The sequence below is a fragment of the Capra hircus genome, chromosome 15 (genome assembly GCF_001704415.2).
Source record: "Capra hircus breed San Clemente chromosome 15, ASM170441v1, whole genome shotgun sequence".
In the NCBI taxonomy this organism is placed as follows: domain Eukaryota; kingdom Metazoa; phylum Chordata; class Mammalia; order Artiodactyla; family Bovidae; genus Capra; species Capra hircus.
The window spans coordinates 52,070,538-52,212,076 of record NC_030822.1 but is presented as its reverse complement, the minus strand read 5'-3'; the positions used below and the strand labels follow the sequence as shown (position 1 = coordinate 52,212,076).

The following is a 141,539-nucleotide window of genomic DNA, read 5'->3' as shown; positions in this document are numbered from 1 at the left end:
AATGATGTTATTTTAAGATTTGTGGGGGGTACACATGAGGCTGCCCTCCTGCGACTGAATGGTTCTGTCCTCACTCCTGCATTCTGTTTGCTACATATGTCTCTGAAGTGTATTTCCATATCAGAGAAGTGGGGGGAATTACAGTACCCAGCTTACAAGAGTCAAGAAAATGCCTGTGAAGTACTTAGCACAGTGGTCGGTACATAATCAACATCCAAGATACTCTTACTTTCTCTACTATCTAGTAAGCCTTTGCCAAAGACTCCCGAAACTAGTTGGGAGCAGAAAGGGGATCTCCCACCCATTAACCTTAACCGATCACCAGGTGACCTGCAGAGCAGGGAAGGCACCAAAGTCACGTGGAGGTAACTGGGGTGGCTTGCCTACCAGGAAGGGGTCTATGTTTCTGAGCGCACGCATGCTCAGTTGCTTCAGTCATGTCCAACTCTTTGCGCCCACCAGGCTCCTCAGCCCATGGGATTCTCCAGGCAGGAATACTGGAGTGGGTTGCCATGGCCTCCTCCAGAGGATCTTCCCGACCCTGGGACTGAACCCACGTCTCCTGCATTGTAGGCAGATTCTTTACCACTGGCACCACCTGGGAAGCGGGTTTACTTTGTCCTTTTCCTCCCAGCACTTTCCCTGGCTCTGGCCTATGACAAGAGTGCCATGAATCACCCTGCTTCTCATCCTGGGTGCAGGGTGCAGTCAAGCTGAGCTGGTGGTGCCCAGAGGCTGATCAAGAGGCACTGCCTTCGTCTAGAGCCCCGTGCACTGGGCTGGCTGCCTCATGGTTTGTGCTGTGCCAGTGGGGGCTGTTTTCCCGGTGAGATGGGTGCCTCCCCGCAGGAAGAGGGCAGGAGAGAAGCCTCACGAACCACCCTTGCTCCAGGTGGCTGTGTTCCAGCCCAGGCTGGTCCCACCTTACACCGCCACTGCCTCCCATCTTCTGGGCTGCTGGTGTACCACCCATCAGTCTCCCCATCACTCAGAGTGACTCCCTAATGACTACAATCAGGGTGTACACTGAGAGGGGAGGGGGCAGCGAGTGGAGAGTGCCCCCCACTAGCCACTCCGTCCGTTAGTAGGGCAGCAGCCTGTCACAGCCAGGGAGGCCAAGGGGGCCCCTGGGGCCAGGCCCAGAGGACTCGGGGTGGGGCGCTGGGCAGGGAGCCTCTGTCTTCTCCACCCCTTCTTCTCTCCTCCAGTCCAGACCTCCTGCTCACAGGCTCTGCTCTAATTATAAATGGTTTGACAACTTTAGGCCAGGCCCTGCAATTAAGAATAAAGAGGAAGACAGGCAGCATTGTCTTCTAACGACGCCTTTAATTGGTGCAGTTAATTTTAACAGGCTGAGCTGGTGCCTCCGAGGAGGGAATTCCAGAACTGGGGCTCTCGCTGCCTCCCCCTGTGACGCTCACCCAGCCCTCTTACCCGTGTGCCTCCGTGTGGGATAGGAGCTCCTCAGGGCAGGGGCTGTGTCTTTATTTATTTGTTCTTATCCCTGGTGCTGGGCGCACAGTAAGCACTTAATAGATATTTGGGGAATGAACAAAGGACTAAGTGGCCTGCTGTGCGGAAGGCAGGATCAGGAACTTCTGAGGGTTTTTTTTTTTTTTTTCCCTCTCAGCTCTGAAGAATCCTCACTCTTAGAATCATGCCTTTGAGCTAAGATGTTCTTCGAGTCAGGGGCTGTGACTGGCAAGTAACAGAAACAAAGCCTCTCAGACTGGCTCAGCTGAACAGACTAGCTCAAGTGCAAGGAAGGGGTGCTCAGGGATCCCCCCAGGGGAGGAAGGGAGCAATAGCTGAACCTCTCATCTAGGGGACAGGACACCAGGGGAACCTGGAGCCCAGCCTCTCTCTGCCTCCCGCAGCCTCCCCAGTAGCCGAGCTTCCTCCCTAGGTCCTCACGTTCCCTTGGGGACCAGTCCCCTTCTCTCCATGCCCAAGAAAGGAGGGACAACTTTTCCATTTTAACTTCAGCTCAGGCTGAAATGAAATCCTTTCTTTGGGTCTCTGAGCATTGCCAAAGACAGGCTGGTATTTTCAAATATCACTGTATTTGAAAGATAGAAAACAGGAATAGAAAACACAAATAGCAGAATCAGTGTCCACAGGGCAGGTTTTGAATGTTAGGAATCCTGGGGGAAATAGAGGCTCCCTTTTCGAAATTCCCAACCACATAGTAACCTCACTCTAACCTTTCAAGAGCTAGGACAATTCTATTCCCCGTCCCCTCTCAGCTGCCCCAAGGTCCACATGAGCTGCCTCAGGTGGAAGTCACAGAAGCGGAACCATCCCAGTCCTTGGGAGGGGGGGTCCCCTTCGAACACAGAGTCTGGCACAGGGTAGATGCCTCAGTAAATATATGCTCTCCTACCTCTCACCAACTGTCTGCAACACAGCAGACTTAGGTTTGATCCCTGGGTTGGGAAGATCCCCTGGAGAAGGGAATGGCAACCCACGCCAGTATTCTTGCCTGGAGAACTCCATGGACAGAGGGGCCTGGCAGGTTACAGTCCATGGAGTCGCAAAGAATAGGACACAGTTGAGCAACTAACACTTTCACCTCTCACCAAGTGGAATCATTTAGCAGGATGTCTTCTTCTCTCCTGGGAGGAACAAAAAAAATCCCGCCAAAGACAAACCTTTTTATAAATTAAGCCCCTTGGGTCTAAGCCTCTCTCATCCCTTATACAACCAAGCCTCATCCTTAAATCTTACCAGTTTCCTAAGGGGCTGAATAATGGTTTTGAAATATTAGACCAATGTGTCTTATTGCCAGGGCAGGGAAAGGTTTTTTCCTCTACCCTTCTAGGTTTCTGTCTGGTCTAAGAATTAAATTGATGTGAGACAGATTAACAGGAGAAACTCAAGCAAAATGTTCATAACATGTATTCATGGAAGAGACCCAGAAAAACTGAGTGACTCACTAAAATGGCTGAAACCTTCACCTTAAATACCGTCTTCAGCTAAAGACTAAAGAGGTTTGTTGGGGGCAGTGGTTTGGGACTTCACAAAGGAAGAAGGGAATCCACAAGGAGATGGACAAGCAAACGTTTGGTAAACAAATTTTCTCCGGGCCCTGCAGAGACAAGAGGACACGAGTGGTCTCTGGTCTGTAAGTGCCCCCCACCCCAGCCCAGATTTTTCTGGTGTTAATCCTATTCTTATAATGGGTCCTCTATCTAAATCTTCCAGGCAGTTAGGCAGAGGGTCAAGATTTCTGTTTGAGTCTTTTGGGCCTGGATTGTTTCCATTCAAAATAATCCACAGGCCAGAGAGACACTTTGAGATGGCAAGTTTGGTTCCCTGACACAGGGTATCCTGTACCCACTGAGTCAGTGGCATCATCGCCTCTGGGGAGGGTGGCTCCAGCTTAGAACAAAGACAGCAATTGAATTGCTGAATGGATTTTTCAGATGCAGATAACAATAGTCTATGAGCAAAGCAATTTTGATTGGCAAGATCTAGCGCTTAAGAGAGAAACAGTTTAGCTTTAAATTCCAAAAAGGCTTAGCTTAAACTCCGGACTGATCATTGAATTTTAAGAAGTGAACCGTAGAGTCTCTAGGGATGTTGCAGATGCTTAACTGTTGATTGAATTAACCTTCTCCATGTTCGAAAATCTATCTGTGCAACTAAAAGTTTATTCTCATGCAATGCTTCTAATGTTAGACTGAAGACTGAATGGGTAATAGGGTTAACGTTGTGCTTACACAGTCGCTTACTGTGAAGTTGGTGTTGTGCTGAGTGGTTGATGTATCTCATTTAATGCTCTTAACAACATCATAAAGGGGTATTATGATTGTCCCTAGGTGACAGAGAAGCTCTGTCAGTTGCCTAATACTATGCCCTCTAATGGTTCAAGAGGGCTTCCCCGGTGGTTCAGCAGTAAAGAATACTCCTATGATGCGTGAGCCTCAGGAGACACGGGTTCGATCCTTGGGTTGGAAAGATCCTCTGGAGGAGGGCATGGCAACCCACTCCAGTGTTCTTGCCTAGAGAATCCCATGGACAGAGAAGACTCGCAGGCTACAGTCCATAGGGTGGCAGAGAGTCAGATGCAACTGAAGCAACTGGGCACGCATGCAAGCCCTCTAATGTGCCTCTCTCTGCTTATATCGATCCTATTACCTCTATTTCCACTGCTGCTACTCATTCAAGTTCTTTGTCGGCTTTGGGGATCAAACCCCCCTTGTCCTGAGGCTTCTGGAGAGAGGCAATCACTTTCTCTTCCCTGCCACAACTAAGCCTGAACACACTTTGATTTTTGCACTTTATATACTAGACTTCAATTATTATAAATGTTATTGTCTTTTATCGTTTGACCCATCAGTACTAGAATTTTCCCCTGTATCTCTAGAATCTGGTAAATCTTGGCATATAGTAGAGACTTAGGATTGACTGTGACGTAAATGGCTGAATGAATGAATGAAAAAACAGTAAACACAGATCAGGGGCTTGAGGGTAATTACTATGCCAGACAAGGAGGCACTCCTCCCTGGAAAGTCGGGGAGCCCAAAGAGACAGAGAGCTGGAGTTCTGATGGGTGTTCTCTGTCCTCCCCATCCGCAGTTTTCACTTCAAGACCAGAACCCCAGGGCATGATGGAGACCACCCAGGGAGTCTGCCCAGCCCAAGGCAATTTGTGCCCTGTTTCTCTCTGGAACTCCCAGAATGCCCTGCACCAGCAGGGGTTGAACACTGCAGAGCAGAAGGGAGAGGGCCTGAGATACTGCCTCTGGTAGCAGCCTTCCTCTGCTACCTTTTGGTTCCTGGTCTGTGGCTGGAATCCAGGAAATACAGAGTGGTCCCCAGTCTGAGAGATGAGGGCTGGTGGGACAAGCCAGGGCTAGCAGGAGGTGAGCAATTGGATAATCAAAATAAATAATACTTCACTGCAGTACTTTAAAAAAAAAATCAAATTGGCAAGTCATGGCCTTGGGGTTGGCTGCCTGGTTTTATAAATAAAGTTTTATCGGAACAAGGGCTGGGATTACAGTGAAGCGAGTGAGACAGGGTCATGCAAGAGATGGGCTGGATCTTCTTGTCTCTATTAAACTTTTGATATTTTGTTTCAATTTTCAGCATTCATTTGATTTTAAAAATACTATGGTAAAATATTATCGATCTTGATTGCTGAGTTTTGGGGGCATTGCCTTAAATTTGTGCTAGAGTCTCCTTACTCTTTGCTGTCCTGGGAGGTGGGGTCTCTGTTAGAAGGATGGCGGTGGGGGAAGGCTGATGTCTGGATCTATGCCTTTGTGGGATTTGCAAATAGGCGCCCCTTCTGGGAGGATGAATTACCCAAAGCACCTTCTCCTCTGGACCGTCTCAGCTTGGTGAGCAGGGCATAGCTGGATTTAAATTCCCATTCAGCTCCTTAGTAGAACCCTCTATACAAGTACAATGTGTACAACTAACTATATAGAGTGGCCTCATCTGGGGAACGAGCTTTCCTGGTGGCTCAGCAGTGAAGAATCCACCTGCCAAGCAGGAGATGCAGGTTCAATCCCTGGGTTGGGAAGATCCCCTGGAGAACGAAATGGCAACCCACTCCAGTACTCTTGTCTGGAAAATCCCATGGACAGAGGAGCATGTAGCGGGCTACAATCCATGGGGTCACAAGATAGTTGGACACGACTTAGCGACTAAACAACAACAACCAAACATCTGGGAAACAGAAAACAGGTCACCTGGCCCATAGCCACTTCAGTGGCAGATGCTGCAGGGGCAGAAACCAATGCCCAAGGGCCACAGAGGACAAGCCAGCCCTCAAGGGAGGGCAGGGGAGCCCTTGTTCAGGGCCGTGATGTTACATAAAACTCCCATGAATGAGACATCCTAGGGAGAGGGCAAGAGTAGAGAAAACCAGAGCCCTGATAGGGAGTTTGTAGTCTGAGTTCAAATCAGTTTGAAGCTGAGTGTTGACCCCAAAGAGACTTAAGTTTTCAAAGAGAAGTGACTCTATTACCTTTACTTGGCAAGGTTAGTTATTCTCTGCTCTCAGTAGGCATAGGGCTCCAGCACTGTATTGGTTATTTATTGCTGCATAACAAATGATCTGGAAACTTGGTGACTTAGCACAGCAATCACTTTTATTCTCTCTCACAATTTCAGTGGATCAGGGACTCTGGAGACTGTGGCCACAGCTGGGAAACCCAAAGGCTCAGGGCTGGGATTTTATCTGAGGACTTCCCCGGGCAAATGAGGATCTGCTTCTAAGACGATGCCCTCAGGTGGCTGGCAAGCTGGTGCTGGCGGGTGGTGGGAAGGCTCATTCCTGTCCATGTGGGGCTCTTCACAGGACTGCTTTAGTGTCCTCATGGCATGGTGCTGCCTTTGCCTAGAGCGGGCAGTAAGAAAGAGAGAGAGAGAGAGAGAAAGAGAGCCTTTTATTGTGTAGCTTTGGAATTAATGTAGCCTTGTTACTACCACATTCTATTAGTTAGAAGTGAGTCACTAAATTTGGTCACATTCAAGGGGAGGGGAACTAGACTCCACCTTCCGAAGGAATGACTGTCAAAATATTTTGAGGACTTTTTAAAAACCAGCACAAGAACGAAGTTGAATTCGATTATAAAGAAACTCGTATTTCTGCACATCTCAGTTCTGACTGTATGTTCACATCTGCTACATCCATCCTAAACGCTTCTTGGATCTGACCTTTCCTCTCCATCTGCACTATTCTTCCTTTGTCTGGGTCACCATTATCTCTCATCAAGACTGTAACAACCTCATAACTGTCAGGATTTCTCTGCTTCCAGTTTGTTTTCTACCCTGTGGCCAGAGCACATTCTTTCTAAAATGCAGATGAAAAATGTCACTTCCCAGCTTAAAACCATTTAATGGCTTACTTTTTCCCCCAAATTGACACATAATTCACGTACCATAAAATTCACTATTTTAAAGTATACAATTCAGTGGTTTTTAGTAATTTCGCAGAATTGTGGAGCCATCACCACAATCAATTTTAGAACATTTTTTATCACCCTCAAAAGAAGGAAATCTGGTACCCACTGGCAGCCACTCTATATCCCCCCAACACCCCTACTCCTGGGCAATCACTCATCAGCTTCTCATTTCTGTGGATTTGCCCATTCTGCCTACTTTATTTAAATGTAAGTTGCGGCTTTTTGCGTGCCTTCTTTCCCTTAGCACAATGTTTTCAAGGTTTGTCTGTGTTGTATTGATAACACGTGTCAGTACTTTGTCCCTTTTTATGGTTGAGTAATACTTCATTGTATGAATAAACCACATTTGATTTTTTGGCACAGGGGCACATTCAACATTCTTAGTTCCCTTCTCCTATTAGAAAATTCTTAGACTGACCCTTAATCTGTTTCTCTGTGAATTTCAAATATCCGTTCTTGCAGCCACAGGAAATACATCTCTCTTATCCATGATATCTGTCTCATATTTGGAGTCTGTGTCCTTAAAAACCTCTCTTGTGCAAACCCTGCATGTCCACCTCCTTCAGCTGCTCTGCTCCAGTCACCCTCACTGATGGGAGCATCACCTAGGCATCAAGCCAGATCCACCCATGGTAATGGCTGAACTGTCCATGGGTTTAGTTCATTTCGGTCAGCATGGGAGCCCTGTCTGATTCACTATACCTTGTAGAGCCCTTTGCACCTGGTAAGTGGGCTTCCCTGGTGGTTCAGATGATAAAGAATTCTTCTGTAATGCAGGAGACCCGGGTTCAGTCCCTGGGTTGGGAAGATCCTCTGGAGGAGGGCATAGAAACCCACTCCAGTATTCTTGCCTGGAGAATTCAATGGACACAAAAGCCTGGCGAGCTACAGTCCATGGGGTCCAAAGAGTTGGAGACATCTGAGTAACTAACACTAAGTACTCAATAAAGACGTGTTGACTATGCCTGCCTTCCTTGTTCAGAGTGAAACCTCTAGCCCTGAATTCCTCTTCCCTTCCTTGGCAGCTTCTTGAGACCAGAGAGTGAGGCAGACAGTAGTATTGTAGGATCATTAATTCATTCTTTCTTTTGACATTTACCGACCATATGCTGGTGAACCAAACATCAGGCTAGGGACCCTAATAAGAAATCTGTTATTTCTCTAGGGCTGCAGTAACAAAGTACCACCAACTAGGTGGCTTAAAATGATAGAAATGTGGGACTTCCCTGGTGGTCCAGTGGTTAAGAATCCACCTTGCAATGAAAGGGACACGGGTTCAATCCCTGGTTGGGGAACTAAGCCCTCACATGCTGTGGGACAGCTAAGCCTGTGGGCTACAACTACTGAGTTTGAAACTAGAGAAGACTGCTTGCTGCAACAGAGACCCAGTGCAGTCAAAATAATAATAATAATAATAATACAGAAATGTACTGTTGAAGCTTCAAGTGGCTAAGACTCCATGCTCCTAATGCAGGGGACCCAGGTTTGATCCCTGGTCAGGGAACTAGATCCCACATGCCGCAACTAAGACCCAGTGCAACCAAATAAATTAAAAAAAGAAAATATTTAAAGAAAAAAATAGTAATATGCTCTTTCACAGTACTGGAGGTTACAAACCCAAAATCAAGGTGACAGCAGGGTCATGCTTCTTCTGAGGTTCACGAGAAAAACATGTTCCACGTTTCTCTTAGCTTCTTGTGGCTCCCAACAATGCATGCTAATCTTGGGCTTGTAGTCATCACTCCAGTCTGTCTCTGTCTTCACATAGCTTTCTCTTGGGTGTCTGCTTCCAACTTTCCCTCTTAAAAGAACACCAGTCACATTGCATTTTGAGGCTATCCTACTTCTGTATGACCTCATCTTAACTAATTGCATCTTCCAAAGACCCTATTTCCAAATAAGGTCACATTCACAGTTTCTGAGTGGGCATGAATTTTGGGGGGAGACTAACTCAGCACAAGAAACAATCCTTCCTTGCAAGGAATTCACAGTCTAGTAGAAGGGGAAGCAGACATGCTAGCAGGAATGATGGGCATGTTGGAGCAGAGAGCTCATGCCAAGGGGAAGGAGAATAGAAGGGGAAGAAAGGAGAACATGTGGACCAAGCCTCCAGGGGAAAAGGAGTTGGTAAGGGAAAGAATGTGAGATGGACATTCTAGGCAGAGGAAACATCATGAGTAAGGGCATGGAGGAATGGCCTGGGGTGAGCAGAGAGCTGCTAGGAGTTGGTGATGCTGGAGCGTATGGAGGGGGTCAGGAAGTGATGATGAGAGAAGAGGCTGGGGAAGTGAGCCAGACTGGTTGTGGAGGGCTTCGTGTATTAGTGACTTTATCCTACAGGTGACTGGAAGCCATCAGAAAGTTTTAGGCAGGAAACTGATAAGGCCAAATATGTCTAGAAAGGTGACTTTGGCATTAACGTAGGCTGAGCTGGAGAGGTGAGACTGGAGGTCACTGCAATAGACTGAATCTTTGTGTCCCTCCACGAATTCATACTTGAAATTCTAACATCCAATGTGATGGTGTTAGAAGGCTAGGCCTTTGAGAGGTGATTAGGTCATGAGGGTGAAGCCCTCATGAATGAGATTAGAGCCTTTATAAAGGAGACCCCAGGAGCATTCTCTTTTCTACCATGTGAAGATACAATAAGAAGCCTGTATCCTGGAAGAGGATCTCACCAGAATTCAACCATGCTAGTACCCTGGTCTCAGACTTCTAGCTTCTAGAAGTGTGACAATTAAATTTCTGTTGTTTATAAGCCACCCAGTCTCAGGTACACCGTTACAACAGCTGGAGCCAACTAAGACACCAGCAAGCTGGTTGCAGGCTATTGCTAGTCCAGACCAGAGATGTGAGGCTGTCAGATGCCAGTGTGGACCTTGTCCAGTTTGCATAAACTATTCTAATATTAAACACCACGTACTTGCACCACAAACTCAATTTTTGCAGATAGAACTTGACCTTTGTAAAGGAAGGAAGAGAAAGGCATCAGAAGTCGTTTGCCCAGAGCAAAGTTTGGATTTCCAGAGAATCTGAAGTCAAGGCTGAATTTCTCAATGAGCTAGAAGTGGGGCTCCATTTGGCATTTAGACATCCCGGGGCTTGCTTTCCATTGATTTGCCAGTGGAAGACTCCTCCACATGCCTAGTCTTTCTCTTACATTCTCAGTCCCCTGTCAGGTGCAGTTTCTGGCAAGACCTGAAACTTTTCAAAGTGCCCAGTTGGTAAAGTTTCCCTCGGGGCCTGAGTGACCTGGGGATGTCCCTTTCCTGTAGGACTGTGGCACCTCTTTTCTTGTCTATGGAGTTCTTCCATGGGCCAATGTCAATGTGAGTGGCGAGGGAATTCATTCACGGCCAGATCCTCCTCTCCCCAGCCCACCTGTGTCCTTGATGTTGGCTATTTGACATGAGAGACCCTCTGCCTTATACATTGTGAGGCAACCTACTTTCTCCAGTGGCGACAAAGGAACTATTCCCCAGGCAGCTGTAGATGTGCGTCCGGGATGTTAGTATCACTGTGACCGGGAGTTGATTGGCAGTTGAAAGGCCTAGGGGCCAGGCTGTGAGACCACTCTCTGTCTGGTGGAAATAGGGTGATAAAAAATGTGTGCAAAAATGCAATCTGAGAGAGAGAGAATTAGGGGATGGCTGGGGAGTGGACACTTCCTGCAGCAGCCCAGACCACTGCTTTTACTGACTTATTGATTCATTCTATAGGGAAACACTGTGAAAGAATGAAATAGATGAAAAATAGAATTGAGTGTCCTGACTAGCACGTGCTTGATTTTTTTTCAACTTTTCATTGTCTTTGAGCTATTTTACAGTTCTGGAAGTGGCAGAAAACTGATAATAATGCAAATGCTTGTTGTCTTTAGAAACATAATTTAATTGTGGTCAATTTATTATTGCTTGTGGACAGATCCATTTTACATCTATTTGCAAATTCATCTCAGCATTCCTTATTTGCATGTTGTTAACAACTGAATGTTTGTGTCCACCTTCCCTCCTTGCAGTTCATATTTTGAAGCCCTAACCTCCAGTGTGGCTGTATTTGGTGATGCAGACTCTAAGGAAGTAATTAAGGCTTAATGAGGTCATAGGGTGGGGCTCTGATCTATAGCAGTGGTTCCCAACCTTTTTGGCACCAGGGACCAGTTTCGTAGAAGACAATTTTTTCACAGACCGAGGGAAGGGAGGGATGGTTTCAGGATGATTCAAGTGCATTACACTGATCATGCACTTTATTTTGTGGCCTTCTCAGGATATTTCACCTTGACTTTAGGGTTAGGATTTGTGCTCCTATGAGAACCTAATGCTGCTGCTGATCTGACAGGAGGTGGAACTCAGGCGGTAACATGAGTGATGGAGAGCGGCTGTAAATACAGAGGAAGTTCCACTCGCGTGCCTGCCACTCACCTCCTGCTGTATGGCCCAGTTCCTAACAGACCACAGACCAGTACTGGTGTGTGACCCAGAGGTTGGGGCCCCCTGATCTATAGGATTACTGTCCTTATAAGAAGAGGTGCCAGAGGCCTCACTCTCCCCCTCCCCTGCATGGGCACAGACCAAGGAAAGGCCATGTGAGGGCACAGTGAGAAGGCAGCCTCCTACAAGACAGAAATCAGCTCTCACCAGAAAGGACCCTGCTGGCATCTTGATCTTGGACTTCCAGCCTCCAAACTATGAAAAATGAATGTCTGTTTAAGCCACCCAACCTGTGGTATTTTGTTATGACAGTTCAAGCAGTCAAACACATACATATCTAAGGTTCTTTGACTTTTCCTTTGAACTGGTGGTAACATCTCACTGGTGTCTTAATTAATGAGTTAAGTAGATTTTTGATACAGATTTTATATTTGTGAGAGTCATGATTTTATCTTTAGGACAGAAATTATTCTTTGACTATCAACTGCTCAGCTTCTGCGGCCCAGGCAAACTGTGCTGATGGTTAGGAATATGAAAATGAGTTTAACACAGTTTGTGTCCTCCCAGAGCTGGTTGTCTGGAACAGGGCAGGCAGGGAGGCAAATGAGAGGTTATCACAGAGTGACGCTGCTGAAACTGCACTGGAGGAGGTGGCTCCAGCAGGGGTTTCTGGCAGGACTGGGTTTTTCTCAGTGGAAGCAGCATACATTTGGGAATCAGGCCTAGGTCCAAGTCCTAAATGCACCATTCAAAGCTTTGTAATTTCAGATTAATTAATGTTATCTGTAAAGTAAAACTAGTAGTATTATAGTCTTAAAGAGTTGGGAGAAATAGAGAAGGTGCTGTGGACAAAGTGCTTAGCCCAGTGCATGGCATGTAATAAATGCCTGATATGTGTTTGTCTTTCTATTCCTCCTTGTCTGGGATCTCAGAGGTGTGAGGAAGGCTCCACTTTCTTTCGCTCCGTGTTAGATGACACCTGAAATTCCTTCAGAGGAGAAAAACCCTTTCATTACACAGCTAGTGAAGGACCTGCAGTGTAAACAGCCTGGGACAGGAAATACAGTGACTGCAATGCACCTTAACGAGTAATTTGCTGATCCCAGGGCTTCCGCTTAGAGAAGGTTTGGATAAGAATAACCCCTTGCCTGTGAGTGTCTTCGAAAGCACTTTCACATCTCTGACCCCATTTAATCCTCCCAGCGCCTTCTGGAGAGGGCAAGGCCCACAAGATCAGGCTCATTTCAGAGAGGAGGGGATGTGGGCCCTGAGCAGAGAAATTAACAACTCGCTTCAGGTTTGCCAGTTAGATCTGGGACTCAAACAACCACCTTTTCCTCTAAGGAGCACAAGAAGGGAGAGAAGGAGGGAGGAAACTGAAGGAGGGGAGATGTCAATTTACAGAAGGGAACTGGGAGACTCCAAATGCAGAGAACTTGGGATCAGCTCTGCATGGAGAAGGCAGAGCCTCTGAAGATGGCAGATCAGGGTTCTGTGACCTACTTGCTATCTAATTTTTAATCACATTGGACCTCAGTTTCTTTTTTTTTTTTGGCTATACTGCGTGGCATGTGGGATGTTAGTTCCCCAACCACTGGATCACCAGGGAAATCCCTGTTTCTTTTTTTGTAAAATGGAGGTAGTAATGTCTATTTCACAGGGTTGCTATAAGAATAAATGGGATAAAGGAAGCTAAATGTCAGGCACAACATAAGGGAAGAGGGCTGCAAGCTGCACAAGGGCAGGGATGAATCTGTCTTGTTTTCGGTTGGATCCCCAGTGATCAGTGAAGTGTGGAGTACAAGGGGGTGCTCTGAAGCATTAAGAGCATGAATAAATGAACAGCATGTGCTCAATAAAGTTACATTTCTCCACTAATGTAACTGTGGAGAAATAGGGTTGCCTGAGAACTAACCAAGTGTGGGGACATGGAGGGGAGGCTGGAGAAGCTGGGGTGTCAGGCACCTCCCAGGTAGCTGTAGGGAGGCAGACTCAAGGAAGGACTTGAATCCTTTGGGCACCAAGGCTCTGGGACACCACTGCACTGAATCGAGGGGCCAGGAGCTAGGATACTCTGCACCCAGGCAGAAGTTGTAGGCACACACGTAAGCCCCAGAGGGCAGAGGGATATAGAAGCCCAAGTCCATGCAGACTAGCAGGGGCAGTTCAAGCGGGTGGTCCAAGGGCCATGTAAACAGCCCCTGGCTGGGGGAGGTGGGGGCGACTAAGAGAGCTTGGTTGAGGCTCCTGTGTTCAGGGCTAGGGGAAGTCACAAAGGGACCTGAAGGACCCAAGCCACAGCTGCGCTGCCTGAGCGCTGTGTCTCCTCCTCCAGCCTGGCCTCACAAGGGGCCAGGATGTCCCATCAGGGGCATCTCTGCTCCTTCCATCACACTCCTGGGACTGTGGATTCATGCCCAGATCTCTAACAGATTTCCGTGGATTCAGATACTTTTGACGGGGCCTGTTTTCAGGAAAGGCTAGTGGGACCCTCTGTCCCTGAGCCTCAGCAGTCTCTGGTCTGTCCCCATCTGCATCTTCACTTCTGCTGTATACGGCCCCCTCCACACAGTGGCCGGCTCCTTCCCTTCATCATTTACCCTTGCTCACCACCCTCTTAACGGCAAAACCAAACAAAACCCTCTCTCCTTCGCCCCTACCTGTCTCTTCTGATAACATCTATCCCTTCCCCTCCATATCTTGCTGCCTTCGGTTCTCATCTCTCCTTCACTTCTCAGATGTTATTTCTCTGAGTGGAATCGCCAGTGGTCTCCGAAGACCACCCTCCCAATACTCTGTTTATAAATCCATCCAATGAATGATGCTTCTGGAGCAGCACTTGGCAACATGGACCTCTGCCTCCTGGAACCACACCCTGCCTCTCCCCTACCTTGGATCCCTGCCACAGAGCCCTCCCCCGTCCCCCTGGCTGCCCAGCCGCCCCTCTCTCGGTTTCCTCCTCTTGTTCTCCCTGGGCCCCTCCCTTCCCTGGGACGCTCCTGTCCAAGGTCCTCGCCTCCTCTCTCCCACGTTCTCCCAAGGTGAGGTCATCTTCTCGTGGCTTTAATTACCATCTAGAGGCCCAAGACCAACCGCCTCTCCAGTGCGGGCTTGTCTCAAGAGCCAGAGACCCATACATGGAGCAGCTTGTGAACGTCTGCGGACGGAAGCCTCATGGCGCTTCCGTCTCCACGTGCGCTTCCGTCTCCACGTGCGCTTCCGTCTCCACGTGCGCTTCCGTCTCCACGTGCGCTTCCGTCTCCACGTGCGCTTCCGTCTCCACGTGCGCTTCCGTCTCCACGTGCGCACACTTGACTGAGCGCGCTGTGAGCGCCGGCCGCTCCCGGCCTTCCCACCGTGGTCACCATATCAGTGAGCATCCGGAAATCCGGACATGACCCTTGGCGCCTCTCTCTCTTTCACCCTCCAGACTCCCTTCTTCTGTGTGATTTGACCCACTCTGCCATTAGCTTTGTCCCTCCTAATTAGCTTCTCAGTCTACTCCCTCGCCTGCTTTCCCGTGGCCCCCCACCCTGGCGTGGAGGCTGCCCTCTGTCCCAGCCTCTTCCCTCTGCCTTGAGGGCCCGCCTCTGCTTGCTCCCCTCAGCTCAGCTGGTCTCAGCTCTGCCTCAGGTGTTTGCCCGCTGTCAGCCTCCTTCCCTCAAGGCTCCCGCAAGCCTCACCTCTTTGAAGATTACCGTCATAGTTAGAAGGGGTGGTCTGGAACCATCGCACCTGTTTCAAACCAGACCTCGCCGCTCACCACCTCTGTGACTTTGGACACATTTTTAACCACTCTAAGCTCAGTTTGGATGGCATCACCGACTCAGTGGGCATGAGTTTGAGTAAACTCTGGGAGTTGGTGATGGACAGGGAGGCCTCACGTGCTGTAGTCCATGGGGTCACAAAGAGTCGGACACTGAGCGACTGAACTGACTGAACTGAGCAGAGCTCAGTTTCCCCCTGTGTTAATGGTGGTCAGTGGTAGAGATAGGTGTCCTTTTTCAAAACGAAGACCCCCTGTCCCTCTGCCAGCAATTGCTACCTATCTCTAGAATGCAAACCAGCTAAAGATGCTTGATTCACAGCAGTCTGAAATACACTGACCTCCATTAACACAGAGGGAAACAGCTCAGTTCACCTGTGTGACTGACAAAGCTCTCCAGCCAGCCATCTCCAGTCAGAGTGAAATCGAGGAAGAGGGGGCTAAAGTGGGGCAGGTGTGAGGAGGGTCTGGCAGTGGGATGGAGGGCAGAGGCTGAAGGGAGGAGTTGCGGGATCTACCTGGTGGAGGGGAGCTGACAGGAGTGGAAGGTCTGGTTTTTTAATTTCCAGCTGTTTGCTGGGCTTTGAAAAGTCCCATCTTTTCCCCAGCTACTCCCAGCTTTCATTAAACTTCTCTTTAAAAGTTTTGCCTTATTTAATAATGTTTAGAGGGAAATTAAGGAAAAGGCAGAGCCACCCCACCTTCCTCCCGAGGCTCTTCTCACCCCCACCCCAGGTTCTGGTTAAGTACCCCACCTCTGTAGATCTACAAGAAGACAGCATGAACTCCAGAACTGAGTCAGAACAGGGCTGAGCCAGAAGAGCACACAGAAATGAGAGAGAATCATGAAAACGCTAAGACCCGGCAACTCAGGAATCTCAGAGAGTGGGGGAGGGGAACCATGTTTATCTGAAGGTTAAAGGAAAGGGTGAATCTCTAAGCCCTAAAGGACTTCAAGATAGCATTTGGATCATTGAGAATTAAATTAGATAATTTACTGAAAGCTTCCAGCACTGAGCCCAATACCTAGGATACTCTTAGAAATTTGGGAGTTACTATTTTTCAGACACACAATAACGTCCTATTTCGTATTTGTCAAGAATACAAAAATCTCATCAGAAGTGAGGTGGGCACATATTTACAGAAGCAGGTGTGGGATGTCTCCTGTGTCTTCCCTTGGCACCCAGTCTTCCTGGTGGGCATGCGAAGCTGCTGGTATATCTCTAAGCAAAGGACAGTCTCACTGTATTTGGAAATGTCCACTGTTGTTGCTATTGTCGGCTACTATTATTTTCAATAACACTGCTCTTCTTCCCCCGTGTTCCCTGAACATTTACTGTCTTATCTCTGTCCTCTGTCACTGAGTGCTAATCTTAGACTACTGTTTTTCACCTTAGATATAAGAAGCCTGGCTGGTTTTCACGTGTGGTTTATGAACACAGAATGACTATTTTTTGGTCCCACCGTGTATTCTATCTCCTGCCTCCAATTATACTGTAAGCTCTGTGAATCAGAAACTGAATGGACAGTTTAGCTTTCCTTCTTTTTGTCTTACACACAATAGTGGCTCCACAGGTGCCTGTTGCTACTGTGGATGTTAATTCCCTCCCTGGCTGCAACCCGAAAGCCCACACCGGGGCAGAAGGTTGAGATCAGCGCCTGTTTTGTTTTCGCCTGTTTCTTCACTTCAGCTTTGAGACAGCCTGGGATGCCCAGATGCGGTGATGGAGAGGAGACAAAGAAGGGTGAGCAGTGTGAAGTGAGGGACATGCCTGGGAAGCGGAGATTGCCTTCAGCCTACTTCATAGACCTCAGCCAAAGACATGGTCCTTGGTTGGGGAAATGGGTATACTTGTGAGCCATGTGGACTTACTGCATTAGAGAGGACTGACATCTTCTAGACTGGAGAGGACCTTGAGGTCATCACATCCAACTCTGACCCACTACCACAATCTCCTCTGGTATCTCTGGCAGGTTTTATTCAATTTTGAACATCTCTAATGATAGAAAGCTCATTGACATCAGAGCAGGAACTTTCGGTTACATAGTCATATCTCTTCTCTCTGTCACCTCCTTTCTTCCTTCTGAACTTGGAGCTTGATTTTGATCAAGCATCCACGCACCTCCTTGTGTCAAAGGGAGAATCATAACTGGCTTAAGGAGTTGTGGTGAGCCCCTTTTCCTTCCCAGTGAGTGATTTTGACAAGGACATGAAAATGTGACATGCTTTTAGCTAATGAAGTGAAGGAGAAACTTGCTAAGGGCTTCCAGGAAAGTTTTCTTCCCTTTAAAAAAAGACACATGTCTTTACATGGTCTCTTCTATTAGACGCTTGAGCCTAGATGTAATGCCTGGAACTGTGGCAGCTATCATGAGACCATGAGGGGAGCTAACTTGAAGGTAGCGTGGAAAGACTGAGGCTAACAGAGCAAAAACATTTAAAAATAAAAGAAATAAACTAGCAATCAAATAGTGGAGGAATTGATATAGTCATTGAACAGCTCCATTAAATGGCATTGGGTTGTATCTACCAATTTAAGCAAACCTCAAAAGCTGCTAACTCATGTTAAACATGAGAAATAGTTTACGTGAACTGCAAATAAACCAGGGATCTCTCAACCTAAATGTATGTGACTGAATTTTGAACCTAAATGAAGGACTTTACATTTGTCTCTGTTAAGTCTTTTTTCATTTCTGTTAAATTTTATTTTTTGGTTTTGATTTAATTGATCTAACTTTTTATATTTTACAAACCTTTCGATTACCAATTTAACAACACAGACTATTCCTAATTCCTTTCAACTCTATCTCTTTTACTCATAACATTTCAATAAGCACATTTTCTACATTCAAAGACATGATGTGAGCTGAAATAACTATACTTGAACCTCAGGGTACCAATGTACAGACATTCTGAGCCCACCTTGCTATATACCAGGCAGCCCATACTTCTCTGTCTTGTCCACATTTGGAAAAAATTGCCTTGGTGAAATCAGGATGTAGTAACTATGATATACTGATACACTGACATCCTGGCCCAGTGATCTGGGGACTGGGATTGCCAGGCCCTGCTGCCCCCTCCCAGCTCTCCAGGGCCTGCTAGCCTGTGGGCAGATGTCACTAGGGAGGGCAAATGACAGCTTTATAGGGCCCAGTCCAGATGTCCTCAGGGCTCTCAGTCAACATACTCCACGCTCTGGAGGTGCATTCCTGCTCCAGGCCTGAGGACCTGAGGTTGCTGGAAGGCGGGAATCTCTCTGTGGCTTCCTGGGTTGGTTCTTTCCCAGTTGGAGGAGAGCCAGGTTGGAACAGAAACTGTGTAGCTCCTGCAGGAGCAGGATCGCATAATTTGGGAGCCCCAGATTTCCTGGATCTCTTTTCCTGAAGGTGGGCGAGGGGCCTGGCCAGACAGACATCCCAAACTCTGTGTGGCCAACAGAACCTGTGGTCTGATCTGGGTGAAACTGGGAATTCTGAGAGACTGATCCTGTCCAGGAGAGGGGGTCTTTCCTGAGCTGTCCTGGGGGTGATTCACTCCTGTTCTCTGGCTTGGCATTTTTAGGTGGTGGTGTTCAGTTGCTGTCATGTCCGACTCTTTGCGACCCCGTGTATAGCAGCACGCTAGGCTTCCCTGTCCTTCACCATCTCCTGAAGCTTGCTCAAACTTATGTCCATTAAGTCAATGATGCCGTCCTACCATCTCATTCTCTGTTGTCCTCTTCCCCTCCTGCCTTCTATCTTTCCCAGCCTCAGGGTTTTTCTAATGAGTCAGCTCTTTGTATCAGGTGGCCAAAGTATTGGAGTTTCAGCTTCACCCTCAGTCTTTCTGTTGCAGGAAGGCGGATCCCTTCCAGGGCCTGAAACCGGGCTCTTGTTTAACACTCGGAAATGAATTGTCCGAGGAGACACATGTGCTGACAAAGCAAGAGATTTTATTGGGAAAGGGCACCTGGGTGGAGAGCAGGAGGGTAAGGGAACCCAGGAGAACTGCTCTGCCGCATGGCTTGCGATGTCAGGTTTTATGGCGACGGGATTAGTTTCTGGGTGGTCTTTGGCCAATCATTCTAATTCAGAGTCTTTCCTGGTGGTGCACGCATCGCTCAGCCAAGATGGATGCTAGCGAGAGGGATTCTGGGAAGTGGGCGGACACGCAGTGTCTCCTTTAGACCTTTCCCGAACTCTTCCCGTTGGTGGTGGCTGACTAGTTTCGTATTCCTTATCAGGATCTCCTGTCATAAAACAACTCATGCAGATGGTTACTGTGGTGCCTGGCCAGGGTGGGCGGTTTCATTCGGTGTGCTTCCCCTAACACTTCCAACGAATATTCAGGACTGATTTCCTTTAGGATTGACTGGTTTGATCTTCTTGCTGTCCAAGGGACTCTCAAGAGTCTTCTCTAGCACCACAGTTCAAAAGCATCGGTTCTTTGGTGCTCAGCCTTCTTTACGGTGCAACTCTCACATCTATACATGACTACTGGAAAAACCATAGCTTTGACTATACAGACCTTCGTTAGCAAAGTAATGCCTCTGTTTTTTAATATGCTGTCTAGTTTGGTCAAAGCTTTTCTTCCAAGGAGCAAGTGTCTTTTAATTTCATTTTTAGGTGACTTGCCTGCAATGCCTGAATTAGTGAGGAGTGGGAAGAGGGAACTTGGTATTTGAGTTTGGGGGTAATTTAGCAGGTGCTGGGGAGCTGGGGGAGCCACCTCATGGGGTCAGCTCTGCTGTCCTTTTCCTGTGACTCTAATAGTCAGCCACCCAAATGAGGAGGGGCAGCTGTCTTGGGCCTGGCTTCAAGGATGCTGAAGGGATAGTCAGGGTTCAGGCTGTTTGGAAGCATCAGAGACAAGGTGCGGAATATGTGGTGGAGGGAGAGGTGCACACTCAGGCAGGCCCACTCACCCAGGCTCCATAGTGCTCACCCAGCTGTGTGCTGGAGGGAAGGGACAGAGACCAGGTATTTGGGTGGCGCCTTTGCCTACGCCCTCCAGGATGGCAGCCCCTAGCCATGTGTGTCTGTTTAAATTAAAATGAAAAATAAGAGCCTGTACCTGACGGTTCTGTAGATCTGGGTGGTAGGGCCTGGATGCAGGATGAGGCTCCTCTTCTGGGCTGGCATAGAGCAGCATCTGGGGGTTGGGGTGAGTACGGGGTGGGGGGCGGCAGTGTCCTCAACATGGATGGTCATTAGAGGTAACAGGCTCCGGGGAGGGCAGTGCGAAGAGGCTGGGGGAAGTGGCCTGGGGGTGACAGTTCGGCAGCCAGCTCCAGATGGTGGTCCTCCCAGAGACAAGGGTAGCTCTGGAGGGTGAAGGGCCTGGCAGGGCTCATCCTGGAGCTCCAGGGAAAGAGAACAGGGGAAGAGGGAGCGCCAGGAAGAGAACAGGAGGTAATGGGGCCTGCCGCCCACTGGGTCCCTCCCAGCCCATCCCCTCCCCCCTGCAGTGTGGGAGGGGGCCGTTACTCTCCCCTCAACAGCCCTGGAGTGAGTGGAGTTAACCCACTCACCCATGGCCACTGGCAAGTATTGGGTTGGCCGGAAAGTTCATTTGGGGTTTTCCATAATATCTTATGGAAAAATCCGAACAAACTTTTCAGCACGTGGCAGAGCAGGGTTTGAACTCAGGCCTGTCCATGACTGACCTCCCCTTGCTGCTGAGAAGAGTCTAGAGGAATAGTGGAGAGGAAGGAGAAGCGGTGGGGGTCTCTCTGGGTAAGTGTGAGTAGCGGTGGGGTGACTGGTATCCTGAACAGAACTTCAGTTGGCTCCCACGACCCTGGGCCCTGGCCTGGATGTCTCGGGGTCCCCAGTCAGTGCATCCTGCTCCCAGGCGCGCTGGAAGTCCTCCAGCGGCTTCCCTGGGAGGGGCTCACCTTGGGGCAGAGGGCTCCCTGGCTGCACGGCCTGAAGGCAGGGGTACAGTCCCAGGACTTCCCAGCAGGGGGAGCTCCTCCCCACGTGCCCACTTCCCTGGGTCTCACTGGGTTGGAGGGCCCAAGGCAGCAGCTTCCACACTGGCCTCTGAAGAGCATTGAGGCCAATTAGTGGAGGAGCCCAACTGGCCCTGGGAAAGGCTCCCTGGCCCTGTCTTCCCTGGCCTGCCCAGCTTCCACGACTCCTGACCTCCCATGAGGCTAGACACAAGACTTGGGCCATTTGGCTCCCAAGCCCCTTCCAGGGGTCCTCTCACCCTCCGCCAAGTCTAGAAGGGAGAAAGAACATATGAGATGGTGAGGGGGTCCCAGGAGCAAAAGCCATCCTCAGGAAGGGAAGGAAAGACTAATTAGGGCCTGGGAGGGTGCTCAGGCTACACACCCCTGCAGGGATTTGTGGGGGTGGGGAGTGGGCATCACCCCACCCTCCACCTCCCACCCTGCCCACTCTGGGCAATGGCCACTCGGAGCTCAGCTGAGGAGGCTGGCCTAACATGGGGAGCCTAGGTGTAGGAACTTCTCTTGGCCAGCTCGCCCCCACAAACGTCCCATGAACCCACCTCCACAGTCCCTGCTGCTGGAAGTGCCTGCGGAGAAGGGCAGAGACCAGGTGTTTGGGTGGTGCCTCTGCCTGCGCCCTCCAGGATGGCAGCCCCTAGGCATGTGTGTCTGTATAAATTAAAATGAAAAATAAGAACACACTGACATCCCAGCGTGTGGCTGGTGGCTGTGCTGGAGAGCGCAGAAGCAGAGCTCTTCCATCTGTGCAACAGTCCCTACGGGGGGGTCCTGAGGTGTGTCTGTGTGTGAGGGGGTACTGAGCAGGTAGCAGCAGGTTGCTTTGCTCACAGTGTGTTGAGGGGAGCAGGGGATCCAGAAGGTGGGTGGGGTGCTGTTATCCAGAGCCCTGGGGCTAGGGCGCCATCCAGGGGCTTTGGAGGAAGGGGGGCAGGCTTCTGAGGGAGGGTTCAGTGGGCCCCCGCGGGGAGGGGAGCAGGCCAGCAGTGTTGAGCCCGGCCTGTAAACCTTGGCTCTGAGCTTGTCAATGTGCCTGTTGACAACCTGGGAAGGATAAGCCCCATCAGATGGTGTAGAGAGAGGGGCCTGAGACAGGCTGGGGCTGGCTGTGTGGCCTGGGGGCAGGTCCCGCCACTTCCGGAGCCTCAGTCACTCCCAGTAAAGCAGGACCAGCCGAGGCTGCAGTGAGTGGGCGCTCGGGCTGCTGGCTGCTGGCAGCATTGCAGACTGAAGATCTGCGCCTGGTCTCCCCGTCCGGAGGGGCCTCAGAGGGCCTTGAGTTCTGCCTCCTAGGTTCTTTAAAATTATAATGTATGCGGAGTCTGCTGCCAAAGGAGGATTGGAGACAGCTAACCCCTTATTTTACAAATGAGAAAACAAGCTTCGGGAGGTTTAGGGACTTACTCAAGTCACGTCTTCCTGAAGTTCCCTGATGTTCGGAGCCAAGAAAAGTTTCATAAAAGCAGCCTGGACCTTCCAGCTCCACCTCCCACCCCATCGAGACGCCATCGTCCCCCTGAGGGATGGGGCGCTGGGCTGAGGCTAAGGGTGGAGACTTGGGGGTCAGAGGCGCAGTGAGAAACGGCCGCAGGGGCAGGGAAGCCCAGGCTGGAGAGAGAGCTGAGTGTCTGGTGGGGGCTTTCAAACGGTCACTGCATCCTGGTGAGGATCAGGTGCAGAGGTCTGGGTTCAGGTGGAGCCTGTGTGCTGAGTGACCCCTTGGGGTGTCAAGACTTCTGTCCTACAGGCAGCAGTAGGCCTTCCTCCCCGGACACCTTTGCCCTCGTCTCTGCACACTTCCAGCCCTGGGAGTAATATTACAATAGCAGTAATATTAAGAGCAACTACTCATTGCTCACCAACTATAAGACAGGCATCGATAGATATTTCACCCCCATTTCCTCCTTTAATCCACTCAACAATCCTATAAAGTAGACTATGGTCCCGTTTAACACCTAATGTGGCTATGGGTCAGAGAGGTCCAGTGACTTGCCCAAGGTCACACAGCCAGTGAGGAGCTGGCTCTATCAGTTTTCCAGCTTGTTCTTTGAATCCCAAGTTCTGGGAGCTTTCCATCAAACAGTGTGGCCTTTCCAGCACCAGGCTCTGGCACAGAATGTACTTCCCGGGGCGCTGGGATGCGGGACTTTGGCCTGTCAGGGGGAGTTACAGTCTACACGGTGGGGGTGGGAGGGGGTTGTGGGGGGACGCTCCTGGCAGAGTCTGGTCTTTGATGGGGGAGCACAGCTTTGATCTCCTTTTGAAGTTCTGGCCTCTGGAACTGGCAACTTCAGTGAGGGGGAGGGCTAAGGGAAGGGGGGAGATGAAAGGGTAGAGGCAGCTGGGGTGGGAGAGAGAAGGAGGGCGTGGGGACCCGTGAAGACACGGGAGAGAGAAACAGATGTGAACTGAGAACAGGGGTGAGGCAGCTGGTGAAAGGGAGAGTGAGAGGCCGGGTGGGGAAGACGGACTGGGGGGCAGGAAATGCTGCGGGTAGACAGAGGGGCTGGCCCGGCCAGGGCAGAGAAAGGGGACAGGGCTGCGAGGGGCAGGGCGGGAGGCCCAGGCAGTTTCTGGGGCCCCAGCTTCCAGCCTCTTCTGCCCAGGAGTCTGGGTTGTGTACTGTGGGGCCACGGGTCCCCCCTTCCGGCCATCCTCCCCCATCCTCCCAGGGGAGGCATCTCTCTGGTTAGTTCTGCCAACGGTTGGTGTCTAATGGTCTGGAGGTTTCAACAAGTTTCTGGCCAAGGCTTCACTGAAGCCATCAAATGGCCCAAGGGATGGGGTCAGGGGAAGGCGAGCAGCTCCCATCCTGAAGTTTCTTGGGGTTTATGGCTCAGGCTTGTGCCCAGGCAAGGGGCGGGGGGCAATGAGGGGAGGGTCTGCCCGCACCCACCCCGCACACCTGCTCCTGTCAGACATCCTCCTTCCTCCTGTGAGGCTGCTGGGAGCGGCGAAGTGAGAGCGCGTGGTGGGAAGGGGCCAGTGGCAGGAAGCCAGCTAATTCCCCGCTCGGCAGGCAGCCTCCTTCCGCTCCACCGAACCACCAGCTTGGAGCCCCCAGCCCCCAGTCCCCAACCCACCCCCGCCCTGTCCCTAGCTCTGCTCCCATCCCCCACACTGCCCAGCTTCCCCGGAAGCTGTCAATTCCTTGCAGCTTCTCTGTCCTGGGCACCCTAGTCCAGCACCTTTCAGACACTGGACCCAAACAGAGGGCCTCCCTGGGGCCTGCGATGGCACCTTTAGCTCTGCTGATGGTGGGAATGTTGGACCAGGTTTGGTGGGGGGAAGGCGCCCCGTGAAAGCCTGCAGAGGGAGGGGGCAGAATCCCTCCCTTTCCTGGGTTTCCGCCAGCATTGCCCAGGATTATACCCACCCCAACTCCTTGCACTTCAGAGAGGCTGGGAGGGCTTCCAAATTAGGATTTATGGGATTAATGGCTTTTTTTCTGCCTTCCCCCAGCCTGTCTCCCTCACTGCAAGCCTCAGGCCCTCCTCCCATGGGGCCCCTCCCCAGGGCCCAGACCTCACAAGAAGGCTCTGCAGTATGTGAGTTGCCTCCCTTGGTTGGGAGGATAGGGAGGCCAGAGACCCCACCTGGCACCCAGCCCCTTCCTCAGACCCACAGCACCCACCTTGGTGAGGGAGGAGGGCCCGCCAGAGTAGGGAGACAGCTGACTCCAGTGGCAGGTTCCCCAAGGGTGGCTGTGCAGGGCCTGGGGGAGGTCCTTGCATCCCTTTGGGTCTCCACTCCTCCATATTCGCGGCAGGGGTGGGGATTGAGGCTCAGCTAAATTCTATCTGCAGAGGCGGCGGGGGGATGACGGCAGGGGGATGACGGCAGGGGGATGACAGGTTGCAGGAGCACAGGGGTGGAGACCAGTGGGATGGGGGGGAGCAGAATCCTGGCCCTTCTTGGGTCCCAGGACCCCACTGGCTCCTGGTTGGGGGGGGACAGTTTGCAAAAGCCACCCAGTGAGTCCCTCCTGGGTCCTCCTGCTCTCAAGCTCAGCACTGCCCTGTTTCTCCTGGCTTGTTCTTCCCTTCTCCATCCTGCCCCTTTCTCTATTCTCTCCCACGCTGCTCACCCCCAAATCAGCTCAAGTACATGCCCCGAGGTCCAGTTTCCCCATCTGTAACTCGTAGGGCTTGGGGGGACGGGTGGACCCTTAACCGGAATCTGCAGCCTTATGAGTGTACCTTCTCAGACTGAGGGGGCTTCTGCTTCCTCTAACCCTCAAGGAGGCTCACACATTTGCCAAAACCCCTCCGACCTCACCATCTCCCGGGTAAATATCTGAGTTCTCAGCCCTGTGGCTTCCACGTGACTCAGGACCCGTCCTGCAGAGAGATCCCCGCGCCCCACCCCCTGCAGAGCCTAGCTGTCCATTTTCAGCTCAGGGGCCCTGGGTTGTCACTCTGCTGGGAAGCTCTCAAGGGGCAGGAACTTTGCCTTGTCCCTCTCTGAACCTGAGCCTCAGCACAGTGCCTGGCACAGAGCAGCTGCTCTGTGGTTGAATCAAACTTCAGCTGAGCCAAGGGAGGTCAAGGTCAGGAGGAAATGTGGGTGTACAGCCTTGACCTGTGGGCAGAAAATAGAGTGTGGCACCCAGGTGCCTGTAGGGGCTCAGTGGCATCAGTGTTGCAGGGAGTGAGACCCCTCCTGGGAAACACATGTGCCCATCGGAGCCATAGAATGATAAGCGGGGACTGTAGGAGAAGGAAAGAGCCCTAGAGATTATTTCTGACCTCCTTGTTTCACAGGAGGAGAGCCTGGTTCTGAGAAGTGAAATGAAGGGAACATAGCACGCTGGTGGCAGCAGCAACTACATTCCAGACCTCTGGGCTCCTGGTTCCTTCTCCTGCCCCTCTCTGGCACCGCACCACTCGCCCCTACTGGCTGTCCATTGCTGAAGGCCCCAGCTCTGCGTCACGCCAGCCTTCCGTGCAGCTGGCCATTTGCAGCTGGGAAGCATGGAGGGCCGGGTGTACCTGTGGTCCACAGGCAGACTGGGCCACTAGGGGTCATGCTCTAGGGTGGGCTCAGCTGGATGGTGGCATATTCCACAACCTCTTCAGACCCCAGCATTGTGCTCCGTGGCCCGGACGTGAGTTCCAGGGCTGATGTGTCCAGCTCTGCATAGTAGATATCGGTGTCCTCCAGACCAGAGCTCTAGGAATGAGGCAGAAGGGAGAGATGGTAGGAGGCAGTGAGGGAGGGGGAGTAAGGACCAGAGGAAGTGTCCCAGGGCCAGGAATTGGGATGAGATGGGGAGGTGTGGGAGTGAAGGAGAAAACGGAATCAGGAAGGATTGATTGTGTGGTATGGAGGGAGGGAGCGAGAGAACCAGAAGAAAAAATCAATCAGTGACAAAAGAGAAGACATAGGTTCGGAAAAGGTGTTTACCAAATCGGTCACACGCATTTGTGTGCTCTGCTAAGCTGTATCCCCTTGGACTGCTGTGGGGATGGGCAGAGGAGGGTGGACCCTGCTCCAGGTCCACTGTACTTGGCTGTCAGAGATCATTTGGGCCAACCCTCTCCTTTTTCAGAGGGAAGAGACTGAGGCCAAGGAAGGGAACATGACGTGGCCTTCCCAGGTCACATGGAATAGCTGGCAGGGCATAAAGTCAAACTTGGAGTCAGAAGACCTGGCTTTGAATTTCAGCCAGGCCATGTGCTGCAATTGGTCAGATTATTCAACCCACCCGAGCCTAGTTTTTCATCTATAAAATGGGGGAATAAAACAATCTGTTACATGAATCATCACTGTTAGAATGCAGGCTCCAACTTCCGCCCTGAGTACTTTGGTGGCTCTGTATGACTTGTCTTGACTTGGAAATTACTAGATAAGAGTGCTCTGAGGGCAGGGGCTGCCATGAAGCTGAAAAGGCAGAGACACTCCCTGGCACATATGGGCATTAGCTCTGCTGATGACCCCTTCTGTGGCTGTGCCCAGCTCCCTCTCCTCAAGAGCCCTCGGTTTGCCTTTTGGCAAAGTGGTCCCTGATCTCTGAGGTGCTGCCAGCTCTCGTTCCTGGACCGTTCCTCATACATGCCTCCTCCTCAGCTCGCTGCCCATGATGGACCTGTCCACAGAGCGGGGGCCAAGGTAGAGAGGACTCCCCCGGCTTGGAGGGCAGGGAGGCAGCTCCTCGCCATGGGAGGCATTCCCCTGTCTCTGCCCCTTGGTGGGGCTGCCCACGCAGTGGGAAGGTCGAGTGTCCTGATTTCAGCAGCGTCTATCTGGTGTCCATCAGTGAAGCTGAAGTCAGTGTGAAAGTCGAGTCAGACTCTTTGCGACCCCATGGACTGTAGCTGGCCAGGCTCCTCTGTCCATGGGATTCTCCAGGCAAGAATACTGGAGTGGGTCACCATTCCTTTCACCAGGGGATCTTCTCAACCCAGGGAAGAAACCCAGGTCTCCTGCATTGCAGGGAGATTCTTGCAGGGAGAGTCTTTACCATCTGAGTCACCAGGGACACGTGGCCCTGGTAAGTTTAGTGCAGTTAGCTCCCGATTTCTCAGATGTGAAAGTCACACCCCGAGGCCTTTCCTTTGTCAGTCCCCTGTGCCTTCTGAGCCTGCCAGGAGGGCGTGGAGGAGGCACTTCCTCTCCAGGTGGAAGGGGCCCAGGGAGGAGGTTGGAGGTATAGGAGGCCAGTGACAGAAGGAAGGGGAAGGGGGCTGAACAGACAGGTGGGGAGCAGTCCCTGGCTCCCTGGCCATGAGCTGGAGGGCCTGTGAAGGTGGCCAAGGGCCGGGGAGGTGGGCACAAGGCCAGCAGGGCAGTGCGCAAGCACGAGCTGCTGAGGGCAGAGGCCCAGACTCCCTTCATCCCTGTGGGGCCCTGGAGACAGGCAGAGTGTGGATTCCAGAAGGCAGGACTCCCATAAGGTGGGAGGGTCACTGGCACTCGGGGCAGGGGTGAAGACCATCCTGTGGAGGCCAGCAATGGATGCCCTGACCGTGTCCCCATTCCACACTCCCAAGGTGTGGCAGGATGAATGGACTCCACCTCTTGACCTTCCCATCATCACAAGGATGTCTAGAGATAGGTGCGTCAGGTGGATGTGAGGCTGGGGGTGTCCTGGAGCTGCCAGACTCAGGCAGGGACCCCTCAGTGGAATTCCCAGTGAGGCTGTCTGCTGAGAGACCACCAGCATCCATTAATTTCTCTACATGGGCTCTTCCCAACTGAGTGCCCTCTGGATGGAGCAGGCTGGGCTCTGACCCCCACAGAGGGCTGGGAGATTGTGGGCTGATGGCAAAGTTGGTTTGGGACCATCTCATGCAGGTGGGTAGAGGGGAGTTCTCCAAAACAGGTGGGGCTGCCCTGGATGCCCTGGCACTTTGCCTTCTATCTTAGCAGAATCCATCACAAAGAGACAAAGGAGCAATGCTCTGAGACTCCTCCTTGGACTGGGGGAATCCTTGGCTGGAGATCAGGGAGCCAGCACCCCATAGGCAAGTTGTGTTCCTGGCTCTGGGCACCAGCCTTACCAGCCGGTCCCCATCTCATCCCAGGAGGCACACACCTCTTGGCCCAAGTTTGGGGAATGGCTAGAAGTCTCATCCCGGGCAAACCATTAGTTCCATCCCAAGCTCATTTTTGCCCTGGACTTCCCACACTCCTTGCTTTGTCTTTCGCTGGAGCAGCCATGGAAACGCACCACTCAGACCTGCCGTGAGGAGCGTGGCTGAATGACAACTCAGCTCCCGCCTGGCTGGACCCACCAGGGGATTTGCAGAAGCTGCGCGTCCCCTGGCTGCTCCTGCCAGTGACAGAGCACCACCAATGCTGGTGGGGCTCCCTTCCCGGGGGGCAGGACTTCTCTAAGGCTGGCCTGAGGACTCCTCTTGGCTCAGTACAAGCTTTCCCAGAGCCATGCTGCCATCTGAGGCTCCCCCTTCCCTCCCCCCTCCTTTCTCAGGCCAGACCTGCCCCTGCCTTCCCCTGTTCCCTCCCTTTAACTGTCAGCTCTGGTTTTCCCCAATGAAGCTCTTGGACATCAAATCTTGTCTTCCTGTCTCTTCTTGGAGGGAATGCACACAAGTGGTACCGGGCAGGTCTGAGAAATTTGGGCCTGGCTTACTCACTGCCCAATGGCAAGGAGGCCCCACCCTGAGTGGAAAGCAGGGTCCAGAGAATCTCTGGCACAACTTGGCAGCCGAGTGGTGAAGCTTCCACCAACAGAGGCCTGGGAGGGCGTGCTGGTGGAGGGGATGCTCTTTCAGGCACAGTGACTCAGGCTTTGAGATGCCCAGGAAGTGAGGCTGGAGGGACAGCAGAGTCGGCTAGTTATTATTTTAGTGATGTTGTCGCTTATGGAAGGTTCATGAGAAACTGAAGGTCCCCGACAGGTAAAAATTCAATATAAGAGCCAGAGGCCCCTCAGGGAGCTTTCACAGGGCTCCATTTCCTCCTGCTGTGGACACAGGATTTGGAAGTGAGAATCATAGGCTTTGGAGAGGCTCAGCCACGCCAGCTTTGTTCTGCTAAGTGTGGGCTCAAGCTGAAAAAATCTGCAACTCTGAAACTGAGTTGGGGATAAACGGATAGAGGTCTGTTAGGGAAATTAAGAGGGAGGAAATCTTGTTCAGGCTTCGGAAGCAGGAGAGCAGGCCTCTGACTGACTTCTGACCCTACCTGGACCGTGTGCCTGCTTGCAAACACACCAATTGTCTCCAGCAAGTCAAGCGGCACCTTAGACAAGAGAGGGAGTGGGTCTTGGAATTTGCTGAGCCCCTGTAGGCCTGGCCAGCCCCCTGGGGTCTGGAAAATCTTGTGACTCACAAGGTGAAAACCAATAGCATTCTAAAAGTTAATGGAAAACCAGAACTGCATTTTTGTGTGCAAACTGACGATGATGTCTGTTTGTGGCCTGAGATTATAAGTGGTAGCTCCCAAAGCTGCAATCTGAAGTCTCACCCATGGGGTGAACACAGTGCCTGGGACCTTTTGCCAATCGGGACTCCAGATTGCTGTTACACGGGACTTCCAGCTGTGTTCAAGTCTGGATGTGGGTTGTCAGCCCAGTTTGGTGACGTATGTGCTGTTCCTTCTCTCTGTGGTTTCTATTTCTTTGCTTTTAATGATTGTATATTGAAATGAAGTTTTAAAATCCTCTATTGAAAATTGACATTGTTTATTGTGTGTGTAATGAGAGGTTTCTGTTGTTAATGAATCCTTCAAACCTAAAATGAAAGTAAAACTTTTGGGAAAACAAGGTCTCTGGACTCCCCTGGTGGCTCAGTGGTAAAGAGTCCGCCTGGAGGGTAGGAGACATGTGGGATCTGGGAGGATCCTACGAGCTGTAAAGCAACTGAGGCTGTGTGCTGCGACTAGGGTGCCTGGGAACGGCAACTACTGAGCCCACACCTGTAGAGCCTGTTACTCTACAACAAGAGAAGCCCCCGAAAAGCCTCTACCTCGCCACTAGAGAAGAGCCCACATGCAGCGATGAAGACCTAGCACAGCCAAAAGAAATATATAAATAAACTTATTTTTAAAAACAGCCCCAACACAAAATAAACAAACGAAAAAGGCTCTGGAGGATATGTCCCTCAGAGCACACGGACGTGCCTGGCCTAAACCAGCAAGAGCTACCATCATCCCAGGCTCACCCTACAAGGCGAGAGGCACATTCTTCGAGAGCTGCCCCGACCCGCCTTCCTGGCTACCAGGCTGATAGCTAAGTTTAAAGCCCAGCATGACCCAGCTGGGGCCAGCTGGACCTGCTGAGGGAGGAGAGAGTGCGTCCAAGGAGCAAGGAGTGGCAGGAATTCTCTAGGAATTCTAGCAGAAGCTGGGCGGGCATTTGTGGGTGGGATTTGGGGGAATAAGCAAGACCACACTGACCTGGGGGCACTTTCTCAGGATGTGGGATTCAACAGCCTGGCAAGGACCCCAGAGAACAGGGCAAATTTACTGCTGGGGGACATGGAATTTCCCAGTGTGGGACTGGGATGGACATGCTGACGCCGCAGTGAACCCCTGGTCTGCGGGACACAGCTGAGTGGAGCCCTCCGAGACTGCCCCCACCTGCTAAAACAGTAGATCAAAACCGATACCGCACCTGAGGTCAGAGTCATCACAGAGCCCTGAAGGTCACGCGGTGGGGGTTCCCTATCTTTTCTCCATTTAATTCCTCAATCTGGCCCCACTGGATGCTAGAGGAGGACTGCTGGCCCCCACAGGCTCATCAAGCAGCAGCTGACTGCAGCTCTGATGCCCTCCGTCCCGGCTCCGTGGCAATACTCTAGAGGGCCTCTGTGTGGCGCTGTGTCCCCAACAGGAAGACGACATGGGATGAAAACAGGAGTGGCCCAATGGCCCGGTGGGGGGATTCTGTGCTTGCCATCCCCGCCACTCTGAGCTCTGCAGGGCGCACTTGGACTTCTCGTGTTTTGGGCCAGCAGGCAAGGAGTGGCATCTTGGAAGGTGTAACTGCCCCCGACCAGCGGGAGGAGATCAGGCTGCTGTCACTCATGTGGCAGGGAGGACTCTGTGGAGGACACAGGTGACTACCTGGGTCTCCTCTGCCTTAGATGTGAGTGAACTCATGCAGCAGCCCTGGCTTGCCAAGGGTGTGATTATCAAGGGCTCAGACGCCTCAGGACCGAAGGCAGGGGACAGCTGAGAGAGAGGATTTAGAAGCGTTATGGGAAGGAGGGGATGAGCACGGTTGTGGGTCTAAAATTTACGGGAGCAACGAGGGCTACGTTCTCAGGAAGAGACCCCAGAATCACAGAGGTGCAGAACCCTGTGGTACCAGGGTCACCCATGGTGGCTTGGGGACACGCACGGCTTAGACCTCCGCCCCAGGCAGCCCCTCTGGAGCCACCTCAGCTTTTGTGCTGTGCCCACACTTGCCCAGGCTGCTCCCACCAATGGCTGGACGTGATGGGGTCCTAGCACAGCTGGTCCCTGCGGAACGGGAGGCTCTTCTCATCATAGCTGTGGCTCGAGGTCTCTCTGTGGCCTGCCCAGAGCTTCTGCAGAGTGTGTGGTCATTGAAGACTCTTCCCACGCAGCCTTCCTTTCCCCTCCATCTCCCCATCCACTCCTCCTTCTTCACCAGTGTCCCTCCCCCCATGACTCTGTGTCTGATCCCATCTTGGTGTCTCCTTCCTGGGGAGACCCGAACCAACACCAAAGCTTTGGAGCTCCATCCCTCCCCAGGTCCTTGCATCCAGTCTTCTGCTTCTAGGCTGGGCTGTCCATCCTCCCAAGACTGAGGAGCTGGGAGCCCCTCTCCCTAAAGGTGAGGCAGCACCTCCTCCTCCCACTTCTTCTAGGCATCTACCTTGGAGCCTCTGGAAGTCCTCCCCAAGATCTAGCCCAAGCCAGCCAGCCTTTCAAATGGTACCTGCCACTTGAGTGGACTCCTAGCCCAGAAACCTCAACAGAAATTGAGAGAAGCGTCGCACCCTTGCTTAATGCCCTTGAGTGTGTGGGCAGCATGGGACTGGGTCCACCCAGGCTGGGGCCAGTAGGCTTGGAAGAGGGAATCTCTACTTGTTGGTCCCTGGGGCCTCCTGCAGGCTTCCCTCCAGAGCCCTGCCTCGGTGATCGGTGCACGCTGTCTTCTTGGCTCCCTCTCACTACTTGTTGGGAAGGAGAATTGATGACAACGTCAATAATGCGACTTGTATACAAGCTGCATCGCCAACAAACCTGAGTGCTGGGAATAAATCCTCTCCTGGCCCCGTAATTGCTCTGTAAGCTGAAAGGAATTACACCACTCTTGGCAACACTGGCACCTCCCTGGGATGCTGGAGGTGACCTCCGTGTACCACCCCACAGGCTGTTCTCACGAGTGTCCAGCCACCCTGGTTCCCTCATCTCAGGGCCTCTGGGTCCAAGACTCAGAGTGTGCCCATCACCTAACTGTTTCTGCCCATGGCTGGGGGGCAGAAAACTGGCTCACTCTGCTCTTCCTCCCAAGTGGTCTTGAGTCTTGAAGCCTCCAACTCATCTGAGACTTCTGTCAATCCACCATGAGCAGAGCCTGGGGAGGGAAGGCTGTCAGGGAGGGTACAGGGCTGGAGCCACGTGCTTAGTCTGGGGTTTGTATGAGAGGAGAGACAGAGAGGAGGGGGCTGTCCTCAAGCTGGGGCTGCCAGGTCTGGCCCCCAGGGAGGGCTGCGCCTGCCAGGCTGAGGGGGCAGCAGTCAGAGAGCAGGGCCCAGACGTCGCTAGCGGGGATTAGGGCCAGGTGCAGCTGTCCCGTTCCATCACGGCCGTTTTTACGCCAAGCCTGGGCCCACTCTTCAGGACAGCCTGCAGGAGTCTTCCATGACTTTACAAATCGCTCCCTTCTAGCATCTTCCCTTGCTCCCAGGCCTCAGGCCCCACTGCCTGCCCCATCCCTGCCTTTTTCTCCTCTCCGCCTCCGTTCTCCTTCCACCCGGGGCTCAGACGAGGTTACTGACTCCTGACTCGGGGCCACGCTGAGGGAGGAGAAGGCTTATTTGGAGAATCCTGAGCAGGGCATGGCTTTCTCTCTTCTGGAAACACTGGCATCTCTGCACGCCTTCCTTCTTTACCCACTTTCGGGCCTGGAGATCCTGTGCTTCCTCTTTGTCCTGAGGTAGGGGCAGGCGAGATGACGTGCTCCAGGTGGGAGATTCCACCCTGCCCGGTGCTGGTTACGTGGCCCAAAGTGACATCCGACTCAGGACTCTAAAGCCAAGCTCTCGGGGCGGGCTGCCCTGCAGCTCTCAAGGCCTCTGAAGCCGACAGGCAGCCAGGCAGCAGAGCTGGGCGTTCTGCAGCATTCAGGAAGCCCATGGCTGCAGATGCTCTGTATGAGCTGGTAGCCATCCTTCAAACCTCTTCAGGAAAACCCCATAGGTCTGGCTGTCACTGTGACTGCTGCGTGGTAGGACCTGGACTTGGGAGCCAGGGGACCAAGGGCTTGAATGATCCTCTCCACTGTTACTTGTTGGATGACCTTGGGCAAGCCCCTTTATTTCACTGAGCCTCAGTTTCCTCATCTATAAAATGAGGGCAAGGATAAGACTTATCACGCTGATTGCTGCGAGGGTAAAACAGAGCTGTGTTTGAAAAGTCTCAGCAAAGTGCCTGGCACACAGCCGTGTTCAGCACTGTCCCTAGGCCCCCTTGTTGGAACTGGCAGGGCCAGGCAGTGCAGCCTGAACACGGGAGTTGAGGTTGTCCAGCCACTGTCTAAGGAACGGACTTTGTGTCCACTGTGAGTTTTAGCTCTCTTTGAAGCCTCTAGATTGACTGAGGAATGACAAATGGCTGGTGGTCTTCTTACCCCCTGCGTGGAATTGGAAGGTGGGGGCTGGGTTGGTCCTCTGGGCTGAGCTGAGCACCCGGGATCGGAACGCTGCCTCCCAGGGGCAAGGAACGCTGCCTCCTAGTGGCAAGGTTTGGCATCTTGAGACGCATTCTCTTTGGCCCTTCCAGCCGAGAGGGAGGGTGGTGAGGCCTGGATCTCCCCCCAGTGCCAGGAGAGGGTGTGTTATCTTTGGGCCCAGGCGGTCTGGCCCGGGTCTGTGGGCTGGCACTATAACGGGTACCGCCCTGGCCCCTCAAGTCTGCTGAAAGGAGTGGGCTCTGGGCAGAAGTGGCAGGCTTTCAAGTGGACGCTGGCCCTCGGAGCGGCTGGGAGCGGGGCCAGGAGGAGGGGCTGTGGCTGGCTTTCTGGTGGTCACTGGCAGGTCCAGGGACTGGGATGCAGGGTACAGAGCTGGGGGGGCGGGCAGAGCTGCGGGAGGGAGAGCTGGGCATCAGGCTGGGGCTCTGTCCTCCCTGGAAATGCCACCCTCCTGCCCTGGTCCGCAGTGTCCAGCACCCGCTTTGCCCTGAGGTGCCCGTGGGGGTGTAACTGTGAGGGACCTCCTCTGTCCCCCTTTGTCTCAGGCAGCTGGGCTTGTGGCCGGGCTGGGTGGAGCTGGCCTGGGATCAGCATCCTCAAGGCTCAGGGGTCCTTACCAAGGGGTGGTAGGAGGGGGAGGCCCCCAGATCGTAGTAGGCGGGCTGTGGGGGCAGCTTCTGCGGTTCATCCTCTTCCTGCTGCAGCTGCTGCTTCTCCAGCTCTAGGCCGAGAGTCTGGAAGAGAAGGCGAGTGAGTGGCTGCATAGACTCTAGCGCGGCCCTGTGCCGGGCAGCCCTCTTGGCCCCTAGAGGCTGTAGATTCCTCCCCTGGGTCCCCATGCACCCCCTGTCCCGCATCCAGCACTTTGGTAGCATCCAGGAGGCATGAGGGCAGCCTGAGCCTTTTGCTTTGCTGGCTCCCTGTGGCCAGCCATGCGCCAGGCATCAGTTAAAAAAAACAAAACAACAAAAACTGTAAATTTTATATTGAAATATAACCAATTAACAATGTCGTGATAGTTTCAGGTGGACAGCAAAGGGACTCAGCTGAAGCATCAATGGATTTTTTTAATGAACGATCTGAGAGGTGGAGAAAGAGGTTCCCTTGGAAAGCAGGGGTGTTGGGTAGGGAAAGCCCTAGCTTGTTATTTCTCAAGGTGGGAGAGAGGAAGGCCCCGACCGTGGTCTCTACCTGAACCTGGCCTTGTGGGAACTGGCCAGGGCTAGTGGTGTGCTGAGGATCGTTCAGGGGTTCGGGGAGTTGGGAGGGCTCTGCCTTCAGGTTGGCCCCCCTCCCTGAAGTCCATCTCCCATTTTTCTCTCCCTGCCCCCTCACTCTAGGGACCCAGGCCCACCTGGATGTCCTCAAGTGCAAGGTGGCTCTGCCTGCTGGGAGAAGGTTCTGGCTCCTGGGAGAGAGGCAGGCCAGTCCTGGGGGGGTGGCGGGGGGAACAGAATGAGGCTCACATGAGTTCTCTATCCCAGTCAGGCCCCCTGACCATTTCTGGTCCCTGAGCCCCACTCACAAGGGTGGCCTGGGCTCTGCTCCCATGTGGCCTCCTGAGTAGCCAGAGCGTGGTGGAGTGGAGGCTGAGAGAGACCCTCCCATCTTTCCAGGTGTCTCTGCCTTCAGTCCAGCCCAATCCAGCCCAGGCTAGCCCTCCCTCCAGCCTGGGCCTAGGAACAAAGTAAGTCTCAGGTGCCCTGGCTTGAAGGACAGTGGGAAATTCACACGGGCCCTCAACTGGGAGCCAGGATGCAAGGGGTCTGATCAGGTGCAAAGTCTCTGGGGGCATCAGAAGTCTTAGTCATCACAATAAAGAATATTTCAATGTAACATTTAAAAAATCAAATAGAATGCAAAAATCCATGATGAACAAAATATCAACATTTTAAGTAAAGACAAGATCAGTAAGAGGGCTATGCCAAGCCATATCAGAGCCTGAGGCAAAAAGAAAAATCAGTAATACTGAGCTTGTCTTTAAAGTGTTGATATTTTGTTCATTGTAGATTTCGAGCGTTCATTTTGATTTTTTAAGAACGTTGCGTTAAAAATTATTTCTCATGATGATGCAGGTTTTTGGCGCCTCATTGAACTTGATATCAGAGGCAAAGACCCCACTCAGTTCACCCTGGTCCAGGTCACGAGAAGGTGAACTTGTATGTGGTATTTCGCCTCTATGCCTCAGTTTCCTCAGAGAAGATAAAATGCATCTTTGTAACCCAGCGTAAATGTTGGGTGGTGCCTGCCTGCGGCCAGCCCTCTAAAGGCTCAGCTCCACTGCAGGAGGGTCAGGGCCCCCTCCCACCTCACAGGTGACTGTGCTGTGTTTAGTCTCTCAGTCGTGTCTGACTCTGTGCGACCCCATGGACTGCAGCCCGCCAGGCTCCTCTGTCCATAGGGATTCTCCAGGCAAGAACAGTGGAGTGGGTTTCCATGCCCTCTTCCATGGGATCTTCCCAACCCAGGGGTTGAACCCAGGTCTCCCACACTGCAGGCAGATTCTTTACCGTTTGAACCACCAGGGAAGTCAGGAGGAGGGAATGAGGCTCTGCGGCGGGGGCAGTGAGGTAGCCCTGAGCCCCTTACAAGGGCAGGGGCTTCAGCAGCAGCCCGTGTGGGTGAGGAGCAGGAGGGGGCAGTGTTGGGTGGGCAGAGGATGGGCTTGTCCACACTCACCCGCCCCCATCCATCTCCAGCCGGTTCTTCTGCTGCCGGTGATACAGAAAGAAGACAGTGAAAGCCACACTGAGGATGAGGACCACGGCCACGGCACACCCCAGGAGCCTCGCCATAATTCCTGGGCCCCCCTGGGGGAGGGGCTTTTCTGGAACCAAGAGACCAAAGTGGAGAATGAAAGAGTGGGGCACAGAGAGACAGAGCGAGGACAGAGGGAGAGAAAGAAAACTTCTGGAGGCAGAGAGGCGGGCAAGAAGCAGCAGCATCGGAGCCGGAGGCAGTGTCCTGCCCTGACCCCTCTCCCTGGGGTCTCCCCTCCCCATCATGCTCAAGTTCCAGGAGGGGCTGTCCCAGTTAGGGCAGGACAGACCTCATGTCTGGCTCTCCAGGGCCCTAGAATCCCAGCTCTGCTCTGATCTTGGGATCTGGGGCAGGGAGGCAGGAATAGGGGTGGGGAACACAGGGAAGGCAAAGGGGTGCTCAGAGGTGGGGGTCCTCACCCCTCCTTCCATCTCTGGCCCTGCCGGGAAGATCCCCGTTGAGGAGTTTAATTTCCTTCCCCTTCCTACCCAATTAAGCGAGCAGAGAAACTAATTGGTGCTCTGCCCTCCCAGCTCTGGAGAAAGCATGAGGATTCAGAGAGGGAAGATGGGAGCTTGAGGTTGATGGGGATCCTTGGGGGAAATCTAGTCTGTCCAGTACTGAGAAGGTGAAAACCCCACACGGCCGGGGTCAAAAGTGAGGGGGATTAAGCCGCCCACCGTCTGGACCTACCGGGCCATTGCCCAGGGAGCGCTGGTCCCAGGGGTGGAAAGTAGGGCTGGGGCAGCTTGCAGTCCCTCTCAGCTTGCTCTGTGATGGCCTGGGCAAGGGACCCAGCCTCTCTGAGCCTCGGAAAGAGAAGGGCCTGGGAGGTTGTGAAGGTCTGTTGAAGGATTTCTCAGCCTGAGCAGGGGCCACTGCGGTCCCTAAAGACGAGGACACCATGAAGCTGTTGGGACTAAGCCCGGGGCCAGGGGCACGTGCTGCTTCCTGGCTGGCCCTGCTGGCCCAGGCTTGGCATGGGAAGCCAAGCACAGTGCCAGGCCTTTCTCTTCCCTGCCTCTGCTGGGCTCCATTTCTCACCTCTGACCCTCCCAACACCCAGGAAGGAAGGGACTGAGGAGAAAATCACACACTTCCTTCCTTCCTTCCTCCCCGCGCCATCCTATATGTAATTAAACAGGAGAGCACCTGAATAGAGATGCTAAATTGCAGTTTGCAATAAACATCATGGAGCCCATTAATTCCCTGAAGCGGGATTGACAAGCACCTGCCTCTCTGTCTCTGTCTCTCTGCTCCATCCCAATGCCCTGAAGGAGGAGGTGTCTGGCAGAGCCCTCGGTACCAGCTTGGCTCCCAGTGAATCTGCAGCCCCTCTGGCCGGGCTCCTGAAAGTAATTGGAAGGCAGACACTTTGCAGAAGCTCTGGCGCAGCATCCGTCCATCCACAGCTGGTGGGCTGTGGTCCTGTTGGAAGGGCAGTGTCTGCCTCTGTGTGTGTATTACAGGGATTCGGGAGCCCCAGACTCCTCCACGGACCCTTACGCTCCCCCAGCACTGTCTCTCCTCTCCTTTCTCGGACTCTCGGGCTGGGGCACTGCAATCCATTAAACAAACTTTGTCTCCTTTTCTCAGCTTTAGCTTCTTAGCACTCACCATCATCTCCTCCCTGGTCCCTCTTCTTTGTCCTCAAGCCCTCCTGCCTTCATTCCTGCACCTTCTGGCTGTGCGTCTCTTTTGGTTTGGCAAGCATTTATTGCACATCTACTGTGTTCCAAAGCACTGTTCTGATGCTGGGCAACAAAGATGCATAAGTGAAGACACCCTGCCTAGCTCACCAAGTTCAGGTTTTTTCTCCTGCCGCAGTCAGCTCAGCTGGGTGGGCCAGGCCTGTGTGGGATCCAGGCTGGAGGGAGAGACAGCTTCGTGTCAGCCCTGGCCTCGCTCCCTGCTTCCCAGTGCCCTCTCCCATGGCCTCTCACCCATCACCTTCTCAGTGACTCTGGGCCACTTCAGCAAGGGAGGCAGCTGTCCTTTTAAGGGGCCTTATAACATGCTGACAGAGCAAATAATAACATAGGCAAATGAGTCTGTAAAGGCACTAAAGGTGGTCATTACAGAAATTAAGGGCCTAAAAGGGTGGGATGCTGCAAAGGGCCTCAAGGGTACCAGGGCCAGAGGGGAAAACTGGCTTTGTCTCTTCAAATTGCCCTCTGTCCACGTCCTACTCTCTGAAAATATAAGTGCAAGTTCTCTTTGAGCCCCTGGGCCCTGCCTGCTCTACCTGGAGGGCATCACCCTGGAAGGAGAAATAATAGTGGAGGGAAAATGGGAGATGGGGATGGGAAAAGGAGCAGGCAAAGAGGAGAATCGACCTGAAGTCTCCAGCATGCCAGGCGCTGCCCGGCACCTTGGCTGACTTGGGGTTCATTTGATCCTCACTTCAAGGCTGCAAAATTAGATTATGCTGTTCCCAGTGAGCAAAATGAGGCTCAGAGAGGTTAAGTGCTTCTCCCAAGGTCACCAAGCCAGGCAGTGGCAGAGTGGGCACTGGAACCTGCATCTGTGTAACGTTCCCTGACCTGTCCACGGGGTCTTCTCAGCCATCCTAGTCCCTCGCACACATGGAGTTGCCATCCCCTCTCCCTCACCAGACACAGCCCTGTACCCACTCTCCCCTAGTTGCTTTGTCTCTGGGTCTCCTCCCCTTTACAGCTGTGAGGGGGGCCCGGTGCTGGCCCCAGCTGGAGCCCTGGCACTGTGCCCCCAGACACTCTCTGATTACACTGGGACAAATCCGTCCCCCTAGCCCCAGCCCCCAGCTCCACAGGTGTTAGGGCAGGACCATCACCTGCAAACAAGCGGGCTGGCCAGGGCTGGGCTTAGGGGCTGGGAGAGTTGGGAATCCCGGTGTGAGGGAGGGGGACGAGGGGCCTCCAGAGAGCAGCTCCTGTGAGCCAGACTGGGTGCTGGGCCGAGGTTGGTCATAGGCTTTATTCTACTGAGAAGGCTCAGAGAGGTTAACTCAGTTGTCCAGAGTCCCACAGCTAGGAATTTAAGGGCTGAAACTGGATCCAAGTCGACTTCTGAAGTCTTTTCCTCCTGTGTCATCACCACCATCTGAGTCATCATTTTCTTGGGCTTCAAAATCACTGAAGATGGTGACTGCAGCCATGAAATTAAAAGACGCTTGCTCCTTGGAAGAAAAGCTATGACCATCCCAGATAGCGTATTAAAAACCAGTGATATCACTTTGGTGACAAAGGTCCATATAATCAAAGCTATATTTTTTTTTCCAGTAGTCATATTGGACCGTAAAGAAGGCTGAGTGCTGAAGAATTGATGCTTTTGAATTGTGGTACTGTAGAAGACTCTTGAGAGTCCCTTGGACAGCAAGGAGATCAAATCAGTCAATCCTAAAGGAGATCAGTCCTGAATATTCATTGGAAGGACTGATGCTAAAGTTGAAGTTCCAACACTTGCGCCACCTGATGAGAAGAGCCTGTTAACTGGAAAAGACCCCGATGCTGGGAAAGATTGAGGGTGGGACAAGCAGGGGGCAACAGAAGATGAGACGGTTGGACAACATCACCAACTCAATGGATATGGATTTGCAAACTCCGGGAGATAGTGAAAAACAGGGGAGCCTGGTGTGCTGCAGTCCCTGGCGTCACAAAGTGTTGGACACAAATTAGCAACTAAACAGCAACAACTGTGCCAGCAAGGCCTGGTCAGTGTATCCCAGAACCTCCCCTCCCCAGGCAGAGTCAGCATCTATCCCGGCTCATGCCCCAAGGGTGACTCCCAACCAACTCCTCCTTACCTGTCTCTGGGGTTTCACCAGTGACATCCCCTAAGCCTTAATGTTCTCACCTGTCATTCCTAGTTTTGGGGTCTCAAACTGGGAAATTGAAATCCCCAGCTGGGAGATAAACACACACCTAGGTTTAGTCAAGGGGCCTGCAGGCCAAAGACAGTCCAGGACTTGGTTCTTCTTGGAGCCAGATCTGGCTGCTGCACTGAGGCCCCACTGTGGGGGGGTGGGAGAGGCTTTGGATCCCCCCCAAGTGTCCAACAATCTCAGTCTGCTTCTCCCAGCCACCCCCTTCTCAGTCAGACCCCCGTGGGCCTGAGCCCCAGCCTTTGCTTGGTGGTGGAAAGTGGACCCAGACATCTGCCTCACAGGATGCATTTGTCTGCCCGTTGCCCTCTGCTCAGTTCCGTAAACACATCCTGACACCTTCTGCCTGACACCTTCTGCGCCTGCCCCCTGGCTAATGGGGGAATCAGACCTGTACACAAATAAACACTCTATTTTATGGTTCATTCCTCAAGAGAAGTCTGTCCAAGGTCCAGGACAGGTGTAGGGAAGAGAATGATTAGCTCTGGGAATTCATGGGTTCATGATTGAGGGACCTTCTGAATGGGGTTTTGAAAGCACAATAGGAGCTCTCCAGGAGAATAAAGGCAGAAGAACAAGGTAGGCAGGACATGCAGTGTTGCAGGGACATGTGTATCAGATGTGGGATATATAAAGGAAATTCCAAGCATTGGCTATGGCTTGGAAATGGGGTGCAAGAGGGGATAGACAGGGCAGGAGTCTGGGGAGAGGTGCATAGCAGGCGGACCTGGCTCAGAGACCCACCCTCTCTCCTGCTGCCCCTGCCTGTGGACACTGCTGTCTCAGGAGCTGGACTGACCTGGGCCCTCCTGTGGGCTGCCCTTCCAGGACTCCTCAGAGAGCACTTGGCCTCTCTGCCCACAAAGCTGTCCTGGGTCCGGCTGCCTTCTGCTTGCCTCTGTGGCACAGGCAGAACAGGTGTTTCTGGGGGACCAGGAGCTCAGAGGAAGTGGGTGTCTGGAATTGGTGTGGATGCCAGCACATAGGAATGGCTGGGGGCGGGGCTGACTACGCCGCTGAGGGCCTGCCCGCAGGGTCAGAGTACCCCCTGGCCCTTTCTCCAGCCCAGGGCTGCTGGAGTGGCTTCTTCCTGTTGGCCAGAACTCTGGGTTCAGCTTGCTCTAGCTCTGTCTCCCTGTCTCTCTCTCTCATTTCAATGCTTTTTTCCCAGGACCCCAAGCTGAGTGGCTGCTCTACCATCACCCTGGGGGGTCGTGGGAATATCTTCTCTCCTTGCCAAGGAGAGGGGACACACCCACTCCACCCCCCGACTTGGTTCTTACAGAAGAGAACACTTTCAGGTGCTTGCTTGTGACCCAGGTGGTGAGGAAGTCCACTCAGAGAGCTGGAACTGAGAGAGTTACAGAGCCCCACCAGCCAGCATGACCACCTGGTCAGCATGACTTGAACTCAGCCAGGCCTCCGCCTTCTCCTTGCCTTGGGCTACAGATCTAGGAGGCTGACCTTAGGAGCTGGAGCTGCTAGGAGACCTGCCTGCCTCTTCCCTAGGGTAGGCTCCTGATTTCTTCCTCTGCCCTGGGCTTGGTTGTATTTCATCTTTGCCTCTGCCCTGGTGCATTGGTATTAGAGAAAAAGTCTTTTATATTTGCCCACGGAATTTGCTGTGGTTCTGCACTCAAGTACAGATCAGTTTGCCATCACCTTCTTGAGCGCCTCTGGGTGGAGGCTGGGGGCTCTGAGCTCTGCAACCCCATCCTCTTTTATCCCTTGTGTCTGACTCCCATGCTGTTTGTCTGGAGCACACATGAATTATGAAAAGTGCTTAGCACAGTGTCTGGCACATAGTCAATACGTAATAAATGGCTGCTATTTTGTTATGAGCTACTCAATAAATGCATATTGATTGTAATGATGTTGGTGACGTTGGTGATCATGAGGATGGTGGTGATGATGTTGGTGATGATGATGTTGGTGCTTCTCCCCTCCCTGGAGTCCTGGCTTCTTCCCTAAGCTAGCATGCTGGGCCAGATTACACTTGTGGCCACCTCAGTATGTTATCATATATAATATGGAAGTGAAAGTGTTAGTCACTCACTATGCCCAACTCTTTGTGATTCCATGGACTGTAGCCAGCCAGGCTTCTCTGTCCATGGGATTCTCCAGGCAAGAATACTGGAGTGGGTTGCCATTTCCTACTCCAGGGGATCTTTCCAATCCAGGGATTGAACCTGAGTCTCCCACATTGCAGGCAGATTCTTGATCATCTGAGCCACCAGGGAAGCATATCTTACATATGCTTTTACTTAAATTACCTCATTTGATGCCTTTGCCTCTGTTGACAGATGGCTAACTGGAGGCTCAGAGAAGTTTAATAAAATGCCCAAGTTCACACATCTCACTGACAATGAAAGTGAGATAGGCACCCAGGGGTCCAGGTCCTCAGCACAGAGCTCTGAGTGGCCTTGATGAGGGTCTTCTGCAGGGGAAGACAGGCCAGCTCTCTCTTGAGTTTGTCACTCACATAGCTGTAGAATCTTGGGCAAGTCACTCAAATTCTCTGAGCCTCAGTGTTCTTATCTCTAAAATGGGACTCACAACAGGGTTGTTGGGCAGAGATGAGCTAATTCATGTCAGAGTCCTCAGCAGAAGGCCTGTGCCCATTCAGTGCTTAATAAGCATTGGTTCCAGGAAGGCAGGGGATGTGTCTGCTCCTTGGGCAGCTCCCAGGCAGCTGAGGCTGGGAACCCTGCTTTAATCCTGCCTGTGGCCTCTCTTCCTTACCTTTAACTTTCCTTAGTCCCTTATTGGTCACGATCTGCAAATTCAACTTGTCTAGGTCTGTGAGGACCTTAGGACATAGTGTGTGTGTGTGTGTGTGTGTGTGTGTGTGTATGTTTGTACATATGTGGGTGTACACATATGTGTGCATGTGTATATGTATGGGTATATGTGTGTATATATATCAACATATGTGTCTATGTGTGAGAGAGACTTGACACTCCTGGGGAGGGTTGAGGACAGTCACTTCCCACATTGCACACAGGCTTCCTGACATCTGGAACATTCTCCTCAGTGTCTGCATGCTCCCAGCCCCTCCCACACAGCCTTGCACACCTTGAGTTTTCATTAGGAGGAGAAAGGAGCGGGGGTGGGGGGGGCATGAGGGGAGGTGGGGGGCAGCTAACTTTCCCAGGAGCCAACCCGTCACCACAGGGTTTGCTCCTGAAGCCCCCTCCAAAGTCAGGCCCAGCTGGAGAGAGTTACTGGGATTTCACACACATTCCTGTGGGGAGAGGGGCCATCTCCCTGTCCGGGACCCTGCCAGGCAGGGAGCTGACCTCTAGCCCTCGCGGAGGGAGGAAGATGAGCACAGCTATTGCCCAGCCAGGTGGGGAGAGCTGAGGGGCACAGGGAAGCAGTGTGTCTGTCACACACTTTATGCGGACACTCCCTCCCGACTCCCTGGTGCCTCCTCACCAGCTCCTAACTCCTCCCTCCCTCCCCTTCTCACAAAGGGCTGCTTTGAAGGAGAAAGAAGCGCTGTATCTGAGAAGGCGGACCCGTGCAGTATGGAAAATAGTGGCCTGGATGCTCCAGTATTTCTTATGCTGTTCTGAGCCTCAGTCTTTTCCTCTGTGAAATGGGGAAATGGTGGAAACACGTGAGATAGCGCACATGGAACTCCTGGCGTGGAGTGACCCATATGTAGTGCTGTAGCATCAGCGGTATCCTCAGTCTTCCAGCTCTGAAGCACAATACTGGTTCTCTCCTTTGTCTGGATGGCACTGGAGGGACCAGCTGCCTGAGGTGAGCTCCGGATTCTTCCAGCCCCAGTAGATCCTCATCCATCATCCCCCCACTGCTGCCCTCTGGTCCAGCGCCCAGCAGCAGGAGAGCTGGGTAGAGTGAGGCCACCGCCCCAACCAGGCTTTGCTCGCAGGGAAACCAAGCCTCACTGGCTTGGGGTTGGGGTCACCTGAGGTCTCAGCCAGGCTCCCCAGCCACCTGACTTCCTGCACTGATGGAGCCTCTGCTGTTCCTTCATGTGGGGGGCGATCCAGTGGGCCAGGGTGGCCCCGAGGGAGCCTCTTCTCTCTTCTAGCCTGCTTGCAGCCCTTACATCTATGGCCTGCCTCCCTGGGGTTAGGGTGAGATGGCGCCAGTGACAGCATTAAAGCAGCCAAGTCTGACCCTGCCCCACTGTGGCGCAGTGATATCAGATCTCTGCATGGAATAGAAAAATGTGAGGTCAAGGGCAGTTGAGACAATCCCTAGGGAACTGGGGGTTGGACTGAAGGCTACAATAGTCTGCGGATTCCAGAGCAGGCTGAGCCACCAGGCGTGGTCGGGGTGCCAGTGGTGGGTGGAGCTGCAGCCTGACTGCCCCTCCCCCACACTAACATACGCACTGCTCCAGTCTCAGAGACAGCCTCTTGTTCAAGCCCTTGCTCTCTGTTTTGGGGACCGATCTCTCCTCCCAGTCTTGGTGGGTGCCCAAAGGGACACTTGCATACGTGCATGCTAAGTCTCTTCAGTCACGGTCAATTCTTTGCCACACCATGGGCTGTGGCAAAGGCTCTTCTGTCCATGGGATTCTCCAGGCAAGAATACTGGCATGGGCTGCCATGCCCTTCTCCAGGGAAAAGGACCCTTACCTGCCTACAAAGCTCAGGACTTCACCTGCATGATTTGAGGGTTGGCTGGGGAAGGGCTTGCCCCTCCAACCCTTTCAAGTTCTTCCCCTCCTGGTCTCCCTTTCAACATGCTCTGGCTCTTTTGGGGGAAGGGTCCTCACAGCCCAAACCCCCTCCCCTAAATTTCCTGCCGCAACCCTCACTACCTATGAAGAGAGACTCCTTCCACTCTATTTCATCTGGGACAAGATGAGCAATTTTCAAAAGGAGTGCTACTAGGAGAATTAGAAGAACAGGAAATATAAAAACACAGGATGGTCGAGATCATGGAGGACCGACTTCTTTTCCTAGTGTAATTTACAGTCTAGCCACAGACCTGCTAGAAATCTCTGAAGGTCAGCACTGCTAGCAGGAGACGTGGGCTGCCCTGGGAGGAAGTGAGGTCTGTCACTGGAGGTATTCTAGCAGGGCCTTGACGCCTCCTCTGTGGGGAATGGCCTTGGAAGCTCAATACATAATGGTGATCCTTCACTTCGGCCCAGAACGTCATGGTTTACAAAAGGGCTTTTGCTTGCATTTTTGCGTCTTTCATGTAGTCTTAGGAAATAGAGCAAGGATGGACACCACAGCTTTATAGATGAGGAAACTGAGAGGCTGGAGAGAAGTGGCTTTTCCCAAAGTCACAGGGAGGTGGTGACTGCATTTGCTGGGATCCACGTTTTGAGCCACCGGGGCAGAGCTGATCTGCCTGTGGTCCCTTCCCCATTTAGTCTCTCAGAGGTGCCTATCCCACCCACCTTCATCTCTCTCCAGGTTGGACCACTTTTGCAGGATACATAGGAGATAGCTAGAGGTGATCTTGGAGTTCATGGGGACGCAGCAGGGCAAGCAGAAGCCTCTCTACAGGGACGCCTTGGCCAGATAGACTGGGGGTGCTGGAGGCTGCCAGTGGGGCTGCAAGGGGAAGGGGACGTGAAAAGGCTAGATACTGGAAGCAAAAGAACCAGAAGCTAAGGGGCTATCTCCGTCTCCCTGGGAGTCAGGGGTATTGATGTTCTAGCTGTCTGTCCATCCTGGGCAGGGGCCCTCTCCTTGTGGCAAATGCCCCGAATCAAGTGTGTATTGACAGTAATCCCAGCGCTGTCTGCAGTCATTGAAATCAGGGGATTTAGATATGGAAATTCTTATGCTAAAATGCCGTGAAATTCAACGGTGCTTCTCTGGGTCTCCTCAAGGTGGAAGGCACAGTTGCACCTGCTCAGGAGGAGCTCAGGTTCTCAGAGGGTGTCCATTGGGCAGGGGAGAGGATGAGCTCCAGTGCCCTGGGGTTGGGAGTCGTGGTGCCGAAGGCTTCGGAAATCTGGAGGGTGTTGGGATCTGGACACCTCTGCAGAGGGGCGAAAGAGTGAGTGGGTGTGTGCAAAGTTGCTTTTCGTGTCTGACTCTGTTTGACCTTATAAACTGTAGTCCACCAGGCTCCTCTGTCCATGGGGATTCTCCAGGCAAGAATACTGGAGTGAGTTGCCATGCCCTCCTCCAGGGGATCTACTCAACCCAGAGACTGAACCTATATCCCTTATGTCTCCTGCTTTGGCAGGTGGGTTCTTTAGTACCAGCGCCACCTGGGAAGCCAGAGAAGGAGTGGGGTAGCTTAGTTCTGGCAAGTTCTCTGAGTAGCACTATGGGAAGACTCAGAGAGAAGATTTAATTTGTTCACATCTCTCAAGTTGAGGGGAAAACAAACTTGAGAGGGAAAAAAAAATGGTTACACCTTCACTCTAGGTCCTTCTTGGGAGAAATATTGGAAGTCAGACTTGGATGGGGTGTGGGCATCTGGGTGGGGGTATGGGGAGTGTGGGTTGGGGGCAGTGTGGGATGGGATTTCCTGCGTATGGGCCACAGGCATACTAGCACCTGCCCTCGTAGTAGGTCTTATTATCTCCAATTCATTCCACTTGCCCCAAATCACCAAGCTCTTAAGAGACAGGTTTGGTGACTGAACCTGGGCCTACATGACTCCCAAACTGGGCCCACATGACTCCCAAACTGGGCCCATCCACCTATATTTGCATGCACCTAGGCTGGGCTTCAGGAATCCAGAATAACCTCAAAGAGGATCATGTATGTTCCAGCATTTTGTAAGTTATAAGCCGGCGTAAAACTATGGCCCTGGTGGCATTTTGTCCCCCTTCTCTCTCTATTTATTTATCTGGCTGGGTCAGGTCTTGGTTGCAGCATGTGGGATCTCTCACTGGGGCGCACGGACTCTCCCGCTGTGACTCTCTAGCTGTAGCCTGCAGGCTCAGTAGCTGTGTCATGCAGGCTTCTCTCTAGTTGTGACTCATGGGCTTAGTTGCCCTGAGGCAGGTGGGATCGTGGTTCCCTGACCAGGGATGGAACCCATGTCCCTGCTTTGCAAGGCAGATTCTTAACCACTGGACCACCAGGGAAATCCTGATTTTGTTTCTTATTAAGGGGAGGTTCAGTATAGAGCAAACAGCACTCGACTTGGAGTCAGAAGGCCTAGGTTCAAGTTATGAGTCTACTACCTACCGCCTGTGTGACTGTGGGGCAGACATTTAGCCTCTCTGGGCATCTGGTTAGTCCTTAGCTAAATGAAGCCTCTTGCTCATCTCCCAAGCTGGCTGCAAGGATCCTGGGATGCCAACTTCCTTCCAGCTGCCCAAGGCTCTTGGTCTAGTCTAGCTGATTCTTGCTACAAACATTTATCTGGAGATCCTCCCTATGCTGGATATTCTACAACTTCAGGTCACTTCCATTTCACAATGTCGCCTCTGATACCATCTTTTCTAGGAAATCTTTTCGCATGAGCCCTGCCTGCCTCTAATAACTCCATCTGCTCCCAAGCATGGTTCCCAAAAGCTCGGTGGACCCCACCTGGGACTCTTGGTGCTTTGTGTACTGAAACCTGTGTCAGGCCCACAATCCCCCCAGAAGTTAGGCTGGTGTGACCCCTTCTGCACTATGTGGTCAGGACATGGCGCTGCCCTTTAGGAGAGACTGTGGGCAGGATAGTTCAGTGGCCTCCGAGGCCAGACTGACTGGATGTGAAGCCCAGCTCCCTACCAGCAAGTTCTATGACTTTCGGTAACTCTCTTCATTTCCCTGGTAATAATGGTAATAGTAATTCTAAATCTGAGGTAAGGATTTAATACCCTAAAGTAATTTAAACAGTGCCTGGGCACTCACTGAGTGATAAGTCTTAGCTATTATTAAAAGATCACCATTCACTTTGTAATTTCCAAAGATTATATAAATGTGAGGAATTCTTACTGTCGTTAACTTTCTGGGACTCAGTGTAGCCATTTGTGGGTTGGGGCAAAAGATCTTTGAGGTTGCTCTGGTTCTCACGGTCTGTAATTCTCAAGTAGGTAGATAGCTGTCTTGCTTGGAATCAGCACAAGTTGTGCTGTAGGGGGAGTGGGATAGGGCACATGGCGGGGCACTCGGGGACCCAGGCTCGGAAGGGAGAGGCTGATCCCTGGGGCGTGATGGCAGGAAACGCGCAAGAGGAGGCAGTGGGTGTTGGAGGGTGAGCCTTCCCAGGCAGGGAGGCCCTGTGCGCCACCTTTCCTCAGAGCCTGCAGGAGGAACAGTCCCAACCAGCTTTGGACTGCAGTTCCCTTGCAAGCCTGCGATGTCTCCTGAAAGATCTGAATGTAAGGGACTCACACTTATCATTGATCAAAACTCCAAATCTTCCTAGGGTGAACTTCGTAGGAAAACCCTGGAGACAGAGATAGCAGCTGGTACTCCCTAAGTGACTTGCCTGGTGGCTCAGATGGTAAAGTGTCTGTCTACAACGCAGGAGACCCGGGTTTGATCCCTGGGTTGGGAAGATCCCCTGGAGAAGAAAATGGCAATCCACTCCAGGACTATTGCCTGGAAAATCCCATGGACAGAGGAGCCTGGTAGGCTATAGTCCATGGGGTCGCAAAGAGTTGGACACGACTGAGCGACTTCACTGTACTCCCTAAATGTGCTGTCAGAGGAGACACAGGGAGCCCATTCCCAGTGGGGACCCCTTCTCTACTCAGCTTTTCTGGAGGCTTGAATCTCTACTCTACTAGCAGAGCAGATCCGTCACTTCTCTGCAGAAGAGGGTGGCAGGGGTTATTCTCACCAGTGAGGGGGCTAGTGCCTACACTCCTCCACATTCCTCCTGCCACAGCGAGCCAGACTCTTCTGGAAGCTGCCCCTGCCCAATACCACCCCAGACACCTGGCCTCAGAATCAGTTACAGTGGATAGAGGTGACGGAATGGGGCACAGTGATTCATCACTGTCGGGGCTGCCGGGGACCTGTCACCCCAGGCCGGCTTTATCTGCAGGGATTGCCCAGGAGAGGCCACCAAGCTCCCATCTCCCCGGCTCCTTGTTCCATGTGTATAAAGTGTTGGAATCAGAGAGGTGAAGGGTGTTGCTCAAGGTCACTCTGTGAGAAGCGGCAGAAAGAGGAAACAGAGCTCAGCATCCTGGCTCCTAGTCCAGGCATCTTTCTAGCAGGTTCCCTGCCTCCTGCTTGTGGTCCAGCCCTGACCACCTGCACTTCCATGCCAACCCATTATAGTCATCAGTGAAAAGCCCATCGGGGTGTGGCTCACGGTCCCCTGCCTCCTTTTTGGTGAAACTCCAGGAAATCTGCATTGCTTATGAATCGATTGTGTAAAGCAAAGGAAGGTCTCTCAACTCATTCCACCTGGCGTCATCATCATGACCCTTCAACAGCTCATTCCAGTCACAGGGCGTTGCTTTGTGTCTTGTGTCAGAATTCCTGATTCCTGGCCCTTTCCCCTGCTGCTCTGGGACTTCTCCTTTCTTCCTCGTCCTCTGGATCTACTCATCCTGTCCTCACCCCTCAAAGCCTCCTAGGAACCCAAAACAGGGACCCGACCTCAGAGGACCACAGTGTGGCTGGATGGACCCTCCAGAGAATGCATGACAATTTATTAAAACAATTTTTTTTTAAGTCGAGGATCCTTACAAAACTCCAAATCTCTGATAGTCTTATGGAAGTGTCGACATCCTTAATCTTCAGGGAAATTCAAATTAAAATCACAATGAGATACCACTATGCCCTTGGCAGATGGCTAAATCTAGAAGGACAAGATGATATCAAGTGTGGGCAAGGAGGTGGGGACATCAGAACCTTCTTACACTGGAGCATACATTGGCACAACCATTTTGGAAAGCTGGCTGTATCCGCTAATCCTAGTGGGCTTCCCCGGTGGCTCAGGGGGAAAGAATCTGCCTGCAATGCAGGAGCCTCAGGAGACACAGATTCAGTCCTTGGGTTGGGAAGATCCCCTGGAGGAGGGCATGGCAACGCACTCCAGTGTTCTTGCCTGGAGAATCCCATGGACAGAGGAGCCATGGGCTACAGACCTTTAGGTTGAAAAGAGTGGGACACAACTGACGTGACTTGGCACACGCGCACGTACTAATCCTAATTCCGCCCTTGCACACACACAAAAGAGAAATGAGTAAGTGCCCCAAAGTCACATACAAGCTTCTTTGTGGTAATTTTACTCGTAATTGCCCCAAGCTGGAAACCACATGAATATCCACTGAGGTCAGAGCAGAGGGCCATCTTGTGGCACATTCACACAGTGGAATATTACACAGCCAGGAAAATCACACCACACAGGTACATCGCACAGACAGTGGACTGAGTGAAGCAACCCAGACGCACAGGCAAGTACACACTCTGCGTGATTCTATTTATGCGACGTTCCAGAATGGAGGTGTTGCCTGGGAGGGAGTTTGAGCGAGCCTCTGTGACTTGATCCGCCAAGGGTGTTTATATATGATGTGTGTGCTCAGTCACTCAGTCCTGTCTGTCTCTTTGCAACCCCATGGACTGCTGCCTTGCCAGGCTCCTCTGTCCATGAGATTCTTCCAGGCAAGAATACTTAAGTGGGTTGCCATGCCCTCCTCCACGGAATCTTCTCAACACGGGGATCAAACCCAGGCCTCCCACATTGCAGGCAGATGCTTTACCTTCTGAGCCACCAGGTAAGCCCATATATGACATGGATGTATACAGATAAAGCTGTTCCCTTCAGGTTTGACAGTTTGGGAATTCCCTGGTGGTCCAGTGGTTAGGACTCCATGCTTCCACTGCAGGGTTCATGTCCAAAAACAAATAAATACATAAAATAATATGAAGAGCTCAAAGAAAATAGGACACACCCCAGGCTCAACCCCAGACACCACCTTGCTGACGCATTCCAGACCAGGGCTTTAAAAAAAAAAAAAAAAGATTTGACACTATACTGTTTGTCATCTTTAATAAACATTTTTTAAAGCTAAGAATTTGTTGTTGTTTAGTCACTAAGTTGTTCTCACTCTTTTGCAACCCCATGGACTACACCTTGCCAGGCTCCTCTGTTCATGGGATTTCCCAGGCAAGAACACTGGAGTGGGTTGGTTGCCAAGTCCTCCTCCAGGGAGTCTTCCTGACCCAGGGATCAAAGAGCCTGCTCTGGAGAAAATGTGGCCTCATGTTCCCGCAGCTGGCCCCAGTTCCCCACCACCAAGAGATATCTTAGCGCAGGGATCCCCACCAAGGCCACAGTCGTGAGGGTGTCCCTCCCACCAGCTAGCAGCTAGTCATGTAAGATGATGCAAATCAGGGAGGAAGAAACTCAGTGGTCACCCCATAGCCAGGAAGGCGTATAGCTGGGATTCTACCTGGACTTGGTGAGAATCCTAATGCCTGAAGTTTCCATGACAGGTTCTGTTTCCCTGCTGCAGTTTGCTGCTGCTTAGGGAAGACGATCAGTGGTAAAAATAATAGTAAGAGCTAATATTATCCTAGCTTAACTGAGCACTCACTCTGTTCCTGGCATTGTGTTGAGTATTTTACAAGGATGTGAAAGTGTTAGCTGCTCAGCTGTGTCTGACTCTTTGTGACCCCATAGACCCCCCTGCAAGGCTCCTCTGTCCATGGAATTATCCAGGCAAGAATACTTGTCATGACCTTTTCCAGGGGATCTTCCCGATCCAGGGATCAAACCTGGGTCTCCTGCCCTGTAGGCAGATACTTTACCATCTGAGCCACCAGGGAAACCCAAAGGATGGTTCTCCTTTAATCCCTACAGCAGCCCTCTGTGGTGGGTGCCACTGTTATCTACTTTACAACGAACTTTCTCTATATATAGCTATCTTTATTTATCCCAGAATTCTGTCCACCTGGATTGAGAAATAAAGTCCAGGGAAGGCAAGCAACTTGCCCAAGGTCCACACAGCCCACTAGTGGTAGAACTAGGGATTGAATTGAGGCCAGCGGACCTTAAAGCCCTGCCTCTTTCCTTTCACCAGGTTTTCAATAAATGTCTGCTGTGAACTAAACTGATGATAGAACCAGCATCTGAAAGGATCACAACAGGCTGAAATGCCGCCTCTGTCGTTAAGATAAAACACAGCAGAGATACATGAAAATCACCACATTTAGGGGGAAGAAATAGACAGCCCAAGCACAGGGGGAGAGAGATCTGCTTAGAGGCAGCACACCAAAAAAGACTCACAGGCTTACTCATCCTTCTACCCACCATCCATCCAGAGATTTAACCACCAGAATGAAGCCCCTCTGTGGTCCATGCCACCACCATGAGGTCAGCTGGGTTGGCTGTGCCCACAGAGCAAGAGAGAGTAGACCAGGTTCAGGGAAGACATGCAGATAATCCCCTACTCCTACTCCTCCACCCCCATCCCCTGCTGGTCAGATCAGTTCCAGGAAACTGTATTTATGCCCTGGCCCTCAGAATGGGAGGAAGCCGGTAATGTTTTTTGTTTTTTTTTAGGAACAGCTGGAGTAGCTGGGATTTTTTTAAAGGCTGTTTTTTTAGAGCAGTTTTAAGTCTCTGGCAAAACTGAGTGAAAGATACAGAGACTTCCCATATATCTCCCTGCCCCTCAAATATTCACAGCCACTGCTACCTAAATCCCGCACCAGAGTTGTGCATTTGTTACAATCAATGAACGTTTATAGGTAGATGCTCTATGACCGCCCAGGTTCAAAGATCACAGGCATTTTTGATGCAGGTTTGAGACTTTCTCTGTGCTGGGCATTGTGATAATACTTTCTCACAGCTATTGGTCAACTCAGCCAAGACTTGAACCCAGGTTTGCCCAACTCCTGAGTCCGGGTTCCTAACAGATGTGTTGCGAAGTGGCCTGATGCCTAGAGCAGAGGAAGAAACCTACGAAAACGAGGTTTGGCCAGGAATTGTTGTTGTTTAGCCTCTCAGTTGTGTGCAAATCTTTGCGACCCCATGGACTATAGCCCGCTAAGTTCCTCTGTCCAAGGTATTTCTCTGGCAAGAATACTGGAGTGGGTTGCCATGCCCTCCTGCAGGGTATCTTCCTGACCCAAGGATTGAACCCAGGTCTCCTGCATCGTCAGGTGGGTTCTTTACCTCTGAGCCAACTGAGAAGTGAAGGACTGTCCTAGGAAGGCCAGGCTGTGTATCTTCTCTGGGAAATACCTAGACTAATGGGTAAAACTTAGGGGAGGGAAATTTCGTCTGAATAGAAAAGTGGCCCTCCGGTGGTGGGGCTTAGCTCCAGAGGTAGTGAGCTGCCCATCTTTAGAGGCACCAGGGATGCTTGGGGACAGCCCTCCCTCAGAGAGTTTGGACCACGCCCCCTGCAAAGTCTCGTGACTCTCACTTGGATGAGTTCAGTTTGTTGAATGTTTATTGGCCACCTGCTCTGCCCTCCCTGGGATGGGTGCTAGGGATGGATAAGTCAAGATGCCTGCCCCCAAGGGTGTGCAGCCTGGTGGGGAGGCAGCTGGTGTGGCTCCATCACTTGCTGACTCTTTTCTCATCCATGGAGGCTCTCTTGCGGCTGAAGGTCCCATGGAGATGAGCTGGCCGCTAACTGAGGGGACAGTGTGTGTGCGAGGAGTTCAGGCTGAGGGCACCCCAGCCTGCAGTCAGCCTGAGTCAGTCATCCCCCTCCAAGGTCTGTGCTCCCTGTGGAATAGAACACCTTGCTCAGAGAAGGCTCTGGGGGCTGGAGGGGGGTCCTCCAGCCAGTCCTCGGGCAGAGAGGAAAGGGCTCCTGGGGTGCTGCCTCCCCCTGCACCTCTCTCGGAGGGCCCTCCCTCATCTGTTCACAGGGCCCTGAGGGGACTGTCACTTTTCTTCATAAACTTCATTCACTTCTTCTAAGGCGGCAACACTATGGAGCAAGGTCTCCATTCGGGATGGACCTGCAGGACTGCCTGCCTGGGCTTTCAGAATCCCACTTTGCTTTCTGATAGGTGCCCAGAGGCCAAGGGTTCAGAAATGTTCTGAAACCAGAAAATCTGCTTTGTTAGCATTACAAGCACAGCTCCGTCCTGGCTTCTCAATTTCCTCCAGGGACTGGCCTCTGTTGCAATCACTGTCACCTGGATCCCATCTCAGGTGGGATGAGGATGAGGATGATGAAGACGATTGATGATGATGATGGTACATAGCATATTTGGTACTCGAACTCTTCTGTGCCTTAATGCACCAATGTGCCCACCTCCCCACCCTTCAGTCCCAGTTTCTTAAGATTTGCCTCTTCTTCATGATTGACACCTCAGACGACCTCTGCCTCTACACTAGGGGCTCTGAATCTGGCTGTCCATTGGACCTTTTGGGTGTTTGTTGAAAATATACCTGTCTGGGCCCCACTCCAGAGCTCTGATCCTACTGGCCTGGGGTGGGGCCTGGATATTTGATATTTAAAATCCCTAGGTGATTTGGGTTGTGCGTCCAGGATTGAGTTCTCTGGCTCAGTGGAGCCTGTGAAATGTGTGTTGATGATGCCCTGGGGCTGGTTCCTGAGCCAAGCAATGTGTCCCCATTCCTAGATGTTTCCCAGCTCAAGAGGAGCGTGGATGCAGCCGGGCCAGTGGGGTCAGCGTAGATGAGGCCCCAGGGAATGAAGGGAGGGCACCCTCCAGCTGGGGAGGAGTGGCTGGCAGAGAGGAGGGGAGGGAGAAGGTGGTGCCTGCAGTTTCTCATCTGGGAGTTGATGGTGCAGGGTCGGGGGAATGGGATTTGACCAAGGGTCTGACATCAGGACTGTCAATCAACACAGAAAGTAAGGTTTGGGGGTCGTATAAGCCAGGACTAAGGTGGAGGCCAAGAGCTGCTCCCCAGAAGCCTCTGGCTTATAGGGACAGGGCAGAGGGGGTTGTTGAGGAGTCTGGCTGTGAGCACTTTCCTCAAGCTTCCCCAGAGCCCCTTTCTCCTCCACTTTCCCACCCAACTGTGTGCTTTTCTTTCCACAAAACCAGCACAGACACCACCTGCGATATTATGACTTATAACAGGGAGTATATACTTGACCTTCATCCTGTTCCTGGTACAAATCCTAAAACTTTTGGAATTTCCTAAGGAATAGGAGTGACACAAGTGTCTTGATTTTCTTAAGACACCCCCTTCAACCACATTTGAGTCCATGTTAATGAGTTGACTTTGGGAAAGCACCTAGGATCCGGATTGGTTGCCAGGCAAACCAACCATGCGATTAGGGGCTGGGAATTTTCAGCCCCATCCTTGATATCTGGGGAGGGGAGAGGGGCTGAAAACTGAGTTCAGTCACCAATGGCCAATGAGTTAATTGATCATGCCTATGTGATCAAGCCTCCATAAAACCCCAAAAGGACGGGTTTGGAGGGACTTTTTGTGCTGGGAGAGGGTACTTCCTGGAGAGGGCATGGAGGATCCATGCCCCTTCCTGTATACCTTGCCCTCTGCATCTCTTCGATCTGGCTGTTCCCGGTTTGGATCCTTTTACACTAAACCAGTTATCTAGTGAGTAAACCATTTTCCTAAATCTATGAGCTGCTCTAGCAAATTAATCAAAGGTAGGGAGGGAATCATGGGAACCTCTGATTTCTTAGCCAGTAGGTCGAAAGCACAGGGAAACCATCTGGACTTGTGACTGGCGCCTGAAGCAGGAGAAGTCTTCTGAGGCTGAGCCCTCAGCTTGTGAGATCTGATACTACCTCTGGGTAGGTTCTGTTAGAATTGAGTTGCTTGCTCGGTGGTGTGGGATAAAAAACTACAACAGAATTGGGACCAGAGTCACTTTGCTTCTTCTAGGAAGTCATCCACATGGGCTCTAGCGGGCTTTGACGGCTCCACTTGACACCAAGCGTGGCTTCTGAAAGCCCTGTTTATGCCCCCTGGGTGTTCACACCACCCCGGCGGCAGGGAACTGAGACACTCGTGCCTGGTGCTACTCCTTCTGCTGGACTCCTCCTGCTCCCACTGCACACGGTCTTGTCCTGTAGCATGTTCAGCACATGCTTTCTGATGGTCTGGTTGCCAAACTTTAGTTTCCTTTCTAGGCTTCAGTTCTCCATGTGCCGAATCAGCGTATTGAACTAGAACGATCTCTTTTAGAACAATTAATATAAGATCACTGCAGAGGGTGATTGCAGCCATGAAATTAAAAGATACTTGCTCCTTGGAAGGAAAGTTATGACCAACCTAGACAGCATATTCAAAAGCAGAGACATTACTTTGTCAACAGAGGTCCGTCTAGTCAAGGCTATGGTTTTTCCTGTGGTCATGTATGGATGTGAGAGTTGGACTGTGAAGAAAGTGAGCGCCAAAGAATTGATGCTTTTGAACTGTGGTGTTGGAGAAGACTCTTGAGAGTCCCTTGGACTGCAAGGAGGTCCAACCAGTCCGTTCTAAAGGAGATCAGTCCTGGGTGTTCATTGGAAGGACTGATGCTAAGGCTAAAACTCCAGTACTTTGGCCACCTCATGCGAAGAGTTGAATCATCGGAAAATACCCTGATGCTGGGAGGGATTGGGGGCAGGAGGAGAAGGGGACAACAGAGGATGAGATGGCTGGATGGCATCACGGACTCGATGGACATGAGTCTGAGTGAACTCCGGAAGTTGGTGATGGACAGGGAGGCCTGGCGTGCTGTGATTCATGGGGTCTCAAAGAGTCAGAGTCGGACACAACTGAGCGACTGAACTGAACTGAACTGAACTGAATATAAGATGCTAAATTGCAAGTTGGCCTGGAATACTCTTAGTATACCTCTGGTCTGGAGAACTCCTACACATCCTTTGAGCCCCAGGGGACATGTGACCTCATCTACAAGCCTTTCAGACCTTCCCAGACAAAATTAGGCTTGGCTGTTCAGTGCAACCATGGCACTTTGCACATGGCTTTGCTTCAGTCCGTGGCTAGCGTGGCATGGTTAAGACCCTGGAGGATCTGAATTCTTTGGAAACAGGGATTCTGGGTAGGACTATCACAGTGTGGCACAGTGCCTGGCTCAGGGTGGCCAAATGAATGGATTTCATGAGAGGGTAAATGAATCCTTCAATTCATCACGTTCTTTCCCTTAACCATCTGCAGAGGGTAACGTAAGGAGGATGGGAGAGGCTGCCATGATTTCCAGAGAGGAGCTCTGGCCACCCAGCTATCTAAGTTCTAGTCCCATAGTTGAGGTAGGGCACTGATGGGCACACCGCAGGGGGACCTTAGCCTCTCAGATGAATCCTGTGTCTAAGCAATCCAGGGTCTGGTCCTCTGCTCTGCTGAGGGTGGAGATGGGTAGGGGATGAGGGCAAGGGCTGAGGTTTGGGCAGAAGTACCCTAAAGTGAAAGTGAAAGTGAAGTCGCTCAGTCGTGTCTGACTCTTTGCGACCCCATGGACTGTAACCTACCAGCCTCCTCTGTCCATGGGATTTTCCAGGCAATAGCACTGGAGTGGATTGCCATTTCCTTCTCCAGCAGATCTTCCCGACCCAGGGATCGAACCCAGGTCTCCCACATTGTAGACAGACGCTTTACTGTCTGAGCCACCAGGGAAGTACCCTAACTAGCTGGATATTCTTCCAAAGCCTAGCTCGACCAGAAGGCTGGGTTCTGGTGCCCTGGTGGATGGGGCTGGGTCTGGCTTCGCCAACCTGGAGAGGCTGTGCCTGGGACTAATCGGCTTGCCCTCCTTCCACTGCCGCAGAAAGTCTTGGCTAATTTGCCGGAACGTTCTAGTTAAATGCCAATTAGGACATCCTGTCCATTGCTCTCTTCCAATGTATTAATAATGTAATTAAGCATTTATTGCCTGCACAAATTAAAAATTAACTTAAATGGACAGCCTGGAAAACTGAGGAAGTGACCGCTTAAGCGACCAATTTGCATCTCATTCAACTATCAATATCCAAACACAGTCTGGGGTGCTGGGTTTGGCCTTTGAGTGAGGGGCCCAGCCAGCTGCCAGCAGCTGCTAGCTTCTTCTACTCCCGCCTCTAACTCTTCCAGCCCCATTCCTAGGTGTGGAGGGTGTGGTCTTGCCGCAGAGGAGCTGGAGGGCTTGCTGCTGGGCCTCCATGTAGGCTTCCAGCATCCCCACCCGCTTTTCTCAGGGGGGGTATGGTGTGGATTTCACTGAAAGGAGATGCCGATGGGGTGGCTGGCAGGGAAGCAGTCACTGAAGCCCCTGCCACTCCCACCCCAGGATCGATTTGTCCTGCATTCCAGCCCAGGAGATGGGAAGCAGATGGTACTGGATGGGGAGCAAGAGACCTTCTTCCAACCAACCTCCTGGCGGGGGGGGAGGTGAGGTGGGGTCTCTGAGAGCTCGCAGGGGATGCAGCCGGCAGGATCCTCCCCAAAGATGAAAGGATAAAGCTCTTGTCTCTGTCCTATCCCTGGGGATCTGTCTAACATGACAGGCGTGGCACTGCTGGCTCGCTTCTCCTAACAGCCACAGGGGGGGACTAGGAAGGAAGGAGCAGGACAGTGGGGAGGTGGGGTGAGGCATGCTGAAGGAACTTGAGTGGGAGCTCTGGGGCAGGAGGACAGGGGATCCAGCCAGCACAGGCCCCTCCCTAGCACGATCGGTCTCCCCAGTATCTCAACATGCAGGTCCTCACTGCTTGTGCCTGAACAGCCAAGCCATCCCGAGGGTGCGGGCCACACACCCTCGTGTGGAAGATGGTTCAGTAGCAGCCTGTGAGCTGTGGTGAGGACCCAGGTGGGACTCGCGTGTTCGCTCTTGGGTCTCCTGCAAGAGGGTAGGGGCGGGGGCTCCTCTGCCCTGTGCAGGGGGTCCTTCGGGGTACGAGTCACTGTCCCAGAACCACAGGACCTGCGGCATAGGGTGGGGGCTGCCTTCCTTGCTTCTTCCAGCTGTACCCTGCCCCGCCCCAACAGCCGTGGGTAAGGACCCAGCTCCGGAGTGACTCGAGGCAACCAGGGAACCAGGGTTGTTTTAAAGACTTTATTTATAAAAAAGTACAATTTTTTTTTCCTCAGTACATTTTTCAACCCATCATTTTTTTTTTCTTATACAAGTAAAAGGGGGTGACGCAAACACCCCCTGGGTTAGAACCAGGAGAATCTGCAGGGTGGTCCCTGGACCAAAGACGAAAACAGTGACTAAGAAATTGAAGCAACGGTAGTGCATCACACTTTGTGGGGGGCGGGGAAGGGGGGCAGCTTCTCCTGGATTTTCTTTCCATTTATACAAAAAAAAAAAAAAAAAAAGAAAACCATTTTTGTTTTCCTGGCCAAGAATCCCATTCCTCACAGCAGGAGTTGAAAGAGCAGCAGCACCGGTGGGATGGGGGCTCCTTTGGCCTCACACTTGGGGCACGGCAGCAGCAGCGAGGTCCCAGAAATGCCTTATGCCACAGGGACCCCTGGCACAACTCCAACTCCCTGTGGGCCTGGGGCCTGGGGGGCCCACCTGCAGGCTCCTGGGGGCAGTCAGGCCTGGGAGGTCTCTGCGTGGCCTCCGGGAGGCCTGGGAGCCCTCCCCTCCTTCCAGGCAAGCTGCCCACATCACCTCACTCGATCCCCAATTCCTCTGCTCGGGAGGATGGCAGATTTATTGCACCAGTGACTCGGGCACATGGCAGGGGTTGGCGGGTGCGGGGGAGGGTGGGGGCGCGCGCCTGGGAGACAGGGCCAGGGTGCGTCTTTCTTATGGCCCGAGTGCTGGGACATCCGTTTTTCCTGAAGGGCTTTCAGCAGGTCCAGGCCAGCCCCCTGGTGTGTCTGCGGGGCTGGGGGTGAGCGCCCGTGTACGGGCTGGGCACCTGTGCAAACGTGCACGCATGGACTGGGCCTGACGTGGCTGCACGTGCATGCCTGCGTTCCCCGATTCTGTGCTGCTGCTCTTCAGATCCTTCTGATCAAAGGGGACTCAGAGGGTTGTTACACATTAGAACAATATCAAAATCTTAAGGAAAGGGGGGTATCGGTGCAGTAGGGGAGGGGGCAGGCAAGGACCGTGAGGGTCACAGAGGCAGGATGACAAGTGGGGAGGCCTTGGCACAATGAAGACCAAGTTTATTTCATTTCCAGCAAAAGGCAGAAGCTCAGTTCATGCTGGGGGCATGGAGGAGAAGCAAGACGTCCTGGTCTCTGTTGGGCCAAACCCCCTCCCCCACTTCCCATGCCAGCTGCCTGCTGGCCCAGCAGTAGTAGCCACCTCCCCGCAAACTCAGGGCACACAAAACCCCGTCTCTGCAGCTTCAAGTGCTGACCCCGGTCTCATGCGTGCTCTTGGTCCCAGGTAGCAGCACCCAGGCTGGGCACGCTGCTGATGGGCCTCTGGCAAATCTGGAGCCTCCCACGTGGCCCACACATGTGGCACGGACCCCCAAATTTGTGCTTTGCTGGAGGGGAGGGCTGGGAGTTGCCTTAAGGGGGACTCAGTGCTTTGGCTAGGCCTGAGGGCCTCCTAAGTCCATCACAGAAAGAGGAGGAGAGGGTGGCAGTGCAGGATAAGGGAGACACAAGAGGAGTCCATCAGTCTTGTGATTTCAAGGGGGTGGAGAATGCCTCTATCAGGCAGGCCCCTGGGACTTCCCCCTGCTAGGGGACAAGTGGGCCAAGCAGAGGGGCCAGAATGGTATGAGGCGGGATGGGGCAGTGATGTAACATGGAAAAGCTCCTCTGCCCTGGGGTGAGGGGACACTAATACTGCTGGGAAATGCAGCCCAGCTCCTCCACCCTCTCTGCCCTGTGGCTAGAAAGACCCCAGAATTTTCTCTCAACTCCACCCCATCCAGTACCCCCAATGCCAAGAGAGGGGAGCGCCGCCCCAGGGCTGGCATGGCTTCAGACTTCTGCTACGTGGCTACTGGGCGGACTGGGTGAGGGCTAGGGCAGCGGGGGCTGGGCGAGAAGGGTCACCCAGCTGGTGGGTCCAGGGTCGCCAGGGCAGAGATGGAGCTGGCTAGGGGTTCAATAGCAGCACCAGGGAGGGGAGGAGTAGGATAGGGGGTTGGGGGCTCCCTTGGGAAGCCTATGGCAAGGGTCGGTTGGTGCCCGTGGGGCACAGAGTGGTCTGCCTCCCTCCCCTCAACACTTGCCACCCCACAGAGCCTCTGCACCCTGGGCTAAGTTCACCAGAATCCTCGCAGGCAGACATGAACCTGCCTCTCCCATCCCAGGGTCTCTCCCATCCAGAGTGCTGGGGGGGACGGGCTGGGCAGATGGAGGAACTGAGGCACTTTGAGCCGGGGGAACAGAGGGGGCCCACGAGGGGCCTTCCTCCAGGGTGTCTTGGGTGACTGACAGGAACCCAGAGCCCCATTCAAAAAGGGAATCTACAACTCAAAGGGAAAGCATCTCCAGGGCTCCCCCGCCACCCCATCCAGAATGATGACCAGGGAGAACAGAGTGGGGCAGGGCGGGTGGTGAGCAGGAACGGCTGACTCAGGATCCTTGGCCCCGCCTCCCCTCGTGCTGTCCTCGTGGGTGGGCCAGGACACCCTGCACTCTAGTCTCACCAGCCCACGATGGTGGAGCTCCTACTGTGCTCCTCCTCCACTCCCGGACGTCACTCCTTTCTGGCGTCCCAGCTCTGACTCCCCAAGAGAATCAAGAGTTGCTAGTTCTTGATAGATAGGGAGAAATTCAAGAAACTTCCATGCTGTAGGAAGTGGCTAAGGGCCGGCCTGAGATGCCAGGGTGGAGGCACCTAGGGGGCTTGCCTCAGCTCTCCCTGGGAGCTTCTGAAGGCTGCCCCTCGCCCCTGTCCCATCCTCCGCTGGAAGGAGGGGAAGAGGCGGAGCAGAGAGGTGGGCCTTGGGCAGTGTCCAGCCGGGGTAAGGCATGTGACCCCAAGGGGAGCACGGGGTAGACACGAACGCCGTGTGTGTGCATGTAGGTGTGGGTGTGTGTTGGTAGAGGTGCAGGGAAGTGTGGGCCAGAGTGACCTGGAGTCCTGCTATGTGGGGTGCAGATGGGCGAACAGGAACCACCAGAGCTGTGCCAACTTAACTCTCGGGAGGCCGATGAGGGAAAAAAACAAGGAAAACCAGCCTTCAGGAAAACACACTGCCCAAGGCTCCAGGTGGGGACCTCAACTTGATTCACCTAACCAACAAAGACAGCCCTGGGTGCTTTGGAAAAGCCGTTCCCCACCCCCTCCCTCTGGCGTGCCATGGCTGCCTAGACGAGAGGTCCAAACTCCTACTGTGTCAGCTCATGGTGGGATGGGGAGGTTGCTGGGTTCCCTCTCCCAGGGAAAAACGAGCAGCATCTGGGGTCCAGGGGAGGGGGCTGTTCCTCTTGGAGCCCCTTCAGCCGTCCACCAGCAAGGGGAAGGACACGAACAAATTCCAGTGTTGGGGGCAGGGGAGGGCTGGCTCCCCAAACCCTGGAGGGATGCCCAGGTACACAAGACGAGAACAGGGCTCCCTGCAGAGGGCGGCAGGAAGGGGGTGGTCTGGGAAGGAAAGGTACAGCAACACCGAAGCCACAGTGAACACAACACCATGGGGCAGGGCCAGGGGCAGGGAGGAAATCAAACCAAAGCCAGGTCGTGTGCCCTGGGCTCCCAGGCTCCCTGGGCAGCTGCGTGAGTCTCTGGTGAGCTCCTGGAGTGGGCGGCGGGGGCAGGCAGGGGGCGTGCGGGTGGGGCTGGGGCGGAGGCTCTGGACAGGGGTCTACACGTACCACTCCTTCTTGGAAATGAAAGACCCGTCGTTCTGAGAGACCATGTTCTCGGCCAAGTCCAGCTGCTCAGGGTCGTACTGGTAGCCCAGAGTCCGGTCCCCGTAGCCGTCCTGACGGGCCTCAGCCTCGTCCACCGTGAAGTAGGGCCGCTTGGCGTCCTCGTCGTACTTGGGGTGGGGGCCGCCCACCTTGCGCTCGCCCCCTCCACCCTCCTCCTCCTCCTCCTCCTCGTAGCTGCTCCCGCCCAAGGGGCCGGCTTTCTTGTCGTCGTCCGAGTCCTCCGGGTACTGCAAGCTCTGGGCCATGGGCGGGTGGTGCTGGGGGACGCCCGCCTTGCTGTAGCCGTTGCCGTACACATGCTTCTTGGTGCTGTAGTCACCCTTGAAGGTGTGCCGGCGCCGGCGCAGGGCCACCACGATCCCGCCGACCACAATCAGCACCAGCAGGACGCTCCCCACCACGCCCCCAACGATGGCCGTGGGCACTGGCCCGGCGCGCCGCCCGTGTTCGGGAGGAGACGGGGTGTAGGGGAACTCTGGGTGAGGAAAAGAGAAGGAGGGGTACAGTGTCAGTGCCTGCTCCGGCGGCTGAGTCAGCAGGGGTGGCAGGGGAGGAAGGCGAGAGGGAGACGGGGAGGCGAAGGCAGGAAGTGAGCCCAAGGCCAGCTCTTGTTCTAGAGGCGCCCCAGCAACCCTCACCCCGCAAATCCAGGAGACCAGAAAGCGCGCTGGTAGCTGGAGCTGGAGAAGACAGGGGAGGAGACAGTCCCGTGGCCCCAGAGCCTCCACACTGACTTTCTCCTTGAAGGGGAGCCAGTCCAGCCACGACCCGCTGTCCACGCCAGTCGCATGACACCCAGTGTCCCTGACACCCCGTAAAGTAGTATGCTATTCATTTCCAGCTGGCACACGACAAGACAGGGCTTACAGAGGTTAAGTAATTTTCCCAAGGTCACCAGCCAATGACACATTGTTCTCTTGCATGGAAAGCCTGTGCGGAGGTCACCACTGCCCCTCTGCCCACACCTGCTGGTCGCTGTGCCCTAGCAGCACGCCTTGGCTTCTGAGATGCCGAGCCTAGCGCAGACTGGGCGCCCCATGCCTGACTTCATCTGCTCCCAGGGTACAGAGAGGAGGATGGGCGCCCCAGTGCTGGCCCTGTAGATGCCCTGTGTGTGCCAGAAACCTGGGCTGTGGTTCTTGGCTGCGTTCTGGCCCTGCAGGGCAAGGTGGGGGCCGGGGCTGCAGCCAACGTGGGCTACAAGCAGAAGACACTGAGCATGACCGTGCAGAAAGGGGGCGTGAGAGCACGTGAGCACCAAAGATGACAAGTATACACAGGAGAGCGTGTGTGCGGGCACACGCCCTTGCTGTCACACCAGCCCACATACCTCTGCTGCTGTGATGAGTGTGTGTGTACAAATATGTGCACGCTAAGGATGGAGGAGAAACTAGAAGGCAGAAAAAGTGAAAAGAGAAAGGAAGAGGGTGGGTGAGGAGGGAAGACCGGGTTGGTGCCCGGGGCCAGGCCAGAGGCTGAAGGGGTCCCCAGGTGAGGCTGAGGGAGGCGTGCCCAGCACCGCCACAGGGTGGCACTGGAGACCGCGGCTGGCCTTGGACAGGAGGAGCCAGTGGGCAGGTCTGGGGCAGGCCTGGGCGGCTGACCTTGGCTGCTCTCAGCCCTCCTCTCTTCTGGCCAAGGGAGAGGGTCGATGTGGGCCTATGTTTTGGCCTCTGGGAATCGGTTTCTGCCAGCTCACTCCCTGATTCAGCATCACTCACTCCGTGGGAATCCTGTTCCTCCTATGAGGCCAGTCCCTCCTCCCAGAAGTGGAGCTGGTTTGGGTTGTGAGTATGTGGTGTGCTGTCTGCAGCGGCGGGAGCAGGGCAGGGATTCTAGAAGAGAAGACGAAAGGCTGTCCAGGAGCTCATGCTAGAAGGGCTAGTGAAAACATGGGGACCACATGAAGGGGTCCGTTTGCATAAAGACAAAGCAAATTGGGTGATTAAGTAGTTAATCCCACTAGGGGATTGTAAGTAGAAAAAATGTGGGAGACCCCTGTAAGTTAATGATTACTCAAGAAAGCAAGTTTGCTTAACCACAAAACCAAGCAGGCTTGCTTAGCAAAAAATCCCTGCAACAGAAGCTCAGGACCTGCCCCCAGGCAATAAAACAGTGGTGACACGAGGCCCACATTCTGACCAGTGAACTCAGTAAATTAACCATCCCTAGGACATGGTCTCTGCACACATATAAAACAGCAATTTGTGGACCTAGCTTGACCATGTGGGGACAAGGAAACTTCCCTGCTCAACCTGGAGGAAGAGCTGACGATGGAAGCATGACGTCTACTTAAGAATGACAAAGATGTCTTCTCTCCCTTCCCACTTTTTTTTTTTTCTTTATTATAAAACTGTAGCCCAGTAAGTTTTTGGAGTGTGGCACCCCCTCGCCCACCTGCTTGTAAGCCTCACAAGCATCCTAGTCTAATAAATCACTTCTTATCTATCACTTTGCTTCTTGCTGTGCTGAGACCTATGGTACCAGAGCTCTTCAGAGCCCCCGAAATGCCACTCGATGGTTTCAGAGCCACCCAGAAGCTCCTGCTCCCGGCCTCTCGCAGGGGGAAGTTGGTAGAAAGAAGCGCACCCCGTGAAGACTCAGCTTCCCACTTGTCACTGTGTCCTTGGTGCGGGTCACCGAGTGGCTGCCCAATAAATGTTTATGGAATATTTGTCCTCACCGCCCACTTCCAGAACAATGTCCCTGAAGCTCAAGTGTCTTCTCCTGGTTCACCAGGTCCCATCTGTCTACTGCCTTGAAAAGGGCTCCACACCTGCTCCCTGTGAGGTGGGAGCTGCCACCACAAGAAATGCCCACGAGGCAGCTGGCAGGAACCTGATGGCCTCTGTACTTTCAACCTGCCAGCTTCCTCTTCAGTTCTCACCCCATACCTGTGTGCTCTTGCCTCTTGCCACCTGCCTCATCATCTTTCCACCCACCGACTCACCCATCCACTCAGCAAACACGTACCGACCATCTATTTATTTCACTAGTCACAGGATACAAATAACTCAGGACCCAGCTGAGGAACCAAATGACACTCTTAGGCAAAGCAGCATGCAGACATCAAGGGTGCTGGTGGTTAGGGGCTTTAGGAGTGCAGGGCAAGAAAGCATTGTGGCCTGGCGCTTGGAAAGGCTTTTTGGAGGAGAGAAGACTGAGGCCAGGCCTTGAAAGATGAGGAGGACTTGGAGAGGCCAGCAGAATAAGGAAGGCATCAGGTAGAGAGACCTACCCTTCCTTTCTGACTTGCTTCCTTTGCCTCCTGAAAAGTACAAGGAGTCCTTGACCCTCGGCTTTCTTTTTGGAGAGTTCTGTGTGCAGACTACACTGCGGGGGCCTTCTCTCTGCGCCAGGAGCCTGGCTGGGGGCTCCATCCTCGGACCTTACCCTCTGCTCTCTGTCCTCAGGGAAGACCTGGCCTCAAGGTCATGAGTTACCTCAATCCTGCAACTCTGAGGCTTTAACTCCAAAGGCCTCACAGACCACCGTTTCCCAGACGTGGCCCTGGAACCTCGAGCCATCGGCTCAGAGGGTGGGCAAAAATACTGGGGCCAAATGCTTTGGGAAATGTACTGTAGACAAAACATCAGAGCCCATCTTCTCACGCACACTGTGAACTGTAAGGAACACGCAGTGCTTCCTAGCCTACTGGAACACAAACCCGACCCTTCGTGCCTCAAGGAGCATTCACAGGACAAGTATTTGGGGACATGCTTTGAACGTTCTTCTGTTTAGCACATCCTCCTTTGGGATCCTCTCCACCCACATCCTCCCACAACGTGTCCACCATCTTCCCTCAAACCCCTTCCATTCAACACCACGTTCAACACCATCTGACTGCTCTTCTGGCTTGGAATTTCATTTATCTTTGACTATTCCTTCTTCATCTCTTGGGTCAAAATCTGCCATCAAATCTTGTGGACTCTTCCTACTGAGCAGCTTCTCTCCTGACACCATGTTTTACTGGTATAGTGGATCCCTGAATCTCCCACCTTCATTTGGCCTCTGCCCCGCTTTAGTCACCCCATCCACAGTCATTAGGTTAATTTTCACTGTGCAGACACTATCACTCCCTTTCTCAAAGACTCACAATGACGTCCCCATTGCCTGTTGGACCACACCAGTCTGGTTTTCAAAACTTCATCTCGGGTCTGGCCAACTTGCTGTCCAATTCATCCTTTACTGCAGATCTTTGTTCTTGCTAATTCCCCTGCCAGGAATTGCCCTACCTCATCCCCTTCTGCCTATGTTAGTGCTTCTGTCTCTTCTTTGTTTTGCTTTTTCATCTCCAGCTCACACTTCTCTTCTTCCTTCAGAACTGTTACATACCAGTGGTGTGTAGCTCTCATTCTTATATAAACAAGAGCTCATTCCATTTTGTTAATCATATACTAACATATTACAGTAAAGCCTGATAGAGCAACTTGCAATAAGTGCAAATTGGGATCTACCATGATTGGCTCTGGTCCTTCTGCCAGTTTTCAAGAGGCTAAAATTCTCTTCAGCAGGAACAGGGAAAGGGGTGGAGGAGGTGGCAGCATCATGATAATTGGGGACTGACAACTCAATGTGTTACAGTTGTGTACAACATTAGTTCCACTGTATTTACTTTTATGCTCTCTGTAGAAACAGAAACCCAGGAAAAGCAAATCCCTCCTACTTTTCACTTGACTACATTGGATTTTGGAGGGCCTACTCATCATGGTCTGGTAAGGCTAACTGTATTACCCATTTCATGAGTGGCTGGTGTCCCAAACTAGCTGTAAATCCAAATTCAAAGTAAATCTCGAACCTGACCTCTTCTCACCTTCTTCATCACTACTACCCTGATCCCAACCACTGTCATCTTTTACCTGGATTATTGCAATAGCTGCTTAACTGGCTTCCCCAATTCCCTTTCCTCTACAGACTATTCTCAACACAGCAGCCACCGAGAGGCCATTAACTGTGAGAGCTGAAGACGCTCTCCATGATCTGTGCCTCTGCCTTCATCTCTTGCTTTCCTCCTAGCTCACTCTGCTCCCAGTTTCCTCAGGGCCTTTGCACTGGCAGCTCTGTACCCTGGAAGGCTCCTGCCCCAGGGGTCCTAGGCTCGCTCCCTTGCCTCCTTCTCATCGAGGTCACCTTCTCGCAGAGACCTTCCTTGACTAACTTATTGCAAATCACAGCCTGCCCTTAGCACTGTGGATCCCTTACCCTGCTTTTTTCTTTTTTCCATATCACCTTCAAAATGACCACATAATTTTTCAAATGTATTTTATCTGTTATTTGTTGTAGTCCTCCTTAAGCTAAAGCATAAGCTCCATGGGGACAGCGGCTTTGGCTCACCGATGTACCCCGAGGCACATGGGCTGCTTGGCACATGGTCAGAGTTCAAGCACATTTGGTGAGTGAATACTACAAAGGCAAGGTCATGTCTTAGAGGTGAGTCTGTAGGCCTCTTTCCCTTCTAGAGCCTTCATATAATTCCCCCTGCCCTAAGTCCTACTCCTTGCCTGGGGAATCCCATGGACAGAGGAGCCTGGCGGGCTACAGTCCATAGAGTCACAGAAAGTCGGACACAACTGAGGCGACTTAGCATGCATGCGTGCATGCATGCAAGCATGCCCCAAGTCCTAAGCCAGCTTATTCTTCCCTGGAGATTTTTGGGACCAAAGGGAACCTTGGCTATTTTGCCAACTTGAGGGTCAGCCTGCCTAGAGGCAGAGGACTGGTTAGGATGACCTTCCAGCCTTGCAGACTTCGAAGTGAAGATGCTGAGTGAGGGTGTGGAAGGAGTGGATGTGGGGACCTAACTCATTTGTAAGCAGAGGTGGCTGCCTGGTGTGGAATGGAGCACCCTCCCCTTCCACCCCTCCAGCTGTCACATTCAGCCAGTAGCTCCTGTCTTCGTGCCAGGAGCAGAGCCTCAAAGGCCGCAGCTGGCGGGAGAGAAGAGTTGGGCCATGGGGGTCTTGTGCGCTTCCTGGTGGGGGCCCCCGCCGGCTCCCCTCACTTCCGCTAACAAAGGGGCAGCCAGGCCCTGTTGCTGAAGGCTGGCAGCCTCCCCTCTGGGATCACAGGCTGGCTGGGACCCCAGGGTAGTGGGGGCTCCACATTTCCTTGGGTCTAGGGGTTTCCTGACTGAGGTGGGTGGGCTGGTATGTGGGGGCCTTTGATGGCTCGGAGGTGGAGTGAGGGTTAGTTAGGGTTTACAGTCTGGCTCTAGGATCCAGAGGAGGTTTGGGATCAACGTCTGGGCTTCTCAACGCCCGCTGCTTCTTCAGGCAGGCAGGCAGGCAGGCAGGCAGGCAGAGCGCGGGCCCCAGAAGCCTCGGCCGGGGAGGCTGTGAGAACTACACCTCCCAGCATGCAGCGCTGCAGGCCCAGGGCCGGGGGTGGGGAGGCCTGAGGTCAAGCTCTGGGAAGCCCTTCTGCAGCTGCAGCAGCTGCGCACCGTGCAGAGCAGCGGGCAGGGCCTCATCACGGCGGCGCTGGAGGAGAACTGAATCCTCCCAGGGGTGCAGACGCAGCTGCCCACCCCACAGGCTCCCCAATGGGCTGCCATGTGTGGCCTGGAGCAGGGCACGAAGGCCCTCAGCCCTCTGCACGCTCAGCACTCAGGCAGCGCTCTCCTGCTTGCTCGTGCACGTTTACATGCTCAGAGGCACACGCCTACTCACAGGCTCACACGGCCCTCCCCTCCAGAGGGACCTCCAGGCCCCACCAACCCTTGGTTGGAAGGACTCCCAGCCTAAGGTACAGACCCTGTTGCCTCACCCCCTCTCCGACCACCCCGATGGCTGAGGGGCTCTGCACCGGAAATGGAAACTGGGGACACCCTGCACTCCAGGGGCTTCCCTGCCGGCTCCTGGGAGGGCTCTGGACACTCTTCTCAGGACACCCCTGTCACATGGACCGGACTGATGTTGCCTCCTTTGGCCTCTTTAGTCTGGTCAAGGCCATACCCTAGGCTCCTTCTCTGCCCCCAGCATTGCCCTCAGAAGGTGGAGGAAGGAGAACTCACAGCTTTGTTTTATGGCTATGGGGCCAAATCCATGAAACTGCTCTTGGGAAGTGGGCTTCCTTGAGGGCCCCGTGAAGCATACCTGCAAACTCTGGTGGGTCTGTCTCCTCTGCTCTCAGCTGCACGGCCACAGCCTGGCCTGTGGTTTCCCTCTAGAAAAACCCTCATTGTGCACACAACCCCTAACTGGTTCCCAAGTGCCATCCACACAGCCCCCCAGGTGCTCGGTCTTAGTCACCCTCCTCACCTTGCTGCTTCTCTGCTGAGCACCCTTCAGAGGCTCCCCGTGCCCAAGAGGGAGGCAGCCCCGCTCCTCTGCTCCTGCCCACTTGCTCAGCCATTGTCTTTCCAAGTGCTCCGCCTGTCAGGGAACCCCCACTTTCCCCATCACCACCCACCACTCATCCTTGGAGGAACGACTCAGAGATGACCTTTCCCAGGATCCGGGACTCCCCCAAGAAGTCAGGGATAAGGTGGATCTGTACAGGCGATGCGGTGACCCTGCACACACATGTGTCTCTGGCACACGCCCTGCTGCACGCCTTTCCCCGCCCTGTTCTTCATCTCTCCTTCTCCAGATGAGCCCAGGGCAGAACTATTACCTGGATGGATGGCCAGAATGAAAAATTAAATTTCCACTTATCCATCTCGTTCATGCATTCCCTCCAGACCAGCAGGGCTTGGAGCACAGGGCAAGGCTGTGTTCCCCCCAGAGACCAGTCGACAGGGATGAAGGCAGGTGGGGTTCGCGGCTGCGCGGATATTGCCCTTGAGTATGAGAACAAACAGCTCTGAAAAGGCTCAGGCCGCCTGGTTGAGTCTTCCTGAGGGGCTGAGAGACCTTCCCTGGGGGACGGCTAGCTACACAGCTCCTGGGCCCATTAATGATTCCACGAGCATCACACCTCCCTGGCTCCTGCTTAACTGGGCTGCCAACAACAGAGTCCCCTTATACAAGGCCCTTCTCACCCCCGATGTGTGACTCTTTGGTGGCCGCCCCCACCCTGCTCTGTACTCAAGGAATACGAGAGGACACGCTGAGCGCCTCTTCTAGCTGGAGCCCTGTGTGACCCCCTGCCCCATCCACCTTTCCCTAAAGACCACCTGGGCCTGACCACAGACCCCACGGAGGGCGCCATTTGTGTGATCGTTCCCTAGGAGATGGCTCCCCCTCCACACTGGTTTCCCTTCCTTCCTCTGTTCCCAGCCTGGATCTGGGAAGTTGCCCTCTTTCCTTCCCCCTTGCTCCTGGATCTGATGACTCCCTCTGATGAGCAGCCCTGCTTCATGGTGGTCCCGCATCTCCCTAGACTTTGGGAGAAGGGAGGCCTTGACTTTCCTGTCCTGGCCCTGCCTCTGGGGTAGGGCACACCATTTGGCCTTGAGGCCTCTGGCCAGTCCGCTCATGCTGGGGAATGGGATCAATGGGATGTCATTGCTCTGGGGTTTCTTGGCCTCTGCCCCTGATCTCCCACTCAGCAGTTTCCCCAGAAAGCCTGCCTGCTTGAGGGGGATGTAGTGATTGTGTCAGGGCATCCACGCTGTGTGCTGGGATGTGTAAAGTGGACTTGGCGTGAGTATAAGAAGAGTGAGATAAATATGCTGATCTCCATATGAAGCTGAGGCTCTACAAGGTGAAGGCCACACAGAGCCAGGAAGAGCCCATACACAAACACAGTCAGGCCACGTCTGTGCTGTCCCTCACATGACCTGCCTCCCCCAGGGGAGCACGTTTCCTTATGACCAGTGTTCACCCTTCTATGCCACATGGCCCCAGGGCCAGAGCTTATGCCCCCAGGAGGCTCTTTCTGAGCTTTCCTTTGCTCAAATTTTCTCCAGGGGGTAAGAAGTGTGTGACTCTGGCCCTTCCATCCTTGCCAACTTATGGGAACCCCCCAAATCCTAGATTGTCTCCAGGTTCCACCTCTGACACCTCTTTTTTGGGGGAGGGGGTAAAGTCGAAAAGAATAGGTTTATTATTTTGCCAGGCAAAGGGGGACACAGCGGGCTCATGCCCTTAAAAATTTTGTGTCTCTCTGACACTTCTACCACCTTAACCAGTCCGACAGCCAAAGGCAGGGAGTTGAAGAAAAGAGCAAGTGACAAGTGACTCCACTCTCCTCCTGACCCCTGGCTAGAGAGGTGACAGAACAGCCCCGAAGACAGGTAGGTACAGCCCCTGGACAGCTTTGGAATGTTCTATCAGCAGCTGAGCCTTGTATGTACCCCTAGATGAGGCCTCCCACTTCTGAGAAATAGGTTCAGAGCCAATGCATCCTCAGGACTTGCCCAAGCTCTGCTTCTGGAGCCCAGTAACCACCATCCAACTTCCTATATCCCTGAGCCTAGCTCATGTCTCCATGAGGTCACTTCCTATCCAGCTCTGTAGCAGCATGACACCCTCACAGCTCACTTTCCATCCTAAGAGTTTCTTCCTGTCACTTTCTCACCCTGCAGCTAGCTCAGGTACAGGTTAAAGACACCCTGGTTGCAAAGTTGTGATGGCAGTTTACCCCTCTATCAGCTTGTTTTGATCCTTCCATTAATAATGATAATGACAGAGCCAAGATAATAACCATTGAACATGGGCCATTTATTGACAGACTGGTCTGTGCTGAGTGCTTGGCCTACATATATAAATTCTAACAACAAGTCTTGCAGGTGCGTCATAATATGCCCATTTTACAGATGAGGGCTTGTGTGCAGCTGCTGACACAGAAGCCCACACTCTTTTCACGTCTCATGTGATGTCTCCCCCAGAACATCCCAACCCGTGTGTTCTCTTTGCCCTAAGAGGTCAGGAGGCTGAATCTCCCTCCCATCTGCCCTGACAGAGAAAAATGCAGGGAAAACAGCAGTCCACTCACAGCACACACAGACCACCGTGACTCTGGGCTTCCTCCTGGCCTTCCCCTCTGAATCCCTGCTTGAGGAAAGCCCCACCCTCCAGCCCATGAGGATTTTCTGAACTACAGGAGCAGAACTCAGAGGAGATAAGGTCCTCCCTCCAGCCCACCCCACCAAGCCAGCATCACAGGTGTGTTGTCGCAGATCCAGGAGAAGGCTCTTACCAGCCCCCACCACCCCCAGCACTGCTGGAAACAGCACTTCCTCCTTCCCTCCTGAAGACTCTGCCCTGCCCATTCTGATTGAGCGGGGTCACCCTGTTTCACACACAGCCTTCATAGAGGAAAGAGAGACCAATGGCCACAGCTCAAAGGAGAACCAGAGAAGCAGGAACAGGAGAAGCAAACTTCCTCCCATGACCCAGCCCTAAGGTGGGGGATGCTGGCAGCAGAGGAAGCAGTGGGTGGGGAGAGGCAGGGAAGAATGCAGCTTCCTACCTGTGATATTGACCTCCACCTGGCCTGAGCGGGTGCCGATGGGGTTGGTGGCCTCACAGATGTAGGTTCCTGCCAGGCTGTAGTTGATGGGTCCCCTGAAGAAGAGAGTTCTGTTCTGGGCCTCCACGCCCTTGGGGAGGGAGCCATTCAGCCTGCAGGGGTTGGGAGACAAGGCAGAGTGTTATGATTCTCCAGCCCCACGAAGCTACCCCTGTGTTACCCACCTGACTCCAAGACCATCAGCCCTTTGGCTGCGTTAATAGGCAGCATCTGTCTTGGAAGGAGTGAAAACAACAAAAGCAACAGTAATCTCTTGCATGTGGCAGTTTTACATTATTCTGTGTTTCACATTTGCTCATCACAGCACCGAAATGCAGATGGCACAGGTAGATACTGGCCCCACAGCATCTAAGAGGCACTATGTGAGAGAAACCAGGTTCAAGGCCAAGGAAACACAGCTAGAAAGTGACAACTGGGGATCTCACCAGCTCTTTGGACTCTCAGCACATTGCTCTTTTTACTACACTGGTTCTTGATAGTTCTTGGTTTCCTAGGCAGTTGGTTAATAACCTAGAGTCCTAACCCCGAATCTGGGTTAAGAAATGGCAACCCACTCCAGTACTTTTGCCTAGGAAATCCCATGGACAGAGGAACCTGGTGCGCTACAGTTCATGGAGCTGTGGGGAGTTGGACATGACTTAGTGACTAAATAACAACAACAACCTCAAATCTACTAAAGCTGGGGTCCTGGCCTAGAATTTTAACAGGCTACTCGGGTAATGAGACTTGACCCGTGTTTAGGAACTGTGTTCCATTTCGCCATCTCCTTTCCTTGCTGGGCATATCACAAGTCTTTTTTATGCCGGGAGAGTTCCAGAAGTTTCCTGTACCCAGAAGACCCTTTTCCTTCCTCTTGATCCTCAGTGCCACAAAACTTTTGGACCCAGAACTGAAACTGGCAAGGAAGCCCTGGCCACTCACACCTTCAGAGCCACTCCTGGTCCCAGGAAGTGGATGGTAACAAACAGCTAGGGTGTGCCAGTGCCTCTACTTCCTGGAAAAAGAACGCAGACACAGTCTGGGCAGCCATCCTCTGGCCACCCAAGTCAACCTACTTCTTGGCTTCCCCATGCCCCTCTCCTTCTGTGTGTTCCATCCAGCTGTTCTCTGGGAAGAACCTTGGCTCAGGCTGTCACAGCTGGCTGGAGGGGGAGACTAGACCCGGAAAGGTTTAAGCCCCCAAACCACGAAGCCAAGAATGGGACTGGCCTTGGGGCAAGCACTCCATGGACACAGGTGTTCTGGGCTGACTGCTGCCTCTCCCTGAGAATCTGGGGGTGCTGGAGAGAAGGAAAAGAAACCGAGAGATCTGAGATGCTCCAGAAAGCCAGCCTCCCTGGGGACACCTCGATAAAAATAAATACTGGGGGCTGGGATGGGAGTGACTCAGACTGAATCACCAAAGGAGAATGACAACGTTCTTGATTAGGGAGCAGAAAGGAGGCAGATCACGAGGGAAGCCCCCCTGGCAGAATGGTTTGTCCTGCTGACCCTGATGCAGTCAAACATGGGAGGGTGTATGTGTGCGTGTGTGTGCGTGTGTGTGTGTCTCATGGCCTCTCTCCTTCTCACTGAAAAACCTGAATCTAGACCTTCATTTCCTCCCTGCCCAAGATTTCTGGAGGTGGAATGGGTGCAGCAAGGTTCCTTGCAAGGCGACCAGCCAGCCCCGCAGCACTTACGTCGTCCAGTGGTACTCAGTGGCTGGGGGGTTGGCATCGGCTTTGCACGTGAGCTTCACATCCATCCGCTGCAGGTACCAGTTGCCATCAAACCCCTCGATGGTCACCTCGGGCTCGTCTGTGAGACAAGGGGTGATGTTTGGAAAGGATGAGGTCAGGAGAACAGGACTTGGGGCGGGGGGTCGGGGGGAGCCTCAGAGGGTGATGAGCCTCAGATGGGGAAAAGACAAGGAAAAAGCCAGAAGATGAGGGAAGAGTGACAGGGGTTGGGAGGTCACAGACCCTCAGAGTAGAAGCAGCAGGGGAACAAGGCAGGGGGGAGAGGGCAGGCAAAGGGAGAAGACAGGGCAAGAGAGGACGGGAGAACAAAGTGCCCCCAGAAAGGGAGGCGGAAGGAGAAGAGGAAAGAGGAAGGAAGGATAAACCGGTGAGGGAAGAAGGGGTGGGAAGAAAAGGACGGAGGGCTGGTAAGAGGGGGGGGGGGTGGGAGGGGACAGTATGTGCCCCGCCCCCGCCCGGAGGCCCCACCCCCAACGCCCTGCCGCGCTCACACTGCACGTTGAGGGTGAGGCTTTCCCAGAAGCGGTCCATGTGGTAGTTGACTATGCAGGCCAGGGACTGCCGATGGGCTTCTCGGCTGGGCACCAGGCGGTAGCGGCTGATGACGGTCACTGTGCCGTTGGGGTTCCGGATCTCCTGGTACTCCGCCTCACCCTTCAGCCGCGTTTCCCAGGACACCACACTGGGAGGTTTCCCATTGGCTGACGTGCAGGTGGCCACCAGGACCTTTTCATCCTGCCCCTTCCTGGCTCGAAGCACTGCCTGGGTGCCCTCTATCCAGTTGGTGGGTTTGGCTGCCGGGAACAAGAGAGCGCAATGGGTCTGGCTCTGCTGCCTTATCAAGGACGCACAGGCTGGGAGGGCAGGCGCCTGCCAGGCCTTGCTTCAAGGTCACCCTGGGCATCCTTGCCTCTCAGCTGTGCTTCACCAAGGCCCCTCCCAGCACTTCTCACAGGGACCTCCTTGGGTCTCGCCCATGCCTTTCCTGCCCTCTTCTTTGTATGAGCTTTTGTCAAGCACAAGTCTTCCTGGAGTCTTGGCATGCTCTCCTACCATGGTGTCTGCCTGCTTCCTGGCCACCCAGAAAGTGCCCCACGATGGGGCTTCAACCTGAATACTGATCCTCAACTCTGCCCACAGCTAAGGCCAGCCTCCATCCCTAGTGAACGGGGACAGCATGGCAAGAAGGGACTGAAAGTGCCACGTCCAGAGCTTGGGAGCATGCCAACCCAAGGAGAACCTCTGCATCCACTGAAGATGGCCCAGCCCCCAGGATGTGCCCAAGCAGAGAGGCACGGTCAGGTCAGCTTACCCATCACAGTGAGATTGAGCTGGCTCTCTCGGTTGCCCGCAGGGAAGGTGGCAAACTCGCAGATGTAGACGCCCTCGTCCTCCAGCTCCAGGCGGGAGAGGCGGATGGTACCATCTGTGAAGGAGGGCCGCAGGAACTCCACGCGCTCGCGGTATGGGGCCAGCACCGAGACCCCCATGGCTGGGTTGTAGATGGCCACATTCTGCTTGGAGCCATTGGTGGCCTTCTGCCATGTGACCTGGGTGATCTTCACGCCCGGCAGCGGGTTGGCGAAGCTGCAGTGAAGCACCACGTCCGTGCCGATGAAGCCGTACATGGAGTCGTTGACCTGGACCATCTGGGCGTGGGCACCTGGTCGAGAGAGAGGGCAGAGGGTGGTCAGGGTCCACCAGAGCCCCCACCCCGACTCCCTGTGTGCTGGTCTTTTATTTTCCAGCAGTCATTATTTTAAAAATTCTGACTATAAAAATAATAATTATCTGTTTTTAGAAAAACTGGGGGGGATATTGACAAATACTGAGAAGAAAATGACAACCCATGATTCCACCACTCAGATGTATCACTCATCACCTGATGGGAAGTCACCTCTTGTTCAGGCTTTTCTGGTGGCACTAGTGGTAAAAGAACCCGCCGGTCAATGCGGGAGACAGAAGAGATGCGGGTTAGATCCTGGGTCGGGAAGATCCCCTGGAGCATGGCAACCCACTCCAGTATGCCTCCCTGGAGAATCCCATAGACAGAGAAGCCTGGCAGCCTACAGGCCATAGTGCTGCAGTCAGACACGACTTAAGTGACTTAGCACGCACGCACAACCTCTTTTACGTTCTTCTCCATATATATCTTGGTAACCATGTTTGTTTTTTTTAAAACAGTCATACTGTACATACTATTCCTTAAGCTGTATTTTCATTTAGAGATATATTATCAATGCTGCTCCATGGCAGTAAATATCCCTCCACACCCTTATTTTTGATGAGGGTTGAATGTGCTGCTTTTTGGGCAGAGGCCCAGCTGAGGAGCCACCAGCTTCTTCACCTTTCTGGGCCTCAGCTCCCTCGTCTGATAAATGGGGTGAATTTCTCACAGGTTGCTAAGAGAACCAAATACTATGATGGATGAGGAGGTGTCAGGAGGCAGGAAGCGCTAGGGGAGCCCCGGGGGCCCCATCAGTAAGGCCACTCCCACTGTCTTCTCCCCATAAAGGGCTGAGTGCCTGGGCCCTGGAGTGCACTGGCTCGGCCCCCCTACCCAACCAGGCTGCGAGATGCAGGCGCTGCATGAGGCTCAGCCTCTCTGGCTCACGTTCGCCTTCTCAGTCATGTCTGGCTGTCATAACTTGGCATTTGACGTCCTCATCATCCGGGCTGTGCCATTCTGTCCACATCTCTCTGTACACGAGGCCTTCCAACCACATCCGACTGGACTGTTCCACAGAATATGCCATGTTTCTGAGTTTCCTTCCTCCTTCCTCCCATTTTTGTGCCACTTTTTGAGTCTGTTATCAGCACTGGAGTCATGTCAATGAGTGATTCAGTCCCAGCCTCCAAGGAGCACAAAGCTGTAGAAGCTACACATCTAAGGCCACACAGTGAGACTTGTGAGATCAAATTGGGGCCCTTGGCAGTGAGAACATAGAGTCCTAACCACTGGGCCCCCAGGGAATGCCTGATGCTACACGTCTAGACTTCTGTCCCTGCAGTTCCCTAGAAGGCCCAGGCCCTTTTCCACCTATGGCTGTCCCGCTCAGGCCACCTCCTCCGGGAAGCTTCCCCAATCCTCTCAACCCTATAGTGGCTCTTTGCTGCCTGGGAATGTGGTTGTTCACACCTCTGGCTTCTCCTCTGCCAGATGATGACCTCCTCAGAGCAGCCTTTGAGTCTTTTCCATCCCTGTATCCCCAGTGCCGGGCCCAGCCTCCAGTCATAGTAGGTGCTCAGTAAACATTTGTGGCCAGACAGATGGCAGTGGAAGACAGAGAGGAGAGACTTGCAGGCAGGAAGGAGTGATCAGTGGCATCGAGTGAATGAATGAACGCCCTCTAGTCTCCCTGCCGATTTTGCTTTATTCCCTCTCGAATGGCTTTTGTCTGAGCTTTTCCTTAACTCTGAACTTGGCTCAGCCCCCTTAATCTACCTGGGCCTGCCATGCCCTCCAGTGGACTCACTCCTGAGTTCTGTCATCAGCCATCCTTGCTTTCTTGTTTCACTCAGTTATTTATTGAGCACCATCAGTTAAGATCAACATCAGGCCCTGGACTGACCCTGAGGCAGGGGAGGGCCTAAATGGGCCCCCAAGGAAGTCTTCTTTCCAGAGTGGGAACTTGGGGCTACACTTGCCTCTGCATGACAGAGGTGGGAGCATAGCATATTCCTCTGAAGGCCCCTAAGACTATGGTCAGTGAAGTATGCTGCCCTTCACACCTCCCCTAAGAAGGTACCAGCCAGGTCTCTCTACAGAGCGGTATCCCCATGTTTGGCACACAGCCGGCACTCAGGACATGCCTGCTGAGTAAACGTATCTTTGGCACTCGAAGCCAGGCCCTTGCCACGTTCTGAAAGCTTCCCTATGCTCCCCTCCTCTGCGTCCGCTCACATCCACACAGCCCTTCAAGGTCCACCTGGGATGCCATCACCCCATCTCTCCAGCTGTCCCCTTGGCCAGTCTGTGGGGTTCTGACACGTCCCTGGCAGAGAACACTGTGGGTTGGTGGGGGAATCATGGAGGTGACACTGAGCAGCGGGCTGGGGGTGCTGGCTTCTAGTCCAGCTCCATCTAGAGCTTGCCTTGGCACCTTGGCAGGTCACTTCCCCTTTCTGAGCCCTATTCTCCTCCCACAGGAGGGAGCAGACTGGACTTCACTATCTCCTTGGTCCCTTCTGGCCTCCACTGTCTATGATTCTCTGAGCCACAGCCCAGCCCAGCCCAGCTGTGCCCCGCCCCAGACACCATCCCACAGTGAGGTCAGTGGGCCAGTCAGCCCAGTACTCCTGCTGACTGGCCAGTTGGCAAGGACCTAAGCCCTAGGCCCTCCCAGCAGAGTAAGCGGGTGCTCCCTCCCCCACCCCCCAGCCTCCACTCCCCAAGCCTGCTGGAGGCTGCCCAGCAGCTGAGATAATGTGGGTATAATTGGGGAACTTTCACCACACAAAGCTGGGAACAGGAAAAGCCAGTTGGGAGGGCTCGGGCCACTGGGGGAGCGGGGAGGCGGAGTGGGGATGGTGGGGGCAGGAGGGATGTAGACACTAGGATCCATCTTGGGATTGGTGCCAGGGCATGGTGGTGGGGCCTAGAGTAGGACACAGCCTGCCAAGCCTGCAGCCACCCCGTCTCCTTCCACTGTCTGGGGTGTGGGGCCACGTGGTGTTCAGCGCCTGGACACAGACTGACATTCATTTTCACATCTTCAGCAGCGACCTCACCCTGCAGAGTGCCAGGAGGGGAGAAGGTGGACAGCGGCCTGGGCATGGGGAGCAGAGGCTGCTGCAAGGGGCTCAGGTGCCCCAGGGGTGCTGCCTCTCACCCATTATTGCCTCACTAGGCTGAGATGGCCCTCCCCACCCTGTATGTGTTTCGGGATGAGGCTGCTGCCTCCGGTCCTGTGTGACTCCCCCAGAAGCAACCCCACGGTGGGCGGGGCAGTGAGGAAGGTGCCTGAGTGCCCGCTCACTGGGCACTAAGTGCGTGGCCTGGGCCCTTGCCCCTCTGCCCGGTGATGAGCAGACAGACAGGTGAGAGGACTTCCAAGGAGCAGGCAGGAGCATCCTGACTTGGGCCTCTCTGCCTACGGCCCACTGTTAGCTTTGTCTGCTATTTCCACCTTAAGCACCTTTGCCACATTTTTGCTGCGTAACTAATTGTCCTTAAGGCAATTTTGCTGAAAAAGATAAAATAATAAAAAATAAGAGGGACATTAAAAAGGACATAGTGAAACAGGAGAAAGGAGAAACAAAATTGTTGTTGTTTAGTCGCTAAGTTGCGTCTGACTCTTTTGCGACCTCATGGACAGGCTCCTCTGTCCATGGGATTTCCCAGGCAAGAATATTGGAGTGGGCTGCCATTTCCTTCTCTAGGGATTGAACCCACGTCTCCTGCATTGGCAGGTGGGTTCTTTACCACTGAGCCACTGGAGAAGGTGTGTGTGAATGCATGGCAATACTGTACCGAGAACTGATTTTGTTTTGTGGGTTGTTCTTGTATAAGCAGTAAGCACTTGCCTACCAAGTCTTTCATTCATAGTATTTTATACTTTTTTTCTTTTTTGCTTGTTGATTCATCTCCTTATCTGGCATTGAACTTTTTCTTTTTTTTACTGAAGTTTCTTCCTTCCTTGAGAGAGGTATCACTTTCCAAACATTAGGGTGGATGTTTGTAACTGACCCTTGAGTTGCATTGGGAAAGCCTCCACACTGTAGAGTGTTCTTAACACATTGCCTCATGTCTGTTGATAGACTCAAAAAAGTTTTATGGAAATACAGGCTCAACTCTGTACCTTGGAGGCTCTTGGCCTCTTTCTCCTTGGCCTCTTTCTCCTTGGCCTCTTTCTCCTCCAGTGTAGTTTTGTTTAAAAACATAAAACCAACTCTTAGGGCAAACTGTTATCTTCTGTCAGCTCAATAAAGCCATCAGTAACATCACTACCTGGAAGAAAAGCATCTCAACCAGATGAAACCAAACTGTCAACCAGTTATTTCATCTTTCATGGCAAAATTGCCTCATAGCCAATTCGTCATGTGGCCAAATGTTTGCAGTAAAAATGCTTTCAGTGAAAGTACCCTAGAACTGCTATTGTTAGCAGGGTCAGGTAGGGCATAAGGGAACCCTTGGAGTTTGGGGTCACTGAAGACAAGGATCCCAGAGGTGTGAAATTGGGAGGGGTTGGGAAGACTGATAAGGGTTGAAGACCCTCCCTTACCTTCCCCCCACTCTAGGCTCAGGGACTCAGAACCCAATCTGCCCCGCACCCCCATCCGCGGGATGCAGGTGGGGTAGAATGTCCCTCATTCTTTAGATTGGGTGGATTGGGAGGTTTTCAGAGAGGGGGGCACACCTCACCCCAGAGATGCTGATAGCTGCAGGCACCACCAAAAGAGAGGAGAAAGGGCTAGATGGGGGTGGGGCCCAGGAACAGGGCCCTTCTCTGTGCAGAAGAGGTGGGTTGGAAGCCTTCTCTGAGTTTCATCACCATCACCATCATCATCATTTCTCATTTATGAAGAAGGAGGCCTCCCTTCCTGGAACTTCACTCAACAAATGCTTATTGGACACCTACTGAGTATTAGGCATGATCTGGGGTGCCCCTAGTTCCCCTCTTCCAGGAAGCCCTTCTGGACTCTCATCACCTCTTACTCGGCCGACACCTCTATTCTATTGCCCAACCGCATATTACTTGAGTCTGCACCCTTTTCTGTTTCCTGACATGTGTGTTTAGCATGTTTTCTATTGTAGCCCCACTGTCTCTAAACAGACCACAGTCCTTGCAGGAGAGAGGAGGAACCGGGTTTGGCCTTGGGGTGAGCTGACTGTGTCATGGCTGATGCCGGCAGAATACCCTACAGATTCTCTCTGGTTCCCTTGACAGCTAGGGCTGGTCCATCAGCTGTCTGGTGGGCAGAAGGCACTGTCTCTTCTTCCCCACAGGTTCCCTCTTTTCTTCTATGAACTTTTTATTTTGTGTTGGGATGCAACCGATTAATAATGTTGTGATAGTTTCCGGTGAACAGTTGAAGGGATTCAGCCATACATATACATGTATCCATTCTTCCTCTGATTCCCCTCCCATCCAGGCTGCCACCTAACATTGAACAGTGTTCCCTGTGCTATACAGTAGGTCCTTGTTGGTTATCCATTTTAAAGACAGTAGTGTGTACATGAGAAGTAGAGGCTGCCCCATATGTGGGAATCAGGATCACCAAAAAGATACCACGGTGGAGCTCAAAGGACCATGCAACGCATCATTTTACAAAGGAGATGAAGGTCCAGAGTGGTTGGGTCACTCGCTTGGGGATACAGAACAGTAGCACCCACCCCAGTGCTCTTGCCACTCTGCTTTAAAATAAACCCAGGCTCTCAAGCTAACTTTCTCAGTGGTGTCCCTCCTGGACTGTAACCTCAGTGTCTCCACTGGCACAAAAACACCAGTCACAGTACTGCAATCACAGGGCCTGGGCTACCCTACACTGGGCTTGGTGGGCAGGAAGGTCAAGGGACTCGGGGCAGGGATGGAGGCCCTGTCGGAGTCCAGTACTGGGTGTCAGGTGCTAGGTTAGGAATAGGGACTTTTAAGAACCCAGGTTGGGGGCACTTGCAGGGAGCTGCTATGTGCAGAGCAGGAAAAAGCCAGGGAGGTGGGGAGTGAGGGGGGAGAGTGCCTGTGTCCTTGGCAGAGGGGTTCTTGCATCCAAGGGATATCAAAGAATTAGTCTGTGGCTTTTCCTGACCTTGAGCACTGCTTATTTTGTCCCTGGTCATCCTATGAGCTTTAGGGTCTGGGATCCAGGTCTGCACCCGTGCCTCAGTTTCCCCACTGGTGCTGAGACTGGGCCGTTTGGGCCGCCTTCATGGCTTCTCAGAAGTGCTGAGCCAACAAGGCAGGCGTCGGGCCGGCCTCCGAGACGTCATGGACCTACAAAAGCCCCAGCTCAGCAACAAAACACAAAGGCTCCTCAGTTGTGGCCGACAAACCTGCTCCCCAAGGCCCTTCCCTGCCTGCCATTGAGCTAATCCAAGGCTGGGGCCACAGGTTCCCACGCAGTTGGGTGTGTCTCAGAGTGTGTGTGTGTGTGTGTGTGTGTGTGTGTGTGTGTGTGTGCGCGCGCGTGTGCGCACAGGCAGGCGGGGACAGGGGGGCGGGGTACGCTCTCCTACCCATACCACCTGGACCAGTTTCTCCTCCTAAGCTTTGAAACCTCAGACCCCTCTTCTCCCTAGCTGAGCAGGTGGGACTGGGCCCGTGTGGTGGGTGAAGGCTGGGGAGGGGCATTCAGAGCATTCGGACATGGGCTGCCTCTTCTTCTGTTCCCCACTCTTTTCCAGAGACTCTGCCCTGGTGCCCTCAGTTGGGTGGGCAGAAGTGGCAGGCCTGGGTGGGAGATGCTGGGCTTCCCAACAAGGCCTCTCTGAAACCAGCATCCTTTGGGATCCATATCTAGGGCTTTCTAGGGATGCTCCATTGCTCCCTGCCCTGGAACTGGAAGAAAGGAACAGGACATCCGGTGAGAAACCAGCTAAGTGCTAAGTGGGGATGACTCACTCACTCTGGGGGTGGGGCAGGGCCGCCAGATGAAACCTTGCTGAGTCAGCACAGTGACCTAAAGGTTATAGGCCCCCTCCTCCCAGCCCTGCTACATTCTCCAAATGTCAGCTCCCAGGGCTGGTTGGCTGGCTCTTCTCTTTCTCAAGTCACAACCTGGCCTCCTGGGGGACAGGCTGGTGGGGCAGAGGGGGAGATGTGAAAGCAAGCCCCATTCTGGGGTCACCTTCTCTGGGAAAGCCTTGCCAATCAGTGTCACCTGGACCCAGTCGTTCTGTCAGCAGGAACCCACCTGAGCAAGGCTCTCACTGAAGTCCTTTGAACTTGTCCTATCTCGTATCTACGCCCTGGGCCTATTTCCCTGTTGGTTCGGTAACTTTCCAAGAGCCCAGGCTACACCTCCAGCCTCCAGCCTTCCTGCTACATCTAGGATGGGGCCCAGGGTGACAAGGGCAGAGGGCTAGGCGAGGAAAATGGAGAACGGCAGCTGGCCCAGCTCTTGTGCCTGCAACCCTAGCACCCCTCACCTGGTCCGGGGGCATGAGGGCCCGAGTCTGCCCCACGCCCCTGTTAGCTCAGCACGAAGGCTTCCCTTGCCTCCTGCAGCATGTGGCCTTTGCCTGGTGGGCTTCTCTCTGGGAGTGGTGCCTCCTGAGGTGGCCCCAGGCTGTCCTGGGTCCTTGAGTCCCCTCCACATTCACCTTGCCAGCAGAGGTGATAACATCCCATGATCCCACAGTCGGCGGCTAATTGCTACTGTCCGAATCCAGGCGCCTCCGCCCTCATTTGGGGTCACAGAAACTGCCGATGTTTTCTTCTTGGCTGATGCACCCCCCACCCCCAACTCCCCACACAGGGCTGGCTAATGATGGGCTGTGGAGCTGGCGCCCGGCGCCTCGGGCGGGTCAGCACAGTGCGTGGGAGAGGAGGGGGCACGGCACCCTGGGAAAAGCCCCAGAAGGAGCTAGAGTGGGAGCCCAGGATCTTCCAGGCAGGCCGGCCCAGCCCTGCTCTCTGGCAGTATGGAAGCCCAGGGGGGAGTGGCGGTGGTGGGGCTGCTCCGGCAAGTCCCCTCTCTCCCTGAAACCCAGCAGGACGGGCTGGGGGATGGGGATGAAGCCTCGCTGGGAGCGAGGCTTTGTCTTCTCCCACTAAGGAGCAAGTGGCCAGGGACGCCTGGACGGCTCTCCTACAGGCCTGATTCATGCTAGCTGCCCATCCCCAAAGCCCAGGGCAGCCTGGTCCTGAGCAGCTCCTGACTCTCCTCAGCATCCTGGGAACAGGAGCTTCTCTCAGTTCTGCCCCCTCCCTCCATCGCCAGGCTCCAGGGTGCCCCTCCTGGTCCATCGCCAGCCTCCAGGGTGCCCTCCTGGTCCTCTCTCTTCTGCTCTTCGTGTACCTGCCACCTCTTCTCTGACCAGGTGGTGGGAAGAGAGGATTCCTAACTGGACATTGGGAGAGGCAGGCTCTGGTCCGCATTACTTGGCCCCTTTATTCTGTATGGCCTTAGCTAGGGTGGTTTGCTTTTCTGACCTCAGTTTCCTTCTCTGTAAAATAAGAGTTGGACCCCCTGACCCTGGAGGACTCGGCTTTGGATGTCGCCTGTCCAGCCCTCTCTCTGCCCCAGCTCTGCACGTGGCCTTGGATCAGCCTCTGAGACTTCTCTACCCAGCAGTTACTCTACCTCTGGATACTGCCCAGCTCCTCCAGGAAGACCTCCCTGATTACGTGGCAAGCCAGGAACATCCAGGCTGCGCAACAGCAGAGCTGGGGTGCACAAGGCTCTTCCAGGGACATGTAATCACCAAGCACAGCAGATACTAGCTCCTAAATGCCTTTGATTTCATCTTTGTTCTCCATTCCCTCTGGCCCCAATCCAGACTTCTCCTAAGTCTCCTCCCCCCAGTTCAGCCCCTTCCCTGCCTCTCCACCTCCAGCAGAGTCTCACTTCCTTATTTTCTCAACATTCCTGGCCTGGGAAACCCCAGTTAAGTAAACCTCAACCCCTTTCCTTTGAACCCAGCACCTGCTATCTCATCCGGGTGCCTTGACCCCTACTCCCCAGGCCTTGCCCCTGGGGCAGGCCACAGTCGCCTCTCACGCTGCCTACCGCACTACTGAGGCAAAGATACATACCTGCCTCCAGGCTTGCCCGTTTAACCCATTTTCCACTCTTTAAAACATAAAATCATGATTTAAAATCCTTCCATGGTTTCCTGAAGCCCTGAAGATCAAGTCCAAAGTCCTTTTGGGCACTGGGTCTCATCTTGGGCATTCCAGCCTCCAGCAGGCTCCTCCTGCTCTTTCTCTCCCACCACATGGGACAAGACCACCAGTTCCCTGCCATGTTCTTCCCTCTGTTAAACACATGCCCTAGGGACTTCCCTGCTAGTCCAGTGTCTAAGTCTCCCCGCTCCCAAGGCAGGGGGCCCGGGTTTAATCCCTGGTCAGGGAACTAGATCCCACATGCCTCAACTAAGAGTTTTCAAAAGTGAAAGTGAAAGAGTTCAGTTCAGTTCAGTTCAGTTGCTCAGTCGTGTCCGACTCTTTGCAACCCCATGCATTGCAGCACGCCAGGCCTCCCTGGTCATCACCAACTCCCGGAATTCACTCAGACTCACGTCCATCTAGTTGGTGATGCCATCTAGCTATCTCATGCTCTGTCGTCCCCTTCTCCTCCTGCCCCCAATCCCTCCCAACATCAGAGTCTTTTCCAATGAGTCAACTCTTCTCATGAGGTGGCCAAAGTACTGGAGTTTAGCATCATTCCTTCCAAAGAAATCCCAGGGCTGATCTCCTTCAGAATGGACTGGTTGGATCTCCTTGCAGTCCAAGGGACTCTCAAGAGTCTTCTCCAACACCACAGTTCAAAAGCATCAATTCTTCGGCACTCAGCTTTCTTCACAGTCCAACTCTCACATCCATACATGACTACTGGGAAAACCATAGCCTTGACTAGACAGACCTTTGTTGGCAAAGTAATGTTTCTGCTTTTCAATATGCTATCTAGGTTGGTCATTCTTTCCAAGGTGCAAGCATCTTTTAATTTCATGGCTGCAGTCACCATCTGCAGTGATTTTGCTCATTCAGTAGTGTCCAACTCCTTGTAATCCCATGGACTATACAGTCCATGGAATTCGCCAGGCCAGAATACTGGAGTGGGTGGCCTTTCCCTTCTCCAGGGGATCTTTCCAACCCAGGGATCGAACCCAGGTCTCCTGCATTGTGGGTGGGATTCTTTACCAGCTGAGCCATAAGAGAAGCCCAAGAATACTGAAGTGAGTAGTCTATCCCTTCTCCAGTGAATCTTCCTGGAAGTGAGCCGGGGTCTCCAGCATTGCAGACGGATCCTTTACCAACTGAGCTATCAGGGAAACCCAAGAGTTTTATGCCACAACTAAAGATGATGTAATGTGCAACTAAGACCTGATGCAGTCAAATACATAAAAACAAGCAGAACACATGCCCTACTACCTGCCCACACCTCTTCATCCTTCCTGAAAGCCCTTAGCCATGACTTCTGGGGAAGCTTTCTCCCTCAGATCCCATGAGTGAGGTGTTCCTGCACCCTGAGGGCCCTAGGATCTCAGCTTTCACAGGTCATGGTATTTCCCCTACTGAGTGGAAAGACCAGAACTTCAGCCCTGTGCCTGGGGTCTAGAAAACATAAGGGGCCTCAAGATGTTGCTGGAGAAGACTGTGAGCCAGCTAGGGTCCCGGGCCAGGCTTCGCCATTTCTCAGGTCTGACTGCGGCTTCCTGCAAATTCTACTTTAGCTGAGGGACAGGGCCTGTATGACAGGACACAGTATGGTGTGGCCAGGTAGGGCCGGAGGACAGAGGCAGAAGGTGAGGCCTTGCATCTGCCCAGAAGGGACGCAGGTGAGGGTGTGAATCTCCTTCCAGAGGCAACCAGGAAGCCACACCCTAAACAGCGCAGGTCTGTCTGACCTCTCATAGGTCCCTCAACCCCACGTCCTCTGCTTGCTCCCTGCTCGCCACTTCCAGATTCTTCCCTCTGTCTTCTGCCCCAGTTCCTAGCACCCAGTCCCACTTCCTTCCTCACTCCAGAACATAGGTGAAAAATGTTCTTCTCACCTTAGTGAGCTGTGGCCCTGAGGCCCCAAGGCCCTGCTCCCCAGGTCTCAGCCCTGCTAAGCCGGCACACTCCCCAGCTCCACACCACTCCCTCCACAGCCTGGATTTCTCCCCACCTGGCCAGGCTTTTTCATGCTCCAAGGACCTGGAAGCACCTGGCTCTCAGGCCAGCATTCGGATAGGTCCCTTCTCTGCCGCTGACACCAGCCCTCTCCACCCCAGTTGCTGCAGACGACACGTCTCCCAGCAGACACACGGCAGCCTGGATTCCCCTCGGCAAGTGTGTGTTTTTAATGACACATCTTGGGAAGTGTAGGCAGCAGCCTCCTTGGAAGGCTAGTGTGGGGGTGGGAGAGGCTGGGGGCTGCGAGAAAACACAGGGAGAATCCCCAGGCCTCCCAAGGAGAACCTTCTAAAAGCTCAGGGGTGACAGATGCACTGGGCCAGCCCTTGGCTTCCATGCCAATGGTCACCACCTGTACAGAAGTGGAGGTCTCTTGGTCTGCCTCTTACCGGGAAGGGCCTGTCGGATCACCCCAGGGCCCAGCTCTGCCAAGCTCTGCAGAAGCCCCGTCCAGCTCCAGGCAGCTGCCTGCCCCAATGGCTGGGGGCTGGGCCTGTGCGGGGAGGGAAGGCAGTCAGGTGGGTTTATAGTGCCAGCTTCAGGGAAGGTTCATTCTAAAAGGGCAGGGTTGGGGAGATTGATAGGGGAGGGGTTAAGAGGATATGGGGGTGGGGAATATAAGTAGTTCATTCGTCCATGAGCACTGACTTTGGACTCAGATAGACCCAGGCTTCTGTCTGCTCCTTATTTGCTGAGTGACCGAGCAAGTTGCATCAGCCTCTCCGTGCTTCAGTTTTCTCACACAGAAACTCAGGGCTTCTTTGCGGGTCCAGTGGTTAAGAATCTGCCTTCCATTGCAGCGGCTGTGGGTTCAATTTCTGGTTGAGGAACTAAGATCCCACATGTCCCAGGGCAACTAAGAAGACCCAGTACAGCAAAAAAATAAATAAATAAACCATAAATAAATAAAAATTAAAAAAAAAAAAGGCAGGGGGTGGGGGGGGGCATATAGGACTGTCTCCTGGGGTGGATTTGAAAATTAAATAGTTCACACCAGCTCTTAGCACAGTGTGTGGCATAGTTATACTACACGAATGGTTGTATTATTGTCAGTATTGTGGTCTTGGGGAGAGGAGCTGCGGAGGAGTCGGGTAGGCTGGTTTCCATCCCCGCTCTACCAGCCCACACCTGAGTGAGTCCCTGTCATGGTAAGACCAGTCTCCCAGAGCCTGGGCCCTCAGCGTCGGCACTGCTGACACCTGGGGGCTGATAATGCCTGGTGGTGCCGGCTGTTCTGTGCGTTTAGCAGCATCACTAGCCTCTACCCGCTCCATGCAGTAGCAGCCGCCCTCAGGTGTGACAGCCAAAAACATCCCAAGACATTGCCAAGTGTTCCCTGGGGGGCAAACCTGCCTCCAGTTAAGACCGCTCGCCTAGGGGAAGGGGCATGGAGCTCAGGCAGGGGTGCTGGAGTGTGGGATGGATGTCCAGGGCAGAGCCTGCTGGGCGAGGAGGGCCGGGGGACAGGGCTGGGGGCACTCTGGAGGGGATGTGTCCGCAATCTGTCCAAGGCAGAGAACTTCAGGCTCCAGTCTGGAGAGGAGGTACATGTTTGGGGGGCATAGGTGGAGAGAACCAGAGGCCCGGGGAGTTTGGATCCGACCGCTGTTTGCTGTCAGAACACGGGTGACAGAACGGCACGTGGTCCTAAGAGGACGGGAAAGCATGGAGAAGGGAGAGTCAGGGAAGAGACACAGACAGGGGGACACGTGCAGAGAGGCCACGAAGACAAGAGGGCTGTGTTTCTAAGAGCAGGAACATGGTCGGCAGCATCCTCCTTCGGCTGGTAAACTGCTATCATTTCGGAAGGATTTTCACCTCATTTGGTTCCTGCTTAAGTGAAATCCACAACATGTGTTCTCTGCATTAGTGGAGTGTTTGTGCTTAATTAGTGGCAAATTCTTTCATATTAAAGTCATTACATTTTGCTGTTTGCTCTTCTCACCCCAGGCCTGGCTCGCCTCTGTCTTTCCTTTTAACACAGGCAGCCTGACATGCAGGTTGTTCAGCCTCGAGGACTCAGGAGACGAGCTCACGTACACACACACACACACACACGCTTACATACACACACACATGTACACATGCACACACACACTTACATACATACACACACACACACACACATACACACACACTCACTACCCCTACTTGTGGCATTTAGACCCTCCAGCACCAGCCCTTGTGCCCGTCCCACCCTGGGCTGGCATTTGTGGCTCCTAGCATCTCTGTCCACACCCCAGGCTCCTCCACGTGGGCAGGCAGCTCTGAGTCCTACCCCGCCTCCCAGCCCCCGTCTCTGGGGGCTCCTCTTAGGAAAGGCTTTAGGGTCAGAATTCTTCCTGCTGGGAGGGACTCTAGGGCTGGAGTGAGAGGGTTCACCCGTCCAGGCTGCAGGGTGGGGGCTGGGGCACTGCTGCTCATGGGCCAGTGAGGAGGCGGTGGCCCTGCCACTCAGGAAGCCATGTCCACTTACTCCAGGGCCACACGCCCAACAAGGGGGCAGGAGTGTGCTGGACTTGCCCTACCCATGCAGCGGTGAGGGTCCTGGGAAGCATGCTGGGGTGGGGGCGGGGGAAGATGGGCTGTTAACCCTGCCCCGCAGGAAGTCCTGGATCTCAACTCTAGTGCTGAACTGCAGTAGCCTCTAGGAAGAGGCTTTGTAGCCAAGACACAGTGGTGACCCTGGACTCTTGGACAAGGTGTGAGGGTCAGAAATTAGGGCTCAGGGCAACCTGTTCCCCTCCACTTGCTTTCTGATGAGCCTTAAGAAGGAAAAGGGGCCTGAGAAGGGAAAGGTGGCTGCTGCAGGCACCACCAAACCTGCTATTTCATCTCTGGGCAGGAAGTACTGGTCTGGACCAAATGAATGATACCATAGCCACATTGCAGCCCGAGGTTTAGCTCAGACGTAATATTTCCAGGCAGGGCAGGAGGGGCCCCCTCATTGTACTCGTGGTACAAGGACGGAACCAGGTCTTGGGAGGGGGGTCTCCTGGGACACTTCCTGCAGATCATGGGGGCAGGGGATGGGAATAGGGTGGGTGTTCCAGTGGGGCCTCCTCTGAACCTGGCCTTGGGTTCAGGGAAAGGGTCTTGGGTGCAGCAGGAGAGCCCCTCACTGAATAATCACTCCTGGAAGTCTGGTTGCCACAACCTGGCCCCAGACTCCAGCAGGTCAGCCTCTCTCTCCACACCTCCTGGTTTAGAATTGCCTTCATCACCCCAAAAGACTTTCCTGCCAGCCTATGAGATCTGCTCCCAGGCTCCAGACGGGCAGGGAGCAGACTTGATCTGACCCACTCTGGGCAGCCTTAAACTTCCTTACTGGGCAGGGTCTAGTGTGCAGACAAGACAGGGAGGCAGGAAGCAGGGAACCAGCGAATACCCGGGTCGCAGTTTCTCTCTGATTGACCTTCAGGTAGTGTTGTCCCAGGCGCCTCCCCGAAGGGTCTCCACCGGGGTAGCGGAAGAGGGGGTGGCTCGAGGTGGGCCAGGAAGCGTCTAAGGACCTGCTGGGGTAGAGAGGAGGAGGAGAAGCCCAGTCCTGTGCTCCCTTGTTTCATGGGAGAACTCAGTCTCCACAGAGGAGAGACTTCTTGATACTGCAGGAATTCAGGCTGAGGTCCGGGTAGCATGGTGAATGACACCTGAGATGGCCTGGGTCACAGGATGGGACGGGTAAGCAGAGCTTCGGGCAAAGGGAAGGGAGAGTCTTTTAATGGTCCTTCCATTACATTCAGACACCCTCCCTTTTTCATATCCCTACACTCAACCTGCTCTGGTTCAGCTACCACCTTCAACACTGCTCCTCTCCCCAGTCCCAGGCTCAAGTGAAAGTGACCATTTCTCCTCCAAATGTAAGCCGTCAGGCTGGAGCCTCTCTGGTAACCCCCCTTAGCTGTGAAACCCCAAATTTACTGTACCCACCTCAGGGTTAACCCAGAATAGCATCCTCCTCAACCACCAACATGAACCCCAATACCAGCCCCAGCCAAGTCTCCATGTTGGTGCCAACCTAGACCACAAGACCTGGGTCACGACCTTAACACACGTGCTAACCTCTTCCTAGTTTTAACCACAGAATGAAGCAGAATCCTACATGTGATTCTAACCTCAGGTCTGAACTCAGCCTCAGCTTTGTGGCGTCCAGGAAGGCAGGCAGTCACGGCTCATGGTTTTCTTCCTACCCAATAGTTCCCCCCTGGGGTGGCCAAAGAAAGGGGGGTCTTCTAAGGGTCCTGACAATTGAGTTTCAGGGGGAGGCCAGCTGAGCTTGAAGGCCTCCCTATGGGGTGGGTCTGTGTCTGACTGGTGGCTCATTCAGTTTTCTCCCCACGCTACCCCACGGCCCAGGACCTTGTGGATACACCCAGTCCCTGGGTTGGTCCTTTCCCCAGCACCCAGGAGGCTGAAAGGAGTGATACATGCTACCCAATTTTTCCCACTGCAATTTTAGCATCAGCGATCACTAGCAGAGGGACCTATGATCACGCCCCACAACCTTCCCAAAGCCCAGCCTCTTCACCCGTAAAATGGGCTTAAGCACATACACCCCTTCGGCTGGAGCAAGGATGGAGTGAGGGCCTCTGTGTAAAGTGACCTCCGTGGTCCCAGGGTCTTGGGACTCCTCCTGCCTGCCCTGCAGTGCTCCCAGCGCTGGGCTGCCATCTGCCCTCCCTTGCCCTTCGCTTTAGCTCCTTTTCCTGGCCGCAATGAAATCATCTTCCTCTTCTTGGCAAAATGCTGAGAGGACAGGTCCCTGCCATTGTCATAGGCCGTCCTCTCTCCACCCTAGCGAGCAGGTGGGGTGAGAGGGGACTCGAGAGGCAGGAGGAGAAAGCCCCAAGCCCCGGTCATTGCCCCCCAACCCAGCCTGCGCACCCTCCCCTGCTATTGGCAATGCCAGAGTTTTCAGTGTGTGTGGGGGGGCCTTCTTCCCATTCTCCCCACCTCTCTTCCCTGCCATCCCTCTGCCCAACATGAATCTATCAGGAACCTCACCCAGTCCCACTTCCAGCTCAGACTTGTTGGGGTTTCAGGAGTCGCTGGGTAGGGGCTGGCATGCCGGGACCTGCTTCTCGTCCTGCCTTGTGGAGAAAGCGAGCACGTAGGCGGCAGGGCATGGTGCCCGGCTGCGAGGATGCAGCCCAGCCTCTGCGGCCACCTGCCTCCCTTCCCTTCCCCTCCCTCTTTCCCTCTCCTTCCCATTCCCATGCTCTCCTCGCCCTGCCCACCGCTCTGCCAGGTGTGGTCCCTGAAAGCCCAGCAGGGGCCCCTGGAGGAAGCGTTTGCGCGTGGGGGAGGGGCGGGCCCCCACGTTCAGCTAAGTCTGGGAAGGGTGTTGCTCCCTACCTGCTGCCTCTCCAAGACTGAGCCCCTCCCCTTAGCAGCTGAAGCCTGGGGTCCTGTGTGCTCCCCACCTCCCAAGGACCGAAAGGACAAAAGCACGACGTTCCCCGCCAGGGTCCTGCCAATGGCAAGAACAGGTAACACATGTATATTACCTGTCTGTGCCAGGCCCAGGTCTGGATGTTTACAGATATTAACTCACCTATTCCTCACAACAACTCTGGGAGCTCCATACCACTGTTATCTCTGAGAGATGAGGAAAGAGAGAGGTCAAGTAACCTGCACAAGGCCACATGGTGGGTGAAGCCTGTTTGGTGTGGCAGTCTGGCTCCAGAGGCTCCTCGCCACTACACTGGCTGCTCGTGGCCTCCTCCTCCCCGCTGCATGAAGAGACCAGCGGCCAGCACACATATACCGAGGCCCAGAATCATGGGCGAGGACACACGTGACACATGGGACCCTTGCCTGCTGGCAGCCATGGTGATGGGGCTGGGAGGGCAGACGCCCTCTCCTCTCCTCCTCTCCTCCAGGCTCTGGGTGAGGCTGAACCGCCAATCCCACTGCTGTCCGGACCACAGGGCCGGCTAGGCCCAGGGCAGCTCTGGCCAAAGGGATAATTCCAGGCACCTCAAACATTCTTCCCCTGCACTCTTTTCCTCCCAGTCCAGGAGCTAAGACACTTGGCTTCCAGTCTGGTCTCTGGCTGCGGATCTTCCTTTCTGTCCCCGGGACTCCCTTCCTGTGAAAGGCTGGTGGTCATCTCTCCCCCCATTGCCTCTGCAGCTGTGGGGCTGGGAGGACCAGGCCTGCAAAGAGCTAATGCTGGTCATCATTGATTAAGCACCTGTGATGTGTCAGGCATTGGCATATATAATCTCAGTCTTCACAGCCATCCTGGGGTGGCGGTGGGGTCTCCCCAGCCTCGGGCCCAGGGAGGAGAGTGACTGCTAACTTCCGCCTTTCCCAAGGCCCCAGAAATGCAGAGTTTTTCTTTTCCTTCCCATTTTTCATCCCTTCTCCTCCCATGTGTCCTGCACCACCTCCCAGCTGAGCCCCACCCACTCTGGGTTATTCTCTGCCCTGAAGCCCAAGAAGTGGGCAGCAGGTGCTAATGAAAAATGGGCAGACTCTTCATGTCCCTTCCCAAGCAGGCAGTTGGGAGGGGGTCCTGGGGGGCCCAGCTCAGTCCCCACGATGAGCAAGAAGCTTGGACACATCTCTCAGCCAGCTCCTCCTGCGGGCTTCCCATCAGAGGCTGCTGGGTGGGATGGCAGGTCAAATTAGCTTAATGAGTGAGGCCCCAGTTTTAATTGGGGCCCTCTGCTCTGCTGTGCTGTCTCGGGCTTTTATTTTTAATGCTGGGAAAGGGTGGATTTTCTTTCTCTCTCATTCCCATGCATTTTCACCCTGGCTAATGGCTCCTCACTCAGAAAGGCCCCTATACTAGCTAATTGGGTTTAATTACTGGGGGGTAATTAATGATGCTATTGGAAAACTGAAATGTTGTGGGTGAATTTTGTGTATAAATAGATAGGAAAGTCAAAGGGACAGAGAATTCAGACAGACACAGGGAGGAAGGACCAGTCTGAGAATCCTTCCGCTGTGGTGAGTCCCTTCGCTGGGGACCATCTAGCCTAACCTCCCCGGTTATAGGTGAGGAAAGGGAGGTAGGTGAGGAAAGGGAGGTAAGGAGAAGAGCAACTCATTGGAAGAGGCCAAGCAGTTGGTGGGACTGGGGGAAGGAGGAATTGGCAAGGCTGGGCCCTGGAAGAAGAGCAGTGGTAAGGCGTGACTTTAGCAGCCTGAGCTCAGTCCTGTGACCATGTCCATGAGAGCACCCGGGCACGGTTATCAGCCAGACACCAGCCCATAGCGATGTACTGTGGGTGTTTCTCTTGTTGTGGTTACAAGGGCCCTGCCTCTGGGTCCTTAGATAAGCAAACAGCTCATCAAGCCAGGAGGCAGTCAGGTGTAGAAAGAGTGGTGGGCGGCAGTGGAAGGCTGCCACCTCCACACCTCCTCTAGCTGGGTTCTCTCTCCCCTCTGGTTCATACGGAAAGGGCTGGATGGGCGTCTCCCCAGCCATCTCTTAAGGCATCTCCCGTGTCTTTCCTGCTTGGCTTACACTCACCAGCCTCATCCAGACGTGATGGGACGATGGTGAGGTGGATAAGACACTTGCCCCTGGAAACTCATGGTGACCTGCATGTTTTGTACTATTCTGGGGAGGGAGAAGGCTGGAGGAAGGCGCAGGAGGTGAAGGGAGGGGAGAGGCCAGATGCCTGGCAGTGGACGTTCAGTCCACTCTATGTGGGCCCATGTGCCTCTGTAGCCTTGGTGATGCCTCTGTGTCGAGGGCCCCCAGCACCCACCTGCCAGCTGAACGCTTCTCTCCAGCTGTTCTGCCCTTCCCAGGCCCCCTCACATCAGTCACCTCATTACATCCACTTGTGTCTCCTTCCTCTGAATTCCTGGAGTAGAGCCCTCGACCTTCTGATCCTCGTGCTCAGTCGCTTCAGTCGTGTCTGACTCTGTGTGACCCAGTGGACTGCAGCCCAGCAGGCTCCTCTGTCCATGGGATTTCCCAGGCAAGGCTACTGGAGTGGAGTGGGTTGCCATGCCCTCCTCCAGGGGATCTTTCTGACTCAGGGATCAAACCTGTCTCTTACGTCTCCTGCACTGGCAGGCGGGTTCTTTGCCACCAGTGCCACTTGGGGAGCCCTTCTGATGCTTATTGCAGCTCAGTTGGGAATTTAGGCCTCTGGCATTTCTAATCTGGAGTCTTGGCACAGATTACACTAAAAACAGCCCACCTTTAGTGAGTGCTCACTACCTAAGAGGTATTGTTAGGTGGTGAATCTCATCTCATCCTCACAAAATTCCTCCCAGAGAAGTCTTCTCATTCACTGAAACTGAGGCTCAGGCTGGTGAAGTGGTCTGTCTAATCCACAGGTGGATTTGAACACAAAGCAGATCTCGGCAGGCAGGTCTCCCCCTGTTCTCCACTGCCTCGGGGGAAATCTAAAGCAAATCTGAGCTGCTTATCAGCCTCCACAATCTGTCCCTGCCTGTATTCCCAGCTCCTTCTCCAGCTCTCCAGTGTCCCCACCCTCCGCAACAGTCAGGTCCCTGGTGCCCCAGGGCCCACAGCACCTGCTCTCCCTGGGGAGGGGGAAGCAGTACTGGTTATCTCTGAGTCACTCTGAAGCCCCCGCACCCGCATAAGGCAGGACCCCCATCCACATTTGCTTCATGAGCTGTGAGCCCGGCTAGCATCAAATCTCAGACAACAGACTCTGGGACAGGGTGCTCTGCTGACTGCTCCAGTCACCAAGATCTTTTAATCAAGAATTCTTAGGGAGCTCACGATCAAAGGAGGAGAAGAACCCCTGGAGAATGCCATGATTATGTATAAAAAGGTAGAATTCTCTATAAGAGAAAGGCTGAGAGGCCCCGTATGTGAGAGACGTACCGAAATCCAGGCCCCAGTGGCAGGGTGGGAGGTCCCCTTGTAAGGACAGAGTAAAAGGATAAAGTAGGTGAATAAATAGTTAATCCCTCTAGGGGACTGTAAATAAAAAAGGTGTGGGAGACCCCTATAAGTTAATGATTACTTGAGAGAGCAGGTTTGCTTAACCACAAAACCAAGCAGGCTTGCTTAGGAAAAATCCATGCATCAGAAGCACAGGGCCTGCCCCCCAAACAACAAAACAGTGCAGACACGAGGCGCACACGCTGCCAGTGAACTCGGTAAATTAATGATCCGTAGGACATGCTCTCTGCACACACTGTTGTCCTTGTTCAGCTGCTAAGTCATGTCCAACTCTTCGTGACCCCATGGTCTGCAGCACACCAGGCTTCCCTGTCCTCCACTCTCTCCCAGATTTTGCTCAGATTCATGTCCTTCGAGTTAGTGATGTTATGGAACCACCTCATCCTCTCTGCACACATAAACAACAACAATTTGTGGACCCAGCTTGACCAGGTAAGGACAAGAAAACTCCCCTGCCCAACCTGGAGGAGCCGATGCTAGAAGCATGACATCTACCCAAGAATGACAGAGACGCTCTTCTCTCCCTCCCCACTTTTCCTTTGATTATAAAGCTGTAGTCCACTAAGTTTTCGAGTGAGGCATCCTCTTGCCTGCCTGCGTATAAGCCTTACAAGCATCCTATTCTAATGAATCACTCCTTATCTATCACTTTGCCTCTCACCAAATTCTTTCTGTGAGGAGACATAAGGACTGTGGTACTGGAGCTCTTCAGAGGCCCTGTAAACAACACCAAACTATAACCGGCCCCCTGGCCCCCCACCCTTCCTTTGCAATCCAGTTCAGCCTGCCAGGGCTAATCCTATCACTTTTCTTTCAGACCCATTCAGACCCCTTCCAGACCCCTGATGATCCTAGACTCTGCAATGATCCAGAGGAAGGTGCTGCCCATTTAGTAGATGTTGAAATTGAGACCCAGAAGGGTGAGGTGATTACTCGAGGCTATACAATAAATTGGGCTTCCCAGGTAGTGCTAGTGGTAAAGAACCTTCCCCCAACGCAGGAGATGTAAGAGACTCGAGTTCGATCCCTGGGTCGGGAAGATCCCCTGGAGGAGGGCACGGCAACCCACTCTAGTATTCTTGCCTGGAGAATAACATGGACAGAGGAGCCTGGTGGGCTATAGTCCATAGGGTCGCAAAGAGTCAGACATGACTCAAGCGACTTAGCATGCACATGCATGCATGCACACAATAAATTAACTGAGAGCAGAGAGTGAATCCAAGTCTCCTGATGTTCCTTTTATTATCCTGGTCCCAAAGGGATGAGGAAGAGAAATGGCATAGACACAGCACCTGGCTGAGTGAAGACGTCTGGGTAGGAGTCATTGGTGGGCAGGCTGGAGTCCCATGACCTGTTTTCAGAGACCCAGGCAGGCCCAGATCAAGGTGAAGGTGGGCATCTCCCCTATTCCCCTTGGTGGCTCTAGGCTGGGCCCCTTACGGCTGCAGTCAGGAGGTGTTCTGGAGTTCACCCCCAGCCTGCCCCCTCAGGGTGGGGATGGAGGAGGGAGGAAGCCTGAAGAAGCAGGTCAAAGCAGATCCTCCCCACATGCCCCACCCCCACTGAAAGCAGGCAGAGTTGGAGCCTGTAGGACCAGAACCCAGGTGCCCTGTCCCAACATGTCCCGGAGAACAGCTTGAGTGGGAAGTGAGGCAGTGAGTCAGGGCCAGGGGAAGGAGGAGGAGACGGGGAGGAGGGGAGAACCAAGGGAAAAACAGAGGGACAGGCAGGGGGCTGGGAGGTCTGTCCCATCTCGGAAGCCACGGGGACTAGGAACTGGCAGGAACCAGGAGAAGGGTGGGTTTCCAGGGTGGGAAGAAAACAGAGCTGGCTCAGCGGGCTTTGGCCCAAGGTGCCTGCTTCCCTGGTTACAGGCTCAGACAGGCCCGGGGAGCAGGACTGCTGGCTGGAGGGCCAGATAGGAAGCAACATCTAGCCGCCATTGTCTGGGGAAGAATCTGGTGAGGCCTGATAGTGAGATAGCTGTGCCACTTCACTTTGACAGTGAGCTACAATCAACAGGAGGCTAGCAGGCAGAGGTGGGGGGAGCTGTCTTTATCTCCTATCTTCCATCTCTACCGCCCCCTACCCCCGCCCCTTCTCCCATCAGGCCTGACAACTGGGTGCTGCCCTCCGCAGCGGGCAGGGGGTGGCCTGGGGAGGGGCAGTGCCCACGCTGCTCAGGGGAAGGGCCTCCTCACCCACAGTAGTTGTAGGGGGTGGGGAGGTCGGGGTGAGAAGTAGGGCGGGGAGACGCTTTGAACCCAGGACAGACTGGTGGGAACTGGTTCTTGACTCATGGCAGAGAAAGCGGGGGATGGCCAGGGCTTGCGCTTTTTTTTTTCTTTTATGAGATGTGAACTTAAGCAATTAAAAATATGCATTTTATTTTACACCTGCCTTGCTGTGTCTCTTCATCTTTGCTTCAGCCCTCATCCCATCAGAATGGTTAGCATTTCCCAGCAACTTTTCATTCTCCATGTGATTAGACAGATTGCATGTGTCCCTAAGTTTTCACGAGGCCCAGTTCCCCTCCTTTGCACACTCCCTCACCCCTGAAAATAAGTACTGGTATTTGCTTCCTGCCTCCCAGAATTCTTGCAGCAAGTTATTTTATTTCCGCCAATAATGACTGAAACCCTCCTATGTACTAGGAAGTGTTTTCCACCTCATATCATTCTCACTTTTGTCTTTTGGAGCAAGTATTGACATACCCATTTTACAGAGGAGGAAACTGAGGTCCAGTGGTTGAGAAATTTGCCAAGTTGCATTGCCAAAAAGTGGTGCATCCAGAACTGAGCTGCTGTCTGCTGGTTTCTGTGCACTTTCAGAATGAGATGGCCCTCTGTTTTTCAGTCTGTTCAATTAGAACCTCTCCCAAGACTAGAGTCCAGCTTTCTAGGAGGGCAGTGCTCAGCTCACTGGCTGACATTCGGAGGTTTTCTGCAGATTTGCTGAAATGAATACAATGGACTTTCCCAAAGGACAGGGCGGGCATCAGAGGCCGAAGCCCTTGGTAACATGCCCAGCCCATGTCCCCTGCCAGCCCAGTTCTGGGAGCAGGGGAGGGAAAAGGAGCAGAGACCGGGGTTTTGGAGTGGCTGAGCTCTCCTCATGGAACTAAACGGTGCCTGGACAGATAGCCGAGTGCCACACCTACCCAGGCCCTACCCTGCCCATCCCCGCCTGCTGCCTCAGGCGCCAGTTGGCAAGGGCTCCAACTGGACTTGGGCAAGAAAGCATGTCCTGGGAAAGGTGACATCCATGCCTGACCCTCTGGGCCAGGTGGCAGCAGCAGAGGGCAGTCAGCAGACAGAGGTGGAAGCCTGAACTTCTGAACTGCCCAACCAGAGGTCAGAGGTCAACTACCCTCTGCCTCTGCCAAACCTTGACCCCCCCCCCCAAAACTTTGCCCAGGTGACTCAATACATTTCTTCCCATTCTTTCAAGGTCTTCATCGGAGGGGGTCCTACATTTTCCCTGGGAACTACTAAAATGTACTAGACACTTTGTTGACAGGGAAGTTCTTTGTGAAGTCTGTCCTTAATCCCTCTTACTGTGGAGGAAGTACACTCTGTCCCTCGGTGGCTGGGGCCTGCTGGATCTGGGGCCAGAGCTGGAGATCAGGCAGGTCCTCCTCTTAAGGAGAGAACATGAGAGGTAGGCAGGGGATGCAGGAAGCAGACAGACCTGGCTTGAGCTCTTCTACTCACGGGCAGTGAGTCCTCATGAGCCTCAGTTTCTTTATCTGTAAAATGAACTTAATATCACAAAACGGGCTACAAGGAGTCAATAAAATAATGTATGTTCGTGGATAGTGTGACAAAGAGTAATTGCTCCGGAGGCGGCCGCTGGTCTGTAGTTACTTTAGGGTCACGGACAGAACCGATAGGCTGAAACCGTCCCCTGGGATTGCAGCAGGCTTTTTCTAGCACCCCAAAGTAGACTTTAGACCCTTCCCAAAGACCAAGGTTACTCCCATTTGTCTGGATTCTAGAAGCTGCCCCATGCCCTTCTGCAGAAGAATGGGCAGTTCTAATGCTCTATAACAGATCTCAGATGACTCAATTATTTTCCCCCCTCCAAATTGGCATCTTCAGTTTGGTGCATAGCTTGGCCTCGGAGTCCTAGGGCTACTGGGCCGGGGACCCAGGAGAGCTTGGAGGATGCTCCCACAGAGGGTAAGGGGTCTCTGAGGGGGTGGTGCCAGCACAGACCTGTATTCACACCATGGGCTCTCAAGATGCAGAAGAAAGCAGGACCAGAGGGGCCAGAGGTTCGACTTGGGCTCAGGGGCTTCTCCCAAACTCCATGCCGGGAGCCTAAGGAAGTTCTGTGTCCTCACGGGAACTCTGGGACTCCTTCCCAGGTCTGGCCGGCCGACGCCAACTCCACCAGCCCTGCCCTCTCCCCGCGTCCTTCTCCCACCACCCCAGGCAGGCCGCACCCAGCGCTGTCAGGGCCCAGCCCGAGTCCTGGAGAGCAGAGGCCCCTGTCCAGCTGCCCACCACACCCCTGCACTCTGGCACCTCACGCCTCGGGGCTGGAGTCACAGGAGGTCTGGGAGGGCCCTTTCTGACATTTCTCCAGGCTAGCTCGCTGCTCACACATGTGTGAGGGACAGTGGCAGGGGCCTGGCATAAGGCCTTTGGAAAGACATTAGGGGACTCACAGGGCCTGGGCACTGCCTTCTAGAGCAGGTGTTGGGAGATAGGCAGGGAAACTGAGGCTCAGAGACGCTCGGACCACCAAAGTCAGTGGGCAGGGGGCTGTGGATGAAACCCCCTCCTCTCAAGGCAGAATGAAGACACTGCTTTTCAGGCTCATGAAGATGGGGAAACCTAGTGCCTCTCTGAATCTCTGTTCCCATCTGTACAGTGGGAATTCCAGCCCCCATGATGCCGGCACCTGTGGGTCAGCTGAGGGCAGCAAATGGACAAGCTCTGCAGAGACCGGTGCTGCTGCGACAGAGGTGTCTGGTTACTGCGGGGCCATGATCTGAGGGCAGGGAAGCGTGGCCGTGTGCCCTGCAGGGGTGAGGCCGCTCCTGAGAGCTCTGCCAGGAGGCCCAGAGGGCGTAGTGGTAGTGACCTTGCCCTTGGACCTGGGCCTTGTGGTCTGGCCCACAGGGCAGCTGTCCCCTCACCCCCGACCTCAGGCACGCTGTCGTGTCCTGCTGCCACCAGCCCTCAGCCTGTTCTTGGCTCTGAGGATCCCTGATGTAATACCTTCATCCTTTTGTGATGCCATTTACCAAGCGCTAACACCTAGCTCCTGAAAGGGCCGGGCTGGGGGTCAGGAGAAACCCAGGTGCAGACACCGATGCTGCCATGAGCCCGTGAAACTTGTGACTTTCTTTTCGAGGCCTCAGTTTCCTCACTTCAAACACAGGAGCTGGACATTCCATGCTTCCTTCAGGTACCTACCCCCCATATGCCCCCACGCCAGCCCTGACCCTGGCCCGGCCGGGCAGGGAGTCTCTGCTCTGTAGCCAGCTCCCACCCCGTTCCACGTGCAGAAAGCAGCAAGCTCCGGGGCCGCAGGGGAGATGCTGCGGGGTGGGAGGCGTTCACTCCACATGTTCCCAGGCCCCAGGGAGCTGCCGATTGGCAGAAACCAAACGTCTAGGACGCGACCACAGCATGGCAGGCGAGAGAACAGACTGGATTTTGCAACCCAGGCGTGGCTGGTACTCAAGGGCTTCTCCTTTGCCTGGTTGTGGAGAGGCATTTCTCAGAGCTGGTTATTCTCTGAAATGGCAGGGCTGGGCCCAATTCTGGGATGGGGACGGGAGGCAAGGGAAGGCACCCAACTCTGTCAGACAAATGCCAGCTCTCACCCAAGTCGAGCGCCAGCCTGAAGGAGCTCCCCGGCAGGAGTGGGGGGCTTCTGGGCTGAAGACCTTGAGCTCAAACCCAGGAAGTGAGGCAGCTATTAATAAGTGAGACTCCGGCGGTGAGTCAGGTCTCTGCAGAGGTCAGGGGTGGGGGTGGGGGGATGAGACAGGCAAGCAGAGCAGGTGCCCAGCTGAGTTCTAGTCCTGTGTCCGCAGCAATTCACTGGGTGGTTTCTATAAAGTTCTCAAGCACTCTGTGCTCCCTTTTGGACATCTGTGACATGGGAACACCAGTTAACTTTCTTAACACCTCTTGAGGTTGCTGTTAGGGTCGAACTAAAAATGACTTTGTGAAAATGAAGGAACTCGGAGGTGCTTCCAGTACTGTACTTAAGTTCCGTCTCCCAGAGTGACATGGAGAGCTGACTTTGCACCAGGAAGGTAGTGGCTGCTTCATATCCTCCTAACAGCCCTGAGGCACTGACTCAGTTTCTCAGATGAACTGGCAGAAGCTCAGAGAGGTAAAGCAGCTGAGACCTGGTGCAGGGGGTTTTTCTGGGGCTCCACCCACCGAGCTTTATGACCCACAGTGCGACTCAGCACCCCAGGTAAGTGGACCAGAGAACTTGGTGGGGTGCCTTTCAGCCTGAAGCCCCTCGAATAGGACCCTGAAGCCCAGATCTGGCCTCTCCCAGACTCCTCCCTCCCTCCTGCTCAGGGGGGCAGCTGGAGAGGAGATGAATCTGGGGGAGACGTTAATTAGTTCTGACAAATTAATAAAGAAAGCCTCATTTATTCTCCAGATCTAATTTCCTTCCCTGTGCTTTATTTTTCTGCCCAACAAGCTGCTGCTAGGGAAATGGAGGGGAAAGGTGCTGGCTGGTGGGGTCAGTCTGAATGGAAGCAGCCCCATCACCCTGCTGCCTCCTCAGGGCGGGCTGCCCGCGCCCACCCCGCCCCACCCCTTCAATGCTCCGGGAAGCCAACCCCAGACATTAAGCTGTCAAACCACTCCCAATTATCTCCCTCCGTGCCCGCCGGCTCCAGGGGCGACAGTTGTAGCAAGCTGGCGTTGACTCATTCTGTCACCGGCCTGCCCTGCTCTGGGAAAATGCAATTTAATGAAGTCCGATGGCAGGACTGGGGCAGTCAGGGTCCCCGGAAAGAGGGTGGCACCAGCTTGGTGATGGCAGATAGCCTCTTTCTGTGGGACAGTGCCTGCAACCTGTCTGACATCATCTCACCTTCCAGCGGAGCCGAGACCCAGCGGGAGGGGTCATCCCATACCTCCCCTGCCTCCACTCCCCTCTTCCGCAGCTCTGAGTGACCAAGACATTGACCTTCTCCACCAGGGGCCTCCACCTCCCTCGGCTGCCTGTTTTCATAGCGTATGCTCGTGACAGCTGGGAAATTCTTCCTGCTGTTTCCTCTTGATCCCTTTCACTAAACAGCAAGGGCATTTCCCCACGCCTCCTGATATAGAGCCTGGGAGAGGGTCAGCCTCTGCCAGACCGCATCCAGGCCAGTCCTGGGTTGGGGAAAAGAGGCTGTCTGTAGACTTCAGAGCCAGCTCTGTGCTGCGAGAAAACGTGTCTTCCCTTTTGATTCTGGCTGGGCTGGGCCTGCCACCAGCCCCCGTTCTCGTCCTACCTCATCAGGGGCACCTGCTGGGGACCCCAGGTTCTCTTGAGTTGAATAGCAGAGAGGCTCTGGCTTCAGGCTCCTGGGTTCAAATCTCAGCTCTGCCTCTGGCTAGCTACGTGATTACATGCTTTCTGTATTGTACTTGTATACTTCTATACAGATGGAGCTGCTGCTGCTGCTGCTGCTAAGTCGCTTCAATTGTGTCCAACTCTGTGCAACCCCATAGACGGTAGCCACCAGGCTCCCCTGTCCCTGGGATTCTCCAGGCAGAGCTGCTGCTAGCAGTCGCTAATTCACGTCCGACTCTCTGCAACCTGATGGACTGTAGCCCACCAGGCTCCTTGGTCCATGGGATTTTCTGGTCAAGAATACTGGAGTGGATTGCCATTTCTTCCTCCAGGGGATCTTCCCCACCGAGGGATTGAACGCACGTCTCCTGTGTTGGTAGGTGCCACTGAGCTCCCTGGGAAGTCCCAAAGACACAACACTTGCAGTTAAAGGCTGGGGAAGGGGATCTCAGCAACTGACATGGGGATTTGGCTACTGTGAGGACAAAAACCATGGTAATGTGTCCTCAGGGAGGTCATCCTGTGTACGGGTGTTTAACAAATCAGAAGACATTCATATGTGATCAGCAGGTCATACAAGGAGCAAATGCCACTGACCTCCTCATAGGCTGTTGAGAAGATGAAATGGATTTCTATGAGCAGAGCCCTGAGAGCAGAGCCCGGCGCGGTGCTGCTGCCCGTCATGCTGACTGGCCCCCAAGGGCACCACGCCTGCTCTAGATGCAGGGCCCCGACATGTGCTCTTCCCTCCTCTTTTTCCCCTTTCTCTGGTGCTCATCCTTCAGGTCCCCCCTGTCTGTGTGCTCCAGCCAGGCCGTCCCATTTGGCTACTTCCACACCCACAGTGACCTGTTCACTTTCTGTTTCCCACTAGACCATACGCTCCATGAGAACACAGATGGCACCCAACTGCTCAAGGCTGGACCCGCCAAGACCTGCATGTGGGCCTTAGTGATTGGTCATCGAGGCTTGACCAATGCCTGACATGACCTGAGGGAGCCAAGGCGCTGAGCTTCCCCCACCCCAGTGGAAAGAGTCTGGGACCCGGCAGGTTTGAGAAATTCCGGCAGAGACAGAGGGGGCCTGGTCCTGCCTGGCTCTATTCTGAGGCCCAACAGTAGTCAGGAAGGGCTTTCATGCCAGCTACCAAAGGGACAGAGAGACGTCTGATAGAAAAGACATTTGGACATCTCCAGGGTTCAGGGACCGGCCGGCCTCTGGGAAGCCACATCCGCCCAAGCCCTTCTTGTCTCTGAGTGCCATGGACTTCCCCAAGTGGTTAAATCCGGTCACTGGCCCCACACACTGGTTCATTGGCCACCGAGTATGGGCCAGCAGGGACTCACACGGACACCTAGTCTAACCCTCCTGCTGTGGTGGTGGTGGGTTAGTCTTTAAGTTGTGTCAGACCTTTTGTGACCCTATGGACCGTAGCCTACCGGGCTCCTCTGTCCAGGAAATTCTCCAGGCAAGAATACTGGAGTGGGTCACCATTTCCTTCTCTGGGGGTCTTCTGGACCCAGGGATTGAACCTGCATTTCCTGCATTAGCAGATGGGTTCTTTACTGCTGAGCCATTAGGGAAGCTCAATCCTCTTGTACAGATGGGGAAACAGGTCAGAGAGTGCCCTGGGTGACTCAGCCAGCAAGTGGCTGAGCAGGACTCTTATACCAGAGGCTGGTGCTCTTTCCCTGAAAGTTCACAGCCCATGTCAGCAAAGCCGCTTCCGGTGAGACTAACAAATTTGATTCCTGTCACCCTGCATTATTGCCAAAGTAACTCCTGCCTTTAATACTCCAAGTAAGATTCCCAAAGGATCAATTACATACGATGCCAGGTAGCCTGCTGCCAGGTTAATCTAATGCACGCTCGGTCCTTCCAGACCGTCCACTCTACTCCATCATGCCTCTTCTCCAGGACCAGTCACCACTCTTTTCAACCCTCTGGGCTCAGATCCATCAGGAACCTGCTTCCACGAGTCCCTCGAGCTCCCAGCCCAGGGACCCTCCTTAGCATCAGGATGTGGATCTGTGGTGGGAGGAGTGCCTTACCCAAGGCCGCACAGCGGGTGTCCCTGTGTCCCTGCTGGTGGGGGGCTGGCTGTCTCCCTCCCTCCTCCTCCCGGATCTTTCTCAGGGCTCCCCCAGTGTTTCTTGAGATGCAGAGAGCCCAGAGCTGTGAGAGAAGGGCTTCCAGAGGCAGAGAGCTGACCTGAGCCCAGGAAGAGGTCCCCCAGGGCCCTCCCAGCGTCCACCTCTCCGTCCATAACTTCAAGTACTAAGCACTGTGAAGGCTCAGTGGGTGCCTGACTCTCCTCCCTGGGGTGGAGACAGGCCACCCTGCCCCCTCCCAGGAAGGTCTCTCCAGCCAGGCAGATAGGTGCAGAAAAATGGCTGAAAGACCATTTGGGCCTGTGCGCACACCAGAGAGTGAGGGGAGGAGGTAGGAGGGAACCCAGATGAACTGGGGCCTGGGGCAGCAGGCGCTGAGCCTCTCCCAGGACAGATGGCCTGCCTCCTAGGCCACTCGTCAGGCCTGAGGCTGCAGGAGGGCTCGGACCTTCTCCCACTCAGCCCAGCAAAAGCTTCTGTGGAGAATGCGCATGGCTCTGGCTGGGAGCCAGCCACTCACAAGGGGGGTTCTCCAGCGAGTCCTGGGCCTCTCAGAACCCTTCTCAAGGATGCATCGGGGTGCCCACCTTGACCCGCAGAGGATGCTGGGAGAATGAGGCGTGAGCACTCTGTAGACGCTATAAAACCCTGCAGGAAGCGGGGCACTGTCAGAGGGGCAGGGATGCACAGGTCAGGGACAGCTCTTGGAGCAGGTCGTGGCGAAAGGACCTTCAAGCTGACAGTGTGGGTGTATCTGTGTGATTGTATGCGACGGCTGCTTAATTTGAGATCGACGGTGGCCAGCAAAACCTCACTGAGGCAGGGGGCAGCTGAGGAAAGAACCAGGGAGGCAAGCCCACCGACCGACCATGTGGCCGGCTGGGAGAAGAGCATTTCAGGTGGGAGGAGAGTTGCAAAGGCCCTGAGGTGGGCATGGGTCTGGTAAGCTTGGCGGGCTTGTCTGGAGAGGAGAGGTGCAGGGGCCGGATGATGGAGGGCCCAGGCCTCCCTTCCAAGCGAGATGGAAGCTGCTGGGGAGTGTGACCAGCAGGAGCTGGGGGGACACATGAGTTAGGGCAAGGTTGCTGATTCAGTAGGGCATGCAGGCCGAGGCACTGGTTAGGAGGCTCCTGCAATCACCTGAGACCTCTTAGCAGACTCTGCAAAGATGGGGAGAGCTGAGGCCAGAGGCAGTGTGGGGTGGGGTGGGGTGCACTCAGGTGTTGGGAGCCCCCCTCCCACCTCTCCAGGTGAGACAGCTGGCAGCCCACTCCCTCTCCTTGTAGACAAGCTGTCTTCCCCTTCCTGGGCCTGAAACAGAGGCCAGGAGGGGCAGGGGTGAGGAGGAAGCCTGCACCAAACAATGGCCTTGAGCCAAGACAAGAGCGATGCTTGTTTCCCTTTATTTATGATTGTTATGGGGAGAAATAAAGCCTCAGGTCGGCCAGGAGCCAGGCCCTCGCTCTTCTCTCTCCTTCCACCTTCCCTTCCGTCCCACCTCTTCCCTGGGCACAGGCCTTCCTCTGACACAGAGATCAAATAACTTCTCACTCAAAGGGAAAGATACTATCTCCCCTTACAATTCAGCACCGACACCAGCAGACCGACATCCCCAGATTAAAAGGCAATTAAGCAGCTTTGTTTTTGCAGGGGCAGAAGGTCTGCCTGGCACCCTCCATTGGAACTGGATCCCACTGTGGGGAGGGCCAGCGGCTCTGGTGACTCCCCATGGAGAAGGCTGTGAGTCTTGCTAGATCCCAGCCCACCCCGGCCGCCAGCCCCTCATTGTTCCCTCAGCAGCAGGAAGGACCGTCTTCCCTCAGTTGCTGGTGTCCAAGAAGAGGCAGGGCGCCGCCGCCCCCACCCCCCCACCCCGCCAGTTCAGCCCATTCTCTTTTTCCTACAAACCCAACCCTTGGAGTAGGGGTGGAGGCTTAATTTGTCTCTCTCACCACCCTCCCTTCAAGAAAATCCAATTCTGATTGCTTTCCAGCCTATTTCAAATAATAATAAACAGCATGGAACTGCTACATCAAGGTTCCTAATCTCTGGGAAAGGGCATAAAAGACAAGCAAAGAGAAGGGGCCTTAGTGATTCCTTCAAACCAGAGGCCTTGGGCCTCCACTTCCTTCTCTCAGTTAATCTGTGCCGATAGCACCCTTGAGAATAAATAAATGCACTCCCCCACTCCAGACCTTTCAGAGCATTTGTTTGCCCCCTCTCATTTAATCCTCAATTAAACTCTCGAAGTTCCATACTATTATCATCCCGCTTTTATAGTCACTTGACCAATATCTATAGGAGAGAAGGTCAGAGAGGACCCTCAAGGGACTTCCCTGGTAGTCCAGTGGTTAGGACTCTGCTTCCACTGCCGCGGGCAGAGGTTCAGTCCCTGGCTGGGGAACTATAGACTTCCCATGCCCTGTGGTTTGGCCAAAAAAAAAAAAAAAAAAAAAGGAGAGGACTTTCAATTTTTTCCCATGATGCTGGTGAGGAGCGAGAGGTTTTAGAATCATCATTTGCTTTCTAGTAGTTTACGTCTACTATGAAAAACCTAGACAGCATATTAGAAAGCAGAGACATTCCTTCACTGACAAAGGTTCGCATAGTCAAAGCTATGGTTTTTCCAGTAGTCATGTATGGATGTGAGCGTTGGACCATAAAGAAAGCTGATCACTGAAGAATTGATGCTTTTGAACTGTGGTTTTGGAGAAGACTCTTGAGTCCCTTGGACTGCAAGGAGATCCAACCAGTCCATCCTAAAGGAAATCAGTCCTGAATTAGAAGGACTGATGTTGAAGCTGAAACTCCAATACTTTGGCCACCTGATGTGAAGAACTGACTCCTTGGAAAAGACCCTGATGCTGGGAAAGATTGAGGGCAGGAGGAGAAAGGGATGACAGAGGAAGAGATGGCTGGATGGCACCACCGACTCAATGGACATGAGTTTGAGTAAGCTCCAGGAATTGGTGAAGGACAGGGAAGCTTGGTAGGCTGCAGTCCATGGGGTCACAAAGAGTTGGACACAACTGAGTGACTGAACTGAGTTTCTATCTAGTAGTTTCTGTCTGTCCAGGACCATGGGACCGCTGATACCCCTGCAGGCTGAGGTGGTCAGGGAGAGTTCTTCCATCCTGAAGGGACCCTTGAGGGATGGGGAGGTTTTCTTCAGACACAGGTGTAAAGGCTACCATCCTTATCTTGTCATAAATATCCCTGGGCCATGGGGTTCCCACTCACCCCACCAGCCTAAGCTTCATGCTGCCCTCCCTCTTCCTGCGCCGGGTTCTCTCCAGGATATTTCAGGCACTGGCCCTTATGTGCCTGTGAAGTGTTACTGTGTGCCAAGCACTGTGCTAGTTCATTGGGTAGAGGCCATGGTGACAGCGGCAAGAGGCAGGAAGGTAGAGGGATAAGAGAGAGAATAAGACATTTTCTTTTTCTGTGCAAGTTCAGTCTAGCAGGGGACCAGTTCAGTCTAGCAGGGGACCAGTTCAGTTCAGTTCAGTCACTCAGTTGTGTCCGACTCTTTGCGACCCTATGGACTGCAGCACGCCAGGCTTTCCTGTCCATCACCAACTCCTGGAGCTCACTCAAACTCATGTCCATCAAGTCGGTAATGCCATCCAACCATCTCATCCTCTGTCGTCCCCTTCTCCTCCTGCCTTCAATCTTTCCCAGCATCAGGGTCTTTTCCAAGGAGTCAGCTCTTCGCATCAGGTGGCCAAAGTATTGGAGTTTCAGCTTCAACATCAGTCCTTCCAATGAATATTCAGGACTGATTTCCTTTAGGATGGACTGGTTGGATCTCCTTGCAGTCCGAGGGACTCTCAAGAGTCTTCTCCAACACCACAGTTCAAAAGCATCAATTCTTCAGTGCTCAGCTTTCTTTATAGTCCAACTCTCACATCCATACATGACTACTGGAAAAACCATAGCTTTGACTAGACAGACCTTTGTTGGCAAAGTAATGTCCCTGCTTTTCAATATGCTGTCTAAGTTGGTCATAGCTTTTCTTCCAAGGAGCAAGCATCTTTTAATTTAATGGCTGCAGTCGCCATCTGCAGTGATTTTGGAGCCCAAAAATATAGTCTCTCACTGTTTCCCCATCTATTTGCCATGAAGTGACGGGACCAGATGCCATGATCTTAGTTTTCTGAATGTTGAGTTTTAAGCCAAGGTTTTCACTCTCCTCTTTCACTTTCATCAAGTGGCTCTTTAGTTCTCCTTCGCTTTCTGCCAAGCAGGAGACCAAACATGAAAACAAATAATTACTGAGTGGTAAGCGCTGTGTTTTGTTTGTTTGTTTTTTAAAGTATGAACCAAAATCCACGGGAGCTCATACAAGGAGCGATTCTGAGGATGGTGGAGGATCATGGAAGAGGTGAGATTGTTTAGCTGGGTCTTACAGGATAAGCAGGAGCCCCTCAGAGAGAGAAGAGGGAACGGGATGAGAGAGGAGGATCTTTAAAAGCCTGGCTGTGGGTGCTGGCTGTGTGGTGCGGAGGTGACAGGAAAGGGAAGTGAGCACCAGTTTACAGACAGCCCTGTTCCAGACAAGGGTCTGCCCTTCAGTCGGCCGCAACTGAGAGCCACTGGTGCTGCTGAAGCAGAGGGCCGACATGGAAAGAGGCATATGGGATGCTCCGTGCAGGGTGCCACCACAAAGGCTACCCCGTGTGTGCTTCCACTTACACTAACTGTGGTGAACACGTGAATCCAGACGCAGAAGTAGACAGTGATTGCCAGGGGTTGGGGGTGGCTGGGATCCTGGGGAATGGCGCATGGGCACAGGGCTTCTTTTTGGGGTGACAAAATTGTTCTGTATTAGGGAGTGGTGATGGCTGCGCCAACTTTGTGAATATACTAACCCCACCGCATCATACACGTTAAGAGGGTGAACTTTATGGTAGGTGAATTACATCTCAATACTAAAAGATGAGGCACATGAAGAATGATGCGTGGCAGGGAGCTGGACCCCACCTGGATAGAGGAAGGCTGGCCTCTAGACCTCTGCAGGACAGCAGCATCCCCCAAATGTGGGGGTCCCTGGCTCAGCCCTGCTCCTCTAAGCATTGACTTGCTGAGCTCTCTCTTCCTTCCCTGCCCTGGGCTGGTTCTGCTGGGGTTGGGGGGCATTAGAAATCCTGGGACCCCACCTCTGGACAGGCTCCCCACCCCATGTCCCCGCCCCCCATCCAGGAGGTGTGGTGGCACAGCACGTTACACCTGGGACCAGAGTGACAGACAGGTCACCTGACAAGCCACACCACTTATTTTTGAAGACAGGCAGGTCCCCTGGTAATAGAGCAGGCACGGAAGCAGCTTTGCTGCAGACGGGGAAATTAGGGCAGAAAATAACACCGTGAAAACAGAACTGTCTGTCCAGAAATAGGAAAGAAAAAAGCCTCACCCCCCATCCCAGTGTGTCAGAGCCTGTCTGAGCTCCTGGGAACCCTGGGGCCACCCCCACCCCCATCCCCACTAGGCTCAGAGATTTTCCGTCTGCCATGCACTTGCTGGGGCCACTCTACTCATCAGGGTTGGGGGGGTGGGGGGATGGGAGAGCCCTGGGCACAAGGGCTCTAACAGAGTCCTTTGTGTGGGGGCCCTGAGTGTTTCTAAGGTGGCTGAGGGAGCACTCATCCCCTTGGGAGGGAAGTAAGGGATTCTATTCTCAAAGTCCTGTTATCTGGAAGGTTCGTGGGGACTGAGGTTCCCTGGACACGGGCCAGGGAGGGGAAATGTACTGGCCATCAAAGCGAGTTGAAAGTTCTGATGCTTGTAAACTGGGGGGTTGTGCCTGTGTTTGGTCCCTGGTTGCAGGACATTTTAAGATGCCTGGATGGGGTGAGGGAGCGGTTTGGAGGCAGGGGTGGTTGAGACTAAAAAGCACACGCAGAAGCTGCAGGCTTTCAAGCCCCTAGATTTCCCTTCCAGCCCCATATGTGGGTAAAAGGGCAGGGCTATCTCTCTAGCTGGAGCTTATGAATGGAAGCGGGAGGGAGCTGTGTGTGGGGAGCCCAGAGGAGCCTGGGAGAGAGCAGGCCAGCGGGACAGGGAGAGGGGTGCTGGGGGACTTCACGCCCTGGCAAGCAATCACTTTATTTTTACTCTGGGCTTGGGGGTGAGGGCAGGGCAGAGAGGAAAAGGCGAGGTGGAGCCGGACTGAGGGGGAGGACCTCGCTGATTTTTCCCAGCATCCCCCAGGCCACTTCTCTAACCACAAACCTCAGTCTCAAGCCACTTGGTTGTCATGGAAACAGGACGGAATAGAACAGATGGTCTCCACTAGCCAAATTCCAATTAAACAGGGCAGAGATGGATCAGAAAGGGGGTGTGACATGACTGGGCCATAGAAGGCTCTGCCCTCCAACCCCACCTGCCCATGCTGGGCTGCCACAGGATGGACAGGAAGTCCCCGGTCACTTCAGCAGACCAGGGGCAGGGTCAGAAGGGAATTCTGGAAGGAGCCTCTCAGAAGGGGTGGAGAAACCTGCCTGGAGGGAGTCATCCCTGTCTCCTGTACCCTCAGTCTCTCAGTTCCCAAATGTGAGCGGCTTGGAGAGTGGCTGCACTGGGGGGAACACACATTTAAACCTACAGAAACACCAAAGCACATGCCTGCCTGCATATATGACCAAGCACACCTGTGCAATTAAACACTGCTGTATACATACAGACGTGTGTGTTTGTGCATGTTTGTAGGCACAGAAACACATACGGGCACACGCAAAAAGGTTAAGGAAAGTCATTAATCAGAGACACATTCTTAGAACAGTACAAAGAAAATGCTTTAGGAGATGAAATAAGCAATTTATTTCAATTTACTTAATAAACATGTATTAAGAATCTATCAAGCGCCTGAAAGAAGGAATTATATACACACTCTCTTTCACACACACACACACACACACACACGAGTAAAAGAGTGATATGGTCCTGGGCTCAAGGGATGATGGACTAATGTTGCAATCAAGTGCCATGACAGTAACAGGGAGGAAATGATGAACTTGGGGAGGGGTGTTTAGAGAAGAAAGGGCCTTGAAGGATGAATGGGACTTTGCCAGGCAGTGAAGGAGGACCCCTAAATAGAGAAGACAGTGCGATCAAAGGCCGGGAGGAATGAAAGGTGAGGGATGGCGAGTAGAGGGGGTGAGCCCAGGGTGCAGCAGCTAGTGGAGGAGCAGGCCCCCTACAAACTTGCACTCAAACACAAAAGTGCCTAGAGATGCACCAGCTCACACACTCGGAAACCACATATCCGTGAACACCTTCACACACACATGAAAATCAGAGCCCCCTGCTCCCCAGGGCTCCATGCACGGGAGGTACTTAGTAAATGTTGACTAAGTGGGAAAGAGATGCTTTTGTTTGCTGCCAACAGCACGAGGGGAGTATGGGAAGTGTCAGGAGAGAGGGAAACATCAGAAGTTTTAGCATCTTGATTATGTTGCTGTTGTTCAGTCGCCAAGTCATGTCCAGCTCTTTGCAACTCCATAGACTGCAGCATGCCAGGCCTCCCTGTCTCTCACCATCTCCCAGAGTTTGCTCAAGTTCATGTCCATGGAATCAGTGATTCTATCTAACCATCTCATTCTCTGTTGCCCTTTTCTCCTGCCTTGGTCATAGGGTTAGACAAAGGGCCAGGAAAGCAGAGAGGTATGCAGAGGAAGAAAATCTCAGAGCTTACTGGGCTTGAGAAGGAGGGCAAGCCAGCAGCTCCTACTGGCGTACTGCACATTTATGGAGCACCTACTGTGTTCAAAGCACTGAGCTGGAGCCTGAAGACATTGTAAGGTTCAGTTCTCCCCTTCAAAGACCTCAGTTCTCCCCTTCTCCCCTCTAGGGTGAGGGGTGGAGAGAAAGTTCCAGACAACGCAGTCCCAGAGGCTGGTGAAGAACTCAGGGGATGGGGCCCTTTGGCAACCAAGCATTTCACGGCAGTTTTCACATGGGGGGCTTTGGACTGCCCCAGCAGCAGGAGCCAAGGCCCAGGGGCAGGAGTGGAGGAGCTGAGAGGGAGCTGTTAATTCCTGCTAGAAACTTGAATGGGCTTCCCTGGTGCCTCAGAGGGTAAAGCACCTGCCTGCAATGCAGGAGAGTTGGGTTCGATCCCTGGGTTAGGAAGATTGAAGACATGGAACCTTGAATGTGCCCATGGCAGGCCAGGGGAGATAGCTTTGGAAAAGTAGCTTCTGACTACAACAAGAGCCTAGGCCAGTGGTTCCTAACTGGGGGTATCTTTGTCCTAGGGAACACTGAGCAATGTCTGAAGACATTTTGGAAGGAATGATGCTAAAGCTGAAACTCCAGTACTTTGGCCACCTCATGCGAAGAGTTGACTCATTGGAAAAGACTCTGATGCTGGGAGGGATTGGGGGCAGGAGGAGAAGGGGATGACAGAGGATGAGATGGCTGGATGGCATCACTGGCTCGATGAACATGAATCTGAGTTGGTGATGGATAGGGGGGCCTGGCGTGCTGCGATTCATGGGGTCGCAAAGAGTCGGACAAGACTGAGCGACTGAACTGACTGACTGACTGAAGACATTTTTTATTATCCCATGGAGGGAGGTGATGGGAGGATGCCCCTGGCATCTACCTGGATGGAAGCCAGAGATGGTGCTGAACATTCTATTATGCATGGAATCACCCAGCCCAGGATGTCAGCAGTGCCAACTGCGGGTGGGAGCCCTGGCCTCGGTCACAGAGTCTGTGCTTAAGGAGCAGCACTGGGCGTTGGTGGCGGGGGTGGGGGTGGGGGCACGAGGGTTTTAGGCAGAGCAAGAGTGTGACGTGCCCCAACATCTCCTTGCTCTGTGTGTGCAGGCCACACGGGAATAGGGAGAGCCCCCTGCACTCCTGTGTCTCAGAGGGTGGCAGCGTTGAGACTGGGGTGGGGATGGGGGTCCTATAGAAATGGGACCAGTAAGAGCTGACAACAAATCAGATGCAGAGGACAGAGGAGAGAGGGCCCAGCTCCAGTGAAGGCAGAATTGGGGTTCTGAGCACAGAAATGGCGAAAGCCCAGTGAGGGCTGTGTCCTGGGAAGAGAGGGCCTGCATGCAGGGCCTGAAGTGGGACTGTCCGGCCGGCAATCCGAGGAGCTGACCTGGAGCACAGGGCAGGCTGAAAGTGGACACAGCAGGTAGAGGAGGCTGTTCTGAGGCCCCACATCCTCCACACAGCCTTCCCAGCCCCTCCCATGGCCCCCCATCCTGAAGACAGGCCAGAAGGCTCCAGGCACGGCTGGCCTCTCAGGCTGCCCTGGTCACTCTCCTGGTGTTTCCTCACCACTGCCACTCGGACTCCAGGTCTTACATCAAGGTCACGTCCCCAGGGAAGCCTCCCCTAGGTTAGGGCCCAGGTGTCTTTCTCGAAACCCTGTGTGGACTTTAATCACTTAAGTAATGCTCAGAACGGGCAAACCACCTGTTTTCAGACAGTACCTCATGACTTGGCTCAGCCCCAGCTCTTGCCAAGGACTGAAACGGGCAGGGGAGGCTCTGAGGTCCCTGGCACCAGCCCATTGCCGCCTTTCCCTTTTTCATATTCCGCCCTGCCCTCACAGCTTACAAAAGAAATGTTCTGAGAGCCACCAGGATGGGCTGGCACCAAGGGTCCAGGAAAAGGCTTGGAAATCTGCACAAACTGCCAACGGGAAGTTTTCCAGGAATTACAAATCAAAAACGCCACCCAAAGGCCAAACCACAAGGACATGTGCCTACCTTCTCCCCATCCCATTCTACACACAACCCCCCCCAACCCCGACACATCAGTCTTTGAATAAAGTCTTTAACCTCAATTTAAATGGCTAAAAGTACTTTTTCTTGCCAAGAGGTACCTGGTACTTAAAAGATGCTCAAAGAGCATCTGTTGACTAACTGACCTCACCTAAAGGATTAAGGAAGAGCTACCCACAGGATCACCCCAGGACTCCATCTGGCCAGCAGAATGGGCCCAACCAAGTGAGTCAGCGGGCACCAAGGAGAGTGATTACAGGGATGCTCTGGGGTGGTCCAAGGGCCTGTCCTCCCAGGAGGAAATATCTAGGTGCATCCAAAGAGCCTGTGGGGCAGGTCTGCAGTCAGTCCCTAATCTCTCTTGGAGATTAAACACCATGCTGGCTCAAGAGACCAGAAACCAGGCAGGGGGGTGGGTGGGGGGGTGGCGGCAGGGGCGGCACAGGGCAGGTGGCGGGGGGGGGGGCCGGTTGGGGGGGAAGGTGGGCTTCTTTTCAGAGGTCCAGGGAAGAGCCTAGAAGGATCTCCAGGTTGGAGGTGGGGGAACTGAAAGTGGGAAGAAAACACTAAATGATTGATTAACTTAAGTTACTAATTATTAACCAGCTAGACTCTTGGACTGAAGGGCCCAATTTCTGGCCTTCCCCCTTCACCAGGGTTGCATCCCAAGCACCTCTGGGATGCCCCACCCCACCCTGCCTGCTGCCCCACCCCCCGCAGCTATCTCCAGCCCAGCCTTGCTTTTTATCTCTCCCTGCCCTTCCTGGTGGCCGCTACCATTGAGCATCAGCTCCTACTCCCCACTCTGGTGGGGTGTCTGGAGAGAGAGGGATGACAGTGATTGAAACTATTATTTGGGGACATGACTGGGTGACCTAGGGGGCAGCCGGGGGGAGGAGCCATCCCCTATTCACTTCCCACCTCCTCACTCCCACCCTCCAAGGGTAGCTCAGCATCTTATCTCCCCCTGCTGAGCTGCAGGGTTTGGTGAGGGGACCAGGGTCTCACGCAGGAGGGAGTGGGGCAGTTGGCAAGGAGCAGTAAGCCTGTGAGATGGGGGAGAAGGGTCTCCAAGCCATGCCTCCTGGGTTCCAGGGACGGGGTACTGGAGATGAATAGGGTGGAGACTTGGGGGAATGAGTCCTGATTAACCTCCTCTGGGGGTTCAGGAAGGAGATTTCTGGTTTACTGTTAGGATAAAGGGAAGCTCAGACTCTCCAGTGGCCAAAGACTCATTTCACCACTGGCCCCGGGAATTCACCACTAAGAAACCCATAATGGTCTGTCGGGTGGGGCGGTAGCGGGTGATTAGTGCCTGGTCGGTACTGATGGACTGCCTGTTGGGGGTGGTGGTGGTGGACTGGCAGCTGTAGAATCTGTATTGCAGACTGTAGATCACAAGGTCAGATGGTGAGGTGCCACACCCTGCCACAAGCCGTGGCTTGCTCTCCCAGCCCTGGGACATGCCATAGAGTGGCTGCACCATGGCATGAAGTGCCAGGCGACAGAAGCTGCAGGGAGATCATCCCACTAGTGGCATCCTTCTGTGCACCAGTGACCACACCCATTCCAACTGGTCCCCACCCATGCCCACGAGGACACAGGCTGCTGGGAGAATTTGGGGGCTGCCTGGACCGCCTCCTGGTGAAGCGACTGCAGGCAGAGGGTCCCCTGCCCTCCCCACTGTCCTTGTTATGCCCTGAATCTCTGCAATATGGTCCCTCTCACAGGTCCCTCACCAGCTTAATTCCTTAATTCCCATAGGAGATAAACGGATCTCTCACTGCAATTTATCGTTAATCCAAAGGAAAACAGGGGTTGGGAATGGGTGAGGTGGAGGTGGGGAAGGGGTGGGGTGGAGGTGGGGAAGGGGTTCAGAGTGGATGGGGAAGGCAGCCAACCCGCTTTGCCTCCTCTTGGCCCTGGGACAGTGGCTGTGGCTGGGGACTCCTAGGCTGAAATCCCTGGGTCAGGAAGCCTGTGCCTGGAGCATCACACCTGTTACTGGGGATCTAGACAACTTGCTTCCTAGGAAAGCATCTGAGATGGAGGGGGTGTCAGACTTGGCTGGATTAGCTCATGGGAGAGAAGACCCTGAGTGCCAGAGGCTGTCTTTAAATGCCTGAAGGACAGGACCCCCTGTGCAGAATCAGACGTGTTCCACACAATTCCACTGGGGTAGAAACAGGAGTAACTGGTGGGGGCTTCAGGGAAACAGATTTCAGCTCAGCACAAGGAAGAATTTGGGGTAATCACAACTGTATTGGCTTCCATGTGGGGTGGTGAGCTCCCCGTCACTGCAGGTATTCATGCTGAAGCTGGATGATCAACCCACAGGTCGGATGTGTTTGAGGGGTTTTAAGAAGTGACTGGGTGTTATATTATTTGATTCCCCTTCCAACGCCGAGACTCTGGGTGTTCTGTGACCTACCCTTCTGGTCTTCCCTTCCCCTTCAGGGCAGGGGGTACCCTCTGCTGAGAATCCAGCTGGAAGGCTCTTTCCAGACCCGGGGCTGGGAGGGAACAAGTGGGCTCAGATGTGTAACCTGGCTTGAAGGGTGAAGGAGCACTCACCCTCCTGCCTAGTCACCTCTGTCCCTTCACGTCCCAGGAGGGAGAGTTTAGGGAGAGGACAGGCTTCGGTAATAACCACATGAGGCCCCAGCTCCTCCTCCATCTCCCAGTCAGGCCCCTGCCCTATGGGCATGAAGAGGTGGCACCCTGAGGTGTCACCGGCTGTGTTGGGAGGTCAGAGGGCGGGTGCTGTCCCATGCTGGACCAGAAGCTCCAGGAGGCACGAGTGCACACCAGGCTGAATGGGTGAGGAACGGGCACACCACCCCTCTCCCATTGCACACCCAGGGCAGTGGGAGCCCCGTAAGTGCTGGCTCTGGGCTCTCAGGGCAGCTAGACTCCTGCACCTGGCGTAGCTTGGTCGAGAGCATGTAACTTGCTTCTAACTCCCTCTAATAAGAGCTTCCCTGGTGGCGCAGTGGTAAAGAACCTGACTGCCAATGCAGGAGAAGAGAGTTCGATCTTTGGGTTGGGAAGATCCCCTGGAGAAGGCAACAGCAACCTGCTCCAATATTCTTGCCTGGGAAATCCCATGGACAGAGGAGCCTGGTGGGCGACAGTCCACTGGGTCACAAAGAGTCAGACATGACTTAGTGACTTAAACAACAACAACAACCCTGTAAGAAGGGAGCACAGGATGGCATGGGTCACCAGATACCTTCCCAGGTGACCATGTGGGTGGTTTTCCAGGAGCCCCGGGGCCTGAGTACTTGACCCTTCCTGAGTTGATCACCCTAGAGAGGTCATAGGAACCCTGCAAGGGATCCCCTTCCCCTGCCAGCGTGGTGGGCCATGAACTGCTGGGAGGCTCCTGGGCCTGGCTTCCAGCCCTGGGGAAGGGACCTCCCTCCAGACCCAGGCTCCTTGGGCAGGCGGCAGCTAATAATAGCCAAGTGGTGTAAAGACTCGCTCTGTACCAGGCACTGTGCTAATCACATTACAGGCATTGTTTAGCTCGTCTAAACCTCCCAGTATTGCATCCCCATTTTCCAGTGAAGAAAACTCAAGTTTAGAGAAGACAAGACACAGATATATACTTCGCCACATGTGAGGAATAAAAGGCAGAGACCACTTGGCTCCAAAACAACCAGTGGGTTCAGTCAATTTGCTGGGAAAAAAATAGTCAAACCAGTTGTTTGTGATCCTATAGACAAAACAATTATCTAAGATTGACCTTCTGCATTCTCCAACTGGCGGCTGGGGGGCAGTGCAAAATGCTGCCTCAACAGTCGTCATCTTTGCCTGCCCTTCCCCACTTCTTCCCCTCACCCTCAGGATCCAGATTCTGCCTTTCTCCCACCAGGAAGCTGGATGAGAGCCCCCCACCTCCACGGGGGAGAAGATGGCTATCAGAGGCTGCTCAGGAGCAGACACACACACACACACACACACACACACACACAGCACGTGACCTCATGTGCGGGCACACACACACACACACAAGCCATAAACCTCTCTCATACACACACAGAGGACATAAAAACCCTTGTAAAGAAACACATAAACCAGCACAAATTATCATTACAGTGCAAACTGTGTACGCAAGTGCCGAGGGGGTAGGAGTAACGGTGTGATGGAGACAGGAGAGGGTAATGGAGCTCTTTCCTGGCAAGGGTGTTTCTATGCACAGCTGGGGTGCATGCGTGTGTGGAGGGGTGACCTGCAGAGAAGCTCCCTGGTGGCATTGTCTGTCCCCTGTCCCAAGCTCCCAGGAGGGAAGGGGAGCCACCAACACCCTTCCCAGTTATCCCACAGCAGTGCTGAGAGGTGGGGGCCAAAGAGTGTTGCCTTCCCTCCTCCCATGACTAACACTGCCCCCACCCCCACCCCACTCCGCTTCAGATCCGACCTGGAGGCCCATTATCTGACTCCTGGGAGGTGACGGGGGTTGGGAAGGGTGTTGAGGCCCAGGCAGGGGTGGGCACAGGGTAGCAGGGGCCAGGGGCTGTCATCTAAGTTCCCCAAAGGCTCATCCATCAACCGAGCGGAGATAATCAGAGTGCACAGCCGGCCCAGGATGCTGATTACTCTCTGGGCACCACAAACACAGGGAATAAATCTGGGAAGGGGCTGGGAAGGCGGTGTCTCGGTAGTAGGGCCGACCACCCTGCCTGGGAAGTGAGAGGTGGCCTATCCATCATTCTGAGAGATGCTGCAATCTAGGCCACTGAGATCAGGTTGTTTGGGGGTGGGGGAGGTGGGCAATCATCATAAAATAATCTACAGTGCAGTGTGGCTGCTCTGCTCTGGTCTCATTTACACTCGAGGAGAAGCCTGTCCCTGCCCCTGCTCCAATTTTTCACTTGGGAGCTACTGCAGAAGCTTCTGCCACTGACTTAAAGCCCTCAAAGGAGGCCTGGCCCAGAAGGGACACAAGAGGAGCATCCAAGTGGCTTGACTCAAAAGCACCCGTGGGCATCACAGGCCCTAGGGTGGGCAGGCGCAGGGCAGAGTTGGCTCCTTTGTGCTGATGAGGCAATCCTTAGGTCTGCATGGAGGTCAAATAGGTCTTAAGGCCTCCTTCCGCCATCACTTCCAAGTCCTTCCTAGGGAGGGTAGGGGGGCAGATTCCAGCCCCAGGAACCGATCCCGCAGCTCTGGCCTAGGTCCGGGCCACAGAGGCCACTCTGTAATTCAAGCTAACGGAGCATGGATAATCTAGAACAGCAGAGAGTCTGGGAGGAATTTCTCTTTGGCGTCGAAACATATCAGATGACTGTTTTGCAGCCGAGTTACCTTCCTAATTAAGCAAGGGAGTTTGTGAGGCCTGAGTGCACGTGCTGACCTGCAGGGTCAGGGTATGGGGCAGGGGCACTGGCCCCAGGTGACCCTCGAAAGGACAATCCACAGGTGGGCCATCTGGACTCCACCCTTGGTCCTTGGCCACAACACTGGGAAAGGGCGTTGATTTTTCTGCTCCCACAATCGTCCTTCCTGGGAAGTTCGCTACCCTAGCTGTGAGGTGGCCAATGCCTCTGTCCCCTGGGTCCCCATCCTGAACCTGCCTGGGGCATAGGAAGCACCAAGCCCTTTCATCCCAGGAGATCAAAGCAGCTGGCACGGGTGAACACCCTAAATCCTCTCCCTGCCCGGCTCCCCAGGTAGGGGCCCCTCCCTTGCCATCTTTTGGGATCTCTGGGTGAGGGCAAGAGAGAGGGGGACCTTCCAGAAGCTTAGGATAGGAGCTGGCATAGGATCAGTTTGCTGAGCCGTGGACCCACCCAGGATGTGGAACCAGCCTGGAAACACCTGCTGGGGGCAATTCCAGGCAGATTCTGTGAGGGGCGCTATTATACCTGCCTCTGGTCTCACAGGGAGACATGGTGGGAGGCCCTCAGATGGCATCAGTGATGCTCAAAGGCTCAGGGGATGGAAGAGCAATAATGTCAAGACATCTCCCTCCAGCAAAGGCACGTTAACAGTCCCAAGACACAACAGTGACAGTGGCAGGGAACACCAGCAGTATAACAACTGTACTTCTAGTACCTACAAGGTATCCAAGAGATAAGGTAGTAACAACTGCTGAAAATTTCTGATGATGAGCATTAATAAGCCCCTAATGCTCCAGGAAGGCCCCAGTTCATTCCTGCATCATCAAAGGGAGCAGGTGGGTAGGCTCTACGATGTTACACAGGGGTGACAGGCATTCTGGAGGCAAGGTCCTATGTTACCCCAGGCTTATTAAGGATCATGGACATTGGGCCTGATTTCCTGAATCCAAATCCTGGCTCTGCCACTAAATAGCTTTGTGACCAGAGGCCAGTTACCTAACCTCTGCTTGGGCCTCATTTGTTCATACGTTAAAAACGAGGAGAAGAATCCTCCACAAGAAGTAAGTATTGTTATAGAGATTGAGTAAGTTATTACCGGCAAGATGTTCGTAACAGTCTCCGAGTGTCTAAAAACTCTTGATAACAGTTTGCTGTTGTTATCATCATCACTGTCCAAACAAACAATGATGTATCCACCTAGTAGGTACTATGCAATGATGTATCCACCTAACATTGGACTATGTAACGAAGTATCTGCTTTCCGTGTAATCAGCCCACAGAGTGGCCAACCCTGTGCAATGCCCTGGGGAGTCCAAGCCCCCTCAGCAATGGACCCTTTCCTTTTGGAGCTCTCAGTCTTATGAAGATAAACCCCAGGCCCAGATAACTAATGGAAAGATGTAGAGTGGCTATTGCCATGGGTGGCATGGATGAGGTGCTGCAACAAGGGGGTGGTTCTCTGAGTGAAAGAGGTCATCTCCAGTGGGGGGCTTCATGATGAAATACTCTCAACTTCAGGTTTTGGATATGGGAAATAGGGGAGGGTTGGGGGGAAAGATGCGTGCAGACGCACTGGGGTGGGAAAGTGCACAGGCTGTGTGGCTGGCTGGGAGGGGTGGCTGGAGCTGAGCCAGGGAGGGGGCAGCCATCAGATGCTTCTGTGCTTGTGAGCATCCTTTTCAGGCGAGGATTAAGTATATTCATCCAAGAGGCAGTACAGGCAGTTTGGAGCTGGAGAGCCAGGAGTCGGGGACAGAGGTGACCCAGGGGCTGCTTCAGCGGTCCCCTGAGTGAGAATACTGCTTCCAGCCTCTCCTGCAGTGGGACCCTCATCAAGCTGCAGCAAGGCTGGCTTGGCTCTGAGGCACCTTGTCTACTCACTTTGTCCTAGGAGCTGACAGCATTTGCCCAAGAGAGACTAGGACTAAGGGAGGGGATACCTGGGGTGCTGCTCAGGGGCCAGAGAATGGACCCCATGGGGGCAGCCGACCAATCCCACCTGGGGCTCAAATTCCAAACAAGCTTCAGGGTCTTACAGGGGAGCATCCATCAGGGGCTGGTACAAGTCTCCAGCCCCCTTTTCTCCAGAGCAGGGCTGACTTGCTGACATCTGCCCAAACAGATCAGCACTCCCATCTCTGCTGACTCATTTGGCGGGCGCTCCTGACCTGAAGTGTGGGCTGGCCTGCATGACCCCTGCACGGAGCCCTAAAAACCAGTTACTCCGGCCTGGCACTCTCTTTCCTCTAGAAGACTGGGGCACTAAGACGGGGCAAGGTTTCCTTTGCCCTCATCCTGCTTTTCATGGCTACATCCACTGGGCCCTGGTGATGTTTTGGTGATGGGCTGGTCTGCAGGTGGAAAGAGAGATAAAGCAGAAGGGGAGGGGAGGGCAGAGAAGCTGGCTGTCAACAGGCACCAGAATTTGCTAAGAAAGGAATAATCCTGTCTTTGGTGGGACGAACCCCAAGATGCAACCAGTGCTCCAACACAGCCATTGTGGGCAAGTTAATCTACCTCAAGGAGAGGAGTGTGACCAGGAAGCTCCCCACTCCCATCCTCCACCACCCCAAGGCTGCCAGATGGTGAAACTGCATCTGTAGGGGATGAAGAATGCATCTGACATGGGGCCCCCAGGTCTCTATCCCCACCTTTCGGACAGAAAGGTGGGCTACTATTCAGACGTGTCTCTTGAGAGTGTCCCCAGACCTGTGGCTGTGAGTGGGCTTGTTGTCCCTGCCCCCAAAGGCCTCCTCCATGGAATGACAGTGTTTTGCTGAGCTTCTCAGAAGGTGGACTCCCCTGCCCAGTTCTGGAAGGAGCTGTGTCCTTATCTTCTGAAGGGAGGGGGCAGTGGTGGTGGTGGTGCATAAAACTGAGGGTCCAAGCGGGCAGGAGGAACCCCATGTTTCCAGCTTTGGGGAGCATGCATTCCAAGAATGCACAGAGGGAGGTGGGGAGGGAGGACCCTACTGAAGCCCATAGATCAAACTCAGCTCCCAGTGGGACACTCCTGTGCCCATGGCCACTGGCCGGTTTTGCTGCCTGGGCCACGCCTGCAGCTGTGTCCCAGTGGGGCCACCAAGCCAGCGGAACTAATGTCCTCTAATGAGATCCGGGCCAGAGTGGCCGGGCGGGTTTTATTGTCTGTGGCTTGGTAATGAGACTCCTCATAAACTGGGAATGAAACTGGGATCTGCATGGACCAGAGAGGGGTGGGGGTAGCCCAGGAGAGGGACTTAACTCTGCCTACCAAATCTCAGCCCCTCCCGTTCTCCACTGCTCCAGTCAGGTCCACAAAGCTTTCTGAGCATTGCCAGCACGCCGGCTGTATGTCTGCCTGTGTCCTGGAGCTCTGTGCTCACACCTTGGGGCCATGCCCACGTTTTGGGTCAGACCCTGGGAGTGATGCCCTAGCATTTGGAAGGATATGCTCCCCTTGACCCATTCCCCTAGCTGTTCCGTTATTGGGCCTCTTGTGCTTTGTGTCAATGTGAACTGCGGTAAGCTCCAGCAGGGCCACCCTCTAACCTATATACATCTCCATGTATATATACCTCGCTTCACCAGGTGGGGGACGGTATAAGCTGGTGGTTGCTAGCAAAGCAAATGACTGCCCCACTGGACACATTCTGTCATGATCTGGCTCAGCCTCTTTTGCATCTGTCCGTCCCAGTCCATCTTATCTTTCCTCATCTACTGGATTTGGAGTCAGAAAACCTGGCGTCTAATCTGAGCTGGGCAGCAAGGTACTAGATCTACACCTCACTCTTCTCATCTGTAAAATGGGAGAACTATTGATACCCTGTACATGGGGTTATTGAGAGGACCAGCTGAAATTATGAGCTGAAAAGAGCATCACAAATATCTTTATTATTATTGGTGAAAGCATTCAATCTGCAGCAGGAGAAACTGAAGGACTTTCTGTCAGTGAGAAGGGCATGACCTCGGGAGGGATCTCTACCTTTCCGGCTATACCATCTTGCCTGAAGAGCTGGTGCATGGACTGCTGGGAGAGGGGCCTGTGGCCCGTAGAAGTTTGCAGGGGCTGAGTCCCGGGTTCTCCATGCCAGCCTCAGGCTGCCACCCCAGCCAGTGTTCCAGATGGGCCGCAGTGCCTAGCTGGGTTGCAGTCAGGGAGTGAGGTGGGTGCTGGGGAGAGCCCTTGGCAACAGGCTGCAGAACAAAGGTCACACAGCACCTTCTGGTCATGCAGTGCATGACTACCAGGGCTGGGCTCAGGTAGATGCCTGCAGCCAACCAGGCCACCTGAGTCCCCCACGGCTGCTGCAGCCCTTGCCATCATTTCCAGGTGGGGAAGTGAGGTCAGCAGCGGGCAGGCAAATGAGTGGCTCTTTCTCAAGAGAGTGTGCAGTTGGCAGTGCCCAGCTGGCAGACACAGAGGGAGCCAGGACGACTCAGAGGAAAGGCATAGAACACAGGAGTAGCTGCCACTACTGCACATTTATCACAAGCTGGGCAATGCACTGAGCACTTTTCAAACATTACTGTTGCTCTAATTTTCATAAACCTTTGAAAGTGTAGTAGCAGAAACCCATTTTACAGATGGGAAAACTGAGGCCTACAAAGCAATTTAACCGGGCCCATCAAACTAGCAAATGGTAGAGCTGGGATTCAAATACAGTCCAGCTGGCCTTGCTTTGCTGTCTTACTCTGCTGGGCAGTCAAGATGGGGTGATCTTCAGGTTGTGGGGAAAGGGACTGAGCCATCTGCTGTTCCCGCTGAACTGGGCCCTGGGACTACAGCTGCTCTGCCCCTAAAAGACTGTGAAAGGCACAGATCTCATGAGCCTCTGAGAATACATACCTACTGCCCCTCCCCCACCCGAGGATAACCCTTGGGGTTACCCATTGCCCTGAACAGCCTACATACAGTCTGCGATCAGGAAGGCTTTCTTTGTGTCCTTAGGTTTCTCCTGTGGCACTGAGTTAATCTCTCCTTGTCAGGGTTCAGATATTAGGTCCGATGTGTTTTCGCTTATCTTTCCCCTCTCCCTGTTTTCCAGTTCCAAACAGCACAGGAGAATCCAGAGCTTAAAGGGTTAACTGGGCTAAGGAGTGTTATCTCCAGCTTAGGGCTTTCCCTGTGCAAGGTGATCCCAGCTCAGATCTTAAGTTACTCCAGCCCCAGCCAGCACATCTGCTGCTGGCTCTACAGACATGGTCTCTATGGAGAGAGGCAGACACCACAGGGCAGAAACACTCACCAGCCTGACTTGGGCATCGGGACCTGGGCTCCCAGGACTGCCCTCTTCCCCACCGCTTGCCCTTCATTCCCACTTGCCTTTCCAACAAGGGGACTACTGCTTTCTGCTCTGTGAACTGGGGTGCTCCAGGCACATGTATGCTGCTGAACTGGGCACACATATGGTTCTACAGGGTTTTTCAGAGCCTATGACTCAGAGCTCCTTTTTAAATGCCCAGAGTACATCACCTTTCCCTAGATGACCCTTTTCCTCAAGTATTCATGCAGGAAGCAGAGATGCCAAAGTAGTAGCTGAAAACCTATTTCCTGAGGCCCCTCCTGGCTGCTCAGGAATCCTGAGAAGCAGAGGAAAATCTCTCCAGGTGAGCATCTCCCTGTGAGGATCCAGAGGCCCAGCCTGAGATCAAGGGCAGAGCAGAAAAAGAAAGGGGTACTCAGGCTTCTTACCCCCAAAGGGTGTGGAAGATCAGTCTTAGAAGGAGCTGGCTAAGGGCAAATCCTAGGACTCCTCCAAAGTTACCCTCACTGACACTGATATAAACACAGGCCTCTCACAAAATCCCAGTCAGAAAGCCATAAGAAATCAATTGCATGTGACGATGCATTTGCTGTATATTTATGCCCCTGTCCCATGGTGACACACAATCCCAGTGCACACACTTGTGCTAATCCCCGTGGCTCTGTATGTGCACAGTGAATTGTAGATGGCCAATACAAGCACACAGTCTTGCACACATGTGTGTGCACCCACTCTATATGATGGTGAGGCCATAAGCCAATTATCAGAAATGTTATAGCCTAAGTCCCATAGCTGGCTATTACTGCTTCTAGCCTGGCCCACAGGCTGACATTCAAAGTTAAAAAAAAAAAAAAATCAGCAAAACAGGTAAATATACATAGATACCCTTTCTGCCCCCACAGCAGGTAGGAGCCATTCGATTTACCAGGTTAACCAGGAAAGACACAATCAGGAAAATTGAAGGTAAATTTACACCTCCCTTGGGTATTTTCTGTTTGTGCTGAACAATGAACATTAGTCAGCTGCTAAACAATGGCAGTTATCAGAGGCACAGCAACTGGGGCTGCCCCCTGGTCCCCACCCTCCCCAGCCTGGCCCACTTGCTCAGTCGTCAGCACTAGGGTTCTGGCCCGAGACCATCCTGGCAGTGCACAACTGGGTCCTGGATCAGGCCAACGAGGTGGATTTATTGTGCAAAATTGAGTGGCCGAGAAGGGAATGGACATCATAGTCTCGGCCAGCATCAGGCGACCAGGGGCTGCCTGTCCCATACACACAGAGAGTCAGGCTCAGAGACACCTTCTAGACCACTCAGCCCCAGGTGCTGGGCCCAGGCACTGCAATACCTCCTCCTCCTGCCTTCCAGCCTTGACTATTAGGCCTTGAATCTGATTCGGAGACACTCCTCTGACATGGGCACTGGGATTCTTGCTTATATTTGCTTGCAAACCCCAGGCCGGCGGAATTGGTTTTGCCATAATGTCCTGCCCAGCAAGCCTGGACACACCACTGTCTGTGAATGATGGGGAGACAGGAAGATAACTCAACAGTCCTGACTCCCCGGGTTTCAAAGAAAAGCATCATGACAGCGAGTTCTGCATAGGCTGCAGAGAAGAGGGTGCTGCTGTGGCCCGACAGGTCTTCCGAGGGTGTGCATGACACCTGGGGTGTGTGTTCTCTTCCCAGACAAAAGGTTTGGGGAAGCCAATTAGGGAGGGTGTGGTGTAGGTGGGACACCAGCTCAGCACACCTGCTTCTAAGGCAGGTTCTCTGCCTCCTCTCCTGGGCTCCCCCTGTTCCTCTGGGATGCAGCCCCTGGGGTCCCACTGGCTCTCTCCTCTGAGTGATCAGGCAGAAACCCCAGACTCATTTCAGAGGCTGATGGGGCTCCACTACCCTGCCTGGTAAAGTCTGTGTTGTTGAAGACACACTTCAGTGTTTACACACTAAGAGCCAAATTTGGAGTGTTTTGAAGTCAGGGGGCCACCACACCCCCCCCCCCCAGGGTGGGAGAGGGTCCCCCTCTCCCATCTCATCAAGCTCCTCTCCTCATCCCTCTATACTCCTTGCCACAGCCCAGAGGAACCCAGAAAAGAGCACCAGGCTGGCAGGTCCCCATGGAGAAGGAGGTTGCCTGAGGGTGACGGTAGATGGGGTTTGGAAGGTGACTTCCCCCAGCCTCTGTCCAAGTGTCATGTGGGCACCGCCACATCCACCTGTCTTTTCACAGAGGCACCAGAGGCGCGGGCACCAGGTAGAGGAGCCTGGCTGGTCGGGGAGCTCTGGCTGCCCCTCTGATCAGGGAGTGCTTATGAAGTGCCCATCTGAGCTGTGATTCCTTATCTGCATCCCACTCCCTCATCTGGAGTTTTGGTTGGGGGGGCCAGTGTCCACACTTGAGCAAGGTGAGAGCATCACCTCCCTGACCCCACTTCCTGAGTGGGATGGAGCAGCGCAGGCCTCCACCCCTCCAAAGATGGAATTAACTACAGGGACAGCACCACAAAGCTGGGAGAGAGTGCGACAAAAGGAGGGGGGTGAGTTCACTCCCCCTCCCCAAATCTTCCCTCTTTGTCTGACCCAGGATTAGATTAACCCCTAGTAGGCTGGACTAGTCAGGCCCCAGGAAAGCTGGTCTTTTGCTGGGTTCTGAGTATGGGCAATATGGAATTGAAGGGTTCCAGAACCCCGGTGGTCAGACAAATGCTAGAACCAGAGCTTCCAGCATCTCCTGTTGGCTTCCCTGGAGGTCCAGTGTAAGATGAAGCCCTTTCATTCTCACCAGAACCACCCTTGCTGCAAGGGACTCAATCATGCACCTTTGAAATGGGCAGTGACACCTGTGTGCCCTGGAATTTACCCTCACGGACCTAGCAGGGCAGCACCCCTAGCCCCTACCCCAGGCTGCAGGGCTGGGGGCACCCTGGTGTGCCTTTCACAAGCCACTTTGGAGCCATGGGCCACTCGGAGACATTTGCTGAGCCCTGGCCGGGAGCTGGCGGCAGACGGGGTATAGAAGTGAATGAGGCCAGCTTCCTGCCTTCCAGAAGCGCACCCCAACCCCACGTCTAGGCAACAAACTGCTGTTTGTGTCTGCGGCATGGAACATATCTCCTCCATATCTCCCTCCGCTAGCAGCGAGCGGAGCCCAGACCCAACATTCTTGCCCCACGCAGAGCGGGTCTCTGCACTTTCATCCCTTCTTTTACCACCTAAGGCCAGGGCCACATGCTTCAACCGAGCCCCCACCGTTCCCCGCCCCGACCCCAGCTAGGGCGGGAGGTCGTCTCAGGTTTCTTCCACGAAGGCTGGAGGAATCTCCACCCCACCCGCGCCGGTGTCCCCAGCCACCGTGGGAGCCGGGCAGCTTCCCCAGGGACACAAAGGGTTAAATCCAGCCGCGGGGACTCGGTCGGATTTGCCTCCTAAACGCATTTTCCAGTTCATTCCCCAGCACAATACTCCCGGACCGGTCCCAGCCTCCGCCCCTACCCCATCCGTCAGAGGGGCCCACCGGGGGCCACCCCGGGGGTCGGGCGTCGGGTTAACCCCTCGGCCGCCAGCATCTCAAGGAAGGACACGCGGGGCATCCTCGGGAAAGTGGGTCACGCAGCCACCTGACTGGCACGAAGCCCGCGGCGCCTCCTGCGGGAGAGCCCCCCAAACTGGGACCGGAGTTCCAAGGCAAAGCCTAGCTCCGCGCTGGGCGGGGAGATTGCGATAGCGCGCCGCCGGGCCTCACCCTCCCGGAAAAGAACCTCAGGTGAGCGAGAAGCCGCCTCTGCCGCAGGAGCCTGCTCCCCGCGCGGGTGGGGGCGGGGGGGCGACGGGAGGGGGGCCGGAGCGCCCGAAATCTCTTGGCAAAGGGGCTGGAGGGAAAAAACCCGAAGCCCCCGCCACCCCTTCCATCCGCCAAGCCCACAGCCCACCAGCTCCGAGACTGACGCCTTCTCCCTGGGGCTGTTGTCTCCTACCCCGAGACGGCGATTACGGTGATTATTTTGCATTTATGTAACATGCAGTGTTTCCAAACTGCTTCCCGAGCTGAGAGCTGGTTATTAAATAAATAGAACGCTATTACATATTATTATTTTTTGTGTGTGAAAAACTGCGCGGAGAAAGTGCTTTCTTGCTACACAGAAACGTGCATCCGATTGCTTTCCTGCAGGGCAGGCTGTTGGGCTCCTCAGACTCTCTCTCCGCTGAACCACCCGCACCCCCCTTACCTAAGCCGTGACCCAACTTTTCTGGCTCCTTTCACTCCCTACAACCCAGACGTGCCCGCCATCCAGCTCCCAGCCCCGGGGAGGCACTGGATGGGGGGTTGGGGGTGGGGAGGCAGGGGGCGGAACGCGCTCACCTGGGAGGAAGAAGGCGGTCAAGCCGAGAGCGAGTCCCCACCAGCGTCCAGCGGCGCCCGCAAGCCCCATCCGAGCCATCGGGGGCCGGGGGTCCAGCGAGAGGAGCCGCGAGGAGAGCGCTCCTCGCGCTCCAGAAAGCAGCCCGGAAGACGAAGGCGATCCCTGCCGGCCGGCGGGCGCTCCGAGGATCCAGGTCAGCCTCAGCCGTCGGCCGGGGCGGGGTGGGCTGGGTGAGATCGGCGCGGCCGCAATCCGGGCCCCGGGCCGCCGCCGGCTCAGAGGCTCGGCAGATGCCCGCCGCAAGTTGCACGAGTCATGCCCCTTCTCCTCCTCCGCTCTTCTCCCGGTGCCGGTCCCCGCCCTCTTCTTCTTCCACGCAGAGCCGGGCAGGGGAACGGGACCCACCCCCGGCGCGCCCGGCTGCCCGGCGCGGGCTCCCGGCCCCCGGCGCGCTCACACCCTCCCGCTCGGCTCCAACTTGCAGGCGTCCATGGCCGGCCGTCCTCCGAGGGCGGCGGGACGAGCGAGGGCGGCGGGCGGGCGGCGCGGTGGGCTCGGGGCCCAGGCGGCGGGGCGCGCGACTCGGCAAGCCGGGGCGATCGGGCGGCGCGGCTAAGCACCAGGCGAGCTATCGGGGGGCGCCGCGTCCCCCGCCGCGCCGCGGCCGCTCGCTCTGCCGCGTCCCGGCGATCCGCAACAATGTGGAGCTGCCCGGGCGCCGAGTCGAGCCGCGCTCGCTCCTCTCCCTCTCTTTCTCTCACTCGCCGAGCTCCAGCCTCTCAGCCGCTCTCCCCGTGATGTCAGCCCGAGGGGGAGGGGTTAGCATTAACCCCCTCCTGGCTGCCCACGCGCGGCCCGCGCCCGGCCCCGGCCTCCGCCCCGCCCCGCCCCGCACACCCTCCGCCCCGGGCAGAGGCGGGATCCCCGGCGAGGGCCGTGGGGGTCGCGCTCAGGCCCACTGGCTCGGGAGGTGCCCCTCGGTCGCCTTTCCGCCAGGGAGAGGACCGGAGGGCTAGCCGCCCTTCTCCGTCGCTGACAAAGGGAGGCAGTGACCCCTAGCGGCCGGCGTCGGGGGAGAAGCTGCTCGGTGGGCGTGGAGTTAAGACCGGGTGGATGGGCGGAGTCCGCGGGGGTGGCGGGGAGGGAGACTGTGGAGGAGCCGGCGTGCAGTATGGAGAATCCGGGATCCCACAGTGTCCGAGCTGAATAGGGCTTCTCCAGGCCCTCTCTTCCAGCCCTGGCCCCGTTTTATAGATGAGGAAACAAAGGCCCGGGGAAGGGTAAGGCGATTTCCCGGGGCACAAGCAGAAAAGTGGCAGGCCTCGGACTCGAACTGAGTAACCAGAGCTCTCACGCCTCCGCATCATGTGAACACTCAACCGGGAGGCCGCTATGCGGGGACCTTACGGGAGTCGGTGGTGGGCGCATTCGCGGGGTGAGATGGGGCCCCTGAGGATTCTGATCTTTTCTAACCCGCTCTCCCTTCAGCAGTTCCTTTTCCAAACACTGAGGCCCTGTCCCCTCGCTAAATAGAGCGAGAAATCGACCTGTACCCACTTCGGGGGGAACCTCTGTTTTGACCGATTTTGCAGGGTACCCGAGAAAGGGACCCATCCAGTTAGTGTCCACGAGAAGCAGGGACTCTCCACCAGATCCCGTTGGCCACCCACCACATCCGGGTGCGGTTGGCTTCCAGCCAAGGCGGCTGAGCCCTCCGATCCTTGGCAGCCCAGGCCTGCCCTCTGCTCCTTCCCTCTGGACCCCATCCTCGCCCCCGGAGGAGACAGTGTCCCACTAAGGAGAAGCAGTTTGTTCCCAGATGCCTGACCAGACAATGCTCCCTTTGCCCATTGCTGCCCTTTGCCCAGCAGGCAGAAGCAGAGGGGAAGTGGCCCAATCCTGATAAAATGTAAATTCTAGTTCCTGGGAGTAGGAGGAGCAGGAGGATGGGCAATAAGGGCACCACTTTCCAGCTGTTTGGAATCTGGCCCTGGAGTGTCCCTGGGTTTCTTGCTGAAGTCCGTAGACTAAAGTGCTCCTATGAGCATTTACACTCCTCAGTACATCTTTTACACTGAACAAATGTAATTGGGCTTTCTTGTACCAAACATCACATTAGGCTTGGGGATACAGAGACTTGGTCATTGCCCTAGGAGCACTCAATCTAGTTAGGGGAGAGAGGGGGAAGACAGACAAAAACAGATGCTATAAACAAATTTTAATGTGTGTGGTATGTCCCAGAGATGTGCACACATGATTTAATGGGTCGCAGAGAAAGTGCCCTGTTCAGCCTGGGGTGGGGATCGGGGAAGTCTTCCCTGTGGAAGGGACACAGGGGCTGAGTGAGTCATCTATCAGACGGAGCCATGTGCTGGAGGAGAGCGGCATTAAGCTGTAGCCTGAGACCAAGACGTGGGGAAAGGAGAGACCTGCAGTGAACCCTGGGTAGGCACCAGGAGGGCTTTAGCTGAGGAATGTCTCATCAACTTGTCTTGTTGTAGTCCAGTCTGGCCCTAAGTACTTTGAGGAACAGGGCTGGATTGAGTTCATTGCAATGGTTTCAGACTCTGCCTCTGAATACTTGATTCACTCACCATTGGACTGTCAGCTCCTCCAGGACAGGACCATGTTATAGGAGCTGGACCCCATAGGTTAAAGGGGCAATTCCAGATGAACCAATGCCCACTAGTTTCTTGCTTGTATTCTTCCATCTCTCCATTCTTGGGTAAGGCTTTTTTTTTTTTTTTTAATTCCTGCGCTTAAATGGGCTTCCAGAGAGAGTGTGTCTGGAGGTTGGAATGGCTGCCTAGGGATGGGTTGGGTGGAGAAGATGGAGGTGGATTAAACCAGTCCCTGAAACAGTCAAAGCACCAACATGAAATAGTCAAAGCACCAATGGCAGTGTGTGTGTGTGTGTGTGTGTGTGTGTGTGTGTGTGTGTGGTAGGTTGCAATAGATATAAAATGGAGCCAGGAAGGGGTGAAGGGAAATAGGATAGAGCTTGTTTACTCAGATAGATGATTCACTGAACAGACATCTTTTTGAGCACCTACTATACTATGAAGTGAGGATACCAAAGTAAGCAAGAGCCAAGACCCTACCCAAATAACTATATTATAGGATGGAGGTTGCATGGTGCCAAAGAGAACCAAAGGAAAAAAATGTCAGCATCCAGAGACTCTGAATTCTTCTCACTGTGGAGAGCACAGAAGTCTTCCTGGAAGAGGTGGCCCTGAAGGGTGGATCAGATTTGGACCCAGGGAGATGGAGGAGAGAATTTTGGTGAAGGAAACAGCTTGTACACGAACATGGAGGTGGGAGAGGTCGGGGCCTGTTGGGGAGCAGCAGGTGGTCCAGTTTGCTTTGTATTTTGAAGATAATAAGAGAAAGCGACAGGTAGGTTGTCACTACACACAAGACTGTGAAAGGTCTGGAGTGTTTCTCTCAGTGATGAGAAGAAACACAGGACCAAGTTTCTGGTCCTTACTGTTAAACTAGAAGGAAGCCCAGGGGTTATTCTTGCTTCTTCCCTTTTCTCCAACTGAGAGTGTGGGCATGTGTGCGTGCTAAGTCACTTTACTCTGTGTCCAGCTTTTTGTGACCCCACCAGGCTCCTCAGTCCATGGGATTCTCCAGGCAAGAATACTGGAATGGGTTGCCATGCCCTCCTCCAGGGGATCTTCCTGACCCAGGGATGGAACCCATGTCTCTTACATCTCCTACATTGCCAGGCAGCTTCTCTACCACTAGCGCCATGTGGGAAGCCCCTCTCCAACTACCATATTCCAATTCAAAAGCAGAAGCTGAGTGTGCCTCCAACACATGTCTTAAGTCTAGTGACTTGGCTCCGTTTCTATTGGTCTCACCCTAGTCCTCATGCTCATGGTTTCTCCCTGATCCTTGCAATGTCCTCGGGCAGTGTAGCCAGTGCACACTGAGGGGAGGGTGTACAATGTGATGGTCAAGCACATGGGACTCTGGAGCTGGACTGCCTGGAGTTGAATCCTTAAACTCCCAGCTCTGCCACTCAGCAGCTGTGTGTCCTTGGGCCACTGACTTAACCTGTCTGTGCTCAGCTGCCTCATGTGTAAAAGGAAGGCAAATAAAGTACTTACCTCATGGAGTTGGGAGGATTAAATGAGTTAAACACATTAAGTGCTTGGAACAATGCCTAGTGAACAGGAAGGACTGTTTTAGTGTTAGTCATCATTATTACTATAACCTCTCTCCCCACATCCAGTTTCGCTGCTCTCTGCAATGGTGCCAGAGGGATATATATATATATATTTAAGGCTTTTTTATTTTAAACTAGTTTTGGATTTACAGAAGAGTTGCAAAAATGGTACAGAGCTCTCACATGTCCTTCATCCAGCTTCCTCTAATATAAACATTTTACATAACCGTGATACATTTGTCAAAACTAAGGAATAAGCATTGGTATAATACTATTAACTCAACTACAGATGTCTTGTTCCTCCACTAATGTCTGTTTTACGTTCCAGGATCCAATCAGCAATGCCACGTTGCATTTAGCATCGAATTGTCTTCTAATACAGATTATTAGGTCCCAATGCCTGAGAACACTTCCTTGGCCAGTCAGCCTCTGAGATGAGTGTCGAGTCCCCAGGAGGCTGGTGGGGCTGCACTCTCACCCACTGTCATTCTGCTCCAGGGTGTTGAGTCAGAGTTGCTGGGCTTTCCTGGGATTCTGGCCACCAAACTGGCTTCCTCAGCCTTCACCTGCGCTGTTCCATCTGCTCCAAGGTTCTTCCGTTTCTTTTGACCAGCTGCTTATATGCCCTTTAGGGCCCAGGGTGGTTCACTCTGCCCTTCAGACCAGGCGAGTCCCTTCCTAAATGCTCCCTCAGTTTCCTTTGCATCCTTGTGATCACTTCAGTAGTTTATAATATGTGGTTCACACCCCCCTGGGCTGCCAGCCCCTCCCAGGCAGGACTACTTGGGTCTTGTCCCAGCTTTATTGTTGGCACCTAGAATGCACCTCGGTAGGCACTAAGTGAAAATGTGTTGATTGACTAACATCCTGTGCCACTTTCTACCAATCACTTCTCCTCTCTGGGCCCGTTTTCTTATCTGCGGACTGAGGAATTTAACTTTTTCAGTGGCTTTCCAACTGTGGTTTGAAAGCCCTAGAATTTCCCGGAATCTCCATTCCCTGCTTCAATAGGAACCATGTTTAAAGAGCATCCTGTTTCATTTCACTCTTTCTTTCTGTACATCATGACACTTATTTATTTGTTATTGGGTCTTAGTTGTGGCATGCAGGCTTCTTTGGTTGCAGCTTGCAAGCTTCTGTCTAGTTGTGACACTCAGGCTTAGCTGCCTCACGGCACAGGAGATCTCAGTTCCCTGACCGGGGATTGAACTCATGTCCCCTGCACTGGAAGGCAGATTCTTAGCCACTGGACCACCAGGGAAGTCCCAGCACACTGTTACCATGCTCTTTAAATATTAGGCTTCTGAGAAAGCTTCTTAATGGATTCTGCTGCTTAAAAAGTTTGAACCCTAAGACATATTATTACCTTGTATATTATGTGTTGCATAGAGCTGTCGGAACTGTGCTTCCAGGAGATGAATCTGGCAATAATGTGGGTAGGACAGACAGATGAGGATTGGTCAGTGAGGGAGGAGGGAAGCAAGGAGAGCGGGTTGTCATGGAAGCCAAGTGAGGAGAGAATTTAACAGAGGAGGTTGCCAACAGCGTCTGACGCTGCAGAGAGCAGGTGGGAATCAGAGGAGGTCATTGGATACAGTGGCAAAAAGACCGGTGACTTTTGGGAGAATGGTGTTGGGGGTAGAGCAGAACCCATATCAAAGTGGGAGGAGAAGGGGGTGGAAGGTGAAAAAGCAGAGGCAGCTGGTGTCCACCCTGCTCTTGACGAGTTTGGTGGTGAACTGAATCAGCGAAATGGATCAGAAGCTTGGAGAGGATTAGAACAACAGAGACCAAGGGGCTTGTTTCCTCCTTGGTGATGGGAAATCAAAAGTTCCTGAGCATCTTGAGGCAGGAGGAAGAGAGCTAGTGGATGGCAAGGATTGGCAAAACAAGTGGGAGAAGCAAAAGGAGGTGTGCTGTCGTGGGCAGGTCCTGCAAGAGGCGTGTCTGGTGGGACTAAGGTGGAGGAGGGTCAGCCTTGCAAAGGAGAGGACTCATCTTTCTCTGACCCTGGAGGGAGGTGAAGAGAGCAGCGAAGATGGAATTTTCGGGAGTAGAAAGCAGGGAAGTTAATAATAAGGTGGTGGCAGTAAAGTAGGAGCTGGAGTTCACCTGAGAGAGAGGCTGGAAGGTGGCCTCGGATCTCATAAAGGAGAAGGAGGTGGAAGGATGGTGTGACTAGCAAGCTTCCAAAACCCCGAAAGGGAAAGGAGCAACCTATCCTGTGTACTTTCACTGAGGAGAATCATGGCCAGTGAGTGCATGCAGTCAGGGAAGCAGATTTCAACTCAGTCTAAGGAAGATTGTTTAGGGAACCCCATCAGTGGAACAATGGAACCAACACCCCATCCCTTTTCAGACTGAAGCCCCAGGTACATTTATCGGGGCGCCCTGGATGGGACTGTTGCCCTGGGTGGGGAGGGATTGGATGAATTCCACCTTCTGTCCTGACTCAGACTCAGTGACTACTGAAATGACACCTCAAAGAACTGGCCCTCTGGCTCACCTTTATCACCTTCTCAACAGCTGAGGGCAAGGACTAGACAGAGACAAGAGGAAGTTGCCCTCCCCAGGAAACTGTCCCTACCGCCCTCCCTTGGCTTCCATGGACTCTTGCAGAGAGACAGCTGTGGGGCTTGGGAGAGGCTCAAAGTCAATACAATAAAGACGTGCCCTCCTATCCGTCTCCCAGGCCCCTCTCTATCTTTCAGTAATTGGCTAATAAAGCTCACTTTGATGTGAGGGGAGTCCCATTAAGAAGTCCCCAAGATCCCCCAACCCCCTGAAATCTGTTGATATGACGAGATGAACCTGCATTACAGTGATATTCTGAGTGGGGGTCCCCCTCTCCTGTGACCCTGGTCCCCAATCTGGGGTCATTTGAGGCTGAGGGCAGGGGGAGAGAAGAGGAGGAGAAGAATCTCATGGAGGAAGTGTGTGCCTCAAGCCCCAACCAGCTCCAGAGAGAAGCCTCTGGCATGGGTGCCCCCTTCCCTAATCTGACAGGCCAGCCTCACCCCAGGCAGTGTTCCCGGGGCGGGGGGTGGGGTGGCTGGGAAAACCACAGCATTTAATTACTGTTATCATCACCCTGGTAGCTGTGGTGATTATGATGGTGCCTCTGTATCCCACAGTGCTTAGCAACATCTAATTATTGTTATTCTTGCAGAGATCCCTGCAGAGCCTCTCTATTGCCATGGCCGCCATTGATCTGGAAGACCACAGATCAGCTGAAAGCAGCTGCCCCCGGGTTCGATGATCTACTGTGTCAAAGTGGTACCTCGATGGCTAACAGGCAGCTAGCCTCTCGGCCATGGTTTCCCAAGGATCTCCGTGGCTCTGGGGCTGGAGCTCTGAGTGATGGCTGAAAGGCCCCAGTTCCCTCTTGAACCACCCAATTGTCTAGAAAGATGGAACTCCCGAAGGCAAATCCAGGTGTTCCTCTGAATCAGCACATCCAAAATCCTAAGGAATTGTGGACGTGACAGCAGGATCATTCCTGATTTGGGGTGGGAATACTTCAAACTCAATTGCGGTGCTGAGAAGAGAGCTTCGGTGAGGATCTGCATGGACCAAGAGATGGCAAGAGGATGGGTGAACTCCAGCCTGGAGCTTTCCTGATGCTGAAGGAGGTGAAAGGGAAAAAGACTTACGGAAAGGAAGAAGGCACTCAACCTCCCACCCACAGTCTTTTCCCAGTCGACAGTGACTTTAGATCTGAAAAAAGAAAGTCTCAGTTGCTCAGTCATGTCCACCTTTTTGCGACCCCATGGGTTGTAGCCTGCCAGGCTCCTCTGTTCATAGTATTCTCTAGGCCCCTTTAGATCTGGGGTCAGGATAATTATCAGGAGGGACTACTCATTGAGAGGAACCTTTTTTTTTTTTGAGAGCCATATGGAAGCCAAGAAATGGAACAGAGGGAGGAGGAGAGTTCCTGGATCAGCCCAAGCCCTGCAGAGAAAGTGCATGGTGGATGCTCACCCTGGGAGTGGATGTGAGTCTGAATGTTCTTCTCAAGGGTGCTGATCTTTTCAGGATCAGATGAAAGCTGTGTCCCTCTGCCCTGCAAACAGCACACATGCACAAAGATGGTGTTTACATGGCAACCTGCAGAAGCCCAGCTGGGGCCCTGAGCTAGCAAGCCCTGCTGAGAAAGGGGTTTTTCAGGAAGGAAGCGGCCCTGAGCCCAGGCTCCCTGTGATTTAGGCTAATGGGTGTTAGTGACATGGAAGACTCAGAGGAAGCGAATCTAAACAAGAGTTCAGTAATGTGAAGTGAAGAAGGGAACAAACATGATGCTTGCACTTCTTTTCAGTTCTGTAAAAAACACACTGAGAGAGAGAAGACTGCAAAGGCAATGTGGAGAGATGAAAACTTTTTGAGTGAAGTTTTTTTAATTCCAAAAATTTGCTTTAATATTATCATGAAGTTATTTTAATAATAGATTTAATTTTTTCTATGTTACATAAAGTGCTTTCCCTCCAGAAATAAGCCTCTCTCTCAATTGTATTTGATTTAGGTTAATATTAATGCCCTGCACTCCTTGAGCACCTGCTTCTGAGAAGAGGTGCTCCAGGACAGTGCCAAGTGGCTTGGAGGGGACATCCAAAGGGCAGGCCATTGAATTCTAAGGACCCTCAGGAGGCAGTCAGGGAACAGTCACGTGATTTGGAGTCAGGCGTCCTAGGTTTATATTCTAGACAAGAAGCGTGACCAGCTGTCGTGTTCTGTCTACTTACGACCGAGGGGGTCCCCAGGACACTGTCAGTGCTAAAACTAGGAGAGTCCTGGGCAAACCAGAGTGAGCTGGTCCCCTGTGAATGAGACGCTTTAACCTCTCTGTGCTCAGTTTCGTCGTGTGTAAAAGGATGCTGGTGACTGCCAAGACCTTTGTAAAAGCACTTTGTAAACTGTACCATCTTCAACCCAGCTGGGGATGATGGTGATGATGCTTATTGGCTGGGTGGGATGAGGGGAGGCCATAGTGGGAGGGATGATTCTCCCCAGCCTTGAGAACTGAAAGCCCAGGAGCATGTTTATACACACATTATACGCACATTGTGATGTGTATACATGGAGCGCTTGAGGCAAGCACTCTCTCTCAAAGGCTTTTAACAATAATCCATTCACTAAGTATTCATGCACCACCTATGACCTAGGCATTGGAATGAAGCCATGGACATGTTCACACCCCCGTTGAGGCTGAGACCAAAGTCTAATGCGGAAGAAAGGCTCTACTAGAAAGTGGGAAGATAAGGAAATCTAGGCCCCCAGGGGAATGTCCAGTGAATGGGAACCCTTCCCTAATCTAAGGGGTCAGAAAGAGTCAGGGAAGCTTTCCCGTGGAGGTGAGCTGAGCCCTGAGGGGTGAGGACAGGCTAGTTAGAGATACCCTGTGGAGAAATCAGACAGAAGGAAAGGCAGTTAGATGGCCCAGGGGGCTGCGTGCATCCAAGGACTGAGAGTTCAGTCCCATGGGTGCAGTGCAAGGGGACGAGGGCTGTGTTGAGGGGTT

At 53.6% G+C, this 141,539-nt stretch overlaps 1 protein-coding gene across 1 annotated transcript; it reads right to left on the bottom strand.

The window, feature by feature from the left end:
• Positions 59,885-132,247, bottom strand: NECTIN1 (nectin cell adhesion molecule 1). The gene is made up of 6 exons (XM_018059656.1): positions 131,850-132,247; positions 77,119-77,469; positions 76,298-76,600; positions 75,747-75,864; positions 74,005-74,156; positions 59,885-64,123 (listed from the first exon to the last, which is right to left on the bottom strand). Exons 1-6 carry the CDS (start codon positions 131,926-131,928, stop codon positions 63,579-63,581), a joined length of 1,548 nt encoding a protein of 515 aa, XP_017915145.1. The 5' UTR covers positions 131,929-132,247; the 3' UTR covers positions 59,885-63,578.

Excerpts from the sequence above, each read along its gene's own strand:
- NECTIN1 (XM_018059656.1), bottom strand. The coding sequence starts at position 131,928 with ATGGCTCGGATGGGGCTTGCGGGCGCCGCTGGACGCTGGTGGGGACTC. Across the intron at positions 77,470-131,849 it reads GACCGCCTTCTTCCTCCCAG|GTGCCCACGCCCAGATGGTC; the intron begins GTGAGCGCGTTC and ends TCTCTCGACCAG. Across the intron at positions 75,865-76,297 it reads CCTCACCCTCAACGTGCAGT|ACGAGCCCGAGGTGACCATC; the intron begins GTGAGCGCGGCA and ends CTTGTCTCACAG.